General features: G+C 41.1%; 2 protein-coding genes and 1 pseudogene across 2 annotated transcripts in view; all 3 read left to right on the top strand.

Moving 5' to 3' along the window:
• The first annotated feature begins 9,714 nt into the window (after positions 1-9,714).
• Positions 9,715-10,322, top strand: LOC140740342 (small ribosomal subunit protein eS7-like; annotated as a pseudogene).
• Positions 10,323-17,450: 7,128 nt separating this feature from the next.
• Positions 17,451-98,957, top strand: rexo1 (REX1, RNA exonuclease 1 homolog). The gene is made up of 16 exons (XM_073068210.1): positions 17,451-17,823; positions 49,155-50,980; positions 57,531-57,626; positions 62,410-62,611; positions 65,747-65,907; positions 68,750-68,884; positions 69,718-69,841; positions 72,255-72,380; positions 82,074-82,214; positions 82,994-83,107; positions 84,266-84,339; positions 88,748-88,858; positions 89,608-89,723; positions 90,699-90,837; positions 93,852-93,972; positions 97,022-98,957. Exons 1-16 carry the CDS (start codon positions 17,670-17,672, stop codon positions 97,108-97,110), a joined length of 3,729 nt encoding a protein of 1,242 aa, XP_072924311.1. The 5' UTR covers positions 17,451-17,669; the 3' UTR covers positions 97,111-98,957.
• A 22,476-nt stretch (positions 98,958-121,433) lies between these two features.
• The window catches only part of LOC140740319 (uncharacterized), a 21,587-nt gene continuing 8,048 nt past the window's right edge, over positions 121,434-134,972 (top strand). Inside the window, exons 1-2 of the mRNA XM_073069472.1 lie at positions 121,434-121,469; positions 133,996-134,214. Of these exons, the coding sequence (XP_072925573.1) occupies positions 134,046-134,214 (169 nt within the window). The 5' untranslated portion in view covers positions 121,434-121,469; positions 133,996-134,045. The remainder of the gene's footprint in view (positions 121,470-133,995; positions 134,215-134,972) is intronic.

Raw genomic sequence — 134,972 nt, 5'->3', positions numbered from 1 at the left:
GTGACCATTGTACCAGACTCTGTTTTATAGCATATGAAAGATTGACAAAGTTTTCACGAAAGAGATCTTTAAACTTCCTTGTGACTGTAATTCCAAGATAAGTAAATTGATTATGGACTACTTTAAAAGGGAGATCGCGAAATATTAGTTCTTGTGCTTCTTTATTAATTGGGAAAAGTTCACTCTTATGTAAGTTGAGTTTATAGCCAGAGATCTGGCTAAACTGGTCAAGAAGTGAAAACATTAGAGGTAAGGATGTAGACGGATTTGAGAGAAAGAGTAATAAGTCATCAGCATAGAGAGAAACTTTATGCTCAACACCCCCTCTCCAAATCCCGGTCAATTCAGGACAATTTCGAAATGCTATCGCCAGAGGTTCTATAGCTAAATCAAAGAGAAAGGGACTTAAGGGGCATCCCTGACGGGTGCCACGTTTGAGATTAAATACTTGGGATTTCTGAAAATTAGTTAGAACAGAAGCAGTAGGACACAGGTACAGCAATTGGATCCAAGAGATGAAACTTTGGCCGAGGTCAAATTTTTCTAAGACTGCAAAAAGGTAGTTCCACTCTATACGATCAAATGCTTTCTCCGCATTCAGTATAAAATATTAAATAGACGCCGAATATTAAAAAAAGGGAGACGGTTTTTAATAAAACCTGATTGGTCATCAGAGATAATGGAGGGAATAATGGTTTCTAATCTATGAGCCAACACTTTAGCTAAGATCTTTACATCAACATTGAGCAGAGAGATCGGCCTGTACGAGGAACACTCTGTTGGGTCTTTGCCCTTTTTTAAAAGAAGAATAATAGATGCCTCATTGAAAGAGGGTGGCAATTTGCCGTAATTAAACGAGTCAGAGAGTACTGAAAGTAACTGAGGAGAAAGAAGTGAAGAGAATGATTTATAAAATTCCACAGGGAACCCATCAGGTCCAGGAGATTTCCCTGAGGACAGTGCAGAAATTGCAAAAGATATTTCTTCTGGTGCATTGAGTTTGGCTTTGAAATCAGATGAAAGTGAGGGGATATTCAGATTCTGTAAAAATTGATCCACAGAGATATTGTCATTCAGGGATTCAGGAATAAAGCCGAGAATAAAAAATTTTAAATGCGTCATTAATTTCTAAATGATCCGATGTAAAGTCTCCGTTCTCCTTCCGGATCTTTGTAATATGTTGTTTGGCTTTGGAACGCCTCAGCTGATTGGCTAGGAATTTACCAGACTTATCCCCATGAATGTAAAAGTGGCTCTTGCTTTCGAGAAGTTGGCGTTCGACAGGTTGGGTGGACAGAAGGTTAAATTTAGTTTGGAGTTCAATGCGCTTCTTGTATAATTCAGGGTTCTTAGTTTGGGCATATATTTGATCCAAATCTTTAATCTGGTTAATGAGGTCTGCTCGATCTACACGGGATCTTCTATTGAGATTTGCTGTGTAAGAGATTATTTGACCCCTCAGATATGCTTTCATGGCATCCCAGACAATCTGGGATGGCACTTCAGGTGATGTATTAGTGTTAAAATAAAAGGTTATCTGGTCCTTAATAAATTTTACGAAATCATCATCCGATAGTAAAGTTGAATCGAACCGCCAGTGTTTGTTCCTCTGAGGGAGACCAGGAAAGTTCAGAGAGAGGGTAATTGGGGCATGGTCAGAAATCAGTATACTCTGATAGTCACAAGTGTGGGCAAATGGGATAAGTTGGTTATCGAGTAGGAAATAGTCAATTCTAGTGAAGGTATGGTGAACATGTGAGAAAAAGGAATAATCTCTCTCCGTAGGATGGAGGAAACGCCATATATCAGAGATACCAAAATTAGAGAGAAACGACTGAATAGCTAAGGCAGATTTGGTAGGTGATCTGGTAACAGAGGACGATCGGTCCAGTTTAGGATCCAACCAACAGTTGAAGTCACCACCCAGTATAAGAGAGTATGAGTTTAAGTCTGGTAGTGAGGAAAAAAACCGTTCAAAAAAGTTAACATCATCAAAGTTGGGGGCATACAGGTTTGCTAGTGCAACTTTAGTGTTATATAGTTTACCAGAAACAATAATAAAACGGCCATTTGTATCAGATATTTTATTATGGAGTTCAAAAGGAATATTTGAGTTAATAAGAATGGAAACTCCCCTAGCTTTAGCGGCAAAGGATGAATGAAAATGCTGACCCGCCCACTTTGACAGAAGCCGGGAGTTATCAAAACAACGAATATGAGTTTCTTGGAGGAAAGCAATGTCAGCTTTGAGTTGTTTAATATGTGAGAATACCTTCCTCCTTTTAACAGGGTGGTTCAATCCCTTTACATTCCAGCTAACGAATTTAAATGCACTAGCCATTCTCAATTACTAATGCATAAAAGGCAGCAGGCATATAAACAGTCAAGCAGTACAATAGCAGTCTGGGAGCAGAGATGTAAACATAGATTCGTAAGGTCAAAGTATAAACATGTCCTAAGCAATAAAGAGATGTTGGAACTGGAAAACCCACCCCATCCGCACAACCCAAAACTAGACGGCTACCAAAACAAGTAGCTAGCTCTACCAAAAAAATTAACCCAAATACAACTTCCAGATCTGTGTCATTAACAACAGTTCCGTATAAATACTATAGCAAATAATAACTAGTTTATGCACTAGAAAACATAACTACAGATTAGAACACCTTCTGCAGAAATATAAAACTTAATACAGAGAAAATCGGAAGAAAACCAAAACTAACCTACCCGCGAAAAATTATAGAAGAATAAAGTAAGAGAAAGGGGAAAGAAAAGGTAAGAAGGAAAAAGAAAAAAGAAGAGGAAGGGGAAAATTATAAATTCAAGACGAGTATTTATCAACCATTTACAGAGAAGGGAGAAAAAAATTCAGAGATTAGAAAAAAGGGGTGAAGAAAAGAAAAAGATAAAATAGATAAATATTTAAAACAAAGGAAAAATAAATCAGCAGTTGAATTGTGAACCGACAAACAGGGAGGCCTTCACTAAAGACTTTGAACCTCCAAAACAAGTTAGAATTAGTTGTAGAACTCTGTAGGTAAAGTTATACAAGAATAAAAATAGATTACACACACACCAAATCCCGGGAGAGATTGTCAACAGCCCTTAAAGTTTCAATGAATAATGTCTGAGTGATTCAAGTGACTTCCGAGTCCAGAGAAAGTAATTTTACTACGAGGAGTACTTATCCACCATTTTAGGAGGTCCGATCAGATTCCGAAGATGACTGGATAGCCGGAAGACTTGCCACAAACGCTTCAGCTTCCTTCGCTGATTTGAACCACTTGAATTTCCCGGTATTAAGCTTGATTCGTAGATCAGCAGGGTTATGAAGGGAAGGTTTGAAACCACAATCAAAAAGCACTTTCATAGCACCTTTAAACTCAGCGTGCATCTTTAAGGTCTGGGGTGCAAAATCTTCCACAAAGCGAATGGTTGTATCCTTGAAAGGAAGCGACCCCCTGCGACGCGCCTCTACGATCAGACTGTGTTTTACCTGGTATTGATGGAAACACAAGATTACTGGTCGCGGGCGGGAGCCCAGAATTCCGGGGGGAACGTAAACTCTGTGTGCCCGTTCAAGCTCGGGCGGCTTCGGAAGCAAATCTTTCCCGAATAACTCACAGAGAAACTCGGCGAAAAACTTCACGGTCGATCCCTTTTCAGTCGCCTCTGGTAATCCCAGAATTCTGAGGTTGCATCGCCTGCTGCGATTTTCGAGATCCACCATTTTGGAAAGAAGTTTGTTAGATTTTTCCTCTAAGCTGGAACAGAGAGTCTCCAAGTATCGAACCCGACTTTCTAAATCTTCAGAAGTCGAATCGATGCGAGATAAGTGTTCAGCATGTTTGACCACTTTATCGTTGATCCGATCCAGTTTGTCTTCTAACTGTTTGAAAGCGATTTTAAATTCCTTTAAGATTTCGTCTCGGAGCTTTCCAAGCGCAGCCAGGGTCTCGTCCGACGGGGTCATAGCTTCTTTTCTCCCAGATTTAGAACTCTTGCTAGACATTGTAAGTTAGATATATTCACAGGCAAGTAAGAGATAGACATTTAGTGCAAAGATAGCGACAGTAACAGAACAAAAGTTCGGAGCAGCTAAACAATCGCCATCTTACCGGAAGTCCCCCTGCACCGCCATTTTGAGATCATGGCTGATCATCTACTATCAATACCCGGTTCCTGCCTTGTCCCCATATCCCTTGATTCCCTTATCCATAAGATACCTATCTAGCTCCTTCTTGAAAGCATCCAGAGAATTGGCCTCCACTGCCTTCTGAGGCAGTGCATTCCAGACCCCCACAACTCTCTGGGAGAAGAAGTTTTTCCTTAACTCTGTCCTAAATGACCTACCCCTTATTCTCAAACCATGCCCTCTGGTACTGGACTCTCCCAGCATCTGGAACATATTTCCTGCCTCTATCTTGTCCAATCCCTTAATAATCTTATATGTTGCAATCAGATCCCCTCTCAATGGTGTTGGTCCATGGCACAAGAAAGGTTGGGAAGCCCTGGTATATTTCAAGATGGATGTAAAGCATTGTGCTTTAGACTTAACAACCTAAAACCCTTTAAAACACTTTGATGTTCCTAATGAACAATGTCCAGACTCTGTTGTCAGCTTATAATTGTCCTTGCATTTCTCTTCAAGCAAAAGTAGGGCCCCGGCCCCTTGCACCAGTTCTGTCATTCAATCAAGGATCAAGTATCACACACTGAATTCCGGAGGAACTCAGCAGGTCAGGCAGCGTCTATGGAGGGGAATAAACAGTGAACGTTTCGGGCCAAGACCCTTCATCAGGACCTGAGTCCCAAGATGATTCACCTTGGTATGAAGAGTGGAAAAACCCAGTAACATTTTGGAACCTGGAAAGAAAATGGAGTACAAGAGTTGAAATACCCTGTTAGACAAATCGTTAAAAACAAAATTATATGTATGGAATACCAAAAAAAATTGTAATGAGGCACTAGAAACTGTGTACTTCTAAAGGTCTAGAACTTAAAAGCAGTAATAAACAGAGCTCTGATTTCCATACTGTAAAATGAATACTGAACATTGATACTAAGCAGAAAATATAACCAAGACTTATCGAGACGGTCACTATGGAATATAGCTCTTGTGCAAGGTCGGATTGGTAACACTGGACAACAAATATTTTGCTTCCTGAATACCTTTAGGTGTATCTTATGGAGTTTGGGCTAATGATCATGAAAATCACCATGAAATTTCCTTATCACTCACCATTTTTTGAAATCACTTATATTATTTCAATTCATAATTCAAGTCAATTAAAATGTTGCCTACAATGTAAGCTGTAAAGTTTCCTACCTTGTCCAGGCATGCTTGGGCATGATTATGCGGCACGGCTGTTGCATGGCAGGACAGGTTTTAGTAATGATTATTGGGTTCAGGACTGCATGGATGGAATTTGCTATTACCAGGCACAAAAATTTCTATGAAGGATTTTAATATCTGAGATAGATGCTTCCCAGAATAACTGATGCCAAGATTAAGGAAAGCAATTTTGTTGGTCCACAGGTCATCAATGACAGGCAATTTGAAGAATTTCTAGTGGATCCGGAGAAAATCACATGGAAGGCATTCAAGGAAGTTGTTGAAATTTTTCTCGGCATCTACAGAGCACCAAGCTACATGCAGCTGGTTGAAAGCATGCTGTAAGCATATACAACCATGAAATGCAACAAATCACTAAAGATTCATTTTCTGCATTCACATTTAGACTTCTTCTCTGTAAATCTTGGTGCTGTTAGTGACGAGCATGGTGAAAGGTTTCACCAGGACATTGCGGTCATGGAGAAAAGATACCAGGGCAACTGGAATCCATCAATGCTGGCGAATTATTGTTGGACACTTAAGCGAGAAGCCTCAGACAAATGAAAATCATTAACAAAATATTTTTAACTTAGTTGAACTATTGCAAAGCATCAGCACCATTATGCAATTAAACACATTATATTCAATAAAAGTTAATTTGTTTCTCCAAATTCCAATGTGATACAAGTATTCTGAAATTATATTTGTGTTCATCTTCAAGCAGTCTATCATAAACAGAAAAAAATTGAGGAAGCAACACTTTTGAAAAAATTTGTTGTCCAGTGATTAGAGACATTTATAAACAGGACATCCAATAGTCATAGAAGCTTTATTACCGAGTCCCTGGATTGGACATTTAGCCTTCTGCATTTGGCCTACATAAATGTAGGAGGGTGGGTGTCAATGAAAAGTTACACAATAAGTAAATATCAGGTTTCAGGTATTAATGATCACAGATTAAATATGTCATAATAACCCCATTTTCCTCAACATTGTTAAACACAGTATACAAGGTTATATGAACCACAAATTGTAAATGCTGGAAACACGTTTCATATTCCTAGCACCTTTAGTTTGTTTTTGGTTTTCTTTAACCAAGAGGTTGGCAATTTGATTTTAACACAGCAGAGACATGTGAAGTGTTTCAGAAATGCATGAACAGTTAAAAACACCTTGCAGCATTAATAGAGGGCAAGGCTTCATCCTCAATCTTGTTTCTTGTCATCCACCCATCTAGTCAGTTAATTAACTGATTGTTCTGACAATGTCACCCTTGGAATTTATGCAGCCTTGTTTTTTGAAGTCGGATGAAACACTGTTGGACAAAACTGCTTCCTTCCAGTTCCCCTCTGGATATGATTTCCAGCCAAAGCTGTAATAGTAGTTTTTCTGCCATCTGTTTCACTTCAGTCTAATTCAAGCCAAATATAGTAATGTTAACTGCTGCCTTAAACTTTCTGATCACTTACTGTTATCAGTGTTCACCACAGGCCCTCCCCAGGTCACAAATGCCTGGGTTATGAATGAGCTTTAGGGAGATAGGTGGAATGGGTTTACTGGTTGCTACAGGTTTGCGGGCAGCTTCTGCTGGGTGGGAACGGAGAATTCCTGAGTGCCTTTTCACCCTCTCCCCCAGAGCCACGCCACCTGGGGGCTGGATCGAGCTGGCAACGCTGCGCAGAGTAAAGGCTGATTTATACTTGTGCGTACGGGCTACGCCGCAGCCTATGCCGTAGCCCTGATTTTCGTGTGAGTAACTTTTCTGGAGAGGCGCACGTCACCCTACGGCGTAGGGTACGGCGTAGATACGGCATAGGGTACGCAGTACCTACGGTGTCGATGCGACGCACAAGTATAAATCAGACTTAACCCGGCCAGTGACCGAGTTGGTAAGGCCAGCTAGTGATCGCTCTCCTGTCAATGATGTTTCTGTGACCGGCTATAAAGCGATTAGCTGTATTTGTCACATGTACATTGAAACATACAGAGAAATGCATCACTTTGCGTCAGCGATCAACACGGTCTGAGGAGGCGCTGGGAGCAGCCTGCAAGGGTCACCATGTTTCCCGTGCCAACATGGTATCTCATCACTTACTAACCTAAACCCTTATGTCTTTGGAATGTGGGAGGAAATTGGATCACCTGGAGGAAACCCACCCTGCTCATGGACTGTTTGTCCCACTTCCTTCAGGGAGGAGGCTACGTAGCATTCACGCCAGACCCACCAGACTCAAAAAGAGTTCCTTTCCCCAAGCAGTAAGGCTGATCAACACTTCCACCCACTGGCCCACCACCACCTCTTAATCATTTCCTATCAGTGTCACCTTATGTACAGACACTCCTGTGCCTAGCGTCACTTTATCAAAGTTCAAAGTAAATTTATTGTCAAAGTACATATAGGTCACTGTATACAACCCTGAGATTCAATTTCTTGCGGGCATACTCAAGAAATCCATAATAGAATAGCAACCATAACAGAATCCATGAAAGCCCGCATTAGCTTGGGGGTCCAGCCAATGTGCAAAACACAACAAACTGTCTAAACACAAAAAGAAAAAAATAATAATAAATAAATAAATAAGTATTGAGAACAATAGATGAAGAGTCCTTGAAAGTGAGACCCATAGGTTGTGGGAACATTTTAATGATGGGGCAAGTGAAGTGGAATGAAGTTCTCCCCTTTGGTTCAGGAGCCTGATGGATGAGGGGCAATAACTGTCCCTGAACCCAATGGTGTGAGTCCTAAGGCTCCTGTACCTTCTTCCTGATGGCAATAGCAAGAAGAAAGCATGCCCTGGGTGGTTGGGGTCCTTGATGATGGATGCTGCCTTCCTTTGACAATGTGCTCAATGGTGGGGAGGGCTTTACCTGTGTGGGACTGGGCTGAATCCACTAGGTTTTGTAGGGTTGTCCATGCATGGGCAATATACTCAGTCAATACACTCTCCACCATACATCTATAGAAGTTTGTTAAAGTTTTAGATGTCATGACGAGTCTTCACCAATTCCTAAGAAAGTAGAGGCCATGCTATGCTTTCTTTGTAATTGGATTTAGAAGCAGAGCCCAGGATAGGTTTTCTGAAATTGTAACACTGAGGAATTTAAAATTGCTGTCCCTCTCTATTTCTGATCCTCCAATGAGGATTGGCTCATGGACCTTTAGTTTCTTTCTCCTGAAGTCAATAGTCAGCTCCTTGGTCTTGCAATTGAGTAAGAGATTGTTGCTATGGCACCACTCAGCCAGATTTTCAATCTCCATCCTAAGTGCTGATTCATCACTACCTTTGACTCAGCCCACAACAGTGGTGTCATCAGCAAACTTGAATATGGCATTGAAGCTGTGCTTAGCCACACACTTTGTAGACATACAATCAATTTATACAAGCTATCATATATTTATACTTATTGTGTTTGTTTTTTTTTTAGTATGATGTTCTTTATCTTGTGCTTTTTTTGTGCTGCATCAGATCCGGAGTAACAATTATTTTATTCTCCTTTACACGTGTGTACCGGAAATGACAATTCACAATCTTGACTCAACTTGAAATTGCCAGGTCCTCATTCTGGCACCATACTTGCTGATTCTAAATTCTGCAATGTGAGGAAACAGCTACTTATTATTTTTTCTTTGCAGCTGTTTCCCAGAATCATATACATCTTAATGAGACCACTGTTCATCCTTCCAAGTATACATCTAGCTTACTCACTTCTTCCCATGTACAACTCCTCCTTCCAAAAATCAATCTAGTGATTTACAATGCCCTGACTCAAAGGCAGTTAGGTATGAAAGCCAAAAGTGTGCAGATGCAAACAGTATTTTGCATGCCATTCATACAGACAGGAGCCACAAAAAGGTGGATTGTGAGATCAGGAATTCATACAAGAGATTTGTTCAAGAGTTTTATAACACTGTCTGGTCTACAGTCCATTTTATTGTACAAGAATGGTCTTATAAAAGGTCTGCATTATCTCAGCAAAGCTTTCTACTTATATTCTCCTGGTGATGGATGACTGAGTTTAAACATTTAAACTACAGAATATTCCCCAATTATAGAGTACCCCTACTACAGAAAAAACAGCTCCTTGGCATCCATTCCACTAAAACTCTTTTAAAACCTTGTGTGTTTTAATCAGATCACCTTTCATTCATCTAAACTCTAGTGAGTATCAACCAATCTCCTCTCAGAGGACAACCCTCCGATCCCAAGAATTAATCCCGTGAAGCTACCCTGCATTGGATGCTGAAGAAGCTGAATCAGGTTTAATATCACTAGCATAAGTCATGAAATTTGTTGTTTTGCAGCACCAGTACATTGCAATACATTAAAAAACTATACATTACATTAAGAAATATATATTAAAAGAAGTCTCACGATACCTGACCCTCTTCCTCGGCCGCTGTTAACTCAGTGATAGGCCATGTTTAGCAGCAGCGCCAAGATAGTGAAGCATAATGGCGAAAAGCCCGATGAATTCGAGTCTGGCATTTCTCAGGCTCTTTTGGATCTAGAAATGAACTCTGACCTAAAGGCACAGTTAAGGGAATTGAATACTACAGTTGGCGGTGGCAGGAAGGCAACCATCATCTTTGTGCCTGTGCCCCAACTGAAATCCAAGTGCGACTTGTGCGTGAACTTGAAAAGAAGTTCAGTGGTAAACACGTTGTCTTCACTGCACAGAGGAGAATTCTACCAAAGCCAACCAGAAAAAGCAGAAACAAGAATAAGCAGAAGCATCCCAGGAGCCGTACACTGACTGCAGTGCATGATGCAATCCTTGAAGACCTGGTATTCCCCAGTGAAATTGTGGGCAAAATAATTTGTGTGAAACTGGATGGAACAAGGCTCATCAAAGTCCACTTGGACAAGGCACAACAGAACAATGTAGAATATGTACTAACAGGCAAAGATGTTATATATGAATTCCCAGAGTTCCAGCTGTAAATGCTGCAGAATGATTTAAATAAAACAATTTGGTCATAAAGAAAAAGAAATATATATTAAAAATTAAATAAGTTGTGCAAAAAGAGAGTAATGATGGGGGCCCTTAATGATGGATGTCATATTTCTGAGGAATCGGCTTTTGAAGATGTCTTCAATGCTGGGGAGGCTAGTGCCCAAGATGGAGCTGGCTGAGTTTGCAACCTTCTGCAGCTTTTTCTGATCCTGTGCAGTGCCCCCCCCCCCCAATACCAGATGGTGACGCAACCGGTTAGAATGCTCCCCATGGTAACTCTGTAGAAATTACCGATGGTCTTTGGTCGCTTTCAAGGACTCTTCAACTTTTCATCTCATGTTTGCAATATTTATTACCTCTTCATTTATTATTTTTCTTTCCTTTTGAACTTGCACACTTTGTTGTTTATTGCACACAAGTTGTCCACCTTGTTGGTGTGGCATTTCATTGATTCTATTACGGTTATTGGGATAATTAAGTATGCCTGCAAGATATGAATCTCAGGATGTTATATGGTGACATATATGTACTTCGATAATAAATTTACTTTGAACTTAGTCTTACTGATGTTGAGTGCAAGGTTACTGGTGCCACACCACTCAAACAGCTGGTCTGTATGCCTTTATGCCACTGTCTGAGATTCTGCCAACAACAGTTGTACCAAATGCAAATTTATAGATAGCATTTGAGCTTTACCTAGCTGCACAGTCATGGATATAGAGAGAGTAGAACAGCGAGCTGAGTACATTGTCTTGAGGTGCGCCAGTGTTAATTGTTAGTGAGGGTAAAATATTATTTCCAACCTTCACTGACTGTGCTCTCCCAATAAGGAAGTCAAGGATCCTGTTGTAGAGGAAGGTACGGACGCCCGAGATTTGAAAGTCTCGAGGGCACTGGAGAGCACGTCATTATAGTCAAGATGGAAGTCAATGCATCAAAAGTGGAAAGAGTGAGAAGTTTCAAGTTCCTGGGTGTCAACATCTCTGAGGATCTATCCTGGGCCCAATATATTGATGCAATTACAAAGAAGACACAACAGCGACTGTACTTCATTAGGAGACTTGGTATGGAGACTTGGAATGTCACCAAACACACTCGCAAATTTCTATAGATGTACCATGGAGAACATTCTAACTGGTTGCATCACCCTCTGGTATTGGGGAGGGGGCAACTGCACAGGATCAGAAAAAGCTGCAGAAAGTTGTAAACTCTGCCAACATCCAGCTCACTTTCAAAAGACGATAAAGGCGGCATCCATCATTAAGGACCACCATCGCCCAGGACATGCCCTCTTCTCATTGGTACCATCAAGGAGGTCCAGGAGCCTGAAGACATGCACTCAACGTTTCAGGAACAGTTTCTTCCCCTCCATCATCAGAACCCATGAACACTACCTCACTATTTTCCCCTCTTTTTGCACTATGTAATTAATTTTAATTTTTTATATATGCTTATTGAAATGGTGTACTTTTTATTATTATTATGTGTTACAATGTGCTGCGACTGCAAGACAAATTTAATGACATATGCCAGCGATATTAAACCTCTGAATCAAAGTCAGGTTTGCTATCACTGGAGTAAGTCATGAAATTTGTTGTCCTCGTGGCAGCAGCACAATGCAATACATAATAGAGAAAAACATGCATTACAGTAAATATACCTACTATTTTTAAAAAAATTCTAAATGTACTCTTCTGGATTGAGATCCCAGATGTTGTTCCTGGAATTTGTTGGAGCCACTCTCCCAGCCCAGGTGTCACAGCCCCAAGTGCTTCTATCACCCCTGGGATTACTCTGGCTTTAACCTTCCACATTCTTTCTATCCGCTCTTTCAAGCCCTGGAATTTCTCCAGCCTCTCATGTACTTTCTTCCTGATGTTACTGTCATTTGGGATTGCCTCACCTATTATGATTGTTTTCTTTGGTTCATTGTCCAGTATTACTATGAGTGGTTGGTTGGCAAGTACCTGCTTATCAGCCTGTATCTAGAAGTCCCACAGGATCTTGGCTCTGTCATTCTCCACTACCTTCTCGGGTGTTTCCCATTTGGTCTTGGGAGTGTCCAATCCATACTCAGGGCAAATGTTCTTGTGCACAATTCCTGCTAAACTGTTATAGTCAGCCTTTGGAATTATGGTCAAAGCTGACCCTGTACCCAGCTCCATTTTCAGTTTTGCACTGAACATACTTATAGTGATCCAGATGATTTTGTGATCAGCTGCAATTATACTATGCAGTTCTAGACATGACAGCTCACCTTTGTCAGACTCTATGTTGTCTGATTCTGTTTTACATTTGGTAGCTGTATGCACTTGCTTCTTTTGAGTTTGAAACTTTTCACTTGGTTGTCCCTTTTGCCTGCCTTGCACATTTCCTCTATGTGACCTTGTCTGTGACACTTCCTGCAGACTTATCTTCGAACCAACAGTCATTTGCACCATGGGAGGATTTGCCACACCGATAACATTTTTGACTTTTTGCACCATTCAGGGACGTTTTGTGCATTTCACATTCTAACCTCCTTTTCTGTAGTTCTGCCGCATCCTATGCTGCAGTCTCTAATATTGCAATGGTCAATGCCCGTTCTAAGGTTAGATCTCCTTCTGCCAGTAGCCTTGTTTGAGTGCCTTGACTATGCATGACACATACAATTCTATCTCTTAATGCATCAGAAAGTCCATCTCTAAAGTCAGAGTACTGGAAAAGTTTGCACAGTTCTGCAATGTATTCAGAAATGCTTTCATCTTTTGACTGGTTTCATTTGTGAAATCTAAATCTCTCAGCTATTATCAGTGGTTTAGGTCCCAAGTGATTTTGTAAAATTGTCACATCCAATCACCCATTAAGCTAATATGTGCAGGGGCTTTCTTTTGCTCCTCCACATTATTCGTGTTTCAATACAGTCCAACCCTCTCAATATATGACTTTCAGCCTTTACTAACTCTACCAAATTCGTCAACTTTCCTGACTGAAGCCATCACCCTGTTATTTTCATATCAAATTCAGCGCATCTTTCACTGTTACTCACGGGTTCCTTTCTTAGTGTCTGCGATGGCTTTCTCGCGCTGTTTGACTCTCCCTGTTTCGTCCCGTGACTGCCGGCGGGTGCAGTTCGTGATATTTTCTGACGTTCAGAACTCCATCCTCACTGCCAAATTGTTGTGACTGTGCACAACTACATATATATTAAATAAAAGCACGCACATGGGAGATAGCTTTAACTATTGTATTCACATTGCAGCGAGAGAGAGAGAGAGAGAGAACAGCATGTCCGCAGAAAGTGTGTGTGTGGGGGGGGGGGGGGGTCATTGCTCTAAAAGAATAGTTCCATATACTACAGCTGCTGATGCATGATTGTAGTGCTAGATTCTGAATCAAGTTTACTGATGAACCAACAGCGGGTGGCTTCATCAACAATGACGAAGAGACGGCATACAGAGAGGAGTTAGCAGAGTGCACAACAACTTCAGTCTCTATGTTGACAGGACTGAAGATATGACTGTGGATTTCAGGAAGGTGCAGGCTGGCCAATCCTCACTACACATAAACAGCTCCTCTGTGGACAGGGTAAGGAGCACTGAGTTTCTGGGAATGCACACAATGGGCAGTCTCACCTGGTCCCTTGACACCACCTCCTCGGTGAAGAAAGCACAGCAACGTCCCCACTTCCTGAGGTGTTTGAGGCCAATGAGGCTTCCCCCTCCCAACCAGTCTAACCGATTTTGACAGGAGCACCACCAGGAGTGTCCTGACCAGCTGCATCAGGAATTGCAAGGCACCTGACTGCAAGACCCTACAGAGGATTATGAGGATAGCTGAGAGGATCATCAGGGTCTTTCTTCCAACCATTGAGATATTTATCAGGAGCACTGCATATGCAGTGTCCTTAGCATTGTCAATGATCCCTCTCATCTGTCCGTCAATCTTTTTGACTCCACCCCCCCCACCATCAGGCATTAGGGCAAGTACTGTTAGGATGGGACACAGATTCTTCCCCCAGGCTGTGAGGCCACAGAACTCCCTGCCACTAGCTAGATCTCATTACGGATGAAGCACCAGTAGCATTAAACTGATTACTTTTTAACTTGTGTCGTAAAAGCAAAGGCAGGAAGCAGTCAGACCACCAGGAAGGGCAGGCAGATAATAGGATAAAATTGCAGCCTGCAGGGTGCAGAATCAAAAATGGTGGCAAATACAGTACTCAAAGTGTTACATCTCAGTGCATGGAGTATAAAAAATAAGATGGATGATCTTGTTGCACTATTACAGATTGTTGGGTATGATGTTGTGGCCATCAATGAATTGTGGCTGAAGGATGGTTGTTGTTGGGAGCTGACACGGGACAAGATAGGACAAAGTCAGCATGGTTTCCTTCAAGGAAAATCCTGCCTGACAAACAGGTTGGAATTTTTTGAGGAGATTACAAGTAGGATAGATAAAGTGGATGCAGTGGATGTTGTATATTTGGACTTTCAGAAGGCCTTTGACAAGGTGCCACACACGAGGCTGCTTACCAATTTAAGAGCCCATGGTATTACAGGAAAGTTACTAATATGGTTAGAGCATTGGCTGATTGGTAGGAGGCAGCGAGTGGGAATAAAAGGATTCTTTCCTGGTTGGCTGCCAGTGACTAATGGTGCTTTGCAGGGGTCGGTGTTGGAACCACTTCTTTTTATGCTGTAGATCAATGATTTAGATGATGGAATAGATGGCTTTGTTGCCAAGTTTGCAGGTGAAATGAAGATTGGTGGAGGGGCAGGTAGTGTTGAGGAAATAGGCAGGATACAGAAGGACTTAAGACAGATTAGGAGAATGGGTCAGAAAGTGGCAAATGAAATACAGCGTTGGAAAATGCACAGTGATGCACTTTGGTCGTAGAAATAAATGTGCAAACTATTTTCTAAACAGGAAGAAAATCCAAAAATCCAAGATGCAAAGGGACTTGAGAGTCCTTGTGCAGAACACCCTAAAGGTTAATTTGCAGGTTGAGTCAGTGGCGAGGAAGCCAAATGCAATCTTAGCATTCATTTCAAGAGGCCAAGAATACAGGAGCAGGGATGTGATGCGGAGACTTTATAAGGCACTGGTGAAGCCTCACCTTGTGTATTGTGACAGTTTTGGGCTCCTCATATAAGAAAAGATGTGCTGGCATTGGAGAGGGTCCAGAGGAGGTTCACAAGGATGATTCCAGGAATGAAAGGGTTATCATATGAGGAACGTTTGATGGCTCTGGGTCTGTACTCGCTGGAATTCAGAAAGATGAAGGGGGGATCTCATTGAAACCTTTTGAATGTTGAAGGCCGAGACAGAGTAGATAATGAATGGATGTTTCCCATGTGGGGGGAGTCTAGGACAACAAGGCACAGCCTCAGGATAGAGGGTATCCATTTAAAACAGAGATGCAGAAACATTTCTTATCCAGGTGGTGGTGAATTTGTTACCACAGTCAGCTACGGAGGCCGGGTCATTGGGTGTATTTAAGGCCGAGCTTGATAGGTTCTTGATTGGACATGGCATCAAAGGTTATGGGGAGAAGACCAGGGAGTTGTGCTGAGGAGGGGAGTTGTGCTCTCTCCGGTCCTGTTCACCCTGTACACATCGGACTTCCAATATAACTCGGAGTCCTGCCATGTGCAGAAGTTCGCTGATGACACGGCCATAGTGGGGTGTGTCAGGAATGGACAGGAGGAGGAGTATAGGAAACTGATACAGGACTTTGTGATATGGTGCAACTCAAACTACCTGCGTCTCAATGTCACCAAGACCAAGGAGATGGTGGTGGACTTTAGGAGATCTAGGCCTCATATGGAGCCAGTGATCATTAATGGAGAATGTGTGGAGCAGGTTAAGACCTACAAGTATCTGGGAGTACAGTTAGACGAGAAGCTAGACTGGACTGCCAACACAGATGCCTTGTGCAGGAAGGCACAGAGTCGACTGTACTTCCTTAGAAGGTTGGCGTCATTCAATGTCTGTAGTGAGATGCTGAAGATGTTCTATAGGTCAGTTGTGGAGAGCGCCCTCTTCTTCGTGGTGGCGTGTTGGGGAGGAAGCATTAAGAAGAGGGACGCCTCACGTCTTAATAAGCTGGTAAGGAAGGCGGGCTCTGTCGTGGGCAAAGTACTGGAGAGTTTAACATCGGTAGCTGAGCGAAGGGCGCTGAGTAGGCTACGGTCAATTATGGAAAACTCTGAACATCCTCTACATAGCACCATCCAGAGACAGAGAAGCAGTTTCAGCGACAGGTTACTATCGATGCAATGCTCCTCAGACAGGATGAAGAGGTCAATACTCCCCAATGCCATTAGGCTTTACAATTCAACCGCCAGGACTTAAGAACTTTTTAAAAGCTATTATTAATGCTTTTTGAGATAGTGATTTAGATGCATATCATATTTTTTACTGAGTTAAGTATTGTATGTAATTAGTTTTGCTACAACAAGTGTATGGGACATTGGAAAAAAAGTTGAATTTCCCCATGGGGATGAATAAAGTATCTATCTATCTATCTAAAATAAGGATCAGCCATGATTGAACGGTGGAGCAAACTCGATGGGCCAAGTGGCCTAATTCTGCTCCTACGTCTTATGGCAAGTGAACTTTATTATTAATTAATTTATTCATGGTGATATATTTATTGTGTTGTGTGTGAGTTATGTGCACTGTGTCATGCATCTTGATCCAGAAGAATGTTGTTTCGTTTGGCGTGTACGGTTGAATGACAATAAACTTGAAGTGACTCGATGTGAGGAGTGCGAGATTGAGATAAACTCAATACTTGGAAAACCTGGCAGGGAAGTGGAGAGCAAAATTCAGCAACCGCAGACTTGCCACACAAAGACAGGTGACTGGCTTTCTGGGTGCACAATGCGGAGAAAGAGGCCTGCCTCCTGGTTTGAGCCAATATTATTTTTTCATGGGACAGCATCTTTAGGTGAGGGGGAGGCAGCAAAAAGTACATCCCCCTTTTGACGTTGAATAAGCTTCTCAACTACTTACGCATGGTTTCATTCTTATTCAATGCTGATAGGCTGCCTTGCTGATTCACACAGAGGAGAGAGACAGGATAAAAGAAAAAAGTAGTTTAATTACAGCCCGTAACAAGCAAAAAAACTTGCGGCTTCAGTCCCAACTTTGGTCACGTGTGTTGTTGCTGCCCGGTGACGTCAGCGGTCGAAGGACCCAGGTTAAAGAGCCAAGATGGCGGCGGCGGCCGGAACAGGGCGACCGAACCGGGTATCTGTCCGCCGCTGAACGTCCCTCACACCTCTCAATACATCTCCTCCCCGCCACCAACCCCCGTCCCCTTGTTACTTGCGTCCACTCTCCGCGGGGTTATTATTATGCCTTGTTCCCGAGGCCGGGTCCCGTGTGCAGAATGCTGCGTCCCACCGAATTTTTCCGCAGCATCGAGTGCCCTTTCTACGGCGCCGGCGGTGGCTGCAACCGGCCCTACTGTCACTTCAGGCACCGCCACCAGAGGCCGAGGGAGAGGCAGCCGGCCGACGAACAGCCTCTAGCAGCCGACCGAGGTGAGTCGGCTCAGGGAGGGCGAGAGCAGTGAGGGGTGAGCCGTTATGGAACGGGCTTGCAACCAGCCCTGGCCCCGGTCACTTGGTTCATGGATGTTATCTGTATGTGTCAGATTTTTCATCGGAAGGAGTGTGAGGGCCTTACCCTTTTCTGCATGTATCACTATTTACGAATTGAATTGTCCTTAGTCAAAGCATTAATGCAGAGCCATTAACTACCCCAACGACAGAATGGGTCACATTTATAAAGTATAAACCACATCATCATTTTTGTTACTGTGACTTCCCTGCCTTGTTTGTTTTTATGTAATCGACCCTGGTGGGTCCGCCCAGTGCTCCGAAAAGTCAGTGTACAGTGAAAGTTATGGTTTGTCAGTTTGCAGAGATCTCACCAGATGTTGGCATGATCAGCTTTGTACTTCACGATAGAGATACTGTGGCTTTGCATCTGAGAAGTGAAGCATAATCTGCAACTTTCTCGTAATTCTAATTTTGAGGTCTGCTTGGCTGCTCTGCCGTTTTTAGTAGATTTTTTAAAGAAACCAGGGAAAAATAGGTCTTTGGTGTACAACACAAACTCCACTAAATTCATATGGAGCACTAATATTTTTCATAGCTATATTGTGTCTTTTTCCATATGGTAATAATGAGAAGATTGTGTGCACTTCCCTGAATGTACAGAACTATGATGATTTACGGCCTACTTCCACATAATTTCAGAGTAAGCCATGTGTTTTTTTCTTGGTATCGTCCCAGATATTTTCATTTTAAATATTTGTTAGCCAGAAGTGCATTGATTTCAGCTTCTTTTTTGTCAGATCAGTCTATTCATCTCTCTGTGTGAAGAAATCTATAATAACCTTGGTTTCTACATTTTTTTCAAATTAGGATATTGCATTCTAGCTATCTATGTGTTGATATCAGTAAAGGGAACAGGCTTTCACCTTTCTGAAAGCATTTTACTTGAATCAAAGGGGCCAGTAGCCAAGTGGCAAAATTTGCTTCTGCCATCAGGGAATCTTTAAACTAGACAGGCATGGTTGGGACTTGAGAGACGAAAATGGGCACATGTGGCAACCAAAGAGTAAGCCTAGTGACCAAAATAGCTATGTTGAGTATAGATAAGGCCTCTGCTTATAATTTCATCTATTTCATTGCATGTAGATTAGCAGATAAGGGTGAAGAACCGAGTGTGTGGATAGCCTCAGGGGAATGAGATATTGCCATAATAGAAACGTAGCTAAGAGAAAGGCAGGGCTGACAGCTCAGTGGTCCATGCTTTAGGCATGACAGAGGGACAGGTAAAAGTGGAGGGGCTGTGATAAAGTATAACTTTACAGCAGTGCTGAGAGAGGATGTTTATTTATTTATTGAGATACAGTGCGGAATAGGCCCTTTGGCCCTTTGAGCCATGCCACCCCTGAGTTAATCCTATCCTAATCATGGGACAACTTGCAACATCCAATAAGCCTACCAACTGGTAAGTCTTTGGACTGTGGAGGGAAACCAGAGCACCCGGGAGAAGCACGCAGTCACGGGGCGGTTGTACAATCTCCTTACAGGCCGTGGAGGAAATTGAACCCAGATAGCATTGTGCTAACCACTACTCTACTGTGCTGCCCTGATGTAGTGATTTTTGTAGTGAAGCCATTTGGATAGATCTTAGAAATAAGAAAGAGTTAGTCAACTTGATTGAACTATATTACAGACCCTCCACCCCAAGCTGTCAGCAGGAGCTTGAGAGCACCTTGTCAAGAAAGTAATAAGAGACATAGATCAAGTGGACAGCCAGAGATCTTTTCCCAGGACGGAAATAGCTAAGTCAAGGGGACATAACTTTAAGGTGTTGGGAGGAAAGTATGGGGGGAGGTGGTCAGAGGCATGTCTTTTACATGATGTTATGTGTATTTACTAAAAATATCTTAGATGACAAAGAAATGAGGGTAATAGTAATGAGTCTTGGGTCATATATTTATTATGAGCCTTGAAGTGCATTATTGTGGGAAATCTCCAGGGCCTGACTCAAGTGCACCCTGAATTTTATAGGAGGACAAGGAAGAAACTGTGGAGACCCTGGTAGAGAGAATTGCTTCATTATTAGCCACTGGTGAAGTTCCAAAAGACCGCAGGGTGACTAATGTTCCATTGTTTAAGAAGGGTAGCAAAGAAAGGGCAGGAACTACAGGGAGTGAAGCTACTTTCAGTTGTAGTGAAGTTACTCAAGGGAATTCTGAGAGACGAGATCTACCTTCACTTCAATAGTCAAATCTTGATCAGGAATCGTCACTGTAATTTTGTGCACGGGAGTCCTGTTGAACAAATCTTTTTTTTGAAGAGATAACCGGGGATAAACCATAAAACATAGAAGCAGCATTAGGCTGTTTGTCACATCAAGTTTGCTCTGTCATTTGATATGGTTGATTTATTTTCCCTCTCAACCCAATTCACCTGCCTTCTCATAACATTTGGTGCCCTTTCTAATGAAAAAACCATCAATCTCTGCATTAAATACACTCATTAACTTAGCTCCACAGCAGTCTGTGGCAATGCATTCCACAAATTCTCTGCCCTCTGGCTAAAGAATTTCCTCCCCATCTCTTGAGTGCCTACAAAATTGCATAATATACAGTAACTTCATTTGCCAAAATGACAGCACTGAGAGCTCTCTCCTGGTGTTGCTTCTTGTCCCATTCCAGATGTGCATTAGCCAATAAGTGTTGTCCTTATGGACATTAGTAAGGCCTATGACAAGGTCCCACATGGCAGATTGATCTGAAAGGTTGGGTCTCATGGGATTCAGCAAATGAGGTTCCCTCAGAAATGGCTCTGATAGGAAGCAGACGATGATGGTTTAAAGGTTGTTTCTCCTGTGATAAGTAAAACCTGTGATTAGTAGAGTACCCCCAGGGTTAATGTTGAACCTCTGTTATTCATTATTTATGTAGATGATTTGGATATAAATGTTCATGGCATGATTAGCAATTTTACTGATGATACTACATTGGAGCTTGTTGATAGTGAAGCAGTTGACAATGAATTTCAAAGAAACCTTAATCAGTTACTGAGTTGGGCTGAAAAAAGGCAAATGAATTTCAACTTGGGTAAGTGTTAGGACAGTCAAACCATTGTATTAGGACTTAATACAGTGAAGCACAGGGCACTGACAAGTGTTGTGACAAAGGGATCTGGAAGTACAAGTGGGCATTTCACTGAAAGCAGTACATAAGTACACGGTGGTGAAGAAGGCATTTAGCATGTTAGCCTTCAGTCAGGGCACAGAGTTTAGGAGTAGGGATATTAAGTTGCAGTTATTCCAGTCATTGGTGAGGGTACACTGGAGTATTGAGTACAGTTTTGGTCACTCTGTTATAGGAAAGACATTGTCCAGGTGGCAAGGCTGCACAAGAAATTTATGAGAATGCTGCCTGGACTAAAGGGTCTGAGTTACAGGAAGAGATTGGTCTTGATGGGTGTTCTTAATCTTTATTCCCTGGAGTACAGGAGAATGAGAACTGACTTCACAGAAATTTATAAAATCATGAGGGCTACAAATAAGGTGAGCAGTTGGTCTTTTTCCCAGGGCTAGGGAGTCCAAGTCCAGTGGCACGTGTAAGATGGGCGGTGGGGGAGAGATTTAAAAGAGACTCAGAGTTAACTACTTTACACAGAGGGTAGTGAGTATCTGGAATAAGTGGCCATAGGAAGTGGACAAGGTGGGTAAAACTGCAACATTTAAGACACATTTGGAAAAGTACTTGGAAGAGAGGGGCTTAGAGGGTTATATGCTGAGACAGGTAGAGAGGATGCTGTGGTCAAGATGGACCAGTTGTCACAAAGGAGCTATTTCTGTGCTGTATTACTCTCTGAATTTTTTCTGAGCTTCACTGTTTAAGTAGAAACCATCCCAATATCACTGGTCTCTTCATAACTTTGTGTTATTTGGAAATATCCTTCCAATTCTATTTTGTACATTTAATCTAAACTATAATGATGTACTTCAAACTGATGATTCAGCATATAACCTATTATATATCTGTGTCTTCACTGGTCTTGTATTCTTGTGCTCCTGTTTATAAAGTTCAAAGCAGTGTGACTGATTATATTCTACTTACAGATTTAAGAGACTATGCTTAAGAACCACTTGCTGTTCTCTGAGTTAGATTATATTCTCCTAATTGCCAGCATCTTCTTGAATTCTTATACAATCTTGATGGAAGGTGTTCTGTCAACTTCGCCCAGCCAATGTGTGTGTGAATTTAGACCCATGGTAGTACCCACTGAATAGCTCAGCAATGCATTTAGCAAAGGGACAGTAAATACTGACCTTGCCAATGACTTGCATAGGGCATGAATATCGTCTTGGACATCAATCCCTTTGCAATTGTGATTTAATGAGATGCTCCTTGCTGATATTTTTCCAGTAACTCCCAAGAGTAAGAGTACTCTTACTGTAAGAGTTTTAAAAGGACATCGGGGCTGCTGTTTCTTATGAAGAGTGGTGCATATTTGAATTGACTTTATTACTTACATCCTTCACATATGTGAGGAATAAAAATCTTTACATTATGTCTCTGTCTAAATGTACAATTTATAGTAATTTGTAATAAATACTATGTACAACATGACAGCCAATCTAGCGCAGAAATACAATTGTTTCAAAGGTACATTTAATGTCAGAGAAATGTATACAATATACTCCCTGAAATTCTTCGCAAACATCCACAAAAATAGAGTGCCCCAAAGAATGCATGACAGTTAAATGTTAGAACCCCAAAGACCCCCCCCCCCACAGCTTCCCCCTCACACATAAGCATCAGGTAAAAAAGCATTGCTGTCCCCACCAATCACTCAAGTGTTCAGCAAAGTATCAGTAAAGACACAAGCTTGCAGTACCCCAAAGACTACTTGTTCACCCAGTAATTCAACATACCACACGTGCTATCTCTCCCTAATAAGGGAGAAAGAGGTGTCTCCGTTTTGCAGCGAGAAGGGAAGCATAACAAACAACTCGCTGATTTATGATGTTAAAAGTCTGTTGTATCAGCGTGAATTAATAAATCTGATGGCCTGGTAGAAGAAGCTGTCCCGGAGCCTGTTGGTCCTGGCTTTTATGCTGTGGTACCATTCCTGGATGGTAGCAGCTGGAACAGTTTGTGGTTGGGGTGACTTGGGTCCCCAATGATACTCTGGGCCCTTTTTACACACCTGTCTCTGTAAGCGTCCTGAATAGTGGGAAGTTCACATCTACAGATGCGCTAGGCTGTCCGCACCACTCTCTGCAGAGTTTTGTGATTGAGGGAAGTACAGATCCCGTACCAGGTAGTGAAGCAGCCAGTCAGGATGCTCTCAATTGTGCCCCTATAGAAAGTCCATTGGATTTGGGGACCCATACCAAACTTCTTCAGCCGTCTGAGGTGAAGGAGGCGCTGTTGTACTACTTCCACCACACAGCTGGTATGTACAGATCACATGAGATCCTCAATGATGTGTATGTTGAGGAACTTAAAGCTGTTCACCCTCTCAACCCCAAATCCATTGATGTCAGAAGGGATTAGCCTGTCTCCATTCCCCCTGTAGTTTTTCGACCAGCTCCTTCATTTTTGCGACATTGTGGGAGAGGTTGTTTTGGTGACACCACTGTGTCAGGGTGATGATTGCTTCTCTGTAGGCTACTCTTTATTATTTGAAATTAGGCCAATCAGTGTAATATCGCAAGTAAATTTAATTAGCAGATTGGAGCTGTGGGTGGTGAGACAGTCATGGGTATACAGAGAGGTAAGGAGGGGGCTTAGGACACAACCCTGAGGGGCACCTGTGTTGAGAGTCAGAGGGGCAGAGGTGAGGGAGCCCATTCTTACCACCTGCTGGCAATCTGACAGGAAGTCCAGGATTCAGCTACACAAGGCAGGGTGAAGGCTGAAGTCTCTGAGCTTCTTGTCGAGCCTGGAGGGAGTTATGGTGTTGAATTCTGATCTGTAGTTCAAGAACAGCATTCTCACACAAGCATCCTTCTTCTCCAGATGTGTAAGGACTGTGTATAGAGCATTGGCTATTGTGTCGTCTGTTGATCAGTTGTGTCAATAGGCGAATTGTAGGGGGTCCAGTGTGGGTGGCAGCAAGCTGCAGATGTAGTCCTTGACCAGCCTCTCAAAGCATTTGCTTATTATTGAGGTGAGTGCAACAGGACACCAGTTGTTCAGATATGTTACCTTGGTCTTTTTAGGTACAAAGACACTGGTAGATGTTTTGAAGCAGGAGGGGACTTTACACTGGGAGAGGGAGAGATTAAAAATGTCTGTAAACACACCTGCCAGTTGTGCTGTGCACATCCCAAGTATCTGCCCTGGGATGCTGTCCTGTCCACAGCCTTGTGACTGTCCACTTGTTGGAAGCACATGCATACTTCAGCCTCCGAGTTGACCAAGGTACAGGTCACTTCGGTGGCTCTCCTGGGGGGCTTAGTGTTGGCGATATCGAACTGAGCATAAAAAATAATTTAGCTCACCTAAGAGAGGGGCAGCGTTGTTGGCAGCACCGCTGTGCTCAGCTTTGAAGTCTGCAGTGGTGTGCTGACCTTGCCATAAACTGCATGTTTTATTAGTGGAGAGTTGTGTCTGGATCTTATCCCTGTCTTGTTGTTTTGCTGCCTTGGTGACTTTGTGCAGATCATAGCTGCGTTTTTTGAGTTCCTGTTGGTTACTGACAATGTAAGCTCTGTGTTGCAGAATAAGTGCTGCTCCTACAGAACTGTTGATCCAGCATTTCTGGTTTGGGTAGAACCTGACTGATTTCTGGGGGATAACCTCAATGCACTTATTTGAAATAGTGGCTGAGGGAGACACATTAGCAATGTTTGAAAGCCATCTAGCTTTAGGAACATGGCTTTTAAACATTAGTAAGCACTTGGATAGGAGAGGTTTAGAGGACTGAGCCAAATGCAGGCAGATAGGATTAGCTTACCCCCGCTACACTGTTGGTATGGGCAGGTTGATTTGAAGAGACCTTCCATACTATGGGACTTTGTGATTGAATATTAATGGCATTTCCTTTTGAATACTTTTATTGAATCGCCAAGCTTTCTTCCATTTTATGAATTACAGTTATTTGTAACTTTCTGTTTAAAAAAAAAAAAGAAATTTTCCATATTGGTGTCAGGGTAAGGATCATTGATTATGTTGAAAAAGCTAGGGTACTTGTATATATGATTTAAGAGGATATTGGAATATTTTGGGGTAACCAAATAACCAGCAGCTGCAGAAATTGGCTAAAGAAGTAGAATTTTGTACTCTGTTCCCTACCTGAGGAGGGTTTATTGTCAAGTGTGAGAAACTTTATTTTGCATGCAGAATATTTAATCATATCAGTACATCAAAGATGAGGACCTCTGTTGATCAGGGATGACTATGGATATTCAAAGTTCAAAGAATGTTGCATTCTAGCTATCTACATGTTGATGCGCGAGCCAGGGCAGTAATGTATGGCGAGAAAGCTGTTTTTTTTTATATGCAGCAGGCTCCCTGTGTCCCCACAACTGATGAATCCAAAGGGAGAGCAGATATTGATACAGTTTGACACCAGTGGTGTCACAGGAGTTGCTAGTCAGTATTGAACTCAACGTAGGACTGCTCTGGATTTTGCCTCTGGGTTTACTCCCAGAGTCTTTCCCAAGAGTTGAGTATAGCTGCAAGGCAGTGGAGGTTTGAGATCAGAGTTTCCTTCTCCTAGATGAGCTGCCATCCATGGCTGATGAGTTTCATCTGTCCAAAGCAACTGGTTTTAAGGCACAAGTAACCTGCCTTTGCCCCTTCTGGCAGTAGAAATGGTTCCATTGAGCTTAGTAGCCAAGCCCTAAGCCACACGGCCAGGAGCTGAACTTGGTTGTCAGAAGCTATTTGAGGCACATTTCGTTGGGAGCATTTAATAGGTAGTGGGAGCTTATCCTCATGTAACCTCCCCCCCCCCCCCCCCCCAACCCCAATTATGACAACCTTGAGGAACCTATATCAAGGTAGTACAAGGGAAAAGCAGTAACAATGCAGAATAAGTAGTCATAGAAGCATAGAAAACCTACAGTACGATACAGGCCCTTCGGCCCACAAAGCTGTGCCGAACATGTCCCTACCTTAGAGCTACCTAGGCTTTACCCATAGCCCTCTCTTTTTCTAAGCTCCACGTAGCCATCCAGGATGCCTTTGGCCCACCTAGTCTGTGCCAACTATTAATCTGCCTAGTCCAGTCTTCGTGGACCTGGACCATAACCCTCCATACGCCTCCAATCCATGTACCTATCCGAAGTTCTCTTAAATGTTGAAATCAAACCCACATCCACCACTTCTGCTGGCAGCTCGTTCCACACTCTCACCACCTCTTAGTATAGAGGTTCCCCTTCATATATTCATCTTAAAAGATTTCACCTTTCACCCTTAACCCATATCCTGTAGTTCTAGTCTCACCCAACCTCAGTGTAAAAAGCCTGCTTACATTTACCCTATCTATACCCTACATTTTACAAACCCCATTTCCAGAAAAGTTGGGATATTTTCCAAAATGCAATAAAAACAAAAATCTGTGATGTTAATTCACGTGAACCTTTATTTAACTGACAGAAGTACAAAGAAAAGATTTTCAATAGTTTTACTGACCAACTTAATTGTATTTTGTAAATATACACAAATTTAGAATTTGATGACTGCAACACACTCAACAAAAGTTGAGACAGAGGCATGTTTACCATTGTGTTACATTGTAGCGATGTGCTACACACAGCGTAGTCGTAAGTCATTTCAGGACTAGTTTATTCAAACTTCGCGCTGCTGGCATTTAAATCCCTAGCGCCCGCCCTCTCCGGGCAGAAATGACATCAGAGGTGCATTACCAAAGTCTCCCCCCGCGTGCTGGCTATTTGTGAGCTGGTTCGCCTGCACAAAAAGTGGGTCGCCACATAACCCCCCGCCCCCAGAACCGGCGATACACCCCCCAATGCCCACAGTCTGGATCAGCCTCTGTTTGGGAGGTCTGCCTCTGCGCCACAGTGCCTGAACCTCGACTGGCTGCGCCAAGTCCACATGGGCTGGTTTGAGTCAGTCCACCATGAAAACCTCCTCTTTCCCCCCCCCCCCCACCCCAATGTCCAGAACGTACGTGGACCCGTTGTTGTTGATCACCTTGAACGGCCTCTTGTACGGCCGCTGTAGTGGTGCCCGGTGTCCGCCCCTTCGTACAAACACAAACTTACAGTTTTGCAGGTCTTTGGGTACATGGGTCGGGGTCCGTCTGTACTGTGAAGTTGGTATGGGGGCCAGGTTGCCGAGCCTTTCGTGTAGCCTGTCCAGGACTGCTGCGGGTTCTTCCTCTTGCCCCCTTGGGGCTGGTATGAACTCTCCCGGGGATGGCCAGGGGCGCGCCGTAGACCAACTTGGCCAACAAGGCGTGCAGATCCTCTTTGGGCGCTGTACGAATTCCAAGCAGGACCCAGGGAAGCTCGTCCACCCAGTTAGGTCCTCTCAGGTGGGCCATGAGAGCCGACTTCAAGTAATGGTGGAAGCGTTCCACCACTCTGTTCGACTGTGGGTGGTAGGCCGTTGTGTGGTGCAGCTGTGTTCCCAACAGGCTGGCCACAGCCACCCACAGGCTGGAGGTGAACTGGGCGCCTCTGTCGGAGGTAATGTGGGCCGGTACCCCGAAGCGTGCTACCCAGGTTGCGATCAGTGCTTGGGCGCAGGAATCGGCAGATGTGTCGGTGAGCGGGACTGCCTCTGGCCACCTCGTGAGCCGGTCTACCATCTTTAGGAGGTACCGCGCTCCTCGGGACACTGGTAGGGGGCCCACGACATCCACATGAATGTGGTTGAACCTCCGGTGGGTGGGTTCGAACTGCTGCGGCGGGGCTTTAGTGTGCCACTGCACCTTGGCTGTTTGGCACTGCGCGCACGTTCTGGCCCATTCACTGACCTGCTTGTGAAGTCCGTGCCACGCGAACTTGCTGGAGACCAGCCGGACGGTTGTCCTGATAGATGGGTGCGCCAAACCGTGTATGGAGTCGAAAACCCGCCGCCTTCAGGCTGCCAGGACGATAGGGCAAGGTTGGCCGGTAGCCACGTCGCACAGGAGGGTCTGTTATGAGTGATGAATAGACCTGATGGACAATGGGGTACAGAGTTAACTATTCCCCTCCTGAGAAACACGAACTATTACTGTTGCTATTGTCGTGGTTTCTCGTGTCCCACAAACGACCAGGAGACGCAGAAGATTCTTCAAGAAGTATTAAACTTTAATTTGCAAATCAAAGCTGAGACAGTCATTGAGCTGGTCGCCGATTGCCCTCCGATCCTTGTACATATCATTTTTTATAGCAATCTCCTGGTTTAGTTGCATTAGCATATCCAATCGGTCTACAGTTGCGTATCACAAGTACATCCGCCACTATTGTTTCTACCCATTGACTTAATCATGTTCTAATCTACATCTCTTGGCTACCTCTCATTTACACACCATTATAATCTACATCTCTTAGCTAGCCTCTCATTAACACCCCATTATCTTCTACATTCTTAAGATTTCATTCTACTAAATTGGATACATGCACAGCAAATAGCAAGCTCAAAGCTGACTACATAGTTTTGGTTACACAGCAAACAATGCAACTTTTATACTCTAATACTATGCTGCCCATGAGAAAGAGAGACGGAAGAACAAGTAAGAACATCGGCGACAGATGAGAGAGGGGGAAATTGCTGATTTAACCGTATTGTGACTCCTTTTTGAATTATTTACTGGTTCGCTGCAAGGACAATAGTTTGCTCATAAACTTTCTTCAGTGGACTGAAGGAGTGGCCTTATTTGATGGACACAGTCATTCAGGAGTGATGGATAGCTGAGTCCCCATGAGTAGGGATAAAAAGACAGGTCTGGAGAGACACCCTCCAGACACGCCAGTGGACGCTGATTGAGTGTTGGAAACCACAAGAAAGGTGGGGGCTTCGAAGACCGAACCAGGAGGTCGGTCATTAAGGCTATCAGTGTTAACGCAGGGCTGGTGGGGACTTGTGTGTGTGTCCACTCATGTCAGAGTGACGAGTCCACCACAGAAGAACGGTCTAGCAGAAGGATGGAGAGGTCATAACTGAATGACCACACCGATATGACGGATTAAGAAAGCAAAGGAAGGTTTGCCTGACTGTAGCTGTTACATCTTGCTCGCTCTCTCTCTAACGATTACAACAACTATAACTACATCAGCACTCATGAACTGAACTTTATACTTTTCTATGACAATTTATTTACCCCTAGACATCGATAGAGCTTGCTTATTATTCCTACACTTTTAGGTTTATTACTGCTAACTGGTTTTATATGTATATTTGCATTATTGATATGGTTTTGCTTATTTTTATTAATAAACACCTTTAGAATAGTACCACCAGACTCCAATGGATACTTTTTTCTCTGCTGGTTGGACACCCAGTTACGGGGTACGTAACAGGTCCTATCACCTGGGCCTACAAGAAAGTCCTGCAGCTGCAAACCCGAGACTGCGGTCTTGTAGCTGGGTATCTCGTCGTCTGCCTGCTGCGCCTCCGCCAGTGCTGCATAGTCCACCACCAGGGACAGGGCCTGGACAGCTGGTCTGGAGAGTGCGTCCGCCACGACGTTGTCTTTCCCCGAGACATGCTGGATGTCCGTCGTGTACTCAGAGATGTAGGACAGATGTTGCTGCCGGTGAGCCGACCAGGGATCGGACACCTTCGTGAACGCGAAGGTCAACGGTTTGTGGTCCGTGAACACGGCGACCGGCCTGCCTTCTAAGAAGTACCTGAAATGCCGGATTGCCAGATACAGTGCCAACAGCTCCCGGTCAAAAGCACTGTACTTGAGTTCGGGTGGTCGTAGGTGCTTGCTGAAGAACGCCAGGGGTTACCAGCGCCCCTCGATGAGCTGCTCCAGCACCCCACCGACTGCTGTGTCGGATGCATCCACCGTGAGGGTGGTCGGAACATCCGTTCTGGGGTGCATCAGCATCGCAGTATCTGCCAAGGCTTCCTTGGCTTTAATGAAAGCGGCCGCGGCCTCCTCGTCCCAAGTAATGTCCTTGCCTTTACCCGACATCAGGGTGTACAAAGGGCGCATGATACGGGCTGCTGAGGGGAGGAAACGGTGGTAGAAGTTCACCATACCAACGAACTCCTGCAGGCCTTTGACCGTGTTGGGCCGGGCAAAGTGGCGGATCGTGTCTACCTTGGCGGGCAGAGGTGTTGCCCCGTCTTTGGTAATCCTGTGGCCCAGGAAGTCAATGGTATCGAGACCGAACTGGCACTTGTCCGGGTTGATCGTGAGGTCGAAATCACTCAGGCGGGAGTAGAGCTGGCGGAGGTGGGACAGATGCTCCTGACGACAACTGCTGGCTATAAGGCTGTCGTCCAAATAGATGAACGCAAAGCCCAGGTCGCGTCCCACCGCGTCCATTAGCCGCTGGAATGTCTGTGCGGCATTCGGAGGAACTCGAACAGGCCGAATGGGGTGATGAGTGCTGTTCTGGGGATGTCTTCAGGGTGCACTGGGATTTGATGGTATCCCTGGATGAGGTCTACTTTGGAAAACATTCTTGCCCCGTGCAGGTTTGCTGCAAAGTCTTGTATGTGCGGGATGGGGTAGCAGTCTGGAGTGGTAGCCTTGTTCAGTCTGTGGTAGTCACTGCATGGTCTCCAACCCCCCGCTGCTTTGGGCACCATGTGCAGGGGGGAGGCCCATGGGCTGTCGGACCTCCGTACGATCCCCAATTCCTCCATCCTCTTGAACTCCTCCTTCACCAGGCGGAGCTTTTCCGGGGGGAGCCTTCGTGCATGGGCGTGGAGGGGTGGTCCCTGGGTCGGAATGTGGTGCTGTACCCCGTGTCTGGGCATGGCTGCCATGAACTGCGGTGCCAGAATCGATGGGAAGTCTGCCAGGATTCTGGTGAATTTGTTGTCCGACAGCGTGATGGAGTCCAGGTGTGGGGCCGGCAACTTGGCTTCACCCAGGGAGAATGTCTGGAAAGTCTCGGCATGTACCAGTCTTTTCCCTTGCAAGTCGACCAGCAGGCTGTGAGCTCGCAAGAAGTCCGCCCCAGGAGTGGTTGGGCCACTGTGGCCAGTGGGAAGTCCCACGTGAACCGGCTGGCGCCGAACTGCAGCTGCACTGTGCGGGTGCCGTAGGTCCGTATCGTGCTGCCGTTTGTGGCCCTCAGGGTGGGTCCTGGGTTCCTGTTGTGGGTGTCGTACCCCGTCGGGGGCAAGACGCTGATCTCCGCTCCGGTGTCGAACAAGAAGCGGCGTCCCGACTGTTTGTCCCAGACGTACAAGAGGCTGTCCTGGTGGCCTGCCGCCATAGTCATTAGCGGCAGCTGGCCCTGGCCCTTGCAGGGCGGGCGACAACGGCGGGCTTTTGTGCCCCACCGCTGGTGGTAGAAACACCACTGTTCACTAGCCTCCTCACTCCTGCCTCTGTGTTGTGTGCGCCCCCTGCCGGGCCTGGTCTGGTCTGCTGTTGGGCGCGTGGCCTGGCAATCTGACCGACGGATGCCATGCTCTCCCTCTTGGCTTTCCACATCACGTCTGCCCGGGCCGCCACCTTCCGGGGGTCGCTGAAATCTGCGTCGGCCAGCAGCAGATGTATGTCCTTGGGCAGTTGCTCCAGGAACGCTTGCTCGAACATGAGGCAGGGCTTGTGTCCGTCAGCCAGGGACAGCATCTCGTTCATCAATGCTGACGGCAGTCTGTCTCCCAAACCGTCCAGGTGAAGCAGATGGGCACCCCGCTCACGCCGTGAGAGGCCGAAGGTCCCAATGAGCAGCGCTTTGAATGTTTCATATTTGCCGCCTTCTGGGGGCGACTGTATGAAATCCGCAACCTGGGCGGCCGTCTGCTGGTCAAGGGCACTCACCACGTGGTAGTAACGCGTAGAATCAGAAGAGATCTGCCGAATCTGGAACTGGGCTTTTGCTTGGCTAAACCACACGCGTGGTCGCAGCGTCCAGAAAGTTGGCAGTTTTAGTGAAACTGCGTGAACAGATGAAGAGTCGGTCATCTTTGGTCCAAATCCCGTTTGGACCGTCGGGGTCACCAATGTAGCGATGTGCTACACACAGAACTGAAATAACGTCATTTCGGGACTAGTTTATTCAAACTTTGCGGTGCTGGCATTTAAATCCCTAGCGCCCACCCTCTCCTGGCAGAAATGATGTCGGAGGTGCATTACCAAAGTCTCCCCCCATGCGCTGGCTATTTGTGAGTCGGTTCACCTGTGCAGAAAGTGGGTCGCCACAACATCACCTTTCCATTTAATAACACTTCTTAATAATTTTGGAACTGAGGATACTAATTGTAGTAGATTTGCAATTGGAAATTTTGTCCATTCTTGCTTGATATAAGACTTCAGCTGCTCAACAGTCTGTGGTCTCTGTTGTCTGATTCTCCTCTTCATGATGTGCCATACGTTTTCAATAGAAGATAGATCTGGACTGGCAGCAGGCCAGTCAAGCAAACGCACTCTGTCTACAAAGCCACGCTGTTGTAGCCCGTGCAGAATGTGGTCTGGCATTGTCTTGCTGAAATAAGCATGGATGTCCCGGGAAGAGACGTTGCCTTGATGGCAACATATCTCTCTAAAATCCTAATATACGCCTCAGAGTCAATGGTACCATCACGTACATGCAACTCACCCATGCCGTGGGCACAGATGCACCCCCATACCATCACAGATGCTGGCTTTTGCACCTTTCGCTGATAACAATCAGGATGGTCGTTTTCATCTTTGGCACGGAGAACTCGACGCCCGTTTTTTCCGAAAACTAGCTAAAATGTGGACTCATCTGACCACAGCACACGGTTCCATAGTCTTTCGGTCCATCTGAGATGAGCTCGGGCCCAGAGAACTCGCCGGCGTTTCTGCATAGAGTTGACGTATGGCTTCCTTCTTGCATTATACAGTTTCAAGTTGCATTTCTAGATGCAGCGACTGACTGTGTTAAGTGACAATGGTTTTCCAAAGTACTCCCGGTTATCCTTGCCTTTTATTCTTACAGGAACATACAAATTCTGTACTTTAAAAATTTCACCTTTGAAGGCCTCCCAATTACCAAGCACACCTTTGCCAGAAAAGCAACCTGTCCCAATCTATAAAGTGCTACAGTTACAGAAAGTTCAATGCATGCAGGCAATAAGGTGCAAGACCTTATGAGATAGATTATAAAGTTGAGTCCATCCTGATAGATTGTGAAGTCAAGAGACCTCCAGTGTCCCTGACACTTACAACTGCGAGAAGTGCATCCAGCTGCAGCTTCTAATGAAGCACGTAAGAAGTTGGTGCTGGAACTGGATGAACTCTGGATCATTTGGAAGGCTAAGGGGGTGATAAATAGGACATACAGAGAGGTAGTTACACCCAGGTTGCGGGACACAAGAAACTGGGTGACATTCAGGAAGAGGGGAGGGGTTAAGGAGCCACCAGAGCAGAGTACCCCTGTGCCAACCCCCTCAACAACAGGTATATCACTTTGGAAACAGTTGGGGGAGGCTGGTGACCTAACAGAGGAAAGTCGCAGTGGGTGAGTCTCTGACTCTGAAGGGAAGTGGGGAGAAGAGGCGCGCTGTGTTGATAGAGACTTCTTTAGTTAGGAGAACGGACAGGAGGTTCTGTGGGCAAGAACAAGATTTCTGGATGGTATGTTGCCTCCCAAGTGCCAGGGTCGAGGATATCTCGGATCAAGCCCTCAGCATTCTTAAGTGGGAGTGTGAACAGCCAAAAGGCCTGGTCCATGTAGGTACCAATGACATGGGGAATGATGAGGTTCTGCACAGGGAGTTCAGGCAGTTAGGTGCTAAGTTAAAGGGTTATGATCTCAGGATTGCTACTCATGCCATGTGCTAGTGAGGCCAGAACTTGGAAGATTCTGCTGTTTAATACATGGCTAAGGAGTTGATTTAGAAGGGAAGGCATAAGATTTTTGGATCATTGGGCTTTCTTCCAGGGGGGTGGACGCCTGAACTGGAGGGGAACTAATATCCTTGCGGGAAGGTTTGTTAATGCTGTATGGTTGGGGCTTAAACTAAAATTGCAGGGGATGGGAAACGGAGTGCCAGAATGGCTAGTGGAGAGGTTGTGGAAGCAGATGTTGGGAAGACCTCATTTAGAAATCAGAAAGTTGGAACATGTGCAACTAATGTCCTGAACTGCCCATATTTCAATGCAAGTAGTATCATAGGAAAAGCGGATAATAGTGCTGAGGATGAGGTAGTTGGTTTACAAACAGAGGCGATGCATAGTGAGGAAAGGCTGTTGATAAACTGCAGTCAACAGGATATTGCAACATAAAAGGCAAAATCAGAAAGGGTGAATATAGGACTGAAGGTGTTGTACAGTATATGGAACAAGGTAGATGAGCTTGCAGCACAAGTACAGATTGGCAGTTATGATTTTGTAGGCATCACAGAATCATGGCTGAAAGAAGAATTTAAATGGGAGCTTAATGCCCAAGGATAGATACACATTGTATCGAAGGCACAGACAGGAAAGCAGAGGGGGCAGTGTTGCTCTGTTGGTGAAAAATAAAATCAATTCATTAGAAAGAGGTGACATAGGGCAGTGGTCCCCAACCACTGGGCTGCAAAGCATGTGCTACCAGGCTGCAAGGTAATGATATGATTTGACGATATGAAACGATATGAGTCAGCTGCACCTTTCCTCATTCCCTGTCGCACCCACTGTTGAACTTGACCGCACGCGAAGTCATTACCCACACGAGGTCATCAGTCACCTAAACGCAGTGATACCCTAGCGCCAGGGATCACTGGTTGGCCTCGCGTAACCAGCCGCCTCACACGGTTGGCGAGAAGTGCCGTTGCCACTGGCCTGGTGCGCAGACAGATGGGGGCCGCCTCTAAACCTGTTTAGCACACAATGTTCGTGGGGAACCCGGTGCTAAAATATTTGCAGACGACCTAATTTGGGCTCAGGGTTTCGTAAGTAGCAGAGCAGCTACCTCGCTGCGATCTACTGAAAGTCATCTCTTGAGCCAAACTTTTGTCAGCTGATAGATCCTACCTACCTACAAGGGGGGTGGGCATGCACCCTGTCGCACTCCTCACTCGGTCGCTATCTCTGGACTGCGACCGCTGCGGCCCCGGTATGGGGACCTCCAGCCCTTGTCCTCTCACTGGTGTGTTGCAATGATTTTATATGTTTATACAAGGAAAATATGCGCTGTGTGTTTAATATCGAAACATTACTTAAAATGTTATGATGCTTTTGACTTATAAGTGAGTTATAATTGATTTATCACTATACTCATGCACTGTGTTTAATATTAAATTCGTTAGATAAACCCTTTTAGAAACGAAATTGAGTGTTTTAGCCACTTATAAGTGACTTATCACCTATATTCTGAGAGCAGCTTGTGGTTGAGCCCACTAGAGGATCAGCTATTCTGGAATGGGTGTTGTGCAATGAACCAGAATTGATTAGAGAGCTTAAGGTAAAAGAACCCCCTGGGGGAAAGTGATCATAATATGATCAAATTCACCCAGAATTTTGAGAAGGAGAAGCTAAAGTCAGATGTATCAGTATTACAGTGGAATAAAGGGAATTACAGAGGTCTGAGAGAGGAGCTGGCCAGAATTGATTGGAAAAGAACGCTGGCAGGGATGATGGCAGATCCGCAATGGCAGGAGTTTCTGGAAGCAACTCAGGAGGTGTAACCGTTGCCAACAAGAGAAGTCAAAGCCAACATAAAAACCAAAGAGGGCATATAATAGAGCAAAAATTAGTGGGAAGTTGGAGGATTGTAAAGCTTTAAATAAAACAGCAGAAGGCAACTAAAAAAAGTCATTAAGAAGGTAAAGATGGAATATGAAAGTAAGCTAGCCAATCATATTAAAGGGGATACAAAGTTTCTTCTGATACAAAGAGTAAAAGAGTGGTGGGAGTGGATATTAGATATCTGGAAAATGATGCTGGAGAGGTAGTAATGGGGATAAGGAAATGAATAAGTAAATAAGTAATTTGCATCAGTCTTCACTGTGGAAGATACTACAGGCCAGTTAGTCTGACCTCAGTGGTTAGGAAGATGTTGGAGTCGATCATTAAGGATTGGTCTCAGGGTACTTGGAGGCACATGATAAAATAGGCCGTAGTCAGCATGGTTTCTTCAAGGCAATGTCTTGCCTGACAAATATGTTGAGATTCTTTGAAGAAAAGACAAGCAGGATAGATGAAGAAGAATTGGTTGATGTTATGTATTTGGATTTTCAGAAGGCCTTTGACAATGTGCCACACATGAGGCTGCTTAACAAGCTATGAGCTCATGGTTTAACAGGAAAGATTCAAGCATGGTTAAAGCAGTGGCTGATTGGCAGGAGGTAAAGAATGGGAATAAAGGGAGCCTCTTCGGGCTGGCTGCCTTTGACTAGTGGTGTTCCACGATTCTTTTAACGTTATATGTCTGAGATTTGGATGATGAAATTGATGGCTTTATTGCAAAGTTTGCTAATTATATGATGGAGGGGCAGGTAGTTTTGAGGAAGTAGAGAGGCTACAGAAGGACTTGGACGGATAAGGAGAATGAACAAAGATACAGTGTTGGGAAGTGTATGGTCATGTACTTTGGTAGAAGAAATGAAAGGGTTGACTATTTTCTAAATGGAGAGAAAATACAAAAAACTGAGGTGCAAAGGGTCTCGGGAGTCTGCAGGATTCCTTAAAGGTTAATTTGCAGGTTGAGTCTATGGTGAGGAAGGCAAATGCAGTGTTTGCAATTCTTTCAAGAGAAGTAGAACCTAAAAGCAAGGATGCAATGTTGAGACTTTATAAAGCACTGGTGAGGCCTCACTTGGAGTACTATGAGCAGTTTTGGGCCCCTTATCTGAGAAACAATATGCTGAAAGTGGAGAGGGTTCAAAGGAAGTTCACAACAATGATTCCAGGAACGAATGGCTTGTCATATGAAGAGCATTTGATGGCTTTGTGACTGTATTCACAGATAGCTGACTTCATTGAAGCCTATTGAATGATAAAAGGCCTTGGTAGAGTGGATATGGAGAGGATGTTTACTGTGATGGCAGAGGCTCAGAACAGAGGGACGTCCTTTAGAACGGAGATGAGGAGGAATTTCTTTAGCCGGAGAGTGGTGAATCTCTTGAATTCTTTGCCACAGGCATCTGTGAAGGGCAAGTCTTTATGTATATTTAAGGCAGAGGTTGTTAGATTCTTGTTTAGTCAGCGTATGAAGGGATACGGGGGAAAAGGCAGGAGCTTGGGGCTGAGAGGAAAATTGCATTAGCATTGATGGAATAGCAGAGAAGACTGTGCCAAATTTCTGATATTTGCATGCCAGCTAATCTGCTTCGACTATGTAGAAATTAGATGTTATTTACTCATTTTTGTGCATTACTATTTCACTTCACTTAGCTTCATGAAAGATGTTTTTACTGCTTATTAACTCACAAAATATTTAAATTAATAGGGAATGAAGTAATGAAGAAATGCTTTATTGGAAAGTAATTCAATATTAGTAATTATAATTAGATACAAGTACTGCACTGTTAATACTGTGTAGATTCTGAATTTCCTGACTTTTGGGAATTTTTGTTTTAAATGGATTGCGAAACTTATGATTGTTCTTTGGATTAGAAAATTTCAACCTATTCTCTGCTTTTATGGCTAAAGAACAACTGAGAAGATATGTGCATATGATGATATCTGTCATTGGTTTTTTGTTTCACTTTTAAAATCTATTTTAGTGGCAGCTTTTTTTAAACCAATTTACAAATCTCATTTAAATTACTCCAGTTTTTGTAAATATTTACAGGGGAAAAAGCTCCTGCATTTTCTTTAGGAGACTACTACTCTGAATTAGTATTGACTGAAGGTTCCATTTCAGTTTCATATTATTATCATCAGGCTTTTGATTGCAAGGGCATGGACTGATTGCTGGAAATGTGTCCTAGTGGTCATTGTTCATCTACAATGTGCAGTTCAGGGTGTTCCACTGTGGTATCATGATAGTCAAGTCATACTGCTGGTAGATATCTAAAATATACACTGAATGGGTTCTGAATGGTAATATGGTGTAGTGATATGTGATGTTTTTAAATTCCTTCTTTTTCTTGGTTGGAAGAGTTAAGGCTAGTCTTCAACACTCCTGCCATCACACTGAACTCATTTGTATGGGTCCAGTCAGGCCCTTGAATTTGGGGCTATTTTGCAAATCAGATGTAAGTTAACTAAATCAGAAGAGTGTGTTTTTGGAATTATCCTATGGATATTACAGATGTCTTTTCCTTGGTAAAATGAATAGAAGGTTGAATAACTCAATTTTCATCTTGTTATATTGTAATTTGGTTTACAGATTCATTCCTCTTCTTCCAGGATGTTTGGTGAACATTTTTTAACTAAACCCTGTAAAATGCATGGAAATAGGCAGCAGGATAGGCTTTTTTTTGCTTTTCCCAAATTTTCTGCAACTGTTCTTCTGGCAGGAGTCATTTTCTGTAAACAAACTATTGAATTGGTTTTCTTTTATTCTAATGCCAGGTAATAATACATTGTGGCTACCCACTTTCTGCGCAGGCGAACCGGCTCACAAATAGCCAGCGCGCGGGGGGAGACTTGGTACAGCACCTCTGATGTCATTTCCGCCTGGAGAGGGCTGGCGCTAGGGATTTAAATGCCAGCACCGCGAAGTTTGAATAAACTAGTCTCGAAACGACTTACCGACTGTGTGTCGCTATTTCAGTGCTGTGTGTAGCATATCGCTACAACACCATGCTTGTTCCCTGCTTTGGAATTGAGTATTCCAGTTACTTCAATATTAAATTCTGATTTGAGAAAATGACAATTATCCAATTAAATATACATGAAACAAAAAGACATACTTTTCGTGCAAACACGAGGAAATCTGCAGATGCTGGAAACTCAAACAACACACTCAAAATGCTAGTAGAACACAGCAGGCCAGGCAGCATCTATAGGGAGAAGCACTGTCGACGTTTCGGGCTGAGACCCTTTGTCATACTTTTCGTCATTTGTAGGGATGAGAGAATGAATTTGCTAATTTTCAGCCTGGTAGACACTTGACATTAAAGGCAGTTTGGTTTTATTGTGTCCAACCAAGCTGCAATCAGTTCACTGAGCACAGATTAATAATCACATGTAATCACATGTAAGATACGGTAGTATTGCTTTTTTGAACCAGGCATATCCAAAATAGTACTTGATTGTTGCATCTTAAAATTCGTCAAGTAAATTTGCATGTTTCATACCTTTTACTGGTTTTTGAAATTTTTACAGTCAACAAGAAAGAAAAACTAGAAACAGAAAGTGAAATTGGGGGTTTCTGATGATCTGCCTTGTACTCCATGTAGGCATTGTATTTCCCGTTGAGCTATTTGTACAAGGAAGTCAGAATATTTAATTGGGCAGTAAGAAATTACTCATCACCAAACTTTAGCAGAATTTCCAGTCACCTAGACTTGTGTGAAAATTGTTAAGTGGCTGTTGGACCTGCATTACTTAGCTAATTGAAGAGCATCAGAATTGCATCTAAATTTATAAATGCACATACGAGGGGTGATTGATATGTTCGTGGCCTAAGGTAGAAGGAGTCAATTTTAGAAAACATTTATTTTTCAGCATAGTCCCCTTCTACATTTACACACTTAGTCCAGCGGTCGTGGAGCATACGGATCTTGGACCTCCAGAAAGTGTCCACAGATGGGCGATTGATAAATTCGTGATCTCTGGTAGAAGGAGATGAGTTACACAGCTCTCGTTACATGCACATGCAGGTCAACTCTTTGAGTGATTATGCAGAAAGTTTGAAGTTAATAACTCATCTCCTTCTACCTTAGGCCATGAACTTATCAATTACCCCTGATGAGTTATCAACTTCAGACTTTCTGCATAATCACTCAGAGTTGAACTGCACGTGCATGTAATGAGAGCTGTATAACTCATCTCCTTCTACTGTAGGTCACGAACTTATCAATCACCTCTTGTAGAATGAATCGGATTGAAGGATAAAAAAGTCTATTTGAATAGTTACAGTTTGGGAAAGGTTACTTATAAAAGCACATCTCATTCTCAAATTTTCAAAAATTTTTGCCATTCTGCGCTCAAGTGGCCACCTTTTTAAGTACACATTGGAACCTGGTGTGGTCTTCTGTTGCTGTAGCCCATTCAATTCAAGGTTCAACATGCTTTTCTGCACACCACTGTTAAAATAGGTGGTTATTTGAGTTATGGTCACCTTTCCTGTGAGCTTGAAGCATTTTCCTCTGACCTCTCTCATCTCACAGAACTGCCAATCACTTAATTTTTTTTTGTTTTTCACACCATTCTCTGTAAACTGTTGTGTGTGAAAATCCCAGTTTCAAACACCCCAACTGGCACCAAAAATCATTCTATGGTCAAAGTTACTTTGATCACATTTCTTCCCCGTTCTGATGTTTGGTCTGAACTGCAACTGAACCTTGTGACTATATTTGCATGCTTTTATGCATTGGTTTGGTGGTTAGAAATTAGAAATTTTCATGAATGAGCCAATAAAGTGGCCACAGAGTATTTGGAATGTCATTGTATTTTGGTAGATAATTTTACAGTTCAAGTTGTGAAAAAAATTTTTTTAATAGAATGTATTTTTCTGGACAATTTCATCTTTTGTTATATTTTTCTATATTTTTGCTTTATTTTTGATTTAGATTCACATTCTATGTCGTTCAGTTTAAGTTTTAAGGAAGACTGTTCCAGTACTGTGTGTTTTGTGTCATAATTCTGATAAGATTTTCTTTTGTTGTTAATGAAATCTTAGAACAATTTTTTGTCTTCTCCCTTCTGTTTCTCATTCTCTTCAATCACCTCTTGTGTGCTTACTTTGTTTTCCTTATCTATCTGTGTCCTTGCATGGAACTTGGAGCCAGAGTTGAAGGATTAATTCTTGCTCTTCCTGAAAGGGTTAGTGGCATTGTATTGCTTGTGTATATGATATAGAAATGCCTTGCCCTCTCTAGACCATAGGTGATTGGCTGGATTGGTAGATAATTTGGAAGTTGAGTGTGAGAAAGAAGTGGTAAGATCAAAAGCCTAGAAACTTGTGATAAAACTAGATACAACCTAATAATACTATGCTATTTTTATGACAACAAATACTTTGCAGTGCATCCACGACCATCTTAGACATTACTGATTGCAGTTACTGGCATGAGATTGCTGTCCATTTGGGAGAAAATAGAGCTTTTACTGCTAGCTCTGAGTTACTTTTGGAACTAGCTTAGATGGAAATCTTGGTTGGTGTGGGCCATTTGGGAAGTAAGGCCATTTCCATACTCTATGACTCTTTGCTAAAAGGAGATGAGAGATTTAAAAAAACATGCATTTGACCATCTTCTTGGCTACACATGAGAGATTCCACAGAATAAATTGTTGAATTTCTGGGCTAAAAAGATCAATTGAAATTATATTGTTAAAATATAATTGTTAAAACATGTTGTTAAAATATATTACATTGTCAAATATTTATCTTTGCGGCAAGTTCAATAGTAATTAAAATGAAACTCTTGTGTTTAGCCCTGTGCTTCATAGATTCAGCTGCAATGGAGCAGTGATAAATTTGCTTAAATCCATTAAACTCTGCCTTTCATCAAGTAAAATTGTAGTGTGACCTTTTTGTCAATATAAAAGTTGGGGTATTACGTTGCAATTGTACAAGGAATTGGTGAAACTGCATTTAGAAAATTGTGTTCAGAATTAAATGCTGCAAGTGATGAATGGAATGATTTTAAAATAATCAATTGGTATACTTGACTGAAAGCAGTCATATTTTACCATGCTCCCATCCTCATTTTATGTCAGAACAAATTAAGGTATTTAAACACATCTGAAGTAGGAGTTGCTGGTTTGTTTTGGCTCATGCCAGGTCATACCTCATTGAAACCACTCAGCTACTTTGGATAGGTTGTACATTATTCCTTTTTTTTAAAAGCTCATCACTTTTGTTTTTTTAAGCTGTATTTATTTTGCCCCTGATGGATCAGAGTTGCAAATTGCACCTCCCCCAATAATGGCTGTTCATCCTCTTGAGCATTATTCTGCAGCCAAGTAATTTAGTTTATGCAATATAGTTCATTCTGGTGTCTGCATTACACCAATGCATTTACTCTTTGCTGCAGATGTCACAATACCATTTGGCAGTGCAATTATCCTCCCTTTATTGTATCTGCGCTTCGGACTTCGGCCTCAGAAGTCATATGCGTGCCCACAGTTGTTGACTGCACAACACATTAGTCTTCCTCGGACTTCGAGAGACTACTACTATCCTCCCTTAGAGTCCTGTTGCATCAAGACAGGAGACTGGTTACTTGATATGAGGACTTGAAGGGTTCAGATCGGGTTTATGTTTCAATAAAACACTTAACTGGGGCCTTGCAATGCTGGCATGGCTTAGTTCTTTATCCAAACCAGGATGATTTGCATGTGTCGCTCAGTACTTTATCGATGCTTATTGTTTTGTTCTCAAGCAGATCAATACCTGTTGGAGATTGTTAGGTGGATGAGTGCTTAGATTTAAATTGACTGTGGTTTTTATTTTATACACAAACAATATCAAATGTCTGGCTGAAAGAAACAAAGATTAGATAGCATTTCTGGAAGAAATTAAGGTTAAACTTTCAACCATTTTATCAGAGCCCTTCCTATTTACGGATAGACAAATGGGGAGAATATCTGAAATATTGACCCCCCCCCCCCCCCCCCCGGCTGTTCTTCATATATGCGTTTTAATCTGCTAAGGATTTTCACTAGTTTCTATTCTAATTTCAAATTCTAGAATCTTCAGCAATTTTTTTTGCTATTTGATTTAGATGAATTCAATGTATTTGTTCACGTTCAAAGTTTTGATTGCTTAGCATATGCTAGTGGTCAGTGCTGTGCCTACAGTCTCCTTGTGAGATGCTTACCAAGAACAGTTTCTCTGTCTGATCCTGGAGACATTCAACATTGCTTTTCTTGCCCCACTGTTTTGTTACCACTTTCTTTAGTTCAGCTGATGGTTATAAGTGGATTAGGCAATGGTCAGTCCAACAGTCATCAGAACCTATCATGGTGCATTTCCTTGTGGGCACTTACCCAAATGATGCCATGGGCTGGGATCATTTCAGGGCCTGAAATGGGATGCTGCCTTGAGGTGTGATAGTAGTCTGGTGAAAGTCAGAAACCTGACACAAACTTGGTGATTCTTGCAGTGCATCACACTTCAGTCTGCAGGAGTGACCCTGGGTTTCAAGTTGCCTGTCGCTCTAATTCTCTATCCCACCAATAGGGTGTCATAGTAAGGCATCAGCCATTCAGAATCAGTTAGTTTTATTATCACTGACATATGTTGTGAAATTTGCTTTATGGCAACTGTGTACTGTGCATTTACTGAAAGTTGCAATAAAAATTAAAATAAATAGTGCAAAAGGAGAATAGTGAGATACTGTTCATGAATTGATGGACCGTTTTGAAATTTGATGGCAGAGGGAAGAAGCTGTTCCTCAGATGTCTTCAGGCTTCTTTACCTTCTCTGTAATTGTAGTAATGACAAGAGGGAGTGTCCCAGATGGTGAGGGTTCTTAATGATGGTTGCCACCTTCATGAGTGAAGAGAAAACTTTCCTCACCCAGAGGGTGGCAAATTTTAACTTAAGGGGCTCAGTTGCTGAGTGTATTCAAATACATGATCAATCAATTCTTAGATATCAAAAGCATCCAGAGGAGGCAAGGTTAATGCATTTTAGTGACACTGAGTTAAGTAATCAGCTGTGATTTTATAGAACCGTGGAACATGCTTCCAGAGCTTGTTTCCTTCAGCTTTTGAATGTGCAATTTTACACGGTTGAGATGAGCATGCTTTTGAACTGCGCGTGAGCTAACAATAAGCCTGTTATCTCCTGATGTTCACTGAAGATGTGTTTTTGTAGTTACTGTAGGAATTAAGAGTCTCAGATTTTTATTTTACCCATTATAAGGTGTGTGTCATTTTGCCATTGCACTGAAAGAAAACTGAACTTTATCTACAGATTAGTTGCAAGCTCACTTCACCTTTGCTTGTCTTACATGTAGATATTTTTGACTTGATCGAGTTTCATTCCCCACGGATACCTCAGCAGGGACCTGCAGCTAAGAGCAGGGAATTGGCACATCAGTAGAAATTTGTGGAGTAAATGGTGTTTTTTCTGTGTTGATTTTTGAGTGGGAGCTGGTTATGCTTGGAAATCTGCAACCAGTTCATTGAACACATTGTGGGTATGATCTCTGACCAGGTTCAAAATTATTCAGTTGAAAATAATTCCAATTCAGTATTTGCTTGTGAATTGAGGACAATTATACCTTGTTTTATTTTAATTTTGATCTCAAGTTTGTCTTCGTTCAGTGGGAAAGTGTAACAAATAAGTACATTCTTGAGCTTAGCAAAAAGGTTTTGAAGGAACCTTGAAATGAAATCATTACCTGAGGTAGATAGTTTCCTCATTCAGAGATGTTTTTGTAGGATGGTCTAGTGAGACATCAGCAGCTGCGTATTTGGGATCTCTGATACTGCAAACAAGTTATCTTCAGAAACCAAGTGGTCTCTAGTCATTCGTGCATACTGCAAGCATAGGAGGTGATGTGAGTAATCGCTGCAAAATTAAAGTCCAGAAAGACATGAACAAGTATATTTTATTCTTGTTGAGCAACCAGAAATGTGGTAATTATAGTTATTTGTTAATCTAACTTTACATATTGGAAAATAGCTTGTTATACTTCAGACGGACCATACAGTTGCTAGATAATGCTTAAAATGCTTAATGTGTAGCTAAGCCAACTAGTATTTTAGAGTGTAATGCAAAATATAGTGCAAGCTTATGCTTTTCTGTAATAGCAATAGAATATTGAAAAATACATTTGCTTTTCCTTTAGGGTAGTCACAAAATTAAATGTTCTTTTGCTAAAGCTCATGGATTTAGACAAAGGTTTCACCTAGTGTACTAAAACATTTGTTTACTGATAAATTAATAGAAAATGGATTTGTTAAGCAATTTTGTGTAGGGTTGTGTATTTAGTAAAGGATATTTATATCAGGCTATTGCTTCATAACTTGTTTATTTAGAACATCTTATTAAATTAAGCAGTTTTTTTTATTTGCAGCAGTAATACCCATAGAGGTATTCAGAAAGCAGTTGGTAAATAATTTTGCATTTTGTACATTGTGTGCAAAGTGGGTGGTCAGTAGTAGCTTTGAGCGCCTACCATACAAATTCTAATTTGGCATCATAATTGTGTGATTGAAAAACCTTTTGGTCAATAGCGAATGAGTTGTATTTTTTTTATTATTGGTGATGTATGTCTTACCCTTACTGAGAAATGCATAGAAATGAAATCCTAGCCTGACTGCCACTTGCTGTCTTCAGATGTTGCTTTCCCTCTTACGCTATTAATCAACAAATGAAGAATGATCCTGAGATAACTCAGAAGACTGGCATTATCCGTGGAACCATACATCAGTGCATTAACTTTGATATTGGGGTGTATATATTTTTAAAAATTATTTTGCTTCCAAATTTGGTTTTTGAAGCCAATTGTATGGTTGTCATTATTACTGTATCTGAGCTTTTCTTGTTCCACATCAAAGGTGGACATATGTTCATCTTGGTCTGTTTCTGACTTGATTCCAATTACATTTTACACCGGAGCATACATTAGAAACATAGAAAACCTACAGCAGCACAATACAGACCCTTTGGCCCACAAAGCTGTGCAGAACATGTCCTTTACCTTGGGCAACGGAGGCCATTGCCTGTCCCTTTAGAACATTCTTTGTGGCTTTGGCAGAATGGGTTTTAAAGTTTGCTGAACTGAGTCATTTAGTGTAGTTTCTTTATTCAATTTGCAAGTACGTAAATTTTCCTGAAGATGTATTTTCCAGCACACTAAAAAAAACTAGGAAATTAAGATGTTTGATTTATACATTTTATAGCATGATATATCTTATTGTGTCCATACTTGTTAAGAAAATTATTACCCCTTGGTGCAAAACTTCTCGAGTACTACCACGTCAGGTCCTCAGCTGTGTGTATTATAAATGTGTTGGTTTCCCTCTCCACGACCACTCCATAGCTCTTAAATGGTAAGAAATGAAAATTCTCTTCTGCTTTTCTGTCTCAACTTCGCACCTCCTAGTAATTGACCCCTCTGCTGCCGAAAATAGAGATAATTTTCAGCCGACCTAACTGTGCCTTTCGAAACTTTATACATCTCTATTAAATTTCCCCCACCAACATCATGGTCTCAAAGCAAGCGCTTGCCATTGAAAGCTGAAGTGAAAAAATAAGGCTCTGGAATTCTGTACCCAAGAAGTTCAGCCGCAGAGTTTCCGGGGCAACCTGATAGAATGTTGGATATTAAGTGAAGGGATATGGGGCTAATATAGAAAAATGAAACCTCTGCATTTGCAGTACTTACAAATTCCCAACCTACAGTTTTAAAAAAAAGCAAAACTTGTCTGGTTTAATTTAACGTTTTGGTAGTAGATATTGCATGTCCTTTCTCTTCAACGTACTGTAAAATGTCATTTTAGAATGGTTATTGTTTTTCACAGCCCTGGTCCAAGATGGCTCCTTTAGCTAATTTATACATGCGGAGCCCATCTCTTATAATAAGATTGAGAGGTGGCGAAAAGATGTAGGAGCCGTACTGTAGTGGTCACTTTGGATTGAAACTTGACTGATAATTGTATATCTCAATCCATAATGGAAAATCAGTTTTTACAAATTTACCATTTGTGAAGATTAATGGAACTTGTGGGAGCTTGTCTGTCTTGCTGCTTGCTCTTTAAAAACAGAATCAAATGCATAATTGTTCTTATCCTGCATTGTAACCTAATAAAATTAATATAGTTGGCATATTTAATGCACGTACTGATCTCAATTAAACAGTTAAAAACTGTTGAGGAACTAAAAGTTGGTTGGGAAAGTCCCTTGAATAAATGATATTGACCATCTTCAAAAATGGATACATTTAAGTTTCAGTTTAAATTTTTATCAGGCACTTACTATAATTGTGCTATAAATAAGTTTGGCTGCAGGTAAAGATGTGCTGGTGCATTAGCTTTTTTTTTAGCTGAATAGTTATACCAGTGGTTCTCAACATTTTTCTACTCATGGTCTTCTTGTGACTTCCATTTAACTCTGCGGACCCCCCCCCCCCCCCCCCCGAAGCCTTTGTGGGCCAACTACTAATTATTCTAATATACAGTCAATATTTACATTTAACACATTATAGATATTGAATGTTAAGTGTAATGTTACAGATATGTATCAAAAATGAAACTATTTCAAAACTCTGAATAGGATGCTTTGTAATATATATAATATTCTTCCAACCAACAATGAAAAACACTCTATTGTTACTTTGGGTATTTAGTGAGATCCTCGCAGCTGATGCAAGTTATTGAGTCCTAAAGAAGGGTCTCAATCTGAAACAGCAACTATTATTCATTTCCATAGTGCCTGACCGAGTTCCTCCAGCTGTTTGTGTGTTGCTGTGAGTTTTTGAATAACCTAGTTGCAACTTGGTTGCAATCAGATTGTGATTTGGGAGTGATGTGGAGCATGGTAGCCTAGACGCACACAGGCTAAGCTGTTTTTCTGCTTCATTTGCATCATCTAACATTTTCCGATTCATTTCATTCAGGGTTCCAATTAAAGTGCATATATTCATTTATTTTTTATATATTTTAGTAATATTTTATTAAAACAGTAAACTTGTCATAGCCCATTCAGAAATTCCTGCTTCCACAGTTTTTTTTTGTTTTTACTTGTCGCTATACAAAATCCGGCCTGGGTGTCCTTATGCCCCACATTCAGTATGGATGAGCAAACACGAGGAAATCTGCAGATGCTGGAAATTCAAGCAACACATAAAATGCTGGTGGTACGCAGCAGGCCAGGCAGCATCTATAGGGAGAAGCACTGTCGACGTTTCAGGCCGAGACCCTTCGTCAGGACTAACTGAGAGGAAAGATAGTAAGAGATTTGAAAGTAGGAGGGGGAGGGGAAAATTCAAAATGATAGGAGAAGACCAGAGGGGGTGGGGTGAAGCTGAGAGCTGGAAAGGTGATTGGCAAAAGGGATACAGAGCTGGAGAAGGGAAAGGATCATGGGATGGGAGGCCTAGGGAGAAATAAAGGGGGAGGGGAGCACCAGAGGGAGATGGAGAACAGGCAGAGTGATGGACAGAAAAAAGGGAGGATTTTTTCCTTTTTTTTCCCTCTCTCTGCCTACCACTCTTTGCCTTTTAGATATTAATTTTTTGGTCCCCACCCAATGGCAGACAGACTTTGGCAAATTTATCACCTCATGTGTGGCACCTTGTCAAAGGCCTTCTGAAAATCCAAGTAAACAATATCCACCGAAGTTTGAATAGGTCCATAATAGGTGGGAGAGTTATGGTGGGCTATGTCCAGGTGCAGCTAGGTGTCACTAGGCAGAAAACCAAGCTGGCTTGGTTTAGGTAGGCAGAAGGGCCTGTTACTGTGCAGTAGTGCTCTAGGACTGATGGACTGTGGAGAAAGATTTAAAGTTGGGGGGAGCTGGGAGATAAAACGTACGACCCTCTAATATTGATGTTGGCTTTACTTTTGCATTTAAGTGAACTGAATGAGCAGAACATTTATGGTTCAATAAAATGTCAGTTAAATTCCTCATTCATATACCTCATCATTGAAATCTTCCCACAGCCTATGGACTCGCTTTCAGGAACTCTTAATCTCATGTTCTTAATATTTATTGCTTATTTATTGTTATTTTTGTATTTGTACAGTTGTGGACTTTTGTACACTGATTGAATGCCCAAGATGGTATGATCTTTCATTGATCTATTCTGTTTATCACTCTATTATAGATTTACGGAGTATGCCCACAAGAAAATGAATCTCAGGGTTGTATATGGTGACATATATGTACTTTGATAATATTGTACATTTACGTTGAATGTTGATTTTGAATTCAGAAATATCAGTTACCTCCTTTCTAAATTATGATTTTAAGTTGATTTGTTATTAGGAATTGATTTCTATAGGAGGAGGGAAAAGCAAATCCAGTAGTTAAAATAGATAGTGTAACTGTACTTTCATTTCAGCTTTGACTTATGTTGAATGTGATCTCAGTAGTTTCTATTGGTGCTACTGGTTATAGAGTACTTTGAAGTGGATGAAACTTGTAGATTAATTCAGTAGTTTTCTACATTTGCTTGAACTTTTTAATATTTACAGTGCTTTAATCTGTCTTTTAGAACCTGGGTACGATCCTTACAATCCAGAACTTCCTAAGGGTTCGTCCAGAAATGGAGAGGAGATCTCGGGTGACCTTACAGAATCTAGTTCTCTAGAGTTGGAACTTGTCAACAAAGCAATAGAGGCTGTTAAGAATGAGGTTGAACAAGAACAGAAAAAACTGTCAAGATATGAGGACCTTCTTAATGCAGAAGAAGAGTCTGTCCTTTCAGCATCATCTACGCAAAAGACAGTTAGCAAAATCAAGAACTGCACAGAGATTTTGCCTAATGATAAGTTGATAGACTCTTTAGAATATAGTCCAAATGATTACCACCTAAATAGTAACATAGAATACACCCCTACTCCACTTTCTGTTACTGCCTCTTCCAGTAAATATACGTTGGATACAGATGATGAAGCTGATGCAAGAGTTAATTCTTTGAAATATGTCCCAACGCTTGTGACAAAGCCAGTCAAAAATGCGGCCTCTGCATCCAGTAATAAATATGTGATTGACAACACCAAGCCATGCACTGATCTGGAGTATGATCCTTTGCTGAACTATTCAGCCCGGCTGATTAAAAGAAAGATAAAGGAACACGGGACCAAAAGGCCCAGAGGGAATGCCTTGGAAGAGCCTTATACACCTTCAGCAAAGAAACATTGCCATCGCTTGAAATCAAGCAGCTATGACATGGACGCAGAGTTCTCTGACTCTGGAGATGAACTAAGTAATAACCATCAACAATGTTATGGTGAAAATAAGTCAGATCTATTGTCTCTAAAAGCAAAACACCTAAAAGAACAGTCCGTAAAGGAGAATTGCAATCAGTATGATGTAGATGTTAGCGGTCTTGATAGCAAAAAAGAGGACAGAAGGAAACAGAAGTTAAAATCCGGCAGTCAATCATCTAAAATTTCACATTACAGCAAGGAAGAACTTGAAAGAGGATGCAAAGAGAAAAAGGACAAAGATGGTGGCACAGATGGTTCAAAAGTGAAGGCCAGAAAGTTTAAAGTTGATGACATTAAAAGTAAATCACCCCACCTACAGAAAGTTGGTCGTAAGGAAAAAATAAAATGTGTAAAGGAAAGTGTAGAAACTAAGCGAGAAAAACAAGGGGAGAAGTTAAAAACCAGAAAGAATGGTGATAATACATTTGTTGAAAAGAAGCACAAAGATTCTGGGAAAAATGAGACCAAAGAAGAAAAGCAAAAAATTAAAATTGATGAAAGTCCTAGTAGAAAAATGGGTAAAACAAAGGTGAACAAATTGGATGGGGTAAAAAATGAAAACAAATCCAAGTTTAGATCAGGCAGTTTTTCAGATAGTTTAGGAAAAGTCAAATGCCACGATGACAAGCTCGTAACAAGACAGAAATTTGACAAAAATAACAATGACGCAAAATGTAAAACATTGATACATAAAAATGGGGCTCGTTTAGATAGTAAAATCAAAGGCAAGGAGTCAAAATCTGTGACAGATAAAGTAAAACACCAAGACAAAAAATTGAAGCCAGCATTGACAAAGCGAACGCTCAGTCATACAGACTTATTTGGTGATGACAGCAGTAATGATGAAAGCACTGTTAAACCTGAGACTGCAGTGAATTATGAGTCTGATTCAGACACTGACAGAAATCCACAAATCAACTCCAGTTCCAGTGAAGATGAAACCGAGGGAAATATTGAACAAGCAGCCTTTTCTTCTGAGGATGATATCGATTATCTCAGTTTAGAAAAGGATTTTGAATTTGAATCTGATCCTATGGAGGAATGTCTAAGGATTTTTAATGAGTCTAATGAAGTGAAGAATGAAGATAAGGGCAGAATTTCGAAACAGGTAAGATTCTAATTGTCTTTTAAATAAATTTAATAAAATCATATTTTAAGGGTCATCATCATTATGTACTTTGTATGTTGTGGGCAATCATGGTCTTGACCATGATTGTATTTGGCAAATTTTTCTACAGAAATGGTTTTCTATTGCCTTTTGGGCTGTGTCTTTACAAGATGGGTGACCCTCAGCCATTATCAATGCTTTTCAGAGATTGTTTTCCTGGCATCAGTGATCACATAACTAGGACTTGTGATATGCACTAGCTGCTCATATGACCATCCACCATCTGCTCCCATGGCTTCATGTGACCCTGATTGGTTAGTGAGGTGGGAGGGGGGGGGTGTTCTAAGTAGGTGGTCAACTTTGCCCAAGGGTGACCTGCAGACTAACTGAGGGAAGGAGTGCCTTACACCTCCTTTGGTAGGGATGTATCTCCAACAGCCACCCAAGGGTTACACACACAAAATGCTTAGGGTTTTATGTTTTTTTTAATCATGGGCAAATATAATTTACTCTGATTTCCTTGGGCTTTACATAAACTCTATATTAAAGTTCAGGTGAAGTAGTTCTGGAATATTTATCACTGTCTCTGAGTTGATTATTCGGGCAATTGGTAGATTGATTAGGTTAGAAGTTTCTTCGAGCTGATTTATTCCTTGTGGGGAAATCTTTGATCTACAAGTAATTGAGATTCTAGCACTAAATGCAGGCATAATTTTCCAACATACTAAACTAATGTTTATTTTGGGATTAAGTTCAAGAAAACATTATTGCTGACTTGGCCTTAGCATGGGTGCAACAAGCGGTATTAGATGCACACTTGAGGTATGCAAGTGACACATATCTAGCTGTATTACTTTGAACTAAATTTGTAGATGAAATTCAGGAGCAGTTAAGGAGGTAAGAATGTCTAGGTCAAAGGCTAGGGAAAATGTGCAGAAAGCTTCCACTTCGAAAACTGGAGCACAGTATAGTAAATCTACCAAGATGGGGAATGGAGGTATTGAAGTAGAGAAATTATTCAAAATTTATTGTCTCATTTGTTGGAGCTGACATCTTGAACTTCTCCAGAATCAATTTTTACCAATAAAAGCAAACTACTTACGTAGAAAATGAGCGTGATTTTTCTGTATCAATTGATAAAGGATTTTGGTTTGGAGACCTGATTTAATTCTTTAGTGATGCATGTTGAGCCACAATGTTGAATATACAGGAATAGCTGTATTGGCAAATGTCATGAGGAAAATAAGTGGGTTTGCAATTCAAAACAAACCTGAAACAATAAGCTTATTTTCAAAGAAGGATCCAGCTGACACCATGAGCTTCATACTTTTTTCCTTTACTACTCAAAATCTCCATTTAGGTGCTGGAGCAAGTAATCAGAACCACATTTAACTAAAGCGTTGCCTCGAAGTCCCAAAACACCAGAACTTGCACAACTGAAAGTGTTTTTATTTAAATTCTGTTTCTTGTAAGTGGCAGTACTCATGGTTTCAGTTGGATTGAAACTGTTTTTGCCTGCAATGATGGCCTCTGGAGCACCAGTAAATGTGATAATTGCCCGACTTTGGGTCAGATATGCAAGTTAATAAATTCAAAATTAAAGTTTAGCTGCATTTAAGTATTCACTTGTGAGCAGGTAGATTCTGCAGCATTAAATATTAAACTTTACCCAGGTGTTTTTTTATTTATATAGTTATAAAATGCTTGCATAAATAAAACTAACTGATTTGTCATGTGCCCTGTTACTGGTTATCCTTTAACACTAAACTACTGATGCTTACCTGTACATTCAGATAAGAATAAACCTTAAGTTTCATATTGAAATAACTAGAAGCCAATTGGATTGAGTCTTTGATTTTCTATATTTTTATGAAAAGTACATTTATAAGGGCTGATATTTACAGAATGTTTGCCAGGCTTAGTTGTAGCCAAATGTCATGAGAAAGACTTAATCTTTCAAGGTAAGAATGTAGTTTATTGTTGGAGTTTGCATTCTTTTGTTTTATCAATGGTGAGCACAGGGCAATTACAAGGCAGTAGGTTTTCTGATGTACAGTATGTGATGTACAAAGGTGGTTTAGGTTGAACTTGGGTAGTTGTCATCTTACTTTGAGCTGCTGAATCTGTTAGATACTATTCCATCTTTATTTTTACTAAGATTGTATTTTAATTTTTGAAATAAAAAGAACTTTAAATTGCTCCTTTGCTAAATCCAAGCTGTTTTGAACAAAAGTAAACTAAAGTGGTGCATAGATGTTTTGAGCAAAAATCTAATTTTTTAAGAATTGTAGTTTACCACATACCTTTTTATTGATGAAGCTAAGAGAGATAACTGTGTAGTCTACATTTGCTTATTCCAAAAATTATTCTTTCAAGCATGCAAATTGATATCCAATTTTGAACCGTCATTATAAATTGCATATCAAAATGTGCTTGAATGTTAAGCTGTGCTCATTTATTCCTTAAAGTGTGGGACTATAATCTGGTAAAGCTAGAATGGATACGTTTGTCGGTATTTTTCAAGCGATATTAATAATAGACCTTGAAATATCAATTACCTCAGCACAATTGGCTGATTTGCCTGTCAGATTTCACATTTACAATTTTTCCTTGTTATTCTCTACTATATGACATTCAGTCTCTGGATGTGGGTGTTAGTATAAAGATTGGTTGGTTAAGCCCATCATTTTTACTGGGGCATGAGTTGCTGATAGCAGCTTGCCAGATTACTGTGTCCCAGGCCAGTCTTGAAGTGTAGCTGATCTTTGAAGATCTTTCCTCTCCCAGGGATGAGAGCTTTGGAGTTTCTGTTGGTGTTTCTGCAGTACTGGGCTTTGACGGAATGGGGTTACAAGCCATAAGCCAAACCCTCCTCCTTTTGCAGCTGGGCTTGGGACCATCTGTGTTGTAGTTCTTTGATCAAAAAGCCATTACTTATTGCTAGCTCCTTATTTCTGTAGGGAATATGCTGGTGGACTATTTTCTTAAATTGCTACTACCTTTGTGGGGGGAGAAAGAAATGTTCCTACTCAGCAATTGAGGCTTGTGTGATTTTTATTCAATATAGTCTTCATCTTATGCCCTTAATGATTGTGAAAGTCATTTGCTTTAATCTTGGTGAATTTTGTCATCATTAATTGATTCTGGATCTGGAGCAGGGTGAGAGGATGCTGACCAAGTGAATTGCCCTTCCTTAGTAATGTGAAGTGCAGTGAATATTAGCAAAAGAACAGTATTTCATCACACCCCCTGATCCGAGCCTTTGGATGGCAGAGATGTTGTGTTAATGAGCCAATCACTGCATCTGATCCTTCCGCATCATGCCATATAGGAGGCAGGTCTGATTCTATTTCCATTCACTGTTTACCTTCTGAATGTGAGAGCAGGGGACTTGGTACTGATGCTATTGAATATCAAGAAAAGATAGTTGCCTTCTGATGTTATCCAGGATAATGTACTGTTCAAGACTTGTGTATCATATACAGCAACTCAACCAAATTTTGGCAGCTTATCCAAGGTGTACATTTGCGATGTTGACTTAGTTTTTTTACTTTTCTCTCTGGAGGTCTTTAGTAATCTGTTGTTTTTCAGTAATTTGAGCAGATGAAAAGGAAAGCACTTTGGGTCTCCCAGTGGGACAATGTTGCGTCTCAAACTTCTTGCAAATAGATGTTGAGTTGTCTCTGGAGGAGTGTGACTACAGGAGATACACTGAAATTACGGAGCTAATAGCAAGTTATTTTTACTTTTCTCCACTTCCCCGAGGAGTCATTGCTCTGTACCTCACACTCCATCATGACATAATTGGTCATTAAGCTAAAACAGGAGGAGGATTGGCCTGCCCCTTGGGATAATTCCTTCTAATAATTCTCTTGTACTATCGCTTTACCTGTGTTTACGTTATAGAAAATACTAGTTAGTGCACTGAACATTTGTCAGTACTGATTTTGAGTAAACAGGGTTAGAGGAATGCCATAAGTTAAAATGAGCATTAGAATGTTGCCTTGCTAATGTCTTCAATTAGTGGGTATGCTTCATTTCTCATGAATGTATGTTTTTAAAAAATCAAACAGACTAATATAAAATCATCAAGGGGAGCCTAAGAGCTCACGCTTTAGTTGCCTGCTCTAGTAAACCACAAAAGTCATGGAGTTACACAGACTCACGCCCTTTAGCCCAACTTGTACATGCTGACTGTTGCTTATCTGAACATTTCCATTTGCCCTAATTTGGCCCAAATTGCTTTGAACCTTTCCTATCCATGTACTTGTACAGTTACCTTTTACACATTGTAATTGTACATGCCTCTGCCACTTCCCCGGCAGCTTGTTCCACATAGCCATGTGGAGAAAGTTGCTTCTTAATTCCCCTTCAAACTTTCTCCTTTCCCCTCTCACACTCTGGTTTTAGACTTTACCCTGGATAAAACTGTTACCATCTACCTTGCTTATGTCTATTTAGGATAATCCCTCAGGCCCCTTTGCTCCAGAGAAAACAGCCCTAGCCTATATCGTCTCATTCTAACTCAAGCCCTTCAATCCCAGTAACACCCAGATGTATCTTTTCTGCACTCTTTCCAGTTTAATGACATCACTGGTACAGCTGGATGACCAAAACTACGCGCATTGAGCAATAACAACTCTTCAATATACTATAAGAATAACTGACAAATACATCGATGCAAACTAAAATATAATTCTAATTTACTGCTGAATGCTTCCATTTTGAAACCCACAACTGGCGATCAGATCCTAGACTTGAGAAAATCTCACGTGAATTCAACAAAATTGTCATGTTTACATTTGTTTATGATAATTTGATTAACCTAAAGTTGAAAATGTTGATTGTCGATATTGAAATAGTCATGCAGACACTTGGAAGCTACACCACTTCAGTCTCCCATTCCCAATCGTTCTGTATTTATCTTTGTGACTATGTTTTTATCTGCTGTTGCTATATGTCTGATTCCCTATAAAAAGAATTCAAGGAATTGATAGACATTTTGAGCTTTGATAATCTATTGTCAAGTGTCCCACTCTCTGCTGGTTGATTGGCTTGTGTAAGGGTCAACATTAAATGTGGTGTTCTAAAACTCTGGTTGCATGTATGTAATCATTTGATCTTCCATGTTTGTTTCTATGCTATAACATTAGGGAGGTCTGTACTGAATATAGATCTTTATTTTATTGTTGTGTTTAATCACATTAAAGCACAGGCTTGTTTCTCACAGAATAATCTGCGTTTAATTTGATGTAAATTCCCAGACTCCTTGTACATCCTTTGTTGCTGATGCTTATGTGACTACTTCTATTAGTGTACACAACCAAATCATTTATGAAGATGAACTGCTGCAATCCCGATTTAGCCCCCCTTGACTTTTATCTATGTTCTGACTCAGTGCAGACTTCCTTTTGAGAATGCTCTTTCAGTGAAATTGGGGTTGGGGGAAAAGCCCTCTACAGCATACCATAGCATCGAACTGCCAGACTGGCGCACGGAAATTTGACCAGTAGCTTTGAATGCTTTCTGGGAAGTTAGGGTTTCATCATAATCCTAAATTCCAAAAGTTGACCTCAAAGTCTCTGTTATCTGTGAATCTTTGTATACTAATAGTCCATCTTCTATAACAACTTGCTAAAATACCCACGTTCCAGCTTTTTCCTTTTTTAATACTGCCTCTACCTGTATTCTTCCTCCCAAATGCCATTTTTATACTGTTGTGGAAATTGCCTGAACAAGGTGTTGTTTTTAAAAAAAAAACTAGTCTTTTTTTCCCCTCTATAGTTGTGTTGGTTAAATTGTTGTGCATTTTTTGTGATTTTGTATTTATGCTTGATTTGTGGCATTTTTAATATTTTTGCTTTTGATTTTTAGCAGATTATTCCCTAACTTCAGTTTGCAATCTGTGTTGGGCTTAACCATTTGACCAGAACCACTAAAAAAGCATTACTGTTTATAATTTGAAATGACTTGCATCAGCACATTACCCACACTGGGACATAGACTTCTGACAACAGCTCGCCAGAGTCCTTTGATTTGGGTCGATCTTTCACTTCCAGGCAAAGATCCTTCCTCCCCCAGGGATGAGGTCTTTGGAGCTTCTGTTGGTGTTTCTGTAGCTCTGGGTTTTTACAGAATGGGGTTGCTAGTCCCGTGCCCAACTGTTCTCCATTCGCAACCGGGCTTGGGACCATTCTTGGTGGAGTTAAACTTGAAATGAAGTAGTAATAAGTGAATGCATTTTCTTTTACTATATTTTGCTTGAAAGTGCCAGTGTGCCCCTCCAGAAGAATTTATACAATTCTGCTTTTTTTTCGGTTATGGAGAAATCTTAATGTATTGACTGAGTTTAATTTCCTGTGTGATTTTGTACATTAACATTAAAATCATTATGGGAAGTATGTGTTTATGTTACTACTTTTTATATAATTTTGATTTTTATAGTATGCAAAAAAAATCTAATTATCTTAATAGAATATGAAAAACTGTTTGGAGCAATTTTGAGGGGTTGTCCTTCCAAGACTTACAAATTGTTTTTCATAATATACAGATAGTTGAGAAAAGTAAAGAAGAAAATGAATCGAGTCTAACTACACTTTTTCCAGGGCAGAAAAGAAGAATTTCACATGTTTCAAAGCAAGAAAACGTAAGTGAAGCAACGTGGATTTCAATTTTGTCTTGTATTTTACTGATATCTTCAATTATTTGCTTCCCTTGTAGTTCTGCTATAATGGCAATGGTTGTGTTTTCAAGACACTTTGTGTTATGGAAGAACAGTCTGCATTTGTCTTCAAAGCACAGATGTAAACAGGTTTTCGCAAATGCTATCACTATAAGCAATGAAGCCAGTGTAACACAACCAGTGTTCTTAATATATTAGTCACACAATAACCAACTTGTGAAATGGAACCTTTGTTCAAGTTAGAACTACCTGTTGATAGACAAATTTAATAATTTTGCTAATTGTTTTTGCTGCCCAAGTACCCTTTATTCAATGCAGTATGTATCGTGCTGAGGAAGTCACTTCAGTAGTAGATATTGTTGGTATGCATCTATTATGAGTATTCCTTTTTTTGGGAAGTATCAGCTTATGTCATTTTGAAAAACATAAGCGTAAAGGATTAACCAGCAATTATTAAACAGTAGTAGTACAGTATATACTTCCATCATGATTTTAACTCAGCTAAATTTACAAGGTGGCAGGTTTGAGGATTGTGTTAACAAATCATGAGGAACAATGTACACCACAGAAAAATTTTGGATGACAGCAGTAGTCTACATTAACTCTGTAGGTATCAAATATCACAACTATGTTCAGGATTCAAATTCAGATTCATTTATCTACCACATGTACATCAAAGCATACAGTGAAATTGTCATTTGCATTGACAACCAACACAGCATAGGCCTAAGGATGTGCTGGGGACAGCCCACAAGTATTGCCACACATTCTGATGCCAACATGGTGCCCACAGTGCTTGACAGAACACAAACAACAAAACAACAGCAAAACAAGCAGTGTTCCTTCCTCTCACTCATCACAGTCAACCATGCACAATTACAGTCCTCCAATCTCAGGACAGACTGTCTCCGACCTCCACTGGACTTGCGGATTCGCAGACATCTCCAGCAAACTCGGTGCTCTGGCCAATAGACCTTGCCTTCTGGACTTCCAATCAACCTTTGGGCTTTGAACTTCGGTATCGACCCCAGGACTGGCCGATGATGAGAAATAAGGACCCAATACTCCAGGCATTGACCTCCGTTTGATTGTGGTCAGAGAAGAAAGGGTTGCAGCTGGTGCAGTTTCCATGGTAATCAGCATACCTTGACCATAGCAAAGAAATATCTAAGTTGCAAGATAAAGCTGTACATGAGCTTTATTGAAGGTTGTTACTTATGCCTGAGAATGGCAATGGCATAGTATGATTAAACATTTTTTATTGAATCATGTTAGTAATGGTATATGCTGAGCAATTTGTAGTATGGGCATGACAATCCAGGCCTGTCGAGACAAAAGAACATGTGTTGTCCTCCAAGGCCCACGCAAAAAGTGGGTGCCTCCCGCTGTAGGAGGCCCAATCAATTCACCATGCAATCAGTCAGCCAGCCACGTGTGCACTTGCCATATTCTTACAATCAATCCAATACAATTCAAAGGTGTCCTTCAACGCTATATTATAAATCACCAAGTAAGACCCAGGTGCATCTCTGCTTCACCAGTAAGTCAGGCTGGTTTGTATACCTGCAGTTGCACTGGATGGGAAGCAGGGAAACTCACAGATGCTGCTCAGCCTCAGAGTTCTTCCAGCAGTTTGTCACTCCAGGTTTTAACATCTGTAGTTTCCTGTGCCTCCAGGAACATGGACTGCATTGTTGGGCAGGAGAAGTCCCGTGATCCCTGAAAGCGGCAGCACGGGAAGAGGGTGCAAAAAGGCATTTGGGATGCTTGTCTTCATCATTTGGGACATGGAGTATGACAGCTAGGATGAAGGTGCAATTTTATAAAACACTGGTTGGGCCACAGCTGGTTGCCACAGGATCAATGATCAGCTTTATTCTCTGTATACATTTACATGTACAGTTGTAAGATGTCTCATCTCCTGTATAACAAGAGGATCTAAATAAAGACAAATGTATCATTTGCATTTTTAATAGTTCATTGCACATACACATTGGTTTTCAGCAACTTGTGTACAAGCATCCCGAAGTTAATTTGACTATCAACATTAAATGAAAAATAGAGGACCTGAAGTTTTTATTTTCTTTGCTACTGGAAAATGGAGCATTTCAGTTTTTTAAGCATTCTAAAAAAAATCCTTAAGGTCCCAATTTGGAAAGACATTTCCTTTCCTCATTTGTGTGAAATGTTGCTCCATGACGTTTACTCGCTCGCTATGCACTGAACTATTGGTCCCAGGCTCTCTTTGTGGACATCAGTTCAGAACACTATTTGCTTGTGGCTACTGTTTACAGAATTAGTTTTTTTTACTCTCTGCACATTGGATGTTCAACAGTTTATTACGGGTTGCTTTAGGTTTCTTTGTTTCATGGCTGCCTGTTGGGAGATGAATGTCAAGGTTGTATAATGTGTATATATACTTTGAAACATAGAAACATAGAAAACCTACAGTACAATACAGGCCCTTCGACCCACAAAGCTCTGCCAAACATGTCCCTACCTTAGAAATTACTAGGCTTACCAGTAGCCCTCTATATTTCTAGGCTCCATGTACCTATCCAAAAGTCTCTTAAAAGATCCTATCGCATCTGTCCCCACCACCGTTGCCAGCAGCCCATTCCACGCACTCACCACTCTCTGAGTAAAAAAACTTACCCCTGACAGCTCCTCTATACCTACTCCCCAGCACCTTAAACCTTTCTACTCTTGTGGCAGCCATTTCAGTCCTGGGAAAAAGACTCCAACCATCCACATGATCAATGCCTCTCATCATCTTATACACCTCTATCAGGTCACCTCTCACCTTCTGTCGCTCCAAGGAGAAAATGCCAAGTTCACTCAACCTATTCTCATAAGGCATGCTCCCCAATCCAGGCAACATCCTTGTAAATCTCCTCTGTGTACTCTTGATAATATCCACATCCTTCCTGTAGTGAGACGACCAGAACTGTGCACAGTACTCCAAGTGGGGTCTGACTATGAATGATAATAAATGTACTTTGAACTTTGTGTTCTCTAATATTATACATTCAGAGCTCTGCTAATTGATTGTGTCATGCAAAGGACAGTTTTGGATTAGGGTTAATTGTTTCACACTCAGCTACAGAATATTTATTGCATTATTTTTACAAGTATATTAGCAAATTGGCAGGATGCATTTAGTGCATATTAATATAATTGCCATACTTTTCCTTTGGTGCTGCAGGTGGTATTTTAAGCTACATTATAAGGTAAGCTAAGGAGGGGTTTGAGTTGTGATCTACATGGATTTTAGTAAGGCATTTGACAAGGTTCCACACGGTAGGCTTATTCAGAAAGTCAGAAGGATCCAGGGAAGTTTGGCCGGGTGGATTCAGAATTGGCTTGCCTGCAGAAGGCAGAGGGTCGTGGTGGAGGGAGTACATTCAGATTGGATGGTTGTGACTAGTGGTGTTCCACAAGGATCTGTTCTGGGACCTCTACTTTTCGTGATTTTTATTAACGACTTGGATGTGGGGTTTGAAGGGTGGGTTGGCAAGTTTGCAGATGACACAAAGGTTGGTAGTGGTGTAGATAGTGTAGAGGATTGTCAAAGATTGCAGAGAGACATTGATAGGATGCAGAAGTGGGCTGAGCAGTGGCAGATGGAGTTCAACCCGGAGAAGTGTGAGGTGGTACACTTTGGAAGGACAAACTCCAAGGCAGAGTACAAAGTAAATGGCAGAATACTTGGTAGTGTGGAGGAACAGAGGGATCTGGGGGTACATGTCCACAGATCCCTGAAAGTTGCCTCACAGGTACATAGGGTAGTTAAGAAAGCTTATGTGGTGTTAGCTTTCATAAGTCAAGGGATAGAGTTTAAGAGACAAGATGTAATGATGCAGCTCTATCAAACTCTAGTTAGGCCACACTTGGAGTACTGTGTCCAGTTCTGGTCACCTCAGTATAGGAAGGATGTGGAAGCATTGGAAAGGGTACAGAGGAGATTTACCAGGATGCTGCCTGGTTTAGAGAGTATGGATTATGATCAGAGATTAAGGGAGCTAGGGCTTTACTCTTTGGAGAGGAGGAGGATGGGAGGAGACATGATAGAGGTATACAAGATATTAAGAGGAATAGACAGAGTGGACAGCCAGCGCCTCTTTCCCAGGGCACCACTGCTCAGTACAAGAGGACATGGTTTTAAGGTAAGGGGAGGGAAGTTCAAGGGGGATATTAGAGGAAGGTTTTTCACTCAGAGAGTGGTTGGTGCGTGGAATGCACTGCCTGAGTCAGTGGTGGAGGCAGACACACTAGTGAAGTTTAAGAGGCTACTAGACAGGTATATGGAGGAATTTAAGGTGGGGGGTTATATGGGAGGCAGGGTTTGAGGGTCAGCACAACATTGTGGGCCGAAGGGCCTGTAATGTGCTGTACTATTCTATGTTCTATGTAAGCGGCTATAAAAAGTAGCAACTTTTCTGTCCTGTCTTAATGGTCAGCTTTTCAATTCAACTTCACTGTGATAGTTAGAGTATGGATGAAGATGGGTGTGTGGAGGCTTGAGCTAAACACAAACACATCTTGGGTGAAATGGACAGTATTTTCTATGCCGATATATTCATGGTATGAACTGAACATATGACTCTGTGGTACTGGACTCTATTGAAGCTAAAATCAGTGGTGAATCAGAATTTCTTTGAATGACTACTTTGAGTAGAATGGAGTGAGGAGAGCTCTCACTGCTTGAATAGGAAAGCATATGATGATTTGAGTTATTTTTTCACAGGTTGAACCTGCCAAACCAGTTATCCGTCCTTTTCGTAGACTTACTGCCCAAGAGGTTTGTTATCAGCGGAGTCTGATGGCACAACAGCAGGCGGCACAGCTTGCTGAAGTGGAAAAATCAGTTAGTGCATTTTTCAATCGGGGGAAGAAGACGAGAATTGCGCACAAGCCAAAGACAGAGATTATATCATCGGCTAATGAATGTAAGCAGTACTTTGCTTTCATACATAAGGCTGTATAATGTTCTTAATTCATTTGTATTCATTTTAATTGCCTAAAGTAGTTTTGTGGTCCATCATGCCATTGCCTATGGTCTGCTTTTGCATCTTTGGGCCTGTATTTGTGTCGTCTGGTATTTACGCCAGTTTGCAATGTTGTACTCCGAAAGAAGGTAACAATTGCAGGTATGATGTAGGGTTTTGTCTCAGATGAAGTGAAAGGCTCTGTTGAAACTGAACTTGTCTCAAAATCCCAAACATTTGGAAATAGGATAGGCATTGTAGGATAATTTTATATTCTATGGTGTATGTTTGTGTTCCTGGAAACTTTGGTGTTGATTCTCTCACAACAGTACTGAGAGTTCAGATTTCCCCTTGTCGATGACTGATAACATTACAACTTTATTTGAAACTACTTTTATGTTGTTGGCATTTCAAACAGAAAATTATTTTTTTCCCCAAGTCACTCAAGCATGAATTTCTAAAAAGCAGTGGAACTAGAACTTCTGACTTTTGTTTTACTCAATGCACATAAAAAAAGTTATTGATGTGGGGCAATTTAAAATCTGAAGCTGATGCATTTTTAAGCAATGGCATTGAAAGTTAAAGAACTAACCAAGATCTAGTTAAATGGTTAAAATAGTTCTTAATTGTGTTGTCAAAGAACTAACTAGGCTTTACCCATAGCCCTCTATTTTCCTAAGCTCCATGTAGCCATCCAGGAGTCTCTTAAGAGTCTCTTAATCTCATGTCCGCCTCCGCCGCCGGTAGCCCATTCCACGCACTCAGCACTCTGCGTTTATATATTAAAAAAAGCTTACCCCCTGACATCTCCTCTACCTACTTCTGGGCACCTTAAACCTGTGCCCTCTTGTGACAGCCATTTCAACCCTGGGAAAATGACTATCCACACTATCCACATGATCAATCTCTCTCATCATCTTATACACCTCTATCAGGTCACTTCTCATCCTCCATTGCTCCAAGGAGAAAAGGCCGAGCTCACTTAACCTTTCATAAAGCCTGCTCCCTGATCCAGGCAACATCCTTGTAAATCTCCTCTGCACCTTTTCTATATTTCCACATCCTTCCTGTAGTGAGGCGATCAGAACTGAGCACAGTACTCCATATGTGATCTCTTGTGGGCCAGCCCTGATGAAGAGTCTCAACTTGAAACATGGACTGTTTTTTATATCATTTCCATAAATGCTGCCTGATCTGCAGAGTTCCTCCAGCATTTTGTGACTGATGCTTTTTACATGTTATTCTGGACAGTTAGACATAACTTTTGAAGGGGAAGAGCACATCCTTTGCTGACCTTTACAACAGTACTCATCGGTTACTCACACTATAAAGGCATTGGTGCTTTGAAAATGTGATAAACTTCAAGCTTTTGACCCTAGCAAAGCAATTTCTTTTGGACTCCTAGCACAATGCTTGAGGTTAGATAATTTGGTAAAGATTGAAAATTGCTGTACTCAGTGCCACAAAAATGCTGTTAACAGATGTTGAGCATTAATAATGCAGAATTGTATGCTGTCAGAAGTGTTGTGTTAACAGCCCACTTAAATTACAAGGTGTTATTAAAAATTGTAGCTGAATTGCTGTCAAGACAAACAAGAATATAATAGTGACTTTTTATAATTTGTAACAACCTCAAGCAATGTGCTTGCAGGAATCCTAAAAAAAATTAACTTGTCTCATAGCTGCTCTTGAGAGCTAGCTGATATCCTTCCACAGGTAATAGACATCAAAATGACCAGGGAATGAGCAGGTGAAATGTAGCACTGATACATATATACACATAGACACACACCTGAAGGAACTCAGCAGGTCAGGCAGCAGCTATGGAAGGAAATAACGACTCAACATTTCAGGTCTAACCTGTTGAGTTCCTTGAGCATTTTGTGTGTGTGTTGCTATAGAAGAACCCTTGTATTGAAGCAACAATCTTTGCAAAATCCTGATTACATGTTGCCCCTCTATCATTTTTATGAGCTTTAATTTGCTACCTTACGTAATTGGAGTGTGAATATAATGGGTCAAATTTTGCAGGTCAACAAAGAACCCCTTTTGCACACCTGAATTTGAAAAGTTTGGGTTACCTTAGAATGAGCTTGAGGTTGGAGAGCCGACAGAGCAGGTCAGAATTGGGCCTTGCACAAGTGAAGGGCTCTTGATACCAAACCAGCCCTGCTCCCTGTTGGATTATGATGTTTTTAATCCAAGGTTCTTTCGCAAGACAGGAAAGAAGCATAAAACTTGTTGCTTCATGATCATTTTATTAAGTGCTAATAGAACACAGAGAATTGGAAATGGAGCGTAGCATAGATCCAGTAGGGGAAGAAGCAAAGATGGTGGGCCAACATGTTCAGCTCTTCTTGTGTCCTAGGTGAACAAACATTTTATTCAAATTTGTAGTTGGGTTAACCAATCATATAGCTCCTGTTCACATAACGCGATACCACAAAGCTTCTGGAATCAAGCAAAGAACTGCAACCACAAAGGTACACACTGAACAATTGCATGTACATACATTGACCACTAGGAAACATGCTAAACAGGTGTATATAAGCAGTTATACTGTGTGAAATACAAGCAGCAATTAATTATTAAATTACAAAGATGATTATGCAACACCTAAATTGGGGCAATTTTTTTTTTGCAGTTTAAGTCAAAGCAAAAAAATTCTGAGTGTCTCAGGTGTTCTGACAGAAACATTCAAAAAATATGAAAACCTAAAGTAAATTAAACTTAAACACAGAATTTAAAAAGCCTGCATAATACTAATTAAAATATAATTAAGTCTTCTGCAGCTGCTACCCTGCACTGAAAATAAAGATGAACATTCTTATGTCAGGTCCAGCATAGTGTGGAATGCTTGTATGAATTCCACATCCTAGGCTGTGGGGAATTATCACAAATTAAGGATCTCTCACAGGATTTCACAAGGATTACAAGATTGGAGTGCAGAAAGCTATACCTCACAGTTCCTCGCCTAATTGTGGGGATTTGTCAGTAGCTATACCAGGACATCCTGACATTCCCCTACAAAATCTTGTCCAGGATTTACTGTTTAAATTATCAGACTGATACATATCACTCTTTTCTGTCCTATAGCTCCAATGAAGCAGAACCCAGAGCCAATAAAGAGAACTATATGTCCTAATGGTCCACAAAACAGCACCCCTGGCTTAAAACCTCAAACTACTATTGGCATGGCATCAAAAACTGTATCTACTATAGCACAGAAGAGGATAGCTCATGCTCCTACTGTGAAGGTAAACCTCCATAACTGGTTTCCATATATGTTTAACATGGATTTGGTAAATACAGTGCTGCATTGTATTTGTCAGTGTACGCCAATTCTCCAGCAGCAATTAAGCTGAAGTTAATTTTAATTTTGTATCCTAGCCGCTGACCCTTTCATTCACCTCCCCCCCCCCCCCAAGATATTTTCAAGATTCAAGGTTGTTCAATGTAATTTCCAGTACACAAGTGTAAGGGAGAACAAAATAGGTGTTATTCTGGATTTGACACAGCACAGAAAAAAACACAATAGGATTTTAAAAAAGATAGAAAAACACTATAAATACATTATACATTAATTGAATGTCCGTAAAATAATGCTTGGCATAGTCGTGTCTGTACGTAATGTGGCTGACAGGAAATTATGAAGTAGTGGTGGTTGGGGGTGTGAACGGGGTGGATTAATAGGTAGAGGTGTTGATCAGTCTTACTGCTTGGGGAGAAAATAACTTTTTTGAGTTTGGTGTCCCAGCGTGGATGCTATGTAGTCGCCTCATTGGTGGGAGTAAGACAAATAGTCCATGAGCAGGGTGAGTGGTTTCCTCCATGATGTTACTGATCCTTTTCCAGTGCCTTTCCTTTCATTCCTTTTCATACTAGAAGTGTTCGGTTGTACGGCGCAATTTTGTTCCATTGTTGTTAGCACCTCCACCACTTGTCTTTGCTGTGGGCAGTTAAACTTTTCTTGTGCCTTAAAATCTTGGCTACTTTTAACAAACACAACACACATACCCACTCTTATTAGGGTAGAGTTTAAAACTATCTGTGTTGCATCTGCTCTGAATATGTTTCTCTTTGAATTCTAAATGCAGGTTAAGCATCTTCTATCCGAAATGCTTGGGGTCAGAAGTGTTTCAAATTTTGGAATATTTACATCCATATAATGTGATACCTTGGAGACAGGACCCAAATCAAAATATAAAATCTATTTACATTACATATACAGCTTATATACAGCTGGTGCAAAGCTCACAGAGTGAACAGTCAGCTGTCAGAGCACGGTCTGACGTGATGGAACTGGGTCTTCCACAGACTGTCGGAGTTGAATGACCACCACAATCTATTACTGGGTTCCAGCACTGCAATTAGCTTCATATCCTCCATTAATTTCAAACAGCCAACCACTGCATGGCAGCTACAATAGTGGAGGGAGAAGTAGTTTTATATAATAATATTGTGCATGAAACAATTACCTTCAATTTTCAGTTTGTTGTTATAGATCTTTGCTTGTTTTACGATCAGCATACCATTAAGCAGCATATGTTCACTAACTCCTTTAATACATGATCAAGATCTCCATTTATTCCTTTATGCAGCCTTTTTCTATTTTTCATTAACTTTGTTCATTACATATGTGAGGTCACTTCTCAGAATTGACTATAGTGTGCAGAGACCTGAGCATCACCTGGAAACTTTCCCAACACCTTGTGGAATTTTCCATTTGAGCGCTGACATGATGTCACTAAAAAATTTCAAATTTCTGAGGTTTTAGGATTTTGGAATTTCAGATAAGGGGTACTCAACCTGTAATATTGAACAGTGGTATTATAGTCTATTACCTTACACAATATACTGTTTGTTCTTCCATTTAATTTTAAGCAAAATAATCTCTAGTTATAATCTAAAAGAAATCGGGTCTGATTGCACCTGACGAGGTTCAATTGTGAACCCAAAATTTACTGAGCTAAAGGTCCAGACACCTTTCAGTATAATGTCAGCCACAGTGAGGGCAATTAGTACAAACCCACTGATTGAATAACATTGCTGATCTTAAATAGCAAATAGAAGTGGTTTATTATTTAATACCGCTATCTTGGTTTAATGTACATAAATTGAATGGTTCGATTGATTTTCTACTTTTTAATTTTATGAAAATTTTCTCAGTGCTTCCAAATGGGTCTGGTCAGAATCAGGTTCAGTATCACTGGCATGTGTTGTGAAATTTGTTGTTCTGCAGCAGCAGTACATTGCAATACACAATTTAAAAACTATAAATTACTATAGATGTACTTGTTTAAAGTAAATAAGTAATGCAAAAAGAGGGGAAAATTGAGAGGCAATGTACTTGGGTTCATCGTCCTTTCAGAAATCTGCTGGCGGTGTGGTAGAAGCTGTTCTTTAAACATTGAGTGTGTGTCTCCAGGCTCCTATACCACCACCTTGATGGTAGCAATGAGAAGAGGCCATGCCCTGGGTGGTGGAGTCCTTAATGTTGGATGCTGTTTTGTTCAAGGCATAATCTTTGGAAGATATTTTTGATGCTGGGGATGCTAGGGCCCATGATGGAGATGGCTGAATTTGCAACTTTCTGTAGCTTTTTCTGTGCAGTAGCTCCTTCCATACCAAATAATGATAAAATCAGATAGAATGCTCTCCACAGTACATCTGTAGAAGTATTGGAAGCCTTCAGAGTTGCCTTAGGTTCCATATCCTGTGACCTAGTTAGCACTTGTATAATCTCCAGCACATATTGGAATTTGTATGATTATATAAAATAGGTGCGAGACAGGAAATTACAACACGAGTCTGCAATCTGTCGAGGTAGAGACTTGCATTTGGACGATACCATTATTTTTGAAGACTGAAGATGACTTGTTTTTTGAAGACTGGCATGGACTATATGGTAGTTTATTTTCTTGAAGACATACGTAGTGCAGTATTTAGATTAGGAAATCTGCAGTTGTATTAGAATTATGTTGGTTACTTCTGTTTAAGTTGTTTATAAGTTTAAATTACAAATCATAAAAAGCAATAGGAACTAAAAACTCAACTGTACTTCCCACCCTGTCCCCCATTTCCTCCCTTCCAAATAAGTCAAGCCTGAAGAGACCCACAATTCCTACAGAATATGGCTCAAAAGTTCCAACAAACGTGAGACAACGATATCTGAATGTCTTCATCGATGAATGTTTGAAAACCTGTGGATCTGAACAAATGGCCTATGACAAGGTATAAATTTTCATATCTGTGTGAAGTTATTTAAATGACTATCTGGTAGTTGAAAAGCAATTCTAATAATGGAGGTCTCCAAGTATTTCAAAGTTAACAATTCCTTAAAAGGATTGCATGTCAAGCAATCAGTTTTATTGTTAAGTATGATTGCTTTCAGCTGGAGCTGCTCTTTGAATTAGTGAATAATTATATTCAGTTAGCAATTATCATTTGTTAATAACCTAACCAAAAACAAGCATGTGAGAAGGGAAAGAATAAGCTAATGAATGTTTGTGGTAGAATTTAACATGTTTATTGAAGATAAAAGAATACTACAGGGGTTCCCAACCTTTTTTTGTGCTACGGAGCAATTAATACCATTAAGCAAGGGGTCCATGGACCCCAGATTGGAAACCCCTACCCTACCTTAAAGAGAAAGAATTTGGAGACTATGGGACATGAGAGCAGAACAAGTCTGCTCTGCAATTTTATCTTGGCTGATTTATTATCCCTCTCAGCTTCTGTGTTTTCATGCAATTTTATGATGTTTTAATTTAATATTTCATTAAATTATTTTGATAATTAAATATGTATTAAACATTAATTATAAAAATCAAAATGAATAAAAATGTAAATTAGTTTTGATAATAACACAACTTTTGTTACTTTTTTTAATAGCAAGAAGCTGGGAATTTTAGTTGTGGTGATAAAAATGTCAGCATTACCTCCTGAGATGTGTATTTCATTATAATTGTCGTCAGAAAATGTAAATTATTTCTCTAAATGCAAACTAGGGAATTTTATTAGATATACTTATATGACCAACTGAGAACTCAGATTTGATATTACAGGCTTTGAGTGAAGAAAATATAGTGTATCAACGAAGTACCAGCAGAACAGTGTACCTGAATGTGGCTGTAAACACCTTAAAGAAGTTGAGGAGTCAAAGCAATGCCAAGCCAACACCTACAAAAAGTATGTTACTACATGATTATCTGTTTGCCTGTCATCACTCAACTTCATTCTAGATAAATTTTGGTTAAGTTTACTTAGCTGAATTTGTTTAGATAAAATAATGGTGGTTTTCCACTGTGCGCAATGATGGCAGGAAACCTGTGCGGGAGTGATTTTAAAATGGAAAAGCAGTTGCACTGGAGCAGTTCCACTCTCTTGACCTCAGAAGTCCAAGTCAAACAAATGTCACAAACTAGGGTCTCCCTTGGTTGCAGAGAATGTCCATGACACCTTCTGTGCCTTGCCATGCCCTTCGCTCTGCACTGAGTGTTTCAGAACAGCTTTCCTGGCTGTTGCATCTCACTGTAGATATCATCCACCTAGTCTGCAGGAGCTGACTTCACATGCTAGGACAGGCATGTTTCTATCTCACTGGGTATGAGGCCACTGGCTACCCTCACCTGATTTAGCCTGCCTGTCAAAGTGGTGTACCAGGGTGTGGCCACTGTCACATGCAGGCAGCTACTTGGAGCTGGTGGGGACCAAAGATGAGCTGTCCCGGAGTGAACATGACAAGCCCCTTCATACCACATGCACCCTTGGTAAAATGATGCAAAACATTATTTAGTACAAGGACCAATCTCATACAATATGTGAGGCACTTAAAACAACTAAAAACTAACAAGAGTAAGTTTGTTCTGTGCCATACTCCAAGCAATCCTTCACATGAGTTTGGGTTCATAATATTTCAGGCCAATCTTTAGAAGGGTCTTGTTGATTTGTGCTCTGGCATTGAATGCTTTTGAGAATTGTAGCAAGTTTATGCTCCAGAGCTGCACTCCACCAGGCATTCAGACTTAGATTAATCATATGTACACCACATTTCACTGTTATGATGTACATGTGAAAAGTTCAAGTTAATTGTCTTGAACTCACCTTTTTATTCAGACATCTTCTTCACCGGTCCTGATGAAGGGTCTCAGCCTGAAATACTGCCTGATCTGCTGAGCTCCTCCAGCAATTTGTATGTGTTGCTTTAATGTCATCTGACTGTATACACACTATATGCAACCAAACAAAGCAGCGTTCCTCCAGACCATGGTGCACCCCCAAAATACATATCACACACAGCACCTAAACTAAAATATTGCCATAAATAAGTTAATAAAGTAAAATTCAAAATGCACGTAGTGTGCAGCTCAGATAGACAGTAAACAGCTCACTGTTCCAGTGATGGGACCTGAGTGGTGGCAGGGTATTCAGCCTGCAGGAAGAAGCTGTTACCCAGTCTGGCAGTCCTAGTCCTGATGCTTCTGTACTGGGTCAAAGAAATTGTAGGATGAATGGTAGGGATCCTCAACATTGCATCAAAGGGCCCATAGTAACACTCTGATAAAAGGTGGTAACAAATCAGCATATAGGAGGGAGATTGAAATCTGGCCAAGTGGTGGCTAAGCAACAACATCTCACTATGTCTCTAAGATCAAGGAGATGATCGTTGACTTCAGGATGCAGAATCCAGAGGTCCATGAGCCAGTCATCATTGGGGGAATCAGAGGTGGAGAAGGTCAACAACTTTAAATTCCTCAGTGTTATCATTTCAGAGGATCTGTCTTGGGCCTAGCTTGTAAGTGCAATTACAAAGAAGTTTGGGAAAATTCGGCAAACTTCTGTATGAGTGGTGGAGAGTATATTGACTGATTGCATCACAGCCTGGTATGGAAACACCAATGCCCTGTACGGAAAAGTCCATCACAGATAAAGCCCTCCCCACCATTGAACACATCTATACGAAGCAATGTCCCTGGGACTCACAAGGAGAATGCTGTGGTCAGTATGGGCCAGTTGGGCCGATGAGCCCATTTCCATGCTGTATTACTATATGACTGTGGGATGATTCTATGATGTCTTCCAGTAATTGCTGGCATAATGGTTTAGGTTTAGTATAAACTTAATCAATTGAAAAGCAGTTTTGATCTGACTTTTTTAAATTGGGCATTTGTGGGAGTACTTATGTGAGGATTAAAATATTGGTAGCATTTTCAATTTAAGGTTGCTATTACCATTTGTACAATCTAACTTCAGATTCAGCCTGAAAGTAAAAGGGTGTTGAATGTGATACAATGTGCTTTATCCCAGTAATTTTAGATTTTGGAATCAGATGTGTGTCATAAGTTAATATTGCAAAATTGAAGCCAAAAGCTTAATGTGTGGAGTTATGTGCATCTGCATTTACTTGGAAAAAGATGCATAATGTTATCTTGATTATACACATAATGCTTAAGTGAAGCTGCTAAATGGTTAATAGACTGGAAAACTGCATTGCAATTATTTTTTGTAACACAATAGTGCCTTGACATGAGCTATAATGTGCAATCTCAAACTGTTGTGGTCAGTCCTGTTTTTACTACTGATTGCATGTTCACTCTGTTAGAGACAACTACTGTATCTACAAACAAGAAGGTACAGTCACATGAAGCAGTACTTGGGGGAAAATTGGCCACAAAGACAAGTTTCACTCTGAATAGATCTGGAAAGCAGCAAGATGTTAATCTGAGAGGTAAGTGAACATTTGCCAAGATCATTCACAGTCATGAGACCATGATCAACCATGTCATATGACATGGCACATAATGATGATGCAGTGAACCTATCTATTTAAGCCACAAACTTTAATTTCCTTGAATTATTTGTCGTAAGTGTGAAGAAGTAACACTGGCAGATGTTTTTAATCATATTTATAAGTATGTAGTGCAATAATTGCAGCTTCCAACATGCTGTGAAATTACTGTTCACATGATTTTTCACCTCAGTAGATTATTGATCTTGGCCATGAATGTTTTGAAAAACATTTCTCTCTAAAAGTTAAAGAATTAGGGAAGTCTGGCTGCTAATTAAAGCAGCACTTGCAAAAGATTAACCAATAGTCCTTTTGCTTTGTACAATACAGTCGGCCCTCCTTATCTGCGAGGGATTGGTTCCGGGACCCCTCACGGATACCAAAAAACGTGGATGCTCAAGTCCCTTATTCAACCTGTCTGAATGCGGTGGACCTTAGGACCCAGCGGAATCCCAGACCTTATTTAACCTGTCTCAGTGCGGTGGGCATTAATACCTGGCAGCGGAGCTCTGAATCCACAGTGTTTCTGTTCACATAAATAATCATGCTCACGATTGAAAATAAAATGGAAATAATAAAGCAATCGGAAAGAGGTGAAATGCCATCGGTCATTGGAAAAGCATTAGGCTACAGTTGGTCAACGATCGGAACAGTTTTAAAGGATAAAGTGAGAAAGGCCCTGCCCCAATGTAAGCTACAATTATTACTAGGCAACGCAGTGGTTTAATTATTGGGTTTTGGGTTTTTGATCCTCCACATTAACCAGGCACGGATAGAGAGCGCGCTAGGGAGCGATCTGTCACTGGATCGAACTCAGGAACTTCCGTTCCCGAGCCCGGCGCTGAAACATACGTTCTTAAGTGTTTTATGTGCATAGAAAGGTAAAATATATACTATACACTAAGACCAACAGTTGACTAACTGATGCTAAATAATACCGGATGTACCTGTTCCGACTTACTTAGTAAGAGAACTTGTGATTTTTTTTCGATCCCGATCCACGATAACCTACGCACATCCTCCCGTATACTTTAAATCATCTCTAGATTACTTATAATACCTAATACAATGTAAATGCCATGTAAAATAGTTGTTATACTGCATTGTTTCAGGAATAATTACAAGAAAAAAGGTCTGTACATGCTCAAACAACAAGTGCTGGAAGAGCACTTCCGGGTTTTCTCACTTCGCGGTTGGTTGAATTCACGCATGCGGAACTCACGGATAAGGAGGGCCGACTGTACTTAAACATAAAAATCCTCAAGATTTAAGATTGTGTAATGTGATTTCCAATACACAAGTGTAAAGGGGAATTAAATAATTGTCACACTGGATATGATGCAGCATAAAAATATAAAGAACATAATAATTAAAAAGAATACAAATCAGGATAGGACTTCCACAGTGAATGGTAGGGAACTGAAGTTGGCAGTAAAACAAAAGGATCTGGGAATACAGATAGAGGTGTACAAGATAATGAGGGGCATTGATCGTGTGGATGGTCAGAGGCTTTTTCACAGGGCTGAAATGGCTAGTACGAGTGGGCATAGTTTTCAGGTGCTTGGAAATAGGTACAGAGGAGATGTCAGGGGTAATTTTTTTACACAGAAAATGGTGAGTGCGTGGAATGGGCTGCCGGCGATGGTGGTGGAGTTGGAAACTAGAGGGTCTTTTAAGAGACTCCTGGATGGATACATGGAGCTTAGGAAAATAGAGAGCTACGGGTAAGCCTAGGTATTTCTAAGGTAAGGACATGTCAGCACAGTTTTGTGGGCTGAAGGGCTGTATTGTGCTGTAGGTTTTCTATGTTTCTATGTTTAATTCCTTAACAGTGGTGTAGATAGGGTTGTATAGAGAGCTTTTGGCACACTGGCCTTCATAAATCACAGCACTGAGTACAGGAGTTGGATGTTCTGGTGAAGTTTTATAAGACTTTTGGTGAGGCCAAATTTGGAGGGAGTATTGTGTACAGTTTTGGTCACCTACCTACAGGAACAATATCAATAAGCTTGAAAGGGTGCAGAGAAAATTTATGTGGTTGTTGCCAAGGCTTAAAGGATCTTGGTTATAAAGAAAGGTTGGATAGGGTGGGACATTATTCCCAGGAGAATGGGAAAATGAGGTGAGAACCTTGTAGTGTTAGACAAAATTGAAGGGTATAAATGCAAACTGACTTTTTCCTCAGAGGCTGGGAGATATTAAAACTAGAGGTCATAGGTTTACAGTGAATGATGAAATATTTAAAGGGAACCTGAGGGGAACTTTATCCAGAAAGTGGTGAAAGTGATGGGTGCGGGTTCAGTTGCAACATTTAAGAGAGGTTTGGTTAGGTTCGTGGATGAGAGGGGGTATAGAGGGCTATGTTTAGGTGCAGGTGGATGGGGCTAATCAGAAAAGCAGGTTGGCACAGGCCAGACAGGCCTTAGGGCCTGTTTCTGTCTTTTAGCGTGCTGCTGACTCCTGTTAGAGTTTTGTATGGTATCTGGAAGTATTGACAAATACCAGTGAATAAAGGTACTGATTATCAACTGTGATCTAATAGAATGTGGAACAGGCTGAAAGGTTTTCACCTTGTTCTGGTTTTGAACACAAGCTAGCCAGATCAGACACTTCAGGATCCTTTGATCAATTAGTCATGAATTGGATTGCAGTAATTGCTATATCCACTGGGCACTGAGATACCATTTGGCGTCAACTTACTTTGTGTAATATGGTGGTTTCAGTTGAACAAGCAAAGTAAATCTGTGAATGTGGTAAGCAATTAAACGGCACATTTTTGTTTTTAAGACTCTTTAACAGTACACCAGTGCAAACCTCAGAATAACCCACCCTTGGCTTTTACCAATGCATGTGCCTGTTTGCCAGGCTTGGCTTGGAATGCTCTTATAACAGAAACCATATGTAAACTGAGTTAAAATAACCGCCAGATGAGGATTTCTTAGTGACTTGATTTGAAGACTGTTCAACATGGTGAATGATCTCTGCTTAATCAAAATAAAAAGAATCATCATTCATAATCCAACAATTTCAAATCTTTGGTGCTAGGGAAGTCTTTGATCATCTAAAACGGGTTCAGTTAATGGTGGAGGTCCATCGCACAAAAAAAGGTTGTGAATCCTAATAAATTGTAGAATACAATTTGCAGAATCTCTAATCCTGAACTTTGGTCAATTCAGGGACTAGTCCTTTACAGGTTTCCCCAGCTATTCGAAGGTAGAGCGTTCCTATGAAACCGTTTTTTAAGCCGAAATGGCGTAAAGCGAAGAAGCAATTACCAATAATTTATATGGGAAAAATTTTGAGCTTTCCCAGACCCAAAAAATAACCTACCAAATTTTACATAAAACTTAAAATAACACTAATGTATAGTAAAAGCAAGAATATGTTAAATACACAGCTATATAAAGTAGAAATAATGTATATACAGTGTAGTTTCACTTACCAGAATTGGGAAGATGGAGCCAAAACTGATTTGTCGAGAAAAAATCGGCATGTACACGCATGCACACACACCTGCCCGAGCAAGGCTTCAAGGTCATGGTAGTCTTTCTCGGGGTAAACACAGATTTAAAGCGGGAGTCTTTTTTCGTAAAAGCAAAAATCCTCTTTCAGTTAGCGAAAACAGGTACTAATGTAAGTCTTTAGTAAAAGCGAAGTTGCGTAAAGTGAACGTTTGGAAAGTTGGGGACACCTTTATTTTCTAAAATACATTTGGCATTCAAGAAAAAGTGATAAGGTGGGAGCCATTTAATTGTGGCTAATTAGTCAGAGAAGTTATTAGCTCAAGTAAAAACTGTAAAATTAATGGCAATTAATTTAGAAAATTAATCATCTGCCATTTAGAAAATTATCTGAAAGTCAGGAGACAGGACAGGGAAAGAAGAGCTAATCCTCAAATTGGCCTGAGGTGACTTGCGGTGTTTGTCAAAGATCTGTGTTAGGGCGTCAACTGTTCACTATATTTACACATAAATTGGTTAATGGGATAGAAAGCCACTAAAGCAAGCTTGCCAAATAATAAACATAGGCAGCATTGTAAACAGTATAAATGGAATCATAAAATTAGGCATGTATTGGATGAAGTCAGCAGGATTGTGGTAAGTGGCATTCATTGCTGCTAAATGTGAACTTATTCGCTTTAGATTGAAAGAGGTGGGTGTAGATTTGCAGCAATTAGGACTAATAACAAGCCATTGAATCCAGGGGATTCTTGAAAATGGGCAAGTACAGGAAATAAAAGGCTAATGGTATGTTGAGCTTTATAACAAAATACAGAAAGACTAATAACAGGATCATATTCCCAAAATTGAGAATATTAAATAATTAATTGAAATTGGAGTATTAAAAAGAACTAATGGGAGATGTAAGCGATACCTTCCCTTCGCCAGCCTGCAGGTCACCATTGGACAAGGAGTAACACCTGCTTAGTCCCCCCGATCAGGGTCACGTGAAGCCATGGGAGCAGGTGATGGATGGTCGTATGAGCAGGTGGTATGTTTCACAAGTCCTGGTTATGTGACCACTGGCACCAGGCAGACAATCTCTGAAGAATATTTGTAATGGCTGGGGTCACCCATCTTGTAAAGACACTGCCCAGAAGAAGGCAATGGCAAACCACTTCTGTAGAACAATTTACCAAGATCAGTCATGCTCATGTAAAGACCATGATCGCTCATGTTACACAACACGGCACATAACAAATGGGACAGAATTTTAAAAATCATTGTATTTTGAATTGAGTTGAACTTAGGGCCAGGTTTTTCAGGGTTGACGTAAACTTTTACAAACAAAGGTTGGTACAATAGTGGAACTATATAGTGGCATATGGGGAGCAATGAATTATTGTGAGTGTTGACGTTAGTCAAAAGTAATTAAAAAAAAAAGAAAAATGTGTGTATGGAGTTCACAGATCAGCCTTGGTATCATCGAATGGCTGAATAGATTCAAGGATATAAATGGTCAGCTCCTGTTCCATCTTATTGTGTGATTTTTTTTTGGGTTGCACATTGTAATCAACGTCTATTCACTGCACTTGCGGTATGGGCTTCTGCTTTCATTTTGTTTGGTATCTATTGTTTATCTGAATCGTAGTCATCTGTGTAGCAGGTGACGCTGGCTATGATACATAAATTTGTTTCTGGATTGAGGCAAAAACCTAGAGTCAATGGGTCTGTCATCATTGCTGCCTCCTTCATGAATGCATGAACTATGTTGTGCCAACCAGCAAAGTGTAAAGTTGCTCACTAGATACAAATTTTGTCGGTGTCTAATCCGTATGATCTACCCCGTTCTCTTCATGTTTTTGTCTCATAGCCCCACAGTCTGGTTGCTGTTAAAACTACCAATGTTACAGCACTGGGATTGATGCTCCAGGGAACACTAGCTCAAGTCATTCTGAGATATATATACATAGTGGTTCTGTATAGCTCCCCCATTTTAAAGGAGGCATTGGAGATGGATTTGTAATCAGGTGGAAGAAAGACTTCAACATTAGTCAGGTGTTACTCACATTTATGACCAGCCCTTTATTAAGGTGATAGTCGCTGGCATACTGTTGGCATAAGGGTTTCTGAATATTTAAGAATAAATATGTCTCATGTTTATAGCATCTTTTCAAGACTCCCACTTTGCAATACAAATGTAGATACTGATGCATTCAAGATTCAAGGTTGTTTATTGTCATTCTTCAGTACACAAGTATAAAGGAGAATGAAATGATTGTTACTCTGGAGGCCAAGTCATTTGGTATATTTAAAGTGAAGGTTGAGTGGTTCTTGATGAGTAAAGGGCATCAAAGTTTACAGGGGGGGGTAAGGCAGGAGAATGGGACTGAAAGGCAAAATAAAGCAACCTTGATTGAATGGCAGAGCAGACTGAATGAGCTGAATGGATTGTTTCTAAAAACAAACAGATTAATTATCTGGAAAAACTAATACATGTCTTGTATTAAAATTACAAAAAAATTACAAAAAATAAAATTACAAGTCTTCCTTTCAGTAACTTAGTTGACCAATCTTGGTCACAAAATGCAACATGCGGGGACGTCATGTGATGACGTAGGATCGAGACGTGGAAATCCAGCTCTCCTGTAAAAAACCAGTAAAATAATGTTTAAGTGAAGAAAAGTTAGTAAATACTTTTTAAAAATTACTTATAAACTACTCAGGATTGTCTTAAGATATGTCTCCTAAACAGAAGCAGAAGAAGAAAACTACTACTTTGAAGACAACACAAGTTGGAAAAGAATCAAGGCCGGCAGCAATGAAAGAGCCTTGGGCTCAAGTGCATTTTACCTCCGGCGATACAGAACAGGAAACTGCGGCAACATCAACCGTTTCCAAAAAAAAAAGAGCAACAGGAATTGTGCATGCGTGAAGGAAGGGGCATGCACAAACAGGAGCAACCCAAACTACAAATCCCAGCTATGATCGGAACTGAAAGTGAGTGTGAGGTGGAATCAGATTCTCTGGATAAATCAGACGAAGATGAAGAGACAAACAAAGAAGAGCAACAGGAAGAGGTTGGAGGTGATATTGGAGACATAAAAAAATCTTTGGTGCAAATAATGCATGAATTAAAAGCATTAAAAGTAATAAAAAATATTAAAAATATGAGGATTATGTTTGATAAAATGATGAAAAGACAGGACAAAATGGACAAGAAAATTTAAAAACTTGGAAGAAATAACGGGAGACACCATTGATAGAGTGAATAAAATGGAAGATAATATTTCTGCCTGGACATCAGAAAGAAAACGGTTGTTGGAAAAAGTGGATGTACTTGAAAATTTTAACAGACAAAATAATATTAAGATTGTTGGACTTAAAGAGGGTATAGAGGGAGAGGATCCAATAAATTAACCATTTTCAAAAATGGATTCTGGAAATTTTGGAAATGGAAGAAGGAACCCAGTTAATTGAAATTGAAAGGGCTCACAGAGCCTTAAGATCAAGACCTCAAGTTGATCAAAACCCACGATCAATCTTGATAAAATGCTTAAGATACCAAGATAAAGAAAAGATCCTGAAGGTGGCTGCCCAACGTGCCAGAAAGAGAAACGGGCCATTGATGATAGAAGGGAAAACAGTTCTTTTCTATCCTGATATAAGTTATAACCTTTTGAAGAGAAAGAAGGAATTTAACCCAGCGAAAAAAGTTTTATGGGAAAAGGGTTATAAATTTATATTGTGCCACCCGGCAACCCTGATAATTTTTTTGGATGACGGAAAAAGATCTTTTACTGATTATCAGGATGCGGAAGAATTTGCACAAGAACTCCCAAATATTCGCTAACCACAGCCAAAGATTTAAAAGTGAAACGGATTAAAGATGAAAACAGGGACAGTGAATGGAGTTGATGGATGTTTAAGGACAGAAGAATATTTAAATATATTCTTAATTATATGATACAGGGGGAGAAAGGTAGAAATTTGAGAAATATTAATCAAGAGTAGTGATATTATTTTTTCTTTTATATGTACTTTTTTATGTTATGGGGAGCTGGGGGAACTTCGGATCGATTGCTACGGGATTCACGTGTGTAATCATGGCGATTGCCTTGACCCGCACAACGGAGGGGAGTAATGTTGTGTTTTTTCTTTATTCACAACATTAGTAGGGGGGTATTTTGTTATTTTTTTTCTTTATAATCTATTTTTCTTTAATCTTTCTTTGACAATCGGGGGGGGGGGGGGGGGACACATAGCAACAAGGAGAATTTTAAAAAGATTCCCCAAGGTTCCCCAAGGTACTACGAAAGTTGAAAAGTTAGGTATTACTATAGACTGGAGTAACCCTGTTAAAAATAATGACTAACTTACTGAATTTTTAAAGTTTTAATGTTAATGGGCTTAATGAATCGGTGAAAAGAAAAAGAATTTTAACATACATTAAGAAAATGAAAATAGATATAGCTTTTAGCTGCATTCCATTTGAAAAAATTACTTATAATTTAAGAGATAAATACGAAATATTTCTGAAAATTTGGCACCCTTATTTACAAAAGATAGGATTACATATATAGGTGCTCCGAAGATAAAATTATTGGTTATTTGGGGAAAGAAATAAATATATATATTAAAGCCATTATGAACTCCGTGGAGCATGTGGGGATCTTCCGATATCCAGGCATTCTTTCTTTTTCTCTTTTTTTTCTCTTTCTACAGTGATATGTTAGGGAGGAGGGGGGAAGGGTTGATAATATTTTTTTCCTTCTGTAACCATTTGAAAATTCAATAAAAAAATTTATTATAATAATAACAAAATGCAACATGCCTACTTTACATGTTTAAGTTCTGCATAGAACTTATCATAGTTCTGCATAGAGTGTAGTGGAATTCTTAATCAAACAGCCTTTATGTTTAGCATTATGGGCGTAGGACAATTTTAGACACCATCTGCATGTGGTGTTTAAAGCAAGCCATATTGAATATTGATTTTGGGTGAAGTTTGGAAGGGAAGAATATTAGCTTTCCTGTACCAAAACTTTTTAATTCAGGTAAACGATCAGTATAATTCATACTTGTTCCATTTGCTTCAGTAATGTGCCAGAACCTTGGACCTCCCTCTGAGCATCAGCATTGTTCTTCCACTTCGGATTAAACCTTCAAATTGCTGGGGGGGAAATGGAATTTGTTGTTTCCATGGACTAGAAAGAGGTTCCAGAGTTACCTTTTTTGCAAGCTGCTGTCAACAACTTTTGCTCCATTGGGGGTAACTAACTAACTATGAAAGGTATAGGTCCACAATCCCTTATCCGAAATTCTGAAATCCAAAAAGGTCCAAAAACCGTTTTTTTTTTTCGCCAACAGCTGACGTCACTCAGGTGTGAAGTGGCAGCCCTAGCAGAAGCCACCAGACATCAGTTGTGGCTCAGTGCTCGTACTGGTTACATGTGCATTTGCTGTTCGCTGATATTTTGTTTTCACTGTTGACTTTGTGTTTAATTTCACTTTGAAAATGTCAAAAAGAGTTGCAGATACCCCTATGGGTAACAATGAGAAAAAGAAGGAAGCATCTATCATTATCAGTAACGCAGAAAGTGGAGTTATTGCAGAAGCTTGATCGTGGTGTGTCTGTGCGGCATCTTACTGAAGAATAAGGTGTCGGAACTACCACTGTATATGATTTAAAGAAACAGACAAGTTACTGAAGTTTTATAGTGACAGTGATGTTCTACATTTATTTCAATAAGTCATTTATCATGTGTTTGATTTGGCTTGTTTGAAGCTGTGTATTTTTATGTTTTATTGAATGTTTTTGCTGTAAGTAAATTTTTTTCTTCTCATTATTCCTTAAACAATACAGTATAACAACTATTTACATTGTATTAGGTATTATAAGTAATCTAGAGATGATTTAAAGTATACGGGAGGATGTGTGTAGGTCGGGTGCTCCGCCAGGTCTTAAAGTCCACCGCACTGAGACAGGTTAAATAAGGAACTTGAGCATACATGTTTTTTGGTATGGGCGGGGGGGGGGGGGGGGGGGGAATGTCCCAGAACCAATAAGGAGGGATTCTGAAATCCGAAAACTTCTGAATTCCAAAATGCAACTGGCCCCAAGAATTTCAGATAAGGGATTGTGGACCTGTGCTACCAATTCCTCGCATGATTCAAGTTTATTTCATTACAGGTGCTGTGTTATACAACAGATTAAGTGAGTACATTTTAACTGAAGAACAATTGCAGGAAAATTGTTATCCAAGGCCTCATCCAGACAAACCAGGTGTTGCAGTGATTTTTAACCAGACTGAGAAAAAGAATAATGTTGACCGTGAGTAAATTATACTGCTTGATAAAATTCATGTTAAATAAAAACTAAAAAGAATGATTAATATCCATTCACTTTTAATTTTATAGAAATCTACAGCACGTTATAGGCTCTTCGCCCACAATGTTGTGCCGACCATGTAACCTACTCTAGAGACTGCCTAGAATTTCCCGACCACATAGCCCTCTATTTTTCTAAACTCCATGTACTCTTAAGAGACCAAGAGTCTCTTAAAAGACCCTACCACCACCATCGCCAGCAGTGCATTCCACTCACACACCATTCTCTGTGGAAAAACTTGCCTCTGGCATCCCCCTTATGCCTATTTCTGAGCACTTTAAAACTATGCCCCCTTGTGTTTGACATTTCAGCCCTGGGAAAAAGCCTCTGGCTATCCACATGATCAGTGCCTCTCATTATCTTGTACACCTCTATCAGGTCACTTCTCCTGATGTGACCTCTATCTAGTGACCTCTATCAGGTCACTATCCTCCATCGCTCCAAGGAGAAAAGACCCAAGTTCACTCAACCTATTCTCATAAGGTATACTCTCCAATCCAGGCAACATCCTTGTAAATCTCCTGTGCACACTCTCGATAATATCCACATCCTTCCTGTAGTGAGGTGACCAGAACTGAACACAGTACTCCAAGTAGATTATTGATATGGTGATGATCTGTAATAATAACTAAGCATCGGTTTCAGAGTTAATATATGAGTAAAATAATTTTTCAGTGTTCAAATAAAACTTCAAATTAAAAGCTTGTATTCTTGTAATTTAGCTTCAATAAGGATCTGTTGTCGTTGTGGAGCTGAATATGCTGTTTCCCTTAGTGGGAACTGTATTCGGAAAGAGGAGTGTCACTATCACTGGGGACGAATGCGTCGTCAAAAAGGTAATGTAGGAATAATCAGCACAAAGAAATAATACTGAACAGAAATGTTTTTTCATATTTCTGCAGTTTTGAAGTACAATCATAGAATATCTATCAAAACAGTACTGTACCCTTGTATTTTGAGTTGCATTCGTAATGGTGTATAGTATTGGTCTTGCCAAATCCATTCCACACCTCACCACAAGGATCAATATTATAGTATACATATGTAGAATACACTTCTATGCATTCTGTACTGTATAGAATGTACTGAACTGTAACTACAGTACATAAACTGATCGATGATACTCTAACCCTTTGAATTTGCAGGTTACAACCTTATTAGAGCTTAACTGTGCTTACATGTGTCTGTACTAAATCATTCTAATCTACAATTCTTCATAAGCCATAACAAAATTCATCTTTCATACATTGGCTTTTAATTTGAACAGTATTTCTAATTTAACAGCCCTTGAATATTTCCTTTAAATGATTAACTGCACTGCATAAATGCCTATTACTCTTAGAGCTAAAAACTGAAAGTTTTCAAGCTAACTTAAGGAGCCAAGTAGCTGTCTGTGTTGCGCAAATTCCAGCAATGATTCTCCAAATGACTAGTTTTTATTCCCTGTTACTTGATCTTCACCCACCAGACTAACTGGATCCAATTGCCTGCATCAGTGCCTGATTAAAGTAAACATCCAACTATATTTGGGATGCCACAGTAGCATAGGGGTTAGTGCAGCACTACTACTGCTTGGGGGTGTCGGAGTTTGGAGTTCAATGCCAACGGCCTCTGTAGGGAGTGTATGTTCCTCTCCGTGACTGCCTGAGCTTGCCCCAGTGCTCCAGTTTCTGTTCTCAGTCCAAACACCAGTTAATATGTCATTGACTCTTGTCCAGTGATTAGGCTAGGGTTAAATAGGTGAGTTGCTGGGTGGTGTGGCTTGTTGGGCTGAAAGGGTCTGTTCCACACAGTATCGCTAAATTGAAAATTTTTTTAAAAGATGCCTCCCCCATGACAAACTTTCATAGTCCAACTATGAAGCAGAAAGAAAACGTCAACCAGTCGGTGCATTTGCGTTAAATGTGCTTTCTTCCCAGTGGTGAAGCATAAAGAAATCCTATATCTTCTGTTTTGTTATACCCAAACTATTTCTAATTTTGTTTATGCTGCAGTACCTGGTGGTTGGGAAACACAGTACACCTGCTGTGCAGGAGCAGTGGGATCTCCAGGCTGCCAAACGGCAAAGGTAAGAGCTTTAGGTGATCAGTCGTGTTCCCCATTAACCAAATTAAATAAAAAGTCTGTTCAGAAATACTCCTACCCCCCAGGTATCAGTGATTTTCTGGTTATAAGTTAATTGTGGAACAGACTATCCATAATACCAATTTTAAAAATTGACCACTCTGAAATAGATGATCTTTGTATTGCTTGATGTGTTAATTATTGTGGGGTTTTTTCTGTGCTGCATCGGATCCAGAGTAACACTTCCTCAGCACCAACTACCCCTCCACCCATCTTTGTATCATCCACAAACTTTGCCACAAAGCCATTATCTAAATCATTGACAAACTTCCTAGAAGAACTCTAACAGATTTGTCAGACAAAATTTTCCTTTACATAAACCATGCTGACTTTGACATAATTTATCATTAGTCTCCAAGTACCCTGAAACCTTATCCTTAGTAATAGACTCCAACATTTTCCCAATCCCAGGTTAGGCTGACTGGCCTATAATTTACTTTCTTTAACCTTCTTCTCTTAAAGAGTGGAGTGATATTTGCAATCTTCCAGTCTTCCGGGACCATGCCAGAATCAAGTGATTCTTGAATGATCGTGAGCAATGTATCCATTACCTCTTCAGCAACCTCTCTCAGAACTCTGGGATGTAGTCCATCTGGTTTAGGTGCTTTGTCCACCTTTCAGTTTACCCAGCATGTTTCCCTTTATAATAGCAGTGGCACTCACACCAGCTCCCTGACACTTACAGACCTCTGGCACACTGCTGGTGTCTTCCACAGTGAAGACTAATCCAAAGTACTTATTACGTTCATCTGCCATTTCTTTGCCCCCCCCCCAAAAAAGAAAGGTAGACTTAGCACCTATTGACTTGTGGTATGGGATGGTAGATTCATCACCAATTGACATAGTACTGCAAGGTAGACTTAACACCCATTTTGATTTTTTATTCATTAGTAATTTATGCTGTTGTACCCCACAACTGTGAGATGTTTTAATTTATCCTATGCAACAATAATAAATTTTTTAAAACACTCCAAATTATGAAGGCACTCACAAGATGCTAATCTACTGAGTAGACTATCAGGTTAGCACTGTTCACGTGTGATATATTAAGGTACTTTCACACTAAACTTGCCTTTTAACTGAATATGGAAATGAGTTAAAAAGATTTAAATAAAATACAACTGCAGTAGCATGCCAACTGAAAGGTAAAATTACAGATCCATAAAAAATCAGACATTTCAATAAACAGACAGACAGACTTTATTAATACTGAGGGAAATTGGGTTTCGTTACAGTCGCACCAACCAAGAATAGTGTAGAAATATAGCAATATAAAACCATAAATAATTAAATAATAATGTGTAAATTATGCCAAGTGGAAATAAGTCCAGGACCAGCCTATTGACTTAGGGTGTCTGACACTCCGAGGGAGGAGTTGTAAAGTTTGATGGCCACAGACAGGAATGACTTCCTATGACGCTCAGTGTTGCATCTCGGTGGAATGAGTCTCTGGCTGAATGTACTCCTGTGCCTAACCAGTACATTATGGAGTGGATGGGAGACATTGTCCAAGATGGCATGTAACTTGGACAGCATTCTCTTTTCAGACACCACCGTCAGAGAGTCCAGTTCCACCCCCACAACATCACTGGCCTTACGAATGAGTTTGTTGATTCTGTTGGTGTTTGCTACCCTCAGCCTGCTGCCCCAGCACGCAACAGCAAACATGATAGCACTGACCAAAGAAGCAATAGCTGCTAGCACCACTAATGTGAATGTCTTGAACTGTCATAGACACAAAGATCAGCAGAGTCACTTCCTCAGAACCATTTGTGCTCTGCTCTGATAAAAACTGTTCTTCAATGTGACATAAAACAGCATGTTCCATAAGGCGGATGATTTTCTTGATCTTCTCCAACAGACTTTCATTGTCCTTGAACCTAATTGTTACATCAACAGCAGCAGCATCTCTAACCTTGGAACAATATTAGAAGTTCAGCAGCTTCAGTTGTCCACAACAAATGTTGCTTTAAAAACAGACCATGTATGCTGCACCACCTTGTTATGCACCAACTGGTCAATTTACTTGTACCTCTTGGGATATGGCATCATTACGAGAGGGCACCAGCATCCCAATAACTCATTTCCAGACTACTCCTCCTATTAAATTTATCCATGTAGCAGTTTTTCATAAATTCTATTGTATTTCTTTATTTTCCTGTAAATGCCTGAAAGAAAATAAGTTTCAAGGTGGTATATTGTGACCTACACTGAACTGTTCCCAGAGCCTATGGGCTCACTTTCAAGAGCTCTACATCTCGTGTTAGCAATATTTATTGCATTTTTTCTTTTTGTATTCGTACAGTTTGTTCTTTGCACATTGGTTGTTAATCCATCTTGTATGCGGTTTTTCATTGATTTGATTGTTTCTTTGTAGTTACTGCGAATGCCTGCAAGAAAATGAATCTCCGAGTTATATACATGTACTTTGATAATAACTTTGAATTTTGTACTTTGATATTTACTGGGATCCTTGTTCTGGTAGCTACAAAGTTTCAGAATTGAAGTTAAGCTCAGGTATCCATCTGATCAGGGGTCCAAGATGGAATCCTGTTGGTCTTGGACTTTATAACTCAGCTTTCTCTCTCCAGTGTGTTGTATCCTTCAATTTTATATTTATTCTTTTGTAGGGCACTCCCCCATTCTGTATTTACCAAACAAATATTGTATCATGATTGTTTAGGAGTTGAGAAGCAGTGTGACTTTAATATAATGAAAAATGCTTAAAATTATATGATCAGTAATAAAATAACTAAAGTTGAAAATTCACTGGGGCTTTACAGATTTAGTACTTTTCAATTTTTTTTCAACATCTTGGAGTTTACAATACAATATAAGAAACGAATCCCCAGTGATACAAGAGTACGTTTCCCTCTTTCTGTTAACAGTGGCAAAATAGTTGGAAATCCTGTTTTGCATTTGGCTGCCTCAATAACATTGAGTAATAGTTCTGTGACTCTCGCTGCCTCAATGGCATCAAGTAATAGTTGTGTGACTATCACAATAAAGTACCTTCAGTCTTTTTTGCTGATTGATGTTTGAATGAAATATGAAATGCATAACTTCCTGGTGCATCAGAATCTACTGCAGAGTCAAATTAGCTTGAGTAAGGAGATCCAATTACTGATCTGTGATAAAATTGCTAATTATTTATGGCTCAATTAGTAGCACACACTGTTGAGAGATTGGTGGAATTGGGTCACACTAGAGACTTAATCTCACAAATCTAGGTTAGCATTCTTGTGCAGTGCTGGGAGTAATATTAAAAGTGCTATCATTTGGACGGGACATTTAAACTGCCCCATCTGAGCATAAGATTCCTAACTACCGTTTTGAGATTGCAAAGAAGTTGAGTGTTGCTGCTGAGGCGTAGTTGTACATAGTAATTTATCTAATTGTGATCCATCCAGCTACTATTTATTCCACAATCAACTTCATTAAATCTAGTTATTATCACATTCGTGTCTGGGACCTTACTTGGCTGAGTAGAAAGCCTTAGTTTCTACACTGCACCAGTAATTACAGTCAAAATAATACTTTTTTGTAGTGCGTTTTGAGATGTCTTGAGGGAGTGAAAGGTGGAATATAAAAGGAAGTCTTTCCATGTTATATCAGCAGTCGGGATGCCAAGAGAAGCAAACTTTCCACACATTTGTAAATTTGTGTCCCTCTTTTAACACCAGTTGATAGCAGAATCCGGTTTATTATTACTGGTGTATGAAATGAAATTAGTTTCTTGCAGCAGCAGTACAGAGCAATACCAAAATAGGTTGCAAAAAGAAATATAAAAATAAATAATGCAAAGAGAGCAAAATAGTGTTTCAGAAACACAAGGTTCTGCAGATGCTGGAGTTTTTTTAAACACCATGGTAGCATAGCGATTACCATGACACTGTCACAGGTGGGGGTGTTCCAGAGTTCAACTGTAAGGAGTCTACTCCTCCCATTCAGTCGATGTTTCTGGCTGAGACCCTTCATCGGGACTGGAAAAGATGGGGGAAGATGCCAGAGTGAAGAGGTGGAGGGGGGATGGAGGAAGGAGGACAAGCTGGAAGGTGTACATGTGGTCGAAAAGTCGGAAGGCAGCAGAAATCACAGGTGGACACAGGGATGGAGAATCCCAGTGAACTCTTGTTGAAGAGAGAGTTTAAACTTCAGGATAGGCACAAGATTCTGCAGGTGCTGAAAAATCATTAGTTAAGAGCAAAAAAACTACAAAGGAAGCTTTGAGGGAAACGTACAGAAACCAGGAAATTAAAACAAAATTGTTTAATATTTTACCATTTGTAATAATTATGTTTTGTTACAATTATTCATGGAATGATGATACAGTAAATATCTTCTATTTGCAGCAACATGTTCAGGATGGTCGCAAAGAAAACTTAGCTGGCTTTATGAAGACCTTCGAAAAAGCAATGCCACCAGATGAAAACCCGGGAGTCTTTGCTCTAGATTGTGAAATGGTAGGAAATTTGAATGTACTAATTTGTTCCTCATTCCGTAACTGCTTCAAGAAAGTGTAATCATGCTTACCGCATTACTGAACTCCTAGATCAGCTAAGATGATTCAGTAATATAACTTTTCACTAACTAAAGTTAACCTAATGAACATGTGATATCATTGAGCAGAGATGTAGGAATAGGTTAGCTCTACTTACAAGGAAAGTTTAAGGAAAACCATAAAAGATATAGTTGATGTTGCTATGGTTGTTATTCTGTGTTTAACTGAACTTTAAACATTCAAGTAATTATTAGCATAGCTTGAGAGTAATGGGTTGAACAAAATAGTATATGCTCTGTAGCACAAATAGCCAGATAATCTGCTTCTGGAATGATTTTATTTGAATTATAACAAACATAAGGTTTGAGGTTTGCATTAGGATTTTCTTTCTAATGTATTGAACCAGTTGCTTTAAGCATTTCCAATGGATATCCTTCTTAACTATATTTTCAATTGATTTGTAGAGTGATCTTTTTTTTAGTTTAGTTGGAGCATTATATTTTTTTTGAAGAAAACTAAATATTGGTTAACTTTTCAAAACTAAACTTCATAGAAGCTTGTCTGCCCTGAACAATGTTTCTGTAGGTGTCCAAAATGCTAACACTGCTGTAAAATTTAATATTAAGTTGGAAAGTTTAATAATGTGAGGTTTCATGATACAATGGCTTGTTTTCATGAATACATTTAATAAATGGGTTGTTTTCTTTCTAGTGCTACACAAAGCAAGGCTTGGAGCTGACCAGATTGACTGTTATAGACTCTGATCTAAAGGTTGTGTATGATACATTTGTCAAACCAGACAATAAGGTCATTGATTATAACACCAGGTACGTTAATTAAGTTAAAGCTGGAGGTCTTTGCAGCCTTTGAGAATTAGCCTCACATGTCAAATGTTATCTGCAGTTTTCTCTTCAAAACTCATACTATAGTAGGATGGATTATTTCAAGGATCCAATTAGCACCTATCATGTGCCAGTTCTGGCTCCACCCCTCCCCTTTGCCTCTTCATATTAACAATTTTCTCTGTTCTTAGTCCAGAGGAAGGGTTTCAACCCAGTAATTGACGGTCCATTTCCCTCCACAGATGCTGCCTGACTTGCTGAATTCCTCCAGCAGCTATTTTTTGTTGCAAATTCCAGTATCTTCAGTCTCTTGTGCATGTACTCTGTATTAGAAAATCGACCAGTTTTATTCAGAAAGATTACTAGTCATTCTGTAGAGCTTATTTTATTTCATGACTAATACTGTGGCCTCAGATATTATACTGGTCACTTTCATCTTTTATAGCTGCTGCTTCACATATTTGTACGACTGCTTGTTTTATTATAAGTGTCAGTGACATTATATCATAAACATGTACCTCATACTTTATCAACCTGTTCAGGCCATGACACTCGGACTTGTGCTAATATTATTTTGTGACTGTATATGCTCGATTGTAACTATATGTGTCATGTGCTGTATTGTGCACCTTGGCTCCAGGGCAGGGGTTCCCGCATTTTTATGTCATGGACCATTAACTGAGAGGTCCGTGAGCCCCAGGTTGGGAGCCCCTGCCCCATTTAGCTGTATGCATGTGTATGGTTGAATGATAAGGAACAAAGTTTCATTTAATCATACATGTGTGTGTGGTTCATTGACAATAAACTTGAACAGACTGATTCCTCATTCCCTCTGGTGCCTTTTAGGGCATTGTACTAGTTTATAGTGAGATTTTATTTGAATCTCTGTACTGATATGAAGGTCACATCAAGCCATCTGAATTCATAATAAGAGGTCTTATTCTTCTGTGCTCATTGTAGATTTTCTGGAGTAACGGAGGAGGATATGGCAAACACAACGATCACTATCCGTGATGTACAGGCAGTATTGCTGAATATGTTCAGTGCTGCCACCATATTAATTGGGCACAGCTTGGAAAGTGATTTATTTGCACTAAAGGTATGTTCTTTAAACATAACTAGTAATTTTAATTCACTCCTTCAAGCAAATGTTGCAGCATTTAACATAAATCTTGCTGTAATCCTGCAGCAAATTACAATTGGAGAGTGATTATTACTTGGAAAAGTACATATTATGATCTATAGTAGACTTTTATTTTTGAAATAATTAAAATGCTTCTCAATTTAAAAAATACTCAAAATGTCTGTTATTACTTTATGCAGAAATTTGCATCCCATTTTTTATGCAGGAGAATGCATCCCATTTGCTGATTAATAGGATTAACTATATGATGGTGGAAAGGAAATTGTCAATATCTAGGAGTCTTATTATCCAAAATACCATGTAGATACATACTAGTAGCCGGCCTTTTTACAATTAATCCAAACATGCAGTAGAGAACTCTGAAAATTAATCAGAGAATGGAATGCAATGAGTTTTATGCAGTTAAAACAAAGGCAATGATTAGTAGCCAGTCAGATGCTGATCTAACCTATCTAAGCTAGTGAACTAACACGAGGAAATCTGCAGATGCTGGAAATTCAAGCAACACACATAAAATGCTGGTGGAACACAGCAGGCCAGGCAGCATCTATAAGGAGAAGCACTGTCGACGTTTCGGGCTGAGACCCTTAGTCCTGACGAAGGGTCTCAGCCCAAAACGTCGACAGTGCTTCTCCTCATAGATGCTGCCTGGCCTGCTGTGTTCCACCAGCATTTTGTGTGTGTAAGCTAGTGAACTGGTCATTTGACCGATCCCACTGTCGCTTCTCATGGGTCTCAGGCAGAGAGCTGTATCCTGGTTCCCCTTCCCATTCCCACCTGTCCGCCCTCCACCTTCTCTACTGGCAGGATGAGGGAGACCCAATGCAAAGTGGAGAAGCAACACTTCACATTCTGCCTGGTTAGTCTCCAATCCAGTGGCATGAATAGTAAGTTCTCCAATTTTTGGTATCCTCCCCCTCCCCCATAACTCTTGCTGGTCCTCCTCCAGTTTATCCAATTTTGTCCCCTTTCCCTTGTACTTCCCTGTTGCCTTTCACCCATCCTCTCCTCCACCTGATTTTTGTTTCCAACTGCCATTCATCTCTCCCTTCATGGTAACTTCACTCAACCCAACACTGAGGACCCAACCGATTCCACAATCTATGGACCCTACAACAATTATTAATATATTATTTTGTTTTTTTATTTTTGTATTTGCACAATTTGGTGTATTTTGTACATTGGTTGTTTGCCAGTCTGTGTAGTTTTTTCCACAGATTCTATTGTGTTACTCTGTATTTATTGTGAATGCCTGCAAGAAAATGAATCTCAGGGTAGTATATTGTGATATGTGTATGTACTTTGATAATAAATTTACTTTAAACTTGAATGTTTTCTCAGGTAGTCTTTGTGCTTCTGTTTATTTCTTTCCAGCAGCTGTCTCCAAACTTCACTCTGTCTCCAATCACTTCCCCTGGATTGCTCCATCTGTTTTTTTTCCCCTTATTTTCTCTTCTCTCTCACTTTGTCTCCATCTCTCATTCACCTGCTACTCCATCCTGACCTCTTCCTCTACCTGGCACAACCTGTCTGTCACCTTACACATGCCATCTCTGTCCACCAATCACCACTTTTCCTACTACTCTCTCTCTCTGCATACTGGCAACCTTCCATCTTCACTTGTAGCCTTGATGCAGGGTTTTGACCTGAAACATTGTCAGTTCCTTTCCTCGCAGAGATGCTGCATGACCTGCTGAATTCTTCCAGTAGATAGTTTGTTGCTCCAAATTTCAGCATCTCCAATCTCTTACAGAGAACTATATAGCGCTGTGCAGACCCTTCAGCCCAGAATGTTGTGCTGACCTTTTAACCTATTCCAAAATCAATCTTAATGCTTTGTATATAGCCCTTTTTATCATCCTTTTTCAGTTCCTTTTTTTTAATCAATCATTCATCCCTTTCAAAGCATGAACGTGTTGATTTTACCAAATCTGTCTCAGTCTTTCTGAGATCTGCATGTGAAACTTTCCAGTCAGGTTTTCATCTAATCATGATTTGAAACAATCCTTTTCAAACTCCCAACAATTACGCATCATCTCTGTATTCACTGATCAACATTGAATCTCTATCAATACCTTAAGTTTAATATTCCTACCTACTGCCTGTTATGCTGCTGGTGTTTAGGTCAGCAATGAAGGGCCTCCATATCTGGTGATGTTCAGGGTGTCCTTCATTGTGTCAGAAGCTGTTTTCACTACTGTCAGTCATGCAAGGTCCAAGGAATATTATCACACTCAGATGTAGAAGGATTTTTTATTTCTGTTTCTGAAACAGTCAGAGTTGTTAGCCCTGAGTTGAACCCTTAAACCTGGAGGATCGATGGACCACTCTTAGTCTGGCCTCTACACTGCGACATGGTTGATTCTACCAGGAGCTAAAGCGTAAAGCGTGGCTCCAGCCAATATAGCTGTCTGGGTCATTGAGGCACACAGGCCTCCAAACCACGACAAGTTTGTCATCCTCCTAGAGGAAATGTAATATTCTCCTCATTGTTATTTAGCTATTAACAAGGCTTTGTTCTCTTCCCCCCCCATCTTTCAAACTCTCTCAGATCTCTCTCCCATTTCTGAGCTCTTACGCATCTCACATTTTAATTGTTTGATAGCCATGTCTTCATTTGCTTCATTGTTCAGTCCTGGAATTCACTTCTTAGACCTCTGTTATGAATTGCTTTCCCTTTTTGAGAACCTCCTTAAGACTTTCTTTGTGGACAAGCTTTTGGTTGCCTGTCCTAATATTCTTTTTCATGCCTTGTTGTCAAATTTAAATTGATACCATTCCTGTGAAGCACTCCGGGGTTATGTTTTAAATGCTATATAAATCAAAGTTCTGTTGATGTACATTCAACTACAATTTGGCTGGTAAGTTTAAAACAAACGCAGAGGAGATTGATTCTTATGAACTCCAATAAATAATTAGAAAAAATAGACATATAATGGAGTCAGCACACTGTACTTCCTTCTTTCCAGCTTATACATAGCACAGTGATTGATACAGCGATTGTGTTTCCACATCGGCTGGGATTGCCATATAAAAGAGCACTGAAAAATTTAATGGCAGACTACCTCAAGCGCATTATCCAGGATAATGGTAAGTTCTCAATGGTGAAGCATAGTTTCTATTATCTGTGAATTTACACAGATGCAAGAACTACGATTAGAAACGCTAGTTATGTGAAAATAATCTTATTAAGTATTTAAACGAGTTTACTTTAGCTTTGAAATTGTTAATATTGAATCTAAAGAATTAGATAGAACATAGAACAGCACATTGTGGTCCCTTTGACCAACAATGTTGTGCTGACCTTTTAACCAACCCATAAGGTCAATCTAAACCTTTCCCTTCTGCATAACCCTCCATTTGACTCTATTGCTCTTGTGCCAATCTAAGAGTTTCTTGTATGCTGTACTCTATCTGCCTCTACCACCACACTGGCAGGGTGTTCTGTGCATCACTCTTTGATATCCTAGTTTCCTTCTTCTGAAGACCAACTTTATCTTCTTTCATGCCTGCATTGAATGGTACTGTGGTCAAAGTGTTCCTCCAAAGACCACAGTTAAGTAAGCTTCAATGCGGTCATGGAAGAAGATAAAGTTGGTAGGAGGTCCTTAATTGTCCTTGTGAGGAACTATAAGAAAAGAATGTTCATGCTCAGACCATTTACCTCACGGAGTAAGCTGTTAACCTGATAATCCTCCAATCACCTTAAAAGTATGCCCCCTTAAATTAACTATTTCCACCTTTGGATAAAGTTTCTGGCTGTACACTCTATCAGTGCCTCTTATCATTTTGTACATCACCATCAGAACAAGATGTGCCAGTAATATCCCATTACCCTTCTGCTAAGTAGGCTATAGATGACTGGAGATCGGAAATGTGTGCAGTTAAACTGAAAAGCATTTCTACAACTCCTCAAAGCTTGGGTCCAATCAATTAATTGTATCTTAAAGAGCTGATCTGTCATCAATTTAAATCATTTGTTAATGTGTCAAGGCTATAAGCCATCAACTGGAAAGCAACAAGTTGACAAGATAATGCTCAAAATTCTTTTAAATTTCTTTGTATCAAATAATTATAATATCTTATTTTTAAATGTCTGAGTCTCTTTAAATATTGAATATTCTTACTGTGAATAGGACAATGCAAAACCTTGAAATGTAAATGCAATATTTCTCAACACTCTTCGAAAGAGGCCCAGTCAAATAATCGTTCTTGAAAATTTCTATGGCATACTGAAATAAATTAGCTTTCTATTTGTCCCTGCTCATAAATACCAGCACATAGGAAAGGAATTCTTTAAAAAAAAATTTATCCTGGATTTTTTTTATTGTAAAATCACTATTTTGTAGTGTTTGAGGTGAAAATCCAGTGCCTATGCTGTACTGAATCATGCCCACTGTAGCTGACAAGTTCAAATGAAACTACTGGTGTTCAGTTGGCCAAACATAACTAAGCCCTCAGCCTGCACAACTGCACTGTGGAAGTCCAGTCAGACCTGGCACAGTATCTGAAACCCTGTTCTTTGCACACTAGGAGGCAAAAGGAAAGTAAGATATATTAAAGTTATTTTTAAAACACATTTATAATTTGATTTTAACTTTTTTCAGTTTTGTTTTTATTTACCTCAACTTTATTAATTTTTAATAATTCCTTACAGATAATTGTGTAACATTAACCATTGCACTACTGTACCAGCCCCAAAATTTGTTTTAGTCAGGTTGCCAAGCTCTAGTCATGAGTCCATAAGTAATTCCAAATGTTTTCTACACTTTACTCAAAATATTTGAGTATTTTACAATGAGAATCATTCATTAATATTGGAAATTTTTAATCAAGTTCAGGATCTCCAGAGGAGACTACAAAGCAGCACCACTCTTTTTTGGGAGAGACAGGCTTTCACTGCCTCTGTGTTTAACAATGCATTTTCGTACACTAGAATTTATTCTCAAACTGTATAGTCTGAACCAGTTATAATTTTCTGTGGAATCAAGTTACCTTGCAATTGATTTGAAAATGTATGAATTCTAATTACTTCTAAGCCATCCAGGAGATTCAAAACCATCTGAGAGGTTCAGGAATAATTACTACCATAAAATCACCAGGCTCCTGATCTAGCATGGATAACTTCATTCGCCTCAACTCTAAACTGATTCCACAATCTATGGACTCACTTTCAAAGACTCTACTACTCATATTCTCAGTATTATTGATTATCTTTTTTTGTATTTGCACATTGGTTGTTCGTTGGTTTTTATGTGTAGTTTTTCTTTCATTGATTCTATTATATTTGTTCTACAAGAAAATGAATCTCAGAGTAATATACGGTGACATAATACATCAATAATAAATTTACTTTGAACTTTGAGAGGCATGTGACTTAACACCACCCTTGCATTAGATTGTACCTCATCTTTTGCCCGGAATCATTTGCAAGCTTTGGTCTATCACCAATTGCAATTACTAAAAATAGTCTACTACATTCAAGTTGCATCCTATGTCATGATAATCTATTATTACACTAGATTGTCCAAGTAAAAGAAAATCAAAAATCTGCAGATGCTGGAAATCTAAAATAAAAACAGAACATGCTGGAAACACACTGCATTTCAGGGTGTATCTGTGAAATGAGAAACAGGTAATATTTTGGATCAGGGGCCCTTTAACCAGAAACATTAACTCCATTTCTCTTTCCAGCAGTGCATTCTGACCATTCGAATATTTCCAGTATTTCTAACTTTATGTAAGCAGGCTTTTTCCACTGAGGTTGAATGAAACTAAATCTTAGAGGTCATGGATTGAAAGGTGAAATATTTAGGGGGAACCTGGGGGGGGTGGTGAATCATCTTCACTCAGAGGGTGGTGAGAATGTGGAATGAGAAGGAGGTGATGGATTTGGGTTTGATTTCAACATTTAAGACTAATTTGGATAACTGCATGGAGGTCTATGAACCAGGTGTGGGTCGGTAGGAATAGACATAATAACAGTTTAGCATTGACTAGATGGGCCAAAGGGACTGTTTCTGTTCTGTATTACTCTGACTCCATTTTAAGAGATTCTCCAACATTGTCTTGACAAATAACATGGTTATAAAATGAGGCAATTTCTTCAGTAATGCTCATCTTTATTTCCATTTTCCAGTTGAAGGTCATGATTCCAGTGAAGATGCTTGTGCCTGTATGGAACTAATGATCTGGCGAATAAAAGAAGATGCAAAACTAAGAAGATGACATCTCCTGTGTCCATTTTTGTCATGCATGTAAATAAATGACATTTCAACAAGATTCATAATGGGTATGAAGTGATAGGGATGTTACAATTTGTAGGATTTTTGAAAAACTAAAGGCAAAGTTTGGCTGTTTCTAAGAAAGAAAAAATGCAATCTGATTCAAAATTGCCTTTTTGTTTACAGTATTTATTTGGTTTTGTACATGCAGTAATCTTTTCAGAAAAGTTGCCATGCCCGTTGTAAATGTTTAATTACCACAATTCAACTTCGTAGTATCATGACATTTCTGTAAAATGGCATTCCAAGAAATGCAGTCATTCTTGCGGCAGCTGTTGTATAACTCGAATGCGCCAAAAGCTAGTGAGTTGCATTTTTTAAGTCAGATTAAAGAAACTAATGGAATTTTGACCCAAAGCAAATATGCTTTCTTCTACCTTTTTGTTTCCTGAGTTTAGTGAATAATCTGGTATCCAGTGCCGAATAAAAATTAAAGGTATGACTCTTTTGTATGTAGTGCCTGCTCAATAATGTTTTCTATCTACCGCACATGGCTCTTCAAAACTGTCTTAAAAGAATGGAATAGTGTGTTATCTTTTATACCTAGTGTTGCGTTATACTTGGGATATAGAAACTTAGTGAGTTGTTCTTCGGGCATCTCTTCCTCACTCCTTTCCCATTTTCTACCAAAAGGTAGAATAGACTTACACATTTTTTCTTTTAATTTTGTTTTGGTTAATCATCATCTCACCTCTGATACCTTTTTAATTGGCCGTGAGGGTCCATTATCAGAGAAGTATAGACCAAGCAAGGCACACGGTCTCCCTAGTTCATTGGATAATTAACTGCCTAATTTGATACCAAGCTTCAAATTGTACTGGCTAATATTCTTTGTTACTAGATTGATCTTTTGTGTGTATTTTCTTGTACTTTAATTTTTATCATGCCAACTGTTGCATTGGAAGTGGAAAAATTATTTGTGAGTATCTAATGAATACATAATTCTTAAACGTGATGCATTGTTTTCCTAACCCATGTACAATAGAAATGCTCCCCAATCCCATCACAGTGCACTGTTAAAAGGATGCACTAAATTGTTAAATATAGGTGTTTATACTGAAAATATCAGCTGTTTTTTAATAGCTCAACATTGTTCATCAATGCTAATGTCTTTATTTTAGAAATGAATACTGCTTTTATATGCAGAGTATTTAATGGGTTGGATTTCCTTAAGAAAACTCCAAGGTTGGCAGTAGACACTTGCTAATAATGAATATTCAAATAGAGCTGTAGTTGCACTTTCAGTTTTTGTACAGTAGTGTTCCTGTCCTGACTACTTTTGTTTTTTCAGAAAGTTGTATACATAGTTTAGATTCAGATTTATTTATCATATGTACAGCATGTTGAAGCACATAGCGAAATGCAGAATATCTCATGTTTATTCAGTGAAATGCATCGTTTGCGTTAACAACCAACACACCTGAGGATGTTCTGGGGGCAGCCCGCAAGTGTCACCACACATTCCAGCGCCTACATAGCATACACACAATGCTCAGAATTGTTTACACTTATACTTTAATTTAATATTTAAAGATTGAAGCTAGGTGAAAGCAGTTTGTGAGTATCACTGGAATCCAAGTTTGTTTGTGGAACTGCTTTCATTATATACAAGATCTCTTGGTGTAAAGGAGTCTTTTACCTTCAAACAGTAATTTGTGTTAGCTATGGATCTGCACAATAAGGTGGAAAGGTAGTCTTGATATTAACTTGGATAGCTGTATCATGGAGCATAATGGGCTGGTGTCTCAAATGGAATTTCACTAACAATAAAAAGAAAATTTTGTTACTTAATATTACTGTGGACTTATTGAAAGTTAATTGAATGCTAATCAGAGTGGGATAGATCCATACTGGAAGTATTTAGTGACTAGTTCCTAGGCAAGGCCAAATTGATGAACTTCAGTGAGTGGAAATGTGAATAGTACAGCTGGTCTCTGAGGTATTTAGAGAAAAGTCAGCCTAGCTACTCTATCCAATCAGTGTATGTGTAAGGAAAAATGGTAAAGATCACTCTGGGTTACTGCAAACAGTGCCTAAAGAAGCTAGTGACTTCAGGTAAAGAGAGTTAACTAAAGGACAATAAATAAATCTAAGTTATCCAGTTTTTTTTGAAGATGGTACTTAATTTTTATTAATCTTTGAATAGTAACAAAAAGGTCTTTGATTAGAAACACAAGAAATTGCATTTGCTAGAATCTGGAGGTTTGTTAATCTGTACTGAATATTTTGATAAGTTATTGTGTTAAACCAAATTATTTTCACAGAGCTCCTTAACTGCTTAGCAGACAAAGGTGCCATTTGCTGATCAGAAATCTCTGTTCTTTCCTGGTTTGAGCAGAGTGACTCATCTCAGGACAATCGTTTGCGGCATCGTAATTAGCCTTGTTCTTTTCATTAACCTAAAGACTTTACCTTGCTGTGCATGGTTGCTCTTCTGTAGGAGCTGCTGCTGTTTGTGGTAGGGTATAGTGAGGGTACGTCTTCACTCAGGAGTTTGCAATTCACTGCAGCAGGAGTAGAGGAAGAGTGTTCACGTTTAATTTTATTGAGTGTACAGCTTCAACTGCAAATAAATATGCGTTCATTGGCTAAGCTTCATCTTTTGACACTTTTGAAAAGATTAGAGGCCACAGAGATGGAATAACAGTAATTTTTAAATATATCCTCACAGCCCTGTTAGCAATAATTGTCCAGCTTTTTAACTGAATAACCCCAAGTTTTAATATATTGAATTATTAGTTACTGTGAAGATTAAGCTTACTATACAAGGGAACTAATTCTGAATCTCTGCTTCTGCCAGTATTCACCGCCTTGATTTTTAGACTATTTAATTGAATAAGTCACTTCATGATGGCAGAACAGTCCATTAAAGGACAAAGCAAACAGTAACCTGCAGAGTTGCTTCCCTTGCTCACTGTTGGAGTGAGTGAGTGTCAGACAATCTTTCCTGTCCTAAAAGAATGGGCTCTGACTTTAGTTGCAAACTTTGGGTCAAAATGAAGAAAGAAGCACATTCAGTAAACTGTATTGTAACTGCTAACAAAATTAGTAAGTTTGGAGGAAAAGAAAGATTTTCTCAAGGTTGTTTGGTTTAACTACCATAAGACCAATAGTAAATTGACGAGTTTCACTAAACATGTACAGAAGATCAAAATATTTGCAACCATGATCTATTGAGTAATTTTTAAAATCTAAATAATTACCAAAGCAATTTACTACTTAATATCTTAATATGATTAATGTGCTACATATTATTTGTTGTTTGACTTTAATAGATGTTAAGAGCTATGGTTCTTCATGAGAGTAATTCTGTGAAGGTTGAGCATTGGTCTGTGAACCAGAATGATGTTGAACCTTAAATGTTCCTTAACAATGCAAATAGTAAATTTTGTAAAGATTTGGTATTAAAAGGATGTAATTCCTCAATTTTTGTGGCTGTTCCCTCAGCAAAAAATAATTATGCTAATAATTTTTAAATGTTGATAAATTTAAATATATTACTGAAATTTTAAGCCAACCTTGCACATTGGATAAAAAACTAAACTTGTGTATAAATATTACTAAGAGCTGTGAGTATACAAAACATATACTGTAGTAATTTACATTCTTTGTTTTGCAATAAACCTTTTTTTAAAAGTGTAAGAACTTGTACTTACTTACATTTTAGTGTTTTTAATTGTACCTCAATTGCAGTGAAAATTCTGCAGAAATCTGTTTTCAAATGGGTAGTTTTCACGAGATAGTTTATATCTTACTGCTTTTCTCAGTACTTATTTATCAAGATTTCTTTTGTAATGGAATTGGGCCAATGGGGAAGAGAGTTTCCAGTCTTAACTCGTCCATTGTCATTGCCACAACAAAGCTTCAATCAATAGAGAAATCCAGAAATTATCAAGAGAGAGTGCAAGGTGGCACATTAACTCCTGTTGGTAATTACAGGGAGCTAAAAATGGATTTGCAATATACAAGTAGGTATCAAGAAAATTATTTAATGCATTAACTGATGTAGATCATTAATTTCTTATTTTTGTTATAGAACTATGGATAAGCTTGACAGGAAAAGGTATTTTAAGATCTTCTCAGATGAAGTGGAATATACTTTCTCTACAAAACCACGATTTTTGCCATTAAACTTGAAAACCACTGTGCCTCAAATACAAGTAACTCAGTGGTTTCAAATGTTTGCTTAATAATGGACATTACTTTTTGGAGCCATTCCTTTTCAAAATGATTAACATTTTATGTTCTACAGTTATAACTTCAAATCCTGACGGATAGAAAAGCTTATTCTGGGTGACTGTCTGATCTGTGTAGATTTTCTTTTCCAGGGATAGCCTCATCTGTTGACCTCTACACAATGTCTGTGACCTTTAGGGTTATGGGTGACCAGGGAGATCGAATTTGATAATCAGGAAGTCTTTTAACTTTTTCCTGTATTGTGTTTTTGGAAGCACATGGTATGTTGTCATCTGTTTCTTAAAGTTGAAAAGCTACATTGTGGTGGCATTGATCACCAATTGAGTTTTGCAGTGCAGTAAAGAGCTTTTAAGTGCTTAACTGACCAGTGAATACCAATGTTAATTTCTATATTGATTGGTGATTACCAAATTGACCTTGGACAGATTGGCTGATTGAACATCTGTTGTAGAAGGAGAAAGCTAATGCTAATTTTTGGAAACCTAATTTTCACCTGCTTGTTTATGTTACTTTAAACACTCAGTGGCCACTTTATTAGGTACAGGAGGGGGTCTCCTGCTGCATTTCAGGGTTTGATGTATTGTGCAATCGGAGATGCTCTTCCGCACGTCGCCTTCCTGTCAGCTTGAACCAGTCTGGCCATCCTCTGATCTCTCTCATTAACAAGGCATTTTCACTCTCAGAACTGCTGCTCACTGGATGTTTTTTGTTTTTCAGACTATTCTCTGTAGAACTCTAGAAACTTGTGTGAAATTCCAAGAGGTCAGCAGCTTCTGAGATACTCAAATGACCCCATGTTCAAAGTCATTTCAGTCACATTTCTCCCTCACTCTGAAATTGTATAATTAGTCAGCTCCATCATGGGCACTAGCCTTCGAAGTATCCATGACATGTTCAAGGAGCGGTGCCTCAAAAAGGTGGCATCCATCGTTAAGGACCCCCAACACCCAGGATATGTCCTCTTCTCATTGCCACCATCAGGAAGGGGGTCCAGGAGCCTGAAGGTATGCACTCAACAATTCAGGAATAGCTTCTGCCCCTCTGCCATCCGATTTCTGAATGGACATTGAACCCATAAACGCTACCTTACTACTTTTTTTTATTTTTTGCACTAATTTAATTTAACTATATATAAGTATATTCATACTGTAATTCAGTTTTTTCTCTATTATGTATGAAGAAGTCATGGAGGGATGGTCTACTGAGTCAGTGTGGGTGGAAATCAGAAACAGGAAAGGGGCAATAACTCTACTGGGTGTTTTTTTTATAGAGCCCCCAATAGTAACGGGGATATCAAGGAGCAGACAGGGAGGCAGATTCTGGAACGGTGCATTAATAATAGGTTTATTGCGATGGGAGATTGGCATCTCCTTAGCGCAAGGGGTTTAGATGGGGTGAAGTTTGTTAGGTGTTTTCAGGAAGGTTTCCTGACAATATATAGATAAGCCAACTAGAGGTGAGGCTGTACTTAATCTGGTATTGGGAAATGAACCTGGTCAGGTGTCAGATCTCTCGGGAGAGCATTTTGGAGGTAGTGACTACAACTCTTATCTCCGTCACCATAGTGCTGGAGAGGGATAGGAGCAGGGAATTTGGGAAAATATTTAAGTGGGAGTAGGGAGAAATGTGATGCTATTAGGCAGGAACTTGGGAGCAGATGTTCTCAGGGAAATACACAGCAGAACCGTGAAAATGTTCAGGGAATATTTGCATGGAATTCTACATGGGTATGTTCCATTGAGACAGGGAAAAGATGGTAGAGTTAAAGAACCAAGATGTACAAAGTATGTAGAAAATCTATTTAAGAAAGGAAAAACTTACGAAAGATTCAAGAAACTAGGTACTATTAGAGCTCTAGAAAATTGCAAGGTTGCTAGGAAGGAGCTTAAGAATGGAATTAGGAGAGCCAGAAGGGGCCGTGAGAAGGATTAAGGAAAACCCAAAGGCATTCTATAAATATGTGAAGAGCAAGAGATTGAGCCATGTGAGAATAGGACCAATGAAGTGTGATAGTGGAAATGTGCATGGAGTTGGAGGAGGTAGCAGAGGTACTTAATGAATACTTTGTTTCAGTATTTACCAGGGAAAAAGACCTTGGTAATTGTCGGGATGACTTACAGCAGACTGAAAAGCTTGAGCATATAGACATTAAGAAAGAGGATATACTGGAGGCTTTGAAAAGCATTAAGTTAGATAAGTCACTGGGACCAGATGAGATGTACCCCAGGCTACTGTGAGAAGCAAGGGAGGAGATTGTTGAGCCTCTTGCGATGATCTTTACATCATCAAAAGGGATGGGAGAGGTTCTGGAGGGTTGCAAATGTTGTTCCCTTGTTTAAGCAAGGAAGTAGAGGTAATCCAGGAAACTACAGACCCGTGAGTCTTACTTCAGTGGTGGGCAAATTGTGGAGAAGATCCTGAGAAGCAGGATTTATGAGTATTTGGAGAGAAAAAATCTGATAAGGGATGGCCTGCCTGGCTTTGTCAAGGGCAGGTGGTGCCTTACAGGTCTGATTGAATTCTTTGAGGCTGTACCAAAACACATTGATGAAGGTAGAGCAGTGGATGTAGTGTATATGGATTTCAGTAAGGCATTTGATAAGGTTCCCCATGCAAGGCTCCTTCAGAAAGTAAGGAGGCATGGGATACAAGGAGACCTTGTTTTCTGATCCAGAATTGGCTTGCCCGCAGAAGGCAAAGGGTGGTTGTGGATGGTTCATATCTGCATGGAGGTCAGTGACCAGTGGTGTTCTGCAGGGATCTGTGCTGGGACCTCTCTTTGTGATTTTTATAAATGACCTGGATGAAGTAGAAGGGTGGGTTAGTAAGTTTGCTGATGACACAAAGCTTGGGGGTGTTGTGGCTAGTCTGGAGGGTTGTCAGATTACAGCAGGGCATCAGTAGGATGCAGAACTGGGCTGAGATGTGGCAGATGGAGTTCAACCCAGATAAGTGTGAAGTAGTTCATTTTAGTAGGTCCAATTTGAAGACAGAATATAGAATCAATGGTAAGACTCTTGGCAGTGTGAAGGATCTGAGAGATCTTGGGGCTTGTGTCCATAGGACACTCAAAGCTGCTGTTTTGAGTTGTGATGTTAAGGAGGCATATGGTGTGTTGGCATTCATCAACCGTGGGATTGAGTTCAAGAGATGTGAGGTAATGTTACAGATATACAAGACCTTGGTCAGACCCCACAGAGTACTGTGTTTAGTTCTGGTCACCTCACTACAGGAATGATGTGGATACTATAGATAGAATGCAGAGGAGATTTACAAGGATGTTGCCTGAATTGGAGGGTGTAATTTATGAGAATAGGTTGAGTGTACTTGGCCTTTTCTCCTTGGAATGATGGAGGATGAGAGGTGACCTGATAGAGGTGTAGAAGATAATGAGAGGCAATAATTGTGTGGATAGCCAGAGGCTTATTTCCCAGGGCTGAAATGGCTAACATGAGGGGGCATAGTTTTAAGATGCTTGGAAATAGATACTGAGGGGATGTCAGGGGTAAGTTTTTCCACACGGTGGGTGTGTGGAATTCACAGCTGGCCGCGGCGGTGGAAGTGGATACAATAGGGTCTTTTAAGACCCTCTTAGATAGGTACATGGAGCTTTGAAAAATAGAGGGCTATGCACTAGGGAAATTCTAGGCAGTCTCTAGAGTAGGATACATTGTCGGCACAACATTGTAGGCCGAAGAGCCTGTAATGTGTGTAAATGTCTATGCTCTTTGTTCTACAAAGAACTGCTGCCATGAAGTTAACAACAAATTTCAAGACATGCTGTTGATATGAAAACAGGGTATTTTGGTCTTTAAAGATTATGAGGGACAAATGCAAAACAAAATGATTTGGAAACTGGCACCCATTTTCACTCAAAGCAAGTATAAGATTTAAGAAGTTCTTTGCGCAATGCATGGAATGGACTCATCTAAAGGGTGGCAGAGGTGCAATTCCAGGAAGAATTTGAAAGTTTGTTTGATGCATTGAGAGATAAAGTAGTTTCAAATAAGTGGCCCAATATCTGTATGATAACTTTGATTATAATATTACTCTTCAATAACTGTCATCGTCAAAGGATCTTGACCTTGTACTGCTTGCTTGGTTCTGTCCTATGGGACATTGGTAATCTAAATTATTTTACATGTAATAGGTGTACTTTATTTTTTGTATTATTATATCATTTATAATTTGTTCATGTTGATATTAAGATGTTGTTTATCAAGATGTCCAAGCACACTTTTGTTCTTCAAATACAACATCAATTTTTCATAAAATTACGACATCCCAATGATACATATTCTATGCTAGAATATTATCAAGTAGTATAATGGTAAAATGTAATGTTTTTCAAAATTTAGCTTATTAATAAAAAAAATAAAGTTGTCCTCCAGTGGGCTAATAGACTGAAAAATCTGCAGATGCTGGAAATCCAAGGAAATGACAATTTGCTGGAGGAACTCAGCAGTCCAGGCAACATCTATGGAAAAGAGTAAACAGTTGAAGTTTTGGGCTGAGACCCTTCATTTGTCCTGATGAAGGGTCTCGGCCCAAAATGTTGACTGTTTACTCTTTTCCATAAATGCTGCCTGGCCTGCTGAGTTCCTCCAGCATTTTATTGGGCTAATCGACTACTTGATGGAGATGGGTTACCACACTTGTCAACTGCTGCAATGTTCTGGAATAAGTTTACCTGTAGTCTGCAGTCCTGACACACCTAACCTCCCATTCTACTGCTCAACTTCCCACTGAGCCCAGAGACACTTTGTTCTAGGGTCCCACACCACCAGGTTTAGTAACAGTTATTCTCCTACAACCATCAGGCTCCTGAACAGACGTGGATAGCTACTCACCTCAACTCTGAACTGATTCCACAACCTACAGATTCACTTTTAAGATCTCTTCAACTTGTGTTCTCTGTATTATTTATTTGTTCTTACTGGCACAATTTGTCTTTTGCACATTAGCTGTTTCTCAGTCTTTGTATAGTTTTTCCATACATTCTTTTGTATTTCTTTATTTTCCTGTAAATATCAGCAAGAAGGTGAATCTCAGGGTAGCATAAGGTAACATGTACTTTAATAATAAATTTACTTTGACTTCTACCAGGTCAGACCAGAGTAAGACTTTGTTTATTTGAGTAGCACCACCCACCCTGTGAAGAAAGGCAAGTAACTTTGCTTTATTTTCTAGTAATGATTCTAATTATTTGCAAATATTTTAGGTGTTTTAATTAGTTCTATTTTTTTTATTAACCTAAAAGCTTTTAGATCTATTCCAAATGCTATCTGAGGCTGTTAGGTGCAGAGAACCTGCTTAACCTCACAGGACACATCTTTGGGAGCTCAAATCATCAAGGGAAGGTTCTCCCTATCTCAAATGAGTTAATGTGGTTGGGCACCATGGTGATTTCGGGCAGCAGGCCAGATTCAGTGTGATCTGGCCCATTATTCAATGTGACTATTAACCAGTAAAAAGTGAATGAGTTGAACATTGTCTTTTTCTCACCATGTATGTTTCTGTTGGTGATAGATTGTCAATTGCCACGGATTAAACTTCATAGAAGGGAGACAGTTGGCAATGTGTCCTGGAACAAGGATCATGTAGAAACCAGTGCTGGTTCAAGTGGATTCCTTACAAGTGATGATTTCCAGATGTTCCCAACCTTTTTTTAAGCCAAAGACCAATACCATTAAGCAAGGGGTCTATGGACCCCAGGTTAGGGAACCTCTGATTCAGTTCTTTTCCCTTGATGATTTGCCCCTTTTCATGCACACTTTTGTCAGCTCCAAAGTGCTTAATGTATTGCATTTATTTTCATCTTTTAGAGTTGAGTCCTCTGGATTGCCAGTCAAGGTACCATAAAAATAAGCTCTGCTTTGCATTTCAGATTCACAGTGTGAATGAGTATGAACATAAGCCATCCAAATACATGGGTGTACATACACAAAATGTTGGAGGAACTCAGCAGCTTAGACAGCATCTATGGAGAGGAATAAAGAGCTGACATTTTGGTCCAAGACCTTTAATCAGGACTCCTGATGGGTGTAAGCTCTCTTGTGCTTAAATATACTACAAAGAGAAGTAGTATTTCAGATCACCGTTCCAAACCTTGTTTCCCCTTTCATTAATTTTCATTTACTTGTGTGTCCCTTGTTGAACAGTCTGGTCAGTCTCAAATGTTGGGTGGATTGTAAGTGAAATTTTGTGAATTGGCCTTCACAGGGGAAGCAAAATTTGTATGTCATGTATCACATCACATCACTGCTCACTGATGTTTTCCATTGTAGAGCTTACTTCACTGTGCTCTTGCTGGCAAGAGGATTGTGGATATGCTTACAAGAAATTCAAACTATTTTTACCAATTGTAAATATTATAAATAAACTATACTATGCACTCCATCAAAACAAGTTATTGGATGATATTCATGCCTGGGGCACTAGAAAGAAGTGTTGTTGAACACATGGTGATATTGGAGTTGATGATAACGGTTTGTTTTAAAAGAATAGATGGAGCGGGTTTGTGGGATAATTAGAATTCAGGACGTAGACTAGAATCTATCCCTGAAAATAGTGGGGGCAATTAAAATTGATAATGTGTACATACACAGAATTGTAAAGGTTTTGAGGTCTTTGATCTCAACTGCAGCATTTAAGAAGCATTTGGATGGATACATCAAGGGGAAGGGCTTGCAGGGTATGGGCCAAACAGGCCACTAGGACTAGCAGGGAGGATGCTAAACTTCGTATGGACCAGTTGGGCCAAAGGGCACCTGCTGTGCTGTATTACTCTTTCTGTGAAGGGGGTCTGAGTGAGGTTCTAGGCTCTAGAGGGTTCCCAACATTTTTTTTATACCATGGGCCAATACCATTAAACAAGGAGTCCGTTGGGAACCCCTGCTCTAGAGGAACTGGAGTGCAATCAAAAGAATCTGAAAGCTGACATGATGCCATGCTGGGAAGAGTAACAATGATGGGTGAATGGGTCTTTGTGTTACAATGTGTGCTTCAGAGTTTTAGATAAATATGGGCATGGGAGATGGAGGATTGGAAATTGACCAAGAGAGCATTACAATAGTGATATTGTGAGATAACCTCAGTGGGTGGTTATAATCTTATCCTGAGTGTACATAGAACATTGTGCTCTCAGGACAAGTGTGTTTGCACCTCACTGAGTGGATGGGGTGGATAACCAGGGAAAGCAACCTCTGCCAGGGACTGGTGGGATGGCTATTGTCTTTTAAATATTTAATTAGAGAAGTTTTCTGCTTAACTGTGGCTAGATGTTGGAATAATCTCTTGATATGGATGAGAATACTGTTTTTGGCAGAATCTCAGATGGTGACAAGGTGGTGTACAGGAGCGAGATAGATTGCTGGTTGAATGGAGTCACAGCAACCTTGCATTCAATATTAGTAAGACCAAGAAATTGATTGTGGACTCAGGAACAGGAAGTTGGGAAAACACACCAATCCTCATCAAGACGTCAATAGTGGAAAGTATCATTGCCTACAATGGTTCTTATATGTGCAATTACTTGTGTACCGTTGTGCCATCCAAAAAAAGTGTCAAATAAGAAATGGCAGTAAAGCACACTTGCAGAAAGCAATGAAGATATTAAGTCTGGCACCGTCAAAAGCGTATTTTATTTTGCAGTGATGAAGCCATAGTCACGCCATGTTTCCCCATTGTCAAGAGTATAAAGCCACAGCACATAGACTTAAGGTGACAGGGAAAGATTTTCCACACAGGAGATGATGAGGATTTGGAACAAGTAGTAGAGATGAGTACAATGACAATGTTTAACGGACATTTAGAAAGGTCCATGGAAAGAAAAGATTTAGAACAGGGGTTCCCAATCTGGGGTCCATGGACCCCTTGCTTAACGGTATTGGTCCATGGCATAAAAAGATGGTGAACCCCTGGTTTGGAGGGATGCAAGGCTAAACACAGGCAAATGGGATTAGCTTAACAGACATTTTGTTTGGTATGAAGGAATTGGGCTAAAGAGTTTGTTTTTATGTTCTATGACTCTATCGCCAAGAGACTGCACTGAAACAGGTCCAAAGGGTAGCCCAGCAGTGTAGTGGTTAGCATTGTGCTAAACTGTGCCAGTAATTAGGGTTAATTTCCTGCTGCTATCTGTAAGGAGTTTCAATGCCCTCCCCTAACCACATGGGTTTCCTGTGGGTGCTCCAGATTCCTCCCACATTCCAAAGACATGGGTTTGTACGTTGTGGGTCAGCTGTGTTTTGTGCAAGAAGCATAGTGACACTAGTGGACTTCCCCAACACATCCTCACACTGTGGTCATCGACACATTTCACTGTATATTCTCATGTACATGTGACAAATCTGGTGTGTGGGGTGTTCAGGAAGGGGTAGCACCTCTGGTGAAGGGACTTGTGTCCATTCTGGGGCAGCTCACTCACCTTCTGGGCCCCACCAGACACTTAGCCCGCACCTGTGGCTCCGAGTAACTGTTGGCGAGCGACAGCAGTACACTGCTTCGACAGGCAGGCTAAACCAGGTGAGGTAACCAGCATAGGGACAAATCAATTCTGGTAGACTGGGCAATGAGATCCGGTGGCCAGGAAGGCAGTTCTGCAACACTCTGTGGAGAGTGAAAGGCATGATGAGGCACAGAAGAAATCATGGTCATCCACTGCAACCAAGGAAGACCCCAGTTGTGACGACTACTCGTACCACTGGGCCCGGACTTCTGAGGTCAAGAGAGTGGAACTGCCCCAGTGCAACAACTTTTCAGCATTTTTTTTTAAAAAAAAGAGCTTCTGTCATTGGTTCCCTGTCATTAGATATGACAGACAATCAATAGCACATGACAAATGAAGCTAATTATCTTTGTCCCACCCTATCCACAATAACCATCAACCACCTATTTATACGAATCTCATGTTAATCACAAGAGCAGAATAAGGCCATTCAGTCCATCAAGCCAACTCCGCCATTCCATCATGCCTGATTTATTATCCCTTTCTACCCCATATTCCTGCCTTCTCCCCTTCTCACCAATCCTTACCAATCAAGAACCTACCAGCCTCTGCTTTAAATATATCCAATGACTTGACCTTCACAGCATTCCATGGCAATGAATTCCATAGATTCACCATCGTCGCTGAGAGCATGTCCTGTGTGGTGGAGATCTCTGATCTTTCAATATGTGATTAAAATCTTCATTTCTCGCTTTATGCAGAGTTTTACTATTTTTCATTAACTTGTGTTCATTCTGTTCATGAGTTTGCAAACACCATTGAAAATCTAGCACCAGGCTGAGTGTGCAATGTTGATTGTTTTTATACCTTGCATAAAACCTTTAAAACAAAATCCAAATACAACATCATCGGTGGAGACTGAAAACCTCCTGTTGTTTGTTGTTCAACAGCTGATTCAGGTATGCTCCTGATGCTGGTGTTTTGCTTTTGTTACCCTGCACACATTCTATTTTCATTATATTGATGATCCTTTTATTACCCCACGCTCTTGCCCACTCTCCCCTGATTCTACCACTCATGTACTCACTAAAGGCAATTTACAGTAGCTAATTAACCCACCTATTAATATAACTTGAGGTAGGACATGTCGGAGAAGTGTGAAGTTGGTATTGGAATTGGTTTGTTATTGGCTCATGTACTGAGATGCAGTGAAGAGCTTGTGTTGCATACTGTTCATACAGATCTGATCATCACACAGCACATTGAGAAAGAATAAGGTAAAACAATAACATGAAGAATAAAGTGTAAGAGCTACCAAAAAAGTTCAGTGCAGTAGAATGATCAAATGAAAGATCATAAGGTAGATTATGTGGCCAAGAGTCCATCTTATGCAAAAGATTTCTTCAAGAGTCTGGGTGCTCATTCAGTGCTCACATTCTTGGGTGGTACCTCTTTCTAATAAAGTGACCACTGAGCACATGTTTGTGGTCTTCTGCTGCTGTAGCCCATCCACTTCAAGGTTCGATGTGTTGTGTGTTCAGAGATGCTCTTCTCACTGTTGTCGTTCTTTGAGTTACTATCACCTTCCTGCCTGCTTGAACCATTCTGACCATCTTTTCTGACCTCTCATTAATGAGGCATTTTCACCCACAGAACTGTCACTCACTTGATGTTTATTTTGTTTGGGGTTTTTTTTGCCCCATTCTCTGTAAACTCTACAGACTGTTTGTGAAAATTCCAGATCAGCAGTTTCTGAGAGACTCTAATACTCTGGCACCAACAATCATTCCACGATCAAGATCACCTGGATCACATTTCTTCCCCATTTGTTCTAAACAAATGAACCTTTTAATGATCAGGTGTACCTAATAAAGTGGCCATTGAGTGTAATGAACTAGGCTGAAAGGGTTAAAATGGTTCAAATCAAGTTTACAACGGAACATCAATTTGCACTGTATTAGTTTCAATGCAGGTCATTACGGACAAACAGGCCTCACCTGGTGTGTTTGCATGTGGCAGCGGGCCACACCCTGGTACACCGCTTTGATAGGTGGGCTAAGCCAGGTGAGGGAAGCCAGCAACCTCTTATCCCACTGAGCTAGGGACATGCCTGTCCCTGGCACGTAAAGTCGGCTCGGGCAATTCTGGGCGGATGAGATCTACAGTGAGATGCAATGGCCAGGAAAGCAGTACTGTGAGACTCCATGTGGAGTGAAGGGCCTGACAAGGCACAGAAGATGGCATGGTTATTCACTGCAACCAAGGAAGACCCAAGATTGTGTTTCTTATGCGTACCACTGGACCCGAACCTCTGAGGTCAAGAGAGTGGAGCTGCCCCAGTGCAATGGCTTTTCCTCTTTTATAACTCTCACACAAGTTTCCTGTTATCGTCTATGACGGACAATCAGTAGCGTAGTGGATCAGCAGTCTAGTGAAAGTTGAGTTGAGTAGCAAGGAATTTGTTCCCATTGTGTCCCGCTTAAGGAAGATCAGTTTTGGGATGGTTGGATCGATTATGGAAGTTCCTGAATGTTTACAGTGTGTGCTTTTAAAAAAAAAATTGAAAACATTTAAAATCTTGTAAGGTACAATGAACTGGGAAAAGGGTATGGTGACTTTGGGATAGTGTCCATATCTACTAGCTGGTAGCCATTGAAGTCCCAATGCATAACGTGTTCAGGAGACCTCGTCCCCATTTGAAGGAGTTTGATATCCTCAGTGAAGTTTTGGGCACGATGTAGCATAGGAGGCCTCTCAGAGGATCGCCACCTTGTCGTGGTGGAGAGAATTGAGAGATCCTGAGAGTGATGCCATCTGGATTTTAGCCATCTTTCACTTAGCTCCTCACTATGGTGAAGGTCCCAGACAAAGAGTGATCTAACCAAGACCTCCATGGTGAAACCTGTGGAAGGTGATGCCACATCACAACAGCAGTGAAGGTGGAGGAAGGGTGCAGCAGTGAAATGCCCTAATCATCTTGCATTCCATGTCAGTGGACCCCACCTGGATCTGCTTAGGGCCATGTGATAGCTGTCTGTATATTGGTCTCCCCACGTTAAACTGGGAGAGTCAGGGTGCACAGCCACTCCCCCTCCCCATCATCCTCAACAGAAGTGCTCCTCAGGTGTACGCTGAGCTACCTGTTGCTCTACTCTACTCATAGATGACCACATGACCAAACACCCAAGTAATTAAATTGTCAAGTTCTTCAATGACATGACTTATCATCAAAAACAATGAGATGGCCTACAGACAGGAGGTGGAAAAATTTGAGGTGCCAGGCAAATAACCTCTTCCTTAATGTCAACAAGACAAAGGAGGTGATTATTGGCTTCAGAAGAGCTCATACTACTCACACCCCTTTTTAAACTGGCAGCACAGCAGAGGAAACTGCAAGTAGTTTCATATTCCGATTTGTGCACATCTTGCACAACCTCTCACGGTCCCAGAAGACATTCTGCACAAACGGAAAAGCTCACCAATGCCTCTGCTTTCTGAGGAGGCTAAAGGGAACTGGACTATGCACATCTGTGCTCACATCCTTCTACAGATATGCAGCAGAGAGCAACATAACAAGCTGCATCATTGCAATGGTACAAAAACTGCACTGTGGTGGAAAGGAAGGCTCTACAACAGGCAGTTAAAACTTTTTTTCACTGTTACTGGCCTACCTGCCAGGGGCACGTACAGAAGGTGCTGGAAAAGGGGCTGACAACATCACGAAGGGTCCTACCCACCCTGCTCATGGACGGTTTGCCCCACTTCCATCAGGGAGGAGGCTAAGTAGCATCCACCCCAGGACCACGAGACTCAAAAACAATTACTTTTCTCACTGATCAAAACTTCCAGCCTCCAACCAACCCTCCACCATCACTACTTTATCTATCATTTCCTGTCAGTCACCTGATGTACAAACACCCTTGTGTCTAGACATCCACAAGATAGCTTATTTACATAGATTTATTGTATTTATATTTAATTTGGTTTTCTATTATTATGTTCTTTATGTTATTTTTTTTGTGCTGCATAGGATCCAGAATAATGGCTATATTGTTCTCCTTTACACTTGAGTACTGGAAATTACATTAAACAATCTTGAATCTTATAGCCACACGCAGGTATTTTCCAGTAAGGGAAATCCACTCTAATGGCCTGGATCTGTGGATCCCAGATTGGCCTGTACAGCCCACTATCCTGGTCCCGCTTTCAATGTGGGCCCCTCTACCTCCGTCTGCAACTGAATCAGAATCAGGTTTATTATCACTGGCATGTGTTGTGAAATTTGTTAACTTAGCAGCAGTTCAATGCAATATATAATAGAAAAGAAAAAGAAATAAGTAAATCAATTACAGTATATGTATATTGAATAGATTTAAAAAAACAGGAATAATATATATTTTGAAAGTGAGGTAGTGTTCATGGGTTCAATGTCCATTTAGGAATCAGATGGCAGAGGGGAAGAAGCTGTTCCAAAATTGCTCAGTGTGTGCCTTCAGGATTCTGTGCCCTCCTACATGATGGTAACAGTGAGAGAAGGGTATGCCCTGGGTGCTGGAGGTCCTTAATAATGGACGCTGCCTTTCTGAGACACTGCTCCTGGAAGATGGCCTGGGTTCTTTGTAGGCTAGTATCCAAGATGGAGTTGACTAAATTTACAACCCTTTGCAGCTTCTTTCAATCCCGTGCAGTACCCCCCACCCATACCAGACAGTGATGTCAGAATGCTCTCCACTGTACACCTATAGAAGTTCTTGTTGACATACCAAATCTCTTCAAACTCCTAATGAAGTATAGTTGCTGTCTTGCCTTCTTTATACCTGGTCCCAAGATGTTGGGACCAGGTTAAGTCCTCAGAGATCTTGACACCTAGGAACTTGAAACTACTAACTCTCTCCACTGCTGATCCCTTTGAGGATCAGTATGTGTTCATAGAAAGCGTACAGCACAATACAGGCTGTTTGGCCCATAATGCTGTGCCGGACATGTACTTACTTTAGAAATTACCTAGGGTTACCCATAGCCCTCTATTTTTCTAAGCTTCATGTACCTGTCCAGGAGTCTCTTAAAAGATCGCATTGTATCTGTCTCCACCACCGTCACTGGCAGCCCATCCCACACACTCACCACTCTGCATAAAAAAACTTGCCCCTGACATCTCCTCTGTACCTACTTCCAAGCACCTTAAAACTGTGTTATGTGGCTATGGACAATGCAAATGCCATCCATAAATGATGCAGCTGGTTTTAGCAAAATCTCAGCTGGTGCCAAAGAGGTGTACAGAAGTAAGATAGTTTGGCTGGTTGAGTGGTGTTTCAGTATGGTAACACCAAAGATTTGATTATGGAGGTCTGGAAGGGAAGTCAGGGAAACACACAGCAATCCTTATTGAAGGTTCAGAAGTTTCATGTTTTTGGCTGTCAACATCTCCAGTATCTCAGAGGATCTATCCTGAGTTCAACATGTTGATGCAATCATGAAGAAGGTATGCCAAGCAGCTTTACTTCATTAAGTGTTTGAGGACATTTGGTATGTCACGAAAGACTCACAAATTTCTACAGGTATACTGTAGAGAGCATTCTGGCTGGTTGCATTACCATCTGATATGGAAATGCCAATGTGCAGGATCAGAAAAGGCTGCAGAGGGTTGTAAACTCAGCCATTTCCATCATTGGCACTAGACTCACCACCATCGAGGACTTCTTCAAAAGGTGGTGACTCAAAAAGGTGGTATCATTCATCAAGTGCTCTCAGGTCTAGGACATACCCTCTTCCCATTGTTACCATCAGGGAGAAGGTACAGGAGCCTGAAGACACACATTCAACATTTTAGGAACTGCTTCTTCCCCTCTGCCATCAGATTTCTGAATGTTCAATGGACCAATGAACACTACTTCATTATTTTTCTCTTCTTTTGGATTATATATTTATTATTATAAGATAATATTTTTGTGTTGCAGGGTACTGCTGCTACAAATCAAATTTCCTGGCAGGTCAGTGATAATAAATCTGATTCTGAAGGCTATAGGCCAGAAAAATCGATTGTTCTATATTTCTTATTTTTTATTGTTTTATTATTTTTATAAATTGTAATTTGCCTCCATTGATTGTATCTGGCTTGCTGAATTCCTCCTGAGTCCTAGCATTTTGTGTGTGTTTCACAGAACTTGGTTCAATTCCACTTCCCGTCTGGGTCTGCCTAACCCTTGGTTTCCTTTCAGTGCAAAGATGCTTTGACATCATGGTTTTCACTCCTTCAGCCATGAAGGAGATGCCCGGGGAATCACAGAGAAGGCACCCTGAAGAATGAAGCTGGATGTCAAGATACAATAGTCACACCAACACTTAGACTAAGAGCAGCACACTAAAAGTTCAAAGTAAATTTATTGTCAAAGTACATACAGGTCACCCTATACAAACCCAAAATTCATTTTCTTGTGGGCGTTAAGCTGCCAGCAAAACATCACAGCGTCACCAGCGCCATCTTGGTCATTTCGGCAGGTCAGGCGGAACCTATGGAGAAGAATAAACAGTCGGGTTTTCGGGCCAGGATTCTTTATCAGGACTCCTGACCCACTGAGCTCCTCCAGCATCATATACGTTCTCTGAACTTCCAGCAACTAGTGGAGTTTCTTGTGTTTATACTGTACATCGAGGTTCGAACTTCACAAGGAGACCCTAGCATTAATGACACTTACTTGGATCTTTGTGACAAGATGAATGGAATATAAGACCAAGTGGTGATGAACTGCGTGTATTACAGGAAATTTCCAAGTGATTGAAACAGTAAGCCCAAGCAATAGACATATTATAAAGCAGAACCTAAATGGTGAGATTTCAACCTGCAAAGATAATTTTGAATGTTCCTTTCACGCACCCCTGAACGCAGCAGGCCAGACAGCATCTATGGAAAAGAGTAAACAGTCGATTTTTTTGGGCCTGAGATGTCAACTCTTTACTCTTTTCCACAGATGCCGCCTGGCCTCCTGAGTTCCTCCAGCATTTTGTGTGCATTGCTCTGGATTTCCAGCATCTGCAGATTTTCTCTTGTTTGTGATGTAAAAGTATACTGTTCTTAATTGGGACTTTCTGGTGCGCCTTGTTGCATGGGGTAAATATCTCTACTGTTCATTCATTTCCATAGATGCTGCTCGACCCCCTGAGTTCCTCCAGCATTTTGTGTGTTGCTCTGGATTTGTGTTGAACACTAACATGCTCTCCTGCCCCCACCCCATGAAAAATTACCTGCTGCCTACTTCATTATCAAGGCTCAACTTTGTTTGCCATCTACACTCAGTGGACGCTTTAACAGGTACACCTCTACTCGTGTTTGTTAATGTAAATAACTAATCAGCCAATCATGTGGCAGCAACTCAATACATAAAGTATGTCAATATGGTCAAGGGGTTCAGCTGCTGTTTATACCAAACATCAGATTGGGGAAGAAATGTGATCTAAATGACTTTGACTGTAGAATGATTTTTTTTGGTGCCAGATGGGGTGGTTTGAGTATCTCAGGAATTGCTGGTCTCCTGGGGTTTACACACGAGCAATCTCTGGAGTTTACAGAGAATGGTGTGAAGAGCAAAAAAAAAAAAATCCAGTGAACGACAGTTCTGTCTGTGTGTGTGGTGGAGGGGGGGGAGCTTGTTAATGACAGGTCAGAGAATAATGACCAGACTGGTTCAAGCGGACAGGAGGGCGATAGTAATACAAATAACCAACAACAATAGTGCGCAGAACATCTCTGAACGCACAGCACAACGAATATTGAAGTGGATGGCCTACAGGAGCTACCTAATAAAGTGGCCACATAGTGCATACTTACATGTAATAGGAACCTGGTTTGGTGTGACGCGCGTAATGCAACAAAAAAGCTACATTTTATAGAGAATAGTTTTGTTATGAAGAAGAACCAGGTCATCGATAAATTATCAGTGGCGAACGCTAGCAGCAAAGAGACACGGTGGGAGAGCCTTGCATGGCTCAACTGGCTCCCGCTGTGTTTCACCAGAGGTTCACCTTCCACTTTAAACTGGAGAAAGTACAATCTGCGTGAATCGAGAGCCGCGCGTAAAATAATACGTCGCAAGGTTGAAAAGTGGATACGTGCCACAATCTTAGAAATAAATTATCACTAAGGTATCCGGCACAAACGAGAAAAAGCAGTTGAAAACAAATCACTATAAATCAATCCCTGAGGTGTGCAGAAGCACTTTGGCGCTCAGGGTGTTAGCTGAGCCGTATTCAGAAAAGTGTGTGCTTTCCACACTCACACACATTCTCTTTAATAATTGTCTTGTAACAGGGATCAATAACTGTCCCTCGGTCGGCGCCCGCTGGTCCTCTTTGGCTGTCAGAGTCCATTAGTTTCTCACAAAATAAATCGTTTAGAACATCTCAGCCAAATTCCCAAATCTTTTAGACCCGGCAGATTAGCGCGGGAACCTTTGTTTTGACACACTGGGGGATTAGGGCAGATTTGCCGCTAGAAAACTTGCGATTTAATCGCCCGTTTATCCCTCAACGCCACTAAAATTGTGCCGCTTGCGGTTAGATTCTCACAAAGCAATGTCCTGTGCATAAGAGGTTGAAAGGGGGAAATTCTCCAGTTGGTTTCGAGCGGGAAGCATGTCTGCTGGTTTGCCCTGCGTTTTGTTCCACCCAAATCCTGCTCTTAATTTGTTGGCGAATTTGTCGGTCAGTTCCGACCAGAAGCAGCCCGTCCAAATTCACAGGGTTTGGATGTTCAGCGTCTTCCCAGTTTCTGGTCGAATGTGTCCTGGTGCCGAATATTCCAAGTTTTAGCTTTGAACATTGTTTTTCTCCAGCGTTTCACTCCCGTGATCATCTTCCACACCCCAAAGTTCAAGTTCAAAGTCCAAATTAAAATTATTATCGAAGTACATCTTCCTGATTCAGCTTTTTGCGGATGTTCACAGTAAACACAAAGAAACACAACAGAGGCGGACGAACAACCAATGTACGAAAGACAACAAACTATACAAATACGAAAAGGAGAAAAACCATAATAAATAAATAAATAGATGGATAGATAGATAAATATTGAGAACACGAGTTGCAGAGTTCTTGGAAGTGAGTCCGTAGGTTCAGTGTTGGGGGTGAGTGAAGTTACCCCCTCTGGTTCAAGAGTCTGATGATTGAGGGGTAATAACTGTTGCTGAACCTGGTGGGTGAGTCCTGAGGCTCCTGTACCTCCTTCCCGACGGCAGCGGTGAGGCGAGAGCCTGGCCTGGAAGGTGGCGGTCCTTGAAGATGGGTGCTGCCTCCATGCACCTCGGCGAAGTTTCCAAGTATTTTGTTTTGAACTGCGACGCCATTTGCCCATCTAGTTCCAAAACTGCGGCTGACTTTACATTGCTTGAGAGAGTTCGTATGTCAAGATCACATTGCTATGTCCTGACGAAGGGTCTCGGCCCGAAACGTCGGCAGCGCTTCTCTCTATAGATGCTGCCTGGCCTGCTGTGTTCCACCAGCATTTTGTGTGTGTTGCTTGAATTTCCAGCATCTGCAGATTTCCTCGATATTGCTATGTTTGCTAACTTGGAGGTGAAGTGAAGCAAAAACTAGTTTAACCACAGCATCTACTTTAACTAACGTTTTGGATTTCCTTCGTTTGAAGCTATTGGAATTTAATGAAGGCATACTATCAGAAACACAACAGTCTTGATGTCTTTTTAAATAAACCAGTGAATACCGAAAAGGATTGCTGATTATACATTCACAATATAGCACCAAAAAACAAAAACTTCTCATTTTTTCAGAGATTTTAATCCCATTTATCCCGGTAAAATTATTTGAGTCAGAAACTACCGAGGAAATCATCGTAATAATGATTTATTAACTGGGGAAGTAAGCAGATCGGTTAAAGCGCCTGGCCACTCTAATCGAGTCCTATCTCGTTTGTGTCCGCCCGATGTGGCTGAGGGCGCAGTAGTTAGAAGTTTCAGAATCAGGTTTAATATCACCGGCCTATGTCGTGAAGTTGATTGTTTTGCGGCAACAGAACATTGCAATACATCATGAGTTAGCACAACCCTTTAACGGTACCAACGAAGCGGGTTCAATCCCCCCCCCTCCCCGCTGCCTGTACGTTCTCCCCGTGACTCCGGGATTACTCCGGGTGCTCCGGTTTCCTCCCACAGTCCAAAGACCTACCGGCTATTACGTTAATTAGTCACTGTAAACTGTCCCGTGATTAGGCTAGAATTAAATCGAGTGGGTGTTGTCTATTCCGAGCTGCCTCTCAATCAATCAATCAATATATGAAATTATATAAGTGATGCAAAAAGAAATTTAAAAAAGAAGAAAATATAGGAGATTGAGGGATAAACGGGCGATTAAATTACAAGTTTTCTAGCGGCAAATCTGCCCTAATCCCCCAGTGTGGATTAGTTAGTTAAGAAATCAGTTAGCGAATGAGAACTCCGAACCCCGACCCTGATTGCTAATATAAAAAATCCCACTCCGAATATCTGGATTGCACTTTCACAAACACGAGAAGATCTGCAGGTGCCGGAAATCCAAGCAACACACACAAAATGCTGGGGGAACTGTGGAAGAGAGTAAAGAGTCGACATTTCGAGCCGGGAGGTCTTTTCCCGGCTTGCTGGATTCTACTTCCTGATACTCACTCAGTGTCAAACCGAGTTTAGTGGCAATGTGATTTGACCGTTCTGAAAGATGCAATAGAACAAGTGTATTCATTTAATATTAATTTATCGTATAGGTGGTATTGGTTTTATACCCGGGCCCATGTCCTTTTCTCGCTACTGCAGTGGGCAGGAGGTAAAGCAGTTCCACACTTTAGGTTCACCTCAGGAACCGTTATCCAACATCTATCAGGCTCCTGAGCCGGCATGGACAACTTCACTCACTGAACTGATTCCATAACCTACAAACTCACTTTCAAGGCGACTTTTCAACTCATGTTCTCCGTATTTCCATTTGCACAACTTTATCTTTTGCACATTGGCTAAAAGAAGACAAAATTAATCTCAGGGCTGTCGGCTTTTCGAGGCCGAGATCAGGAAGCGTCGGTTCTTCATTCCTCCCTACAGACGCTGCCTGATCTCCTGGGTTCCTCCAGCACTTTGTGTGTGGTACTCTGGATTCCCAGCCTCTGCAGCATCTTGTGTTTATAATTTGTTGCCTTTATAAATCTTTCCCCATCTCATCTTAAGCGTACACCCTCTAGTTCTACCCTGGAGGGGGAAACCTATGCCTCTTCTGATTTTATACACCTCCAGGTCACTCGAGGGGAAAAAATCCCCGTTGATCCAACCTCTCCAGATAATGAGATCTCTCCGAATAATTCAAGGGTGAGAGAGTTGTCTCCTCTCAAAGCCTTGCCATGATATTTCCATCTCGGGACCGCGGGAGGCGTTTCTAGGGCGGCCGACAGGACAGAGCGACCGGTTAATTTTGAGCAGCTTTTCAATGGCAGAGAAAAGCGGATCGATCCGTTTCACAGCGCCAGCAATCCCCGCACCTGCCACGGGCGGGGGAGGAACTTCGGGACTGTCGCCGGTTTGACATGGGCTTATCGTACTATAAATAAGCCCCATGCGCTGAGTCCTTATGGAATCGCGGCTTCGGTGCGACTTTGAAAGGCAGAGCTTCCGACCCCCGGTGGAACCGTGAGTAACGCCCTGCGGTGGAAAACTTCTCAATTCTAGAAGTGACATCAAACTTGCATCTGAAATCAAGTCGCCGGGTGTTAGATTTTATGGACGATTCGATTAGCGCTATATAGGTAGTTAGTTCGGAAGAGAAAGCCGGGCAGAAAAGTTAACTTATCTATTCGCGCCGCAAATTTAACAGCTGATTTAGTAGCTTAAAAAAAACTTTTAAAAAGTGATTTTTAAATAGACTTAAGAAAAATTGTGAACTTTGCTGAGTCGTTAACAGAGGTGCATTCTGGAATCTGGGGGTTTTTCCCGCTTCCTTTCCGGTCCTGAAGAAGGGTCTCGGCCCGAAACGTCGACTGTTTATTCCTCTCCATAGATGCTGCCTGACCTGCTGAGTTCCTCCCGCGTTTGGTGTGTGTTGATCTGCTGGAGGAACTCTGCGGGTCGAGCTGCCCCCGATACTTGAAATAGGTTTGTTAAGTAATCTCCCCAGCGAGCGAGCGCGGGTTAAACCAGAACCATTCACAGCCGATTTATCGTTATGGTTTGGGTTGGTACATTTCAGAAGTGTTAGCACGAGCTATGTGTTACCACAGAGAGCGAGGCCGAGAGCAGTTCAGGGAAGGGCCGCTCCATTATGTAGGACTGTCCGAAACGCCGACTGTTTATTCCCCACCGGAGATGTTGCCCGACCTGCGAGTTCGTCCATCGTTTAGAGTGTTTGTGCATTAAACCTAGTCCATTCCCCGCATTTATCTTTCTCCACGTACCCGCTATTGAGTAAACACAAGAGATTGTACAGATCCTAAACACGCGAACTTTGGCAGATGCTGGAAACCCTGAGTAACTTACACCAAATGCTGGAGAAACTCAGCAGGTCAGGCAGCATCTACTGAAATGAATAAACAGTCGACGTTCGGCCCGAGAACTTTCAACGGGACTAGAAAGGAAGAGATAAGAGGTCATCTGTTAACAATTTACACAGTCAGTCACCGCGATTTTCCAAGTTAACTTTCACTAAGAACCAGTCCAGAGATCGTGGGAATGGAGATTCCAATATCGTTCTGAACTCGGGTTGAGCGCCGAGTTCCGAATGTTCTGTGTTGCGAGCTGAAGCCTGTAATCCGCAGTCTGAAGTTGAATATTGTGAAGAAAACGTTTTGTTGGAGATGAGGGTCGTGGAGTGAGATACAAACCCATTGTGTGATTTCATCTTCACAAATGGATCGGTTTCTCTCTCTATCTTACACACACACTCACACTCACACACACACACTCACACACTTTCTCTCTGTCTTTAGCAATCTCTCTTTCGCTAAATATCTCCATTCTCTTTCTAAAGATCTCTCACTCTCCCCCCTCTCTAATTATCCCAATTACTCTCTATTCCCTGTCTCAATTTTTACCGGATCCCTCTCTTTCTAAAGATCTCTGAGTCTCGTTACTCCGCGGAGAATAGCTCTGAGCCGGTATTCTGGGCGTGGGAGATTGAGGAGAGATTTGATAGAGGTATACAGAATTCTGTGGGGCATAGATAGGGTAAATACAAGCAGGCTTTTCCCATTGAGTGTGGGTGAAACCAAAACTAAAGGTCATAGGTTAAAGGGAAAGGTGAAATGTTTAAGGGGAACCTGAGGGGGGCCTTCACTCAGAGGGTGGTGAGAGTGTGGAATGAGCTGCTAGTGGAAGTGGTGGATACTGGTCCCATTGCAACATTTAAGAGAAGTTTGGATGGGAGGGGTGTAGAGAGCTATGGTCGAGGAGTGAGTCACTGGCATTAGGCAGAATAAAAGTTTAGCATCAACTAGATGGGCTGAAAGGTCTGTTTTGGTGCTTAATGACTTGTCATGTCTAGTTAATAAAATGCCAATGTCTTAAAAGTTAATGACACTGTATTTAGTTTTGGAAAAAATCTGAAGCTGCTTTGCTAAGAAGGATGGTTTGTGCAGAGTGAGGCCTGCTGAGCAGGATTGAGTACGACTGCAGTTTTGTAGAGCCAGATACAGACAGGATTGTTAACACAGTGACAACATTTGACAGACTCGGGAAGATAGCCTGTTCAGAGGAGCATAAATGCAAAACCTGGGCTGCTTTCTCTAAAGACTGCTGTTGTCCCTTTTGGGTTGGGAAACCCATAAGACCATAGTAATAGGAGTAGAATAAGGCCATTTGGCCCATTGAGTCTTCTCTGCCATTCCAACATGGTTGATTTATTACCCCTCTCAACCCCACGCTCCTGCCCTCTCCCCATTATATTTGATATCCCTACTAATCAAGAGCATATCAACCTCCACTTTAAAGTTACCCAATGACTTGCCATCCAGAGTTGTCTGTGACAATGAATTCCACAGATTCACCACCCTCTGGCTAAAGAAATTCCTCCTCATCTCTGTTCTAAGTGGACATACCTCTATGCTGAGGCTGTGCCCTCTGGTCCTAGACTCATCCACAATAGAAACCATCTTCTCCACATCCACACTATCAAGCCTTTCAATATTCAATAGGTTTCAATGAGATCCCCCTTCCCACCCCCTATTCTTCTAAACTCCAGTGGGTACAGACCTAGAACCATCAAACACTCCTCATATGTTAACACCTTCATTCCAGGAATCATTCTCATAAACCTCCTTTGAACCCTCTCCAATGGCAGCACAACTTTTCTTAGATAAGGGGCCCAAAACTGCTCACAATACTCCAAGTGCAGTCTGACCAGTGCCTCAGCATCACACTCTTGCTCTTATATGCTAGTCCTCTTGAAATGAAGGGTGACATTGCATTTGCCTTTCTTAACTCTGACTCAGTCTGCAAGTTAACCTTTAGGGAACCCTGCACAAGGACTCCCAAATCCCTTTGCACCTCTGATTTTTGAATTTTCTCCCCATTTAGAAAATAGTCTATTCCTTTATTCCTTCTTAAAAAAAAGTCCATGACCATACACTTCCTTACACAATATTCTATCTGCCACTTCTTTGCTCAATCTGCCAATCTCTCTAAATTCTTCTGCAGGCTCCTTGCTTCTTCAACACTACCTGCCCCCCACCACCTAACTTTGTATCATCCACAAAGCCATCAATTCTGTCATCCAACTTGTTGACATATAATGTGAAAAGAAGTGATCCCAATATTGACCCCTGTGGAGAAACAAGTCATCAGGAGCCAACCAGAATAGGGCCTCTGCTGCTTCTCCCGCCGGGCTGTGAGAGCGACCATCTCTGTGATGAGGAGATACCTGGCCCCCCTTTCCTCGTACCTCCCGCACCTCCGGGACACCTTCTTCGCCGTGTGTCGTGGACCCACCCGTTATTTCATCCTTCGACGGATTCATGCATGCAATCGTCGTTTTTTTGACTTTGTTTCGTCTGTCAAACACTGCAAAATCGCCCATCTGCGGACCCCAGAGCCCGTCGGCTCCGACGCCAACACGCATGAATCTAGGATTGCGACCCCCGCTGCCAATCACAGCATTGGACAGACTCCGAACCCTGACTCCAGTACCACCAACGCGGGTTCCTACGGCCATGGACACCCCCTCAGAGACTCCGGCCTTGAACTTCCAGTCGGACCTCCACGCCTGCCGTCTCCCCTCCCCCCACCAGCACGCTGGGTCCCAGCCTTGACCACCGAGCTGGACCTCCACGCCTGCCCTCTCCCCCCTTCCCCCCCACCAGCACGCTGGATCCCAGCCTTGACCTCCGAGCTGGACCTCCACGCCTGCCCTCTCCCCCTCTCACCCCACCACCACGCTGGATCCCAGCCTTGACCTCCGAGCTGGACCTCCACGCCTGCCGTCTCCCCTCCCCCCACCAGCACGCTGGATCCCAGCCTTGACCTCTGAGCTGGACCTCCACGCCTGCCGTCTCCCCTCCCCCCACCAGCACGCTGGATCCCAGCCTTGACCCCCGAGCTGGACCTCCATGCGCTGCCATCTCCCCTTCCCCCACCACCATGCTGCCATCTGATCTTTCCGAGCCTGAGGTTCAATCACCGGTTCCCGGGCCATCGGGGGCTTCAGCTTCCTCTCACCCCCAACCCTTCCCCGCTGACTCCACCAGCCTCCCACCCCCCTCGGACCAGAGCTCTCAACCCTGCCGGGTCTTCACCATCCCCTCCGACCGTCCTCTCTCTGAGGCTGTAAGGGCCTCACATTTGTCCCCCTTCGCCCTCACCTCAGTGAGTTCCGCGTGCACCAGGACGTGGAGCTCTTCTTCCGTCGGTTCCGTCTTCGAGCCCACTTCTTCGGTAGGGACTCTCCCACCCCCACCGATGACCCGTTCTCCCGTCTCCAACCCTCCTGCCCCTCATGGACTCCCCGCCCAGGACTTCTACCCGCCGTGGATCTGTTCATCTCTAGTTGCCGTCGGGACATTAACCGTCTCGACTTCACCACCCCTTGCTCCAATTCCAACCTTACCCCCACTCCTGATGAAGGGTTTCGGCCCAAAACGTCATTATTACCTCCTCCCATAGATGCTGCCTGGCCTGCTGAGTTCTGCCAGCATTTCGTGTTTTTTTATTAGGACCTCTTTATTTCCAGTCTTTGCCTCCTGCCAGTCAGCCAATCTTCTATCCATGCCGGTATCTTTTCTATAATACCATGAGATCTTACCTCTCTAAGCAGTTTAATGTGTGGCATCTTGTCAAAGGCCTTTTGAAAATCCAAGTAAGCATCTTTCACTAACTCTCCTTAGTGTATCCTGCATGTTACTTTATCTCCCATTGTAATTTATATCTCACGTTCTGGCTGCTGCTGTTCAGGGGTCTGTATATAACTCCCATCAGGGTCATTTTACCCTTGCATTTACCTAACATCTCTCAATCCTATGCCTCCTCTTTCTAAGGATGTGATTTCACTTCTTACCAACAGAGCCACCTCATCCCCTCTGCCTACCTGCCTGACCTTTCAATACAAGGTGTACTCAAGCTCCCAACCACGATCTTCTTTCAGCCACGACTCAGTGATGTCCACAGGGTCATGCCAGCCAATCTCTAACTGTGCGACAAGGTCATCTGCGTGCATTCAAATATAGCACCTTCCAGTCCTCTATTCATCACCCTTTTTGATTTGGTCCCCCTGTTACACTTCAACTCAACCCACTGACTGCAATTTTGCTCTATGATCTGCATCACCTGTCACCTGCATCAGTTCCTCAGCCAGTCATTCATCTGTACTATCATCCTATTCCTGCCCTGACTAGCATGTGGTACTGGGTGCAATCCAGAAATAACCACCTTCAGCCTCCTCCCTAACTCCCTATACTCACTGTGCAGGACCTCTTCCCCCTTTCTACCTGTCACCGGTGGCAACGTGTGCCACAGCCACTGGCTGCTCAGCCTCCCTCTTGAGAATATTCTGCAGCCACTTGAGACATCCTGGACCCGAGCACTTGGGAGGCAACACGCCACCTCGGTTTCTGTTTCGCAGTCACAGAATCTGCTGTCCAAGTCTCCTATTCACTACTGCTCTACCTGACTTTACCCTGAATGAGAGGAGATCCTATAGAAACATATAAAATGATGAAAGGGATAGATAAGATAGAGGCAGGAAAGTTGTTTCCATTGGTAGGTGAGACTAGTAGGGGACATAGCCTCAGGATTCAGGGGAGTAGATTTAGGACGGAGATGAGGAGGAACTGCTTTTCCCAGAGGGTGGTGAATCTGTGGAACTCTCTGTCCAATGAAGCTGTGGAGGCTACCTCAGTAAATATATTTAAGACAAACTTGGATAGATTCTTGCATAGTAAGGAACTTAAGAGTTATGGGGAAAAAGCAGGTAGGTGGAGATGAGTCCATGGCCAGATCAGCCATGATCTTATTGAATCCTATTTCCTATGTTGTTATGTTCCCTGCTGAGGGAACGATAATCCCATCCTACTTCCACTTCACTTCATCCCTTGGATTTGACTTAAATGACCCAACTTCTCCACCAGTCTCTGACCAAACCACTCATGGACAAACTTTCATATTAAAATAGGTTGCAGTATCTTCTGCAGATGCAAATTCTCAATCTCCCTCCATATAAGAGAGCGATTGAAAATCTGGCTGCGTGGTGCCACAACAACCTCTTACTCAATGTCAACAAGATCAAGGAGCTGATTATTGACTTCAGAAGGATGAATCCAGAGGTTCATGAGCCCGTCCTCACTGGGGGCTCGGAGGTGGAGACGGTCAGCAATTTAAAATTCCGCAGTGATATCATTTCAGAGGACCTGTCCTGGGCTCAGAACGTAAGTGCAATCCTGAAGAAAGCATGGCAGTGCCTCTGTTTCCTTAGGAGTTTGCAAAGATTCGGAATGACATCCAAAACTTTGACAAACTTTTATAGATGTGTAGTGGAGAGTGTATTGACTGGCTGCATCACAGCCTGGTATGGAAACACCAATGCTCTCAAATGGAAAATCCTACAAAAAATCGTGGATACGGCCCAGTCCATCACAGGTAAAACCCTCCCGACCATTAACTACGTCTACACAAAACGCTGTTGCAGGAAAACAGCATCCATTATCAGGGACCCCCACCACCCAGGACATGTATGCCATCAGGAAGAAGGTACAGGAGCCTCAGGACTCACACCACCAGGTTCAGGAACAGTTACCACCCCTCAACCATCAAACTCTTGAACCAAAGGGATAACTTCACTCAACTTCACTTGCTCCATCACAGAAGTATTCCTACAACCTATGGACTCACTTTCAAGGACTCCTTATTTCATATTTGTTGCTTATTTATTGATTACAGTATTGTTATTTATTTATTTTTGTTTTTGTTGTTTGTTGTCTTTTGCACTCTGGTTGTATGCCCAAGTTGGTTTCATTGATTCCATTATGGTCATTATTCTATGGATTTCTTCAGTTTATCAAGAAAATGAATCTTGGGGTTGTGTATGCTGATGTATATGTATTTTGGTAATAAATTTATTAAGCATTTTGAACTTTTCGAAAGGAATTGAGAAAACTAGGATGTACAAATACTTTGCTTATAATTTGATTTGCATGAGGCTACATTGAAAAAGGGTTCTGGCTTTACTTGCCTAATTATTTGGTTCATTATTTGCTTTATAACTCAGTACAGCATGGTAACAGGCCATTTGGCCCAACTTCTCCATGCTGACCAAGATACCAATCTAAACTAATCCCATTTGGTCTGGATTCTTCTAAATCTTTCCTGTCCATGTTCCAGCCCAAACGCTCTGTAAAGAGAGATTGGCTTTAGCAGTCCTGATGAAAGGTCTGGGCTTGAAACGTCAACTGTACTCTTTTCCATAGCCTGGCCTGCTGAGTTCACCCAGTATTTTGTGTGTGTTGCATGGATTTCCAGCATCTGCCGACTTCCTCTGGTTTGTGATTGGCTTTAGCTTTATTTGATCGTCAGAGCATCGAAATATTCTGTGAAGTGCACCATTTTGCGTCAACAATCAACCCATTCTGGGGGTTGTGCTGGGGACAGCCCTCAAGTGGTGTCACGCCTCTGGTACCAATAGAGCAAGCCTGCGATTCACTATAACCTTAACTGCCACGTCTTTGGAGCATGGGAGCGAAACAGAGCACCTGGAGGAAACCCACGTGGTCGTGGGGAGAACGTGCAAACTCCTTAGAAACATTAGGGCAACCGAATCCCGATTGGTGATCACTGGCACTGTAACGCCGTTGCGCTAACCGCTGAGACTGTGTCACCTTTGTAATCGTGGAGTTGAAATTGTACCCGCTTCTACATTTCCATATTCCCACCGTCCCCTGCGTGCACCTCAGATGCTTTCAATTCTTCACTTTTCACCTTAACTTAGAAATGGAACGAATACTTGGGAAGGATAATATAGCACCAGTCACCACCTCCAAGTGATTCACTGCTGCTGCATCATTCCTGCTGTGTGGTGGAAAAGAACCTGTTGTCAGTTTGGAGGAAACTGGAGGGAAGTTTGGAAGAAACTGTGGTTAGGTGGGAAGGGTTAGATCGATCTTAAAGCAGCTTAAAAGGTCAGCACAACATTGTGGGCTGAAGGGCCTGTAATATTCTTTGTTCCAAAACAAGTATTCTTCAAGTACAGTTATGACAAGCTATTCTGTTCTAGTGATGTTGATCAGGAATTAATATTTTTAAAGAACATTTGACAGAACTTCCCTAAACTTTGATTACACTGGACAAAATTTTTTTTCAGAAGTGTTGCTTCCTCAGAATTTTTTTTTGTTTATGATGGACCACTTGAAGATGAACAGATAAAAGTTCAGACTACTTGTATCACGTAGGTATTTGGAGAAACAGGAAATTAGCGTTTATTAAATATAATGTGTTTAATTGCATTAACAGTGCTGACGCTTTGTAATAGTTCAACTAAGCTGAAGATATTTTGTTGATGATTTTCCTTTGTATTCAATGTCTGAGGCTTCTCATTTAAGTGTCCAACAATAATCAGCCAGCACTAATGGATTCCAGTTGCCCTGATACCACTTCTCTATGACCTCAATGTCCTGGTGAAACCTTTCACCGTGCTCATGACTGACAGCGCCAAGATTTTCAGGGAAAAAGTTTAAATGGGAATGCAGAAAATGAACCTTTAGTGACATGTTGCACTTAATGGTTTTGTATGCTTGAAGCATGTTGTTAACCAGCTGCACGTAGTTTGGTGATCTGTAGTCACCAAGAAAATTTTCAACAACATCCTTCAATGCCTTCCATGCGATTTTCTCCTGTCCCACTAGAAGTTCTTTGAATTACCTGTCATTGATGACCTGTTTGATTTGTGGACCAACAAAACTACCTTCCTCAATCTTGGCATCAATTATTCTGACATGAATTATGAATTGAAATAACGAATGTAGCTGATATCAAAAAATGTTGCATGATAGGAAATTTCATGGTGATTTTCATGATCAGCAGCCCAAAATCTATAAGATACACCCAAAAGTTATCAGGAAGCAAAATCTTTGTTGTCTGGTGTTACTGCAATGGGATTGTTTACTCAGTTCCATAGGAAAGAGAATGCCTCAGTTTTATGTTTAATTTCTAGATATTGCTCACTGTAGTGACGTTAGATCAGAAGTAGAATAGAGGGATGTGGGAATACAGATCCACAATTCTCTGAAAGTGCCATCACAGGTAGAAAAGGTCATAAAGAGAGCTTTTGGCACATTGGCTTTCATAAATCAGAAAAATGAGTATGGTAATTGGGATGTTTTGTTAAAGTTGTATTAGATGTTTGTAAGGCCAAAGTTAGAATATTGTGTGTAGTTCTGGTCACCTACCTACAGGAAAGTTATCAATGATATTGAAAGCGTGCAGAGGAAAATTTACAAGGATGCTGCCAAGATTTGAGGACCTGAGTTATAGGGAAGGTTTGAATAGATTAAGACTTTATGAGGGGTATAGAGAGGGTAAATTCAAGTAGGCTTTTGCCACAGTAGTTGAGTGAGACTAGATCTAGAGGTCATGGGTTAAGGGTGAAAGGTGCAATGTTTAAAAGGAACACGAGGGGGACCTTCTTCCCTCAGATAGTGGTGGGAGTGTGGAACGAGCTGGTGGATATGGGTTCAATTGCAACGGTTAAGAGAAGTTTGGACGAGTACAGTACATTGATGGGGGGTTTGGAGGGCTGAGAGGGGCGTGGAGGGCTATGGTCATGGTGCAGAAAGGCGGAATGAGGCAGAATAACACCTTGGCATGAACTGGTTGGGCCGAAGGGCCTGATTCTGTGCTGTAGTGCTTGATGACTCTATGAAGTGGCCAACGGTTTGGGGAGAGAGGTGGTCTCGATTTTCTGGCACTGAACTGATACAGAGTTGATGTCTATGAATGAATTCCCAGATAGCTTCAGACTTCGACAAGGTTCTCCAAAGGGGTAGGAATGGTCACTTGGCTGTCCAGCCAGCTGGCTATAGCAAATAACAGTGTTCTAACTACGTCAGGAACAGGAAGGCATCAATAACTCTACTGGGTGTTTTTTATAGACCACCCAATAGTAACAGGGACATCGAGGAGCAGATAGGGAGACAGATTCCAGAAAGGTGTAATAACAACAGGGTTGCCATGGTGGGAGATTTTAATTTCCCAAATACTGATTGGCATCTCCCTAGAGCAAGGGGTTTAGATGGGGTGGCGTTTGTTAGGTGTGTTCAGGAAGGTTTCTTGACACAATATGTAGATAAGCCTACAAGAGGAGAGGCTATACTTGATCTGGTACTGGGAAATGAACCTGGTTAGGTGTCAGGTCTGTCAGTGGGAGAGCATTTTGGAGACAACGATCACAATTCTATCTCCTTTACCATAGCACTGGAGAGGGATAGGAACAGACAAGTTAAGAAAGTGTTTAATTGGAGTAAGGGGAAATATGAGGCTATCAGGCAGGAACTTGGAAGAATAAATTGGGAACAGCTGTTCTCAGGGAAACGTACAGAAGAAATGTGGCAAAAGTTCAGGGGATATTTGCATGGAGTTCTGCATAGTTATGTTCCAATGAGACAGGAGAAGAATGGTAGGGTACAGGAACCATGGTGTACAAAGGCTGTTGTAAATCTAGTCGAGAAGAAAAGCTTACAAATGTTCAAAAAACTAGGTAATGATAGAGATCTAGAAGATAATCAGGCCAGCAGGAAGGAGCTTAAGAATGAAATTAGGAGAGCCAGAAGGGGCCATGAGAAGGCATTGGCGGACAGCATTAAGGAAAACCTCAAGGCATTCTACAAGTATGTGAAAAGCAAGAGGATAAGACGTGAGAGAATAGGACCAATCAAGTGTGACAGTGGAAAAGTGTGTATGAAACCGGAGAAGATGGCAGAGGTACTGAATGAGTACTGTGCTTCAGTATTCACTACAGAAAAGGATCTTGGAGATTGTAGGGATGACTTACAGTGGACTGAAAAGCTTGAGCAAATAGATATTAACAAAGAGGAGGTGCTTGAGCTTTTGGAAAGCATCAAGTTGGATAATTCACGGGGACTGAACAAGATGTAACCTAGGCTACTGTGGGACATGAGGGAGGAAATTTCTGAGCCTCTAGTGATGATCTTTGCATCCTCAATGGGGACAGGAGAGGTTCAGGAGAATTGGAGGGTTGCGGATGTTGTTCCCTTATTCAAGAAAGGGAGTAGAGATAGCCCAGGAAATTATAGATCAGTGAGTCTTACTTCAGTGGTTGGTAAGTTGATGGAGAAGACCCTGAGAGGCAGGATTTATGAACATTTGGAGAGGCATAATAAGATTAGGAATAGTCAGCATGGCTTTGCCAAAGGCACGTTGTGCCTTTTGAGCCTGGTTGAATTTTTTGAGGATGTGACTAAACACATTGATGGAGGTAGAGCAGTAGATGTAGAGTGTATAGATTTCAGCAAGGCATTTGATAAGGTACCCCATGCAAGACTTATCGAGAAAGTGAGGAGACATGGGATCCAAGGGGCATTATTTTGTGGATCCAGAATTGGCTTGCCCACAGAAGGCAAAGACTGGTTGTAGATGGGTCATTTTCTGCATGGAGGCTGGTGACCAGTGGTGTGTCTCAGGGATCTGTTCTGGGACCCTTACTCTTCGTGATTTTTATAAATGACCTGGATGAGGAAGTGGAGGGATGGGTTAGTAAATTTGCTGATGACACAAAGGTTGGGGGTGTTGTGGGTAGTGTGGAGGGTGGTCAGAGGTTACAGTGGGACATTGATAGGATGCAAAACTGGGCTGAGAAGTGACAGATGGAATTCAACCCAGATAAATGTGAGGTGGTTCATTTTGATAGGTCAAATATGATGGCAGAATATAGTATTAATGGTAAGACTCTTGGCAGTGTGGAGGATCAGAGGGATCTTGGGTTCAGAGTCCATAGGACACTCAAAGCTGCTGCGCAGGTTGACTCTGTGGTTAAGAAGGCATATGGTGTATTGGCCTTCATCAATTGTGGGACTGAGTTTAAGAGCTGAGAGGTAATGTTGCAGCTATATAGAACTCTAGTCAGACCCCACTTGGAGTCCTGTGTTCAGTTCTGGTCACCTCACTACAGGAAGGACGTGGAAACCACAGAAAGGGTGCAGAGGAGATTTACAAGGATGTTGCCTGAATTGGGGGCATGCCTTATGAGAATAGGTTGAGTGAACCCGATCTTTTCTCCTTGGAGCAACGGAGGATGAGAGATGATGTGACAGAGGTCTATAAGATGATGAGAGGCATTGATTGTGTGGATAGGCAGAGGCTTTTTCCCAGGGCTGAAATGGTTAACACGAGAGGGCACAGTTTGAAGGTGTCGGGGAGTAGGTACAGAGGAGATGTCAGGGGTAAGGTTTTTACACAGAGAGTGGTGAGTGTGTGGAATGGGCTGCTGGCAGTGGTGGTGGAGGTGGATATGATAGGGTCTTTTAAGAGACTTTTGGATAGGTACATGGAGCTTAGAAAAATAGAGGGCTATGGGTAATCCTTGGTAATTTTTAAGGTAACGACATATTTGGCACAGTTTTGTGGGCCGAAAGGCCTTTATTGTGCTGTAGGTTTTCTATGTTTCTACATTCTTATATATTTTCTGATGTAATATGCTCAGAAAACACACACCTTTTTATTTCTCTTTTAGATATTAACGACTTGAAAAATACACAGCTCAGATCTTTCCTTACAAGGGAAATGGATGCAGTCTATTATCACAGTGGGGACAGCCACTGTGTGCAGAGCGTGGACTCCATGGCTGCCTGTTTTTGCCTGCACCGTCAGGCAGGTGAGCAAGTACAGCGAGCACAGCCAGGAGCCCAGCAGGCACTCATCCACACCCTCTCTGTGGCCCAGCACCTGGCCGGTGAGTATTCATTGCCCCTCCAGGAAAGGGCGAGGGAACAACCGTAAACTTTACGGCAACACACACAAAATGCTGGAATAACTCAGCAGGTCAGGCAGCATCTATGGAGAGGAGTTGAGAGCTGACGCCTTGGACTGAGATCCTTCATCGGGAAGCGGGGAAGAAACTAGAATAAGAAGGCTGGGGATAGAGGGAGGAGATAGGTGAAGCTAGGTGAGGGGTATGGTGGGTGGGTGGAGGGGAGGAATGAAGTAGGAAGCTGGGAGTGATAGGTAGAAGATGGAAAGGGCTGAAGAAGGAGAAGTCTGATAAGAGAGGAGAGTGGACCATGGGACAAAGGGAAGAAGGAAGGGAGCCAGAGGAAGATGATGGGCAGGTGAGGGGAGGTGAGAGCGGAGACAGAATGGGGAAAGACAGAAGGGTGAGGGATAAGAAATGACACCTATCACCTACCAGCTTGTACTCCTTACCCTCCCTCCACCTTTTTATTCTAGCTTCTTTCCCCTTCCCTTACAGTCCTGACGAAGGGCCCTAGCCCAAAATGTCGACTGTTTATTTTTCTCCATAGGTGCTGCCTGACCTGCTGAGTTCCTCCAGCGTTTTTTGTGTTGCTATGAATTTCCAGCATCGCAGAATCTCTTGTGTTTTTAAGTGTACTAGATTTCTACTTCCATGTTTTTGTCGTCTGTTAATCACCAATACCTCAAATAGATTACTTTTGTCCATCCTGTTGGGTGTCCATCCTATCCATATTTTTG

Source organism: Hemitrygon akajei, chromosome 16, assembly GCF_048418815.1.
Source record: "Hemitrygon akajei chromosome 16, sHemAka1.3, whole genome shotgun sequence".
NCBI lineage: Eukaryota > Metazoa > Chordata > Chondrichthyes > Myliobatiformes > Dasyatidae > Hemitrygon > Hemitrygon akajei.
This window is presented reverse-complemented; position numbering and strand designations above follow the sequence as displayed.

Excerpts from the sequence above, each read along its gene's own strand:
- rexo1 (XM_073068210.1), top strand. The coding sequence starts at position 17,670 with ATGCTGCGTCCCACCGAATTTTTCCGCAGCATCGAGTGCCCTTTCTAC. Across the intron at positions 72,381-82,073 it reads GCAAGATGTTAATCTGAGAG|GTGCTGTGTTATACAACAGA; the intron begins GTAAGTGAACAT and ends ATTTCATTACAG. Across the intron at positions 88,859-89,607 it reads TTGCTCTAGATTGTGAAATG|TGCTACACAAAGCAAGGCTT; the intron begins GTAGGAAATTTG and ends TTTTCTTTCTAG.